Source organism: Anopheles gambiae, chromosome 2 (assembly GCF_943734735.2).
Source record: "Anopheles gambiae chromosome 2, idAnoGambNW_F1_1, whole genome shotgun sequence".
Lineage (NCBI taxonomy): Eukaryota > Metazoa > Arthropoda > Insecta > Diptera > Culicidae > Anopheles > Anopheles gambiae.
This window is the reverse complement of record NC_064601.1, coordinates 21,278,035-21,418,454: the sequence shown is the minus strand read 5'-3', so window position 1 is coordinate 21,418,454 and position 140,420 is coordinate 21,278,035. Positions and strand designations below refer to the sequence as shown.

The 140,420-nt window shown below is 46.7% G+C and overlaps 16 protein-coding genes and 1 pseudogene across 24 annotated transcripts; 12 read left to right on the top strand and 5 right to left on the bottom strand.

Moving 5' to 3' along the window:
• Positions 1-10,315: 10,315 nt before the first annotated feature.
• Positions 10,316-12,052, bottom strand: LOC1273500 (fork head domain-containing protein FD4). The gene has a single exon (XM_312480.5). It carries the CDS (start codon positions 11,739-11,741, stop codon positions 10,527-10,529), a length of 1,215 nt encoding a protein of 404 aa, XP_312480.5. The 5' UTR covers positions 11,742-12,052; the 3' UTR covers positions 10,316-10,526.
• A 37,455-nt stretch (positions 12,053-49,507) lies between these two features.
• On the top strand, positions 49,508-53,803 carry LOC11176072 (fork head domain-containing protein FD4). The gene has a single exon (XM_061641737.1). It carries the CDS (start codon positions 50,236-50,238, stop codon positions 51,544-51,546), a length of 1,311 nt encoding a protein of 436 aa, XP_061497721.1. The 5' UTR covers positions 49,508-50,235; the 3' UTR covers positions 51,547-53,803.
• Positions 53,804-77,841: 24,038 nt separating this feature from the next.
• Positions 77,842-81,849, top strand: LOC1273502 (uncharacterized). The gene is made up of 4 exons (XM_061641755.1): positions 77,842-79,171; positions 80,426-80,613; positions 80,734-80,835; positions 81,282-81,849. The coding sequence occupies exons 1-4, from the start codon at positions 78,706-78,708 to the stop codon at positions 81,372-81,374; spliced, it is 849 nt and encodes a 282-aa protein (XP_061497739.1). The 5' UTR covers positions 77,842-78,705; the 3' UTR covers positions 81,375-81,849.
• Positions 81,850-82,788: 939 nt separating this feature from the next.
• Positions 82,789-86,445, top strand: LOC11175561 (alpha/beta hydrolase domain-containing protein 17B; annotated as a pseudogene).
• Positions 86,446-86,593: 148 nt separating this feature from the next.
• On the top strand, positions 86,594-91,252 carry LOC5667487 (uncharacterized). The gene has a single exon (XM_001688334.3). The coding sequence runs from the start codon at positions 86,698-86,700 to the stop codon at positions 88,801-88,803; it is 2,106 nt and encodes a 701-aa protein (XP_001688386.3). The 5' UTR covers positions 86,594-86,697; the 3' UTR covers positions 88,804-91,252.
• A 4,470-nt stretch (positions 91,253-95,722) lies between these two features.
• Positions 95,723-100,702, top strand: LOC4577133 (endochitinase). 2 transcript variants are annotated; one of them, XM_061641733.1, is made up of 6 exons: positions 95,723-95,833; positions 97,549-97,620; positions 97,727-98,406; positions 98,476-98,673; positions 99,701-99,994; positions 100,065-100,702. In XM_061641733.1, exons 1-6 carry the CDS (start codon positions 95,830-95,832, stop codon positions 100,539-100,541), a joined length of 1,725 nt encoding a protein of 574 aa, XP_061497717.1. In that variant the 5' UTR covers positions 95,723-95,829; the 3' UTR covers positions 100,542-100,702. The 2 variants fall into 2 exon arrangements, with proteins under 2 accessions (XP_061497717.1, XP_001237469.4); XM_001237468.4 differs by lacking the exon at positions 95,723-95,833 and adding an exon at positions 96,760-97,022.
• Positions 100,703-100,732: 30 nt separating this feature from the next.
• Positions 100,733-102,606, top strand: LOC11175507 (endochitinase). The gene is made up of 3 exons (XM_003436086.2): positions 100,733-101,054; positions 101,192-101,798; positions 101,874-102,606. Exons 1-3 carry the CDS (start codon positions 101,039-101,041, stop codon positions 102,487-102,489), a joined length of 1,239 nt encoding a protein of 412 aa, XP_003436134.2. The 5' UTR covers positions 100,733-101,038; the 3' UTR covers positions 102,490-102,606.
• Positions 102,607-104,283: 1,677 nt separating this feature from the next.
• Positions 104,284-106,201, top strand: LOC11175960 (endochitinase). 2 transcript variants are annotated; one of them, XM_003436085.2, is made up of 3 exons: positions 104,284-104,733; positions 104,805-105,417; positions 105,486-106,201. In XM_003436085.2, exons 1-3 carry the CDS (start codon positions 104,721-104,723, stop codon positions 106,099-106,101), a joined length of 1,242 nt encoding a protein of 413 aa, XP_003436133.2. In that variant the 5' UTR covers positions 104,284-104,720; the 3' UTR covers positions 106,102-106,201. The 2 variants fall into 2 exon arrangements, with proteins under 2 accessions (XP_003436133.2, XP_061497722.1); XM_061641738.1 differs by having other exon boundaries at positions 104,527-104,726.
• A 127-nt stretch (positions 106,202-106,328) lies between these two features.
• LOC11175811 (endochitinase) lies at positions 106,329-108,410 on the top strand. Its single transcript, XM_003436084.2, has 3 exons — positions 106,329-106,712; positions 106,858-107,488; positions 107,572-108,410. The coding sequence occupies exons 1-3, from the start codon at positions 106,691-106,693 to the stop codon at positions 108,191-108,193; spliced, it is 1,275 nt and encodes a 424-aa protein (XP_003436132.1). The 5' UTR covers positions 106,329-106,690; the 3' UTR covers positions 108,194-108,410.
• An 867-nt stretch (positions 108,411-109,277) lies between these two features.
• LOC11175545 (endochitinase) lies at positions 109,278-111,359 on the top strand. 3 transcript variants are annotated; one of them, XM_061641735.1, is made up of 3 exons: positions 109,386-109,421; positions 109,503-109,966; positions 110,063-111,359. In XM_061641735.1, exons 2-3 carry the CDS (start codon positions 109,921-109,923, stop codon positions 111,259-111,261), a joined length of 1,245 nt encoding a protein of 414 aa, XP_061497719.1. In that variant the 5' UTR covers positions 109,386-109,421; positions 109,503-109,920; the 3' UTR covers positions 111,262-111,359. The 3 variants fall into 3 exon arrangements, with proteins under 3 accessions (XP_003436131.2, XP_061497719.1, XP_061497718.1); XM_003436083.2 differs by having other exon boundaries at positions 109,278-109,966; XM_061641734.1 differs by having other exon boundaries at positions 109,406-111,359.
• Positions 111,360-112,044: 685 nt separating this feature from the next.
• Positions 112,045-120,624, top strand: LOC1273506 (FK506-binding protein 5). Of its 5 annotated transcripts, none has more exons than XM_003436082.2 (12): positions 112,249-112,356; positions 112,929-113,035; positions 115,202-115,288; positions 115,358-115,956; positions 116,293-116,598; positions 116,682-116,894; positions 117,026-117,454; positions 117,614-117,935; positions 118,035-118,207; positions 118,670-118,861; positions 118,944-119,207; positions 119,290-120,624. In XM_003436082.2, exons 2-12 carry the CDS (start codon positions 112,975-112,977, stop codon positions 119,698-119,700), a joined length of 3,057 nt encoding a protein of 1,018 aa, XP_003436130.2. In that variant the 5' UTR covers positions 112,249-112,356; positions 112,929-112,974; the 3' UTR covers positions 119,701-120,624. The 5 variants fall into 5 exon arrangements, with proteins under 5 accessions (XP_061497713.1, XP_061497714.1, XP_003436130.2 ...); XM_061641727.1 differs by having other exon boundaries at positions 112,261-112,375; XM_061641728.1 differs by having other exon boundaries at positions 112,311-112,386.
• A 295-nt stretch (positions 120,625-120,919) lies between these two features.
• LOC133390931 (protein Abitram) lies at positions 120,920-121,518 on the bottom strand. The gene has a single exon (XM_061641756.1). It carries the CDS (start codon positions 121,516-121,518, stop codon positions 120,940-120,942), a length of 579 nt encoding a protein of 192 aa, XP_061497740.1. The 3' UTR covers positions 120,920-120,939.
• On the bottom strand, positions 120,920-121,957 carry LOC1273507 (COX assembly mitochondrial protein 2 homolog). The gene is made up of 2 exons (XM_312490.5): positions 121,747-121,957; positions 120,920-121,673 (listed from the first exon to the last, which is right to left on the bottom strand). The coding sequence occupies exons 1-2, from the start codon at positions 121,825-121,827 to the stop codon at positions 121,515-121,517; spliced, it is 240 nt and encodes a 79-aa protein (XP_312490.3). The 5' UTR covers positions 121,828-121,957; the 3' UTR covers positions 120,920-121,514.
• Positions 121,958-122,181: 224 nt separating this feature from the next.
• Positions 122,182-123,570, top strand: LOC1273508 (Golgi SNAP receptor complex member 1). Its single transcript, XM_312491.6, has 4 exons — positions 122,182-122,409; positions 122,510-122,784; positions 122,875-123,167; positions 123,252-123,570. The coding sequence occupies exons 1-4, from the start codon at positions 122,391-122,393 to the stop codon at positions 123,352-123,354; spliced, it is 690 nt and encodes a 229-aa protein (XP_312491.4). The 5' UTR covers positions 122,182-122,390; the 3' UTR covers positions 123,355-123,570.
• Positions 123,571-123,615: 45 nt separating this feature from the next.
• Positions 123,616-125,881, bottom strand: LOC1273509 (tetra-peptide repeat homeobox protein 1). The gene is made up of 3 exons (XM_312492.6): positions 125,528-125,881; positions 124,147-124,551; positions 123,616-124,078 (listed from the first exon to the last, which is right to left on the bottom strand). Exons 1-3 carry the CDS (start codon positions 125,537-125,539, stop codon positions 123,788-123,790), a joined length of 708 nt encoding a protein of 235 aa, XP_312492.6. The 5' UTR covers positions 125,540-125,881; the 3' UTR covers positions 123,616-123,787.
• Positions 125,882-130,614: 4,733 nt separating this feature from the next.
• Positions 130,615-132,041, top strand: LOC133391796 (tetra-peptide repeat homeobox protein 1-like). Its single transcript, XM_061648126.1, has 3 exons — positions 130,615-130,708; positions 130,775-131,412; positions 131,505-132,041. Exons 1-3 carry the CDS (start codon positions 130,685-130,687, stop codon positions 131,818-131,820), a joined length of 978 nt encoding a protein of 325 aa, XP_061504110.1. The 5' UTR covers positions 130,615-130,684; the 3' UTR covers positions 131,821-132,041.
• Positions 132,042-134,560: 2,519 nt separating this feature from the next.
• On the bottom strand, positions 134,561-135,240 carry LOC11175681 (larval/pupal cuticle protein H1C). The gene is made up of 2 exons (XM_003436081.2): positions 135,128-135,240; positions 134,561-134,979 (listed from the first exon to the last, which is right to left on the bottom strand). Exons 1-2 carry the CDS (start codon positions 135,137-135,139, stop codon positions 134,668-134,670), a joined length of 324 nt encoding a protein of 107 aa, XP_003436129.2. The 5' UTR covers positions 135,140-135,240; the 3' UTR covers positions 134,561-134,667.
• Positions 135,241-140,420: the final 5,180 nt, after the last annotated feature.

Sequence of the window (140,420 nt, the reverse complement as noted above, 5' to 3'; positions counted from 1 at the left end):
GTGTTGCGTGCTAGCGTGCCGTTTTGACGATTTTGTAAACACGTTTTTTGAGGAAAAAATAATATATGTATTATAGTGTTGCGGTTTGCGCCCTGCGCACATAGCTGGCCAGGTTTGGAGGATGGATGGAAAAGCGCTGCCCTTGTACCTCTCCCCTGTAGTCCTTACCGTTTACCAGGGTCCGGTAAACACAATGTTGTAAAGAATGCTATTTTAAAGGCGGCCTACGTAAAGTGGCATTCCATCGGGGCTAATTCCCGATTCTACAAGCATGCAAAGTCGGTTCAACTTTGCATCACAATTACGAAGATGCGATAGAAATCTTACGAGCTATAATATTAGTTTCGATTCCATTAAAACAAAAAATACAACTTTAATTACTCACATTGCTTCGCTTCGCAAGGTTCGGCTCTCGTTCGGCTAATTAGGGATTAAATACCAGCAGCAACAACACCGGCGTAATCCTGGCAAAGAAACAAAAACAACGACGTCAATATTGATATTCTTTGGGACCCGTTTCAGCTGATCCGAGCGGCACAAATCCGAACGATCGTCACTAATGAAAATGGCACGTAAACCGTCATCCTAAGCCTGTGCCCGTACGTGCGTGCATGCGTGCCCGTGTTGCTGTGCTGTGGGGATGGAAAGGCCGGCCAATGCGCCGCCAATTCGATCGTACACGGTGCCTGCGTTTGGGATAAAGTTAGATCATCTCCCGGGCCGCGTGCGAACCGTTCGAACTAGCCCATAAACAGTGGGATTATGTACAGAATACAACGATGTGGCTGATCATCACCGTGAGCGGACTAACTCTATTAACCTTTTCCGGACAAACCATTTCCACCCGTTCCTTCGGATGATGGTTTTTGGGAGGTCTAAGCGCAAAAAAGAAAAGCGGGGGCGAGCGATAAACGCTCGCAACATTAAAGCAAACAAATTGTCAGCAAAACAAGCACCACAAGGAAGGATTATGGTAGGGGCACCAGGAACACCCTCCCCATGCCCCCGGCACAAATAGAGACCGTGCAGAAATGCAACTCAAACATTGTACTACCGGTTTGGTGAACGGTGCTGTGTTGTTTCGCTTTTCAATTCCCCACCAATATGTACCGCCATCTCAGCACATCGTAAACTCGCCAACACACACACACACACACGTCCTTTCCGCCAGGGTAAATAAAGTTGACTACATTATTGTGCCGTAAATATCGATAATTTAATTAAAATTTTGACACCAAATTGTGGAATAAATTAGTGAAATTATGATCAGGCGGCCCCGTACCGTAGGGGCGCAACGCTTCCAAAGCGCTTCCGTCGCTAGACTGGGGTCCTCTTCGCTATACTGACGAACGAAGAGGCTGTTTATGTTTTCAGTTCCCCCCCCTCTACTGTGTGTCTTGTACGCCCGTGACGAGCGGGATTAAATCCGTCTAAGACGCGATGCTTGCGAAACACGTTTACCACCATCGCTTTCCTACGTCGCGCTGTCTCACCAGAGTTCTACGGCGCTGGACACGGACACCGATGCAGATTCACCGCGCGCATGCTTTGAACTGTGTTGACCTTGTGGGTGCAGAAACCCCCAGGACCCCCCAGCCCAAAAACATCAATCTTGCGCCGTTCGGCTTCTTCGGATCGATCCCATCCCGCGCACTCATCATTCTTTCCCTCGGCTGGGGTGGAAAAAAAGGGAAGCGCTTACAGTAGTGTTTGCCCGAGCATCGCCCGAGCTTTACGAGCCCTCGGGGGCGACAGCAAACGGCCGGGTGCCATAAAGTAGCATTTCCAATCGAACGCTCCGAGCGATGCTTTTTCACCTCACCGGTTGCACGTCGAGGGGGGGGGGACGATGTTTGGTACAGCACCGAGCGCTGTTACGGAACGAAAGCTGCTTTATTGGGTCTAATTTTTAGTGCCTGGTGGTGTTGCTGTTCTGCGAAAAAAACAGGGACGATTCCGTCCCAGGTTTGGAGTGCCTCTGAAAGATTTATTTTTATCTCTCAAACCAACGCCCTCCCCTTTTGACCGCGTCTTCTGGAGCAAAACGGTCGAGGAAAACTATTTGTTCTTGTGTTCCGTCCGGGTTTCGGGTGGGTAAATTGAGTTCTTTCGTTGCGGCACTGACCATGATTGAAAATGGTAATCGCAAGCATTCGGATTCGGATTAGCGCGGATCCGGATCGCAAATCGCGCCCAGCAACGATTCAATCGGCCGGTAAATGGTGGTCCCTTTTTCTACTGTGGATCTTGCGGTGCGCGATCGCGATTCGCAGGCACCACGGGAAAGGACCGAAGTGCAGTCTTTCAAACTCGCCGCCGTTTGTGGGCAAGTGTACCTGGTGGTTGTGCCCTTTGGTCAGTTTGCAGCGGCTGCAAAACCATGGCAAATTCAAGTTACCGACCGACCCAAGAACGGCCCCACCAGAGAGTAGAGTAGTTCTCTCCCCGCCAGAGCCAATTAGATTGCTTTATTAACCTTGCGCGAGGTGCGACCGAACGACACTTAACCCCGGGCGGGTGGAATGGGGTGTCTTACAGCGGCCAAACATGGGCGTGTGTGCGCGAGCGCGCGCGCGCGAGTTGTGTGCGTTTGGGCTACGTGTGCCCCTTTCTATAAATCATCGCATTTGCGCCCCTCTCCGCCCCATGCATAGCATGGTACATGGTAAAGACAGAGACAGAGAGGTGTGACACTGACGTATGGGCAATTGAGCGGGGTAATTAAACGCGCTTAGGCGCGTTATCAAGTGACAACCATTTATCACCTGCCAAGTGACACCTACGGTGCGCGTGTGGAGCGACCAGGGACCTGCTGGCCGGATGGTGCGTAACGCCAGGATGAAGGTTTTGGTTTCAGCCCGACCGCTGCTGGTGAGTAAACGTAACGCGGCAAGTGGATAGGTTTAACTGGATCGGTTGCGCCTTTTTGTCAGTGGTTAGCAACTCATCGTTGGAAAATGGATAGAAAATATGTCGAACAATATGATTTTTTTACAGGCTGTCCACGACACACGCTATTAATGCGAACCGAGAAGAAACGGTGTATATAGAATTTCTCGAATTTCGTGATTTACATTCAAAATATATTTTCATGTTAGTTTGCTTTAGATGTTAGATTTTAACCATTTAATTAAATAATTGATTTGTTTCTGATTGAAAATTACAATTTGTTTTTTTTTCGAATTATTTCACCAGAAGGACATTTGTTTAGCATTTGACAATCGATGACTGAAATCCAGAAAACCGCGTACCTCCGAATCTGTATTTTGGGGACTAACTGTATTTTGTTTTTGGGAATGCATTCACTTGAAAGTAAACTTTAACTTACATTTTCTTTTCGCATAAGACAATTTCACTACTTTTTTTCTTAATGTATTTCAATCATTTAACTGGAGACTTTTTAATATGAACCTACAATTATCATAATCATTATATAACTCATTAGAAACGACTTAACAACTTGTCCGTTATCGGTTAAATCCCCAAATGGACCGTGACCCCATATGTAGAACTGACTATCCTGCTATGGGTGATCAATAAGTCAAGGCCGGCCTAAACCGAAAACGGTCATAGGAAGAAGAAGAAGAATAATTTTAAAAAATAGTTAGTTTCTTACAACTTTATTTTTTCCTTCCTACAATTTGGACAAATGTAATGATAAATCTTTACATGTTCTCGACTTGTATTCACTTAATGTTTTTTTGTTCAATGGTTTAAAATATGAATTCATAGCGTATTTTGCGAATATGATATTTTTTAATAATTTGACATACAGCGAAATCTCTCTGAGATGTAGTTTCTTCAAAATGAATTGTTTTTTTTTGTGTTAAAATTTTGACGGTCCCGTCATATTCCATACATTTAATGTCTCTTAAAGATGAAATTCTCTCTAAGGTGAACATTCTATAAGGTGCATATGCGATTTGGCAGCCGAAATTCTTTAGGATAAATTTTTGAACGACAGTTTACAAAATATTGGTCCAAGGATGTCAGGTTTTTTCGGTGGTTTCTTGGAAACTTCATAGCAACAACTTCATTTGTTTTCCTCAACATGAATATCTCTCTAACTTGACGGTTCCTTAAAGATTCACCTTAAAGAGATTTCACTACATTTCATTCGGGCTTGCTGTAATGTCGGCGAAGGTTAAACTTACTTTTACTAAGTATGAAAAAGCAGCATTGTGTCTGGTAGCCGACCACTGGCCCATTCGCTGCTCTACAACCGGAGCAACCGCGCGCTGTGGTGAAAAGAATGTGTGTCTTTCGCTCGCGTTAGCTAGATTTCTACCCACCGAGAGCATGTCCTACACTCAATGCTTACACGAGATTGATCCCCAAACCCCCACTGCACCACACCTTTCCCCTCACTGAGCACCTGTGCTGTGGAAAGTGCTATTAATTAACATTTTTTATTTGATTTCATCTCGCCTCCCGCTCACGCCGGGCAATCTCTCAGTGCCGTTGCGGCACTGCTCGGTCTCGCGCCGACATAAAGGCGATACCGACGCGACTTATCGAACCGTTCCAATCTCATTTATGAGTGGTCTCGCGTTTGTTCAACGATTTTATTGCGACCACGAGACGGTGTACCCGTTGTTGTGCCTGTGCGTCTGACGCAATGCACGGACGCCCCGGGGGGGAAGGGAATTAGACGCAAAGAGATGACGGGGTGGCAGTGCCTGCCTGCCTGCCTGCCCTTCCAAACGGGTGAGAGACCGATTTGATTTAATGACTTGTTTATTTGCATATTTATTAATCTCATCTATTCGATCTATAAACACACAATCTCGGACCACTTTGGCGTGTAGTATGGCGAAAGCGTCCACCGGGGGTCGGCTGTACGCTGGCGTACCACCGTTGCTCGGTGTGTCGATCAGCCAGATCGGTGGAGATTTCGTCGCTCGATCGATCGTTCTGGCCGCTTTGCTACGGTTTTTTGTCGTTAATTTTCATAAATTTGTCGAATTATATCGATCTGCCGCTGCGTCGGTGCGCGTGTGTGTGCCTGCGCACGAGCGGAATGGCTTTGATGATGGCACTCTGGCACTGCTCGCCTAATTGATTTCTCGTTTCGGGACATCATTTGATCCGCGGGCATTCGATGATTGAAAGCCATATTAACGACCGATAGGAGCTCGCGTGCATCCGTTAAAACGGCGGGAGATCAACAGGCCCGCGGATCCCTTAAATCGATCAGTAGATCGGAATCGCACAAAGGCGGGCAGCGATTTCGGGCGGTCCTGTCACTCAAATCGCATCGGCAAAAGGGTTCCATTTTCACGCTCGACATCGCCCGCTTCGGTTCGCTTCGGAGCAGAAATGGTGGCACTGGGCGTCACAAACGCAACCCGACGACTAAAACAAACTTCTAACGCACCACTTTCGGTCCACTTTCGATCGGCGATCGGGTTGCGCTGATAGCGCGCGCCTCCGAACGACACTCACGCACGACGATCACTTCACCCGCGTTGGGTGCACCCGGTGGACTGGTCCGCCAGCCAATCCGGTGAGCAAAAACGGTGCAGCACAACGAGCCGCGGGAAGATTTATGTCCGATAATGCTAGGGTCGGAATCGGGATAATTAATTCCCCGTTCCCATCTCCCTGTCCACTCTCAGGTGTGCATCTCACACCCGTTTTGCACACTTTCGGTGCGGTGGGGTTGGCGGGGTTGCTATTTAAATAAATCGCATTTAATTTGTTTTCACAATTGCATTAGGTGCCGGGGACAGCCCGAAAGGGTAAGCCGCCGAGGTGTGAGAGCGCTACCACCGGCTTCGGGAAGGGAATATAAATACACCGGGTGGTGGTACTGGGCGCAAATGCTCCACGCGGGCAAAGCTGTGGAGTACCGGATTGTGTGAGTGCAGCTGCCGCCGCACTGTGATGCAGTTAGCAGTCTGCACTGGAGCCGTGGATAGAATGTGCAGCGAATAATAAGACGTTTCAAGCTACAATGCATCGATATCAGGTGGTGAAGGTTGTTCGCTGGCTTCCTTCTGTTTGTAATATGCGCTTTATTTGTGCGCAGCAAATTGAAAGAAGTGTGAAGCTGTTTTTGCCTCGCTACGATAAGAACAGCTCATTTATTAATTGAAGAGAAGCTCCCATCTCTACTGTATGCTAAAGCTGTCACACGGTGTGCGCTTGTTTGATTTTGCACCAACTGCCAACTAATTACTGTCCTGCTCTGCTCTCATTATACTCCCGCGGTTCGGACGGTATCCTTGAAGCGGGCGCGTAGTGTGTGTAGGAAGTAAAAGTAAGCTCTTGTTTGATCGGTCGTCCTCGTCCAATTTCCTTACTGATGCGGTTTCTTTCTCTCTCTCTTTCCATCTGTCTCTCTCGCTCGCTGGCGGGCTCGGAAGGTTCGTCGCGCAAATGCAAATTAAGCGCCAGATCGATACATCATTATCGTGCGCAAAAGGAGAAACAACCCTCGTGCGCGTACGATCAAATTGGTGACTTACAAGCCTACACGCGGGCTTCCAGTTTGAGGTGGAAACAAACACCATCACCACGATCACCACCGCCGCCATTAGTAATCGTACGGTCGGGCCCGGGGTGTAAGGGTAATTGCTCTGTGTAAACATTGAACCTTGCTAACTGGCCGGCAAAGGAGGCAGCAGCAATTAGAAGTACACGCGGCGGCGCAGCTAATGATCACCTTTGCGCGCGGGCATGATCGAATTGTGTGCTGCATTGTGTTTTGGGGATCGGTTCCGTGCGTGGAGTGTGTGTAGGGTTGGAGAAGGCGGGATAAAGGTGATGTTGGTGATGGGATTGTATCAGTGGGGGCGGGTGCGGGGGGCACTCGGGAGGGACAAATTACCTCCAACTGCCTACCTAATAATTGTCGATCGAGTGACAGGTTTTGCGATCGGTTTTCTACGAATGCGTCAGGTGGTAATTTCGAATCGCACAGAGTCGCACAGCGTGCGTTTGCTTTGGATTGATAGTTGTAAGTTGTTTGCTGAATCGTAGCGACTTATTGATTTGTTTTGTAAGACAATTGGAGGGGGATTTTTTTGAAGAGTCAATGAGCAATAATGAAACGCAACATAGTATTGAAACACGATAACAAAAATGTCTAATGATAAGACTAATTTGTTCAATGAACAGGGAAATCTAAAAGATTCATTTGATGAAGATTAAAAAATATGATGATAAAATTTACAATTTACTTCAACAACTACTTACGAGATTTGGTAGGAGAAATGAGGTGGTAGTACATTAAATTAATCAAAAATTTAAAATTTATGTCATTGAACGTAGGTCTTTTAGCGTAAATTTAGAAACATTATTCACCAAAAGTAAGGCAACCTATAATAATTGTCAAATTTATTTTTCTTGTCAGCATTTACTGTTTAACATCTTTAAGAATTAAAAAAAATCATTAAATTGAACTCTGAGATAAATGCACAATTTGATAAATATCAACATACATCTATAGCCCTCAAATGACTGTTTTACAAGTGTTTATTAACTTACACATAATTTATTTCATAATCTGACCCAGACACGGTAAAGTATCAATGACAAACAACAATCGCAAGAATCATGAGCTACTTCTACGTGCTATGTTAACTCCAGTTGTTTACCCCACCACTCACATCACCTTCCTTTATAGACCTAAAACAATTTAATTAAAAGCACCCCCAATATCACCTGCGGTTGCATACGGCAAATATCAGCGAACACGCCGGAAGTGCAAAAATTCACTAAAATAAACAAAAACACAACAACCGACCCCACCTCACCGCCCCCCCCCTCCCAATGTCCCAAACGGTTTTGTTTTAGCTGCCATTTTCCCTGCCACGCGAAACATTGTTTACCTTCCCGCGACAGGCCGAGTTGCATAAAATCAATTCGCAAATCACGCACACGCCCGGCCCGCGAGTCCCTTGCTCCCTCCCTTTTGCACCCCTTTTGTGTAAGAGGGTTCTGCGTAGCTGGAAAGTGTATACTACCTTTCGGTTAAAAACGGGCTTTTCACTACTGCCAAAGGACTCCCCTCGCTCTTAAGGGGTGCCTTAAAATGACGTGGCAAATTCATTTCAATCATACCGGAGTGTTTGAGCTTCCAAAGGGTGCAGAGCTTGAATGGTGCCGCGCTACAGGGTCTGATAGCTTATTTATTTTACTTTTGAATTTAATCATTTAAAAATGCCATCCCCGAAAATTCGCCACTAGAATGATAGTTGAGTGTTTAGTTGCTTAAAAATGCTGAATTCTTTATAGAGCTGTGTTGTTCGAAACTGCTATCACCGTGCAGCAGAAAGTCGCTGTTTAACTCTGCCTTGGTGAACGGTTAGCCTCCAGTAAAATGAGTCCCATTTCGGTCCAATGTGTGCCATTTCATTGATCGAATGTTTAGGTGTGTATGGTACTGCGTGTGCTCTTTTCGCGCGTGAAACACACACACCCGTACCTGTAATCACTCGTTGGTAATGCGTCCTTTTTTGTTCACCTTCGTTGGAGAAACCCTTTGCTGGTCGTGCTCCTGCCATCTTTTACCACGCACACTGATGGCGGTACGGGCGGGTAGTACATGTTGAAGAATGTTTAAAAGTAATACACATTTTACTACCTTTTCTAGCCTGTTCAATCCTTCCACACACTCACACACAACAAACGGACATTGGCTGGGCACCAGAGTAATGGCCATCAACAATAACAACGTAAAAAGCGAAGCCTTTGCCCTGTTTGAGGGCGTCGAAACGGGGTTAGTGTTTATTTTAATAATATTGCACGGCGGGTAAGGATTTCCGTTTCGTCCAACACGGATTGCTGGTGGTGGTGGTGGTACGGTAGCACGGGGCTGTATAACTCGGTCTACATGCCTGTACCTTACCCCTTTCCCTTCGTTTGTTTATCTTTCCCAATCATCATGTGCGCCCGGGGCCAAAAATATTGAATGAAGCGCGTATGGGCAAGCATTCCATTCATAAAATCGTCTCCCATATATCTCGGTGACAATATTTTGGGACTCGGTTGGGAAGCAGACGACAGTGTGTTATTTTTGTCGCAGGCTGTTTTACAGGAGAGCCGTTTTACGACCATCCTAATCGATTGATGGTGTTCGTGGCGGGAAGTTGGGTGTTGGGTGTGCAATCGACGCGGCCGGGTAAAGAGTTGGAGATTGAGCAGCAGGAAAAGGGTAGACAGGTTTAGATTAGGCGGGAATAGTAATAGAACGATTCAAAGGTAATGATAATACTGGTTCGATTTTATGCTTGAGGGGTAAACGATTATACAAACAGGTAAAATTCATTTGAAATCTATTCCTATATAAATGGCTTAATTGACATGTACTGATAGGTGTCTCGATGAAAAGATAAAGCAGCACATATGGAGAAGATAACACAAGAAAAGAAAAGAGAAAAAACGTATGAATAATAGAATGATTAACAGACCTTATTGCATCTGATTAAAATAATATAAAAAGTGAATTAAAGAAATGAATTGAAGTGAATTAAATTTAAATTGATTAAAAATTAACTGCAATAAAGAACTCGGCAAACAAGAGTAATATTGAGAAGAAAAACTGTAATTAGCTAAACACAGTAAACATTTATGATTCACATCAATCATTCGTTGCAAACACCGGTTTTGGTTCATTCTATATATTAAAAATTACCATTTTTTCAAAAAGCTTGTAAATTCAACAAACAAATAGATTTGTTATCAGTTTTAGTGTGTAGCATTTTTCAATTAAACGACATATTGTTCGTAATACAGTTAAAATTGTATATTTTCTATTTAAACCATAACCATTAGTCACTTTAATTGACTTTACTGAATGCTGGATACACTTCTTATGTTAACGAAAACCCAATGAGTATTGAATTTTTACAATTATTTTCTTTTTTGAAGTTCATAAAATTGCTCCGTTGTCTAATCGCACAGAAGGTTCAGGCTAGTGAAAAACACATCAGATCAGGACTAAATAAGCCTACTAATGGAATGATTATATTTGGAATAAAAATCACACAACTCATAGCACCGATATCAAATACCCCAAATCGACAGAAAACTGAAGCAAAACAAAAAAAATCCCCAATCAAGGCAAAAAAATACAACCAAGAAAATAAAACACAACTACCGACGGGTTCCGCCATTTTCAGCTTCTTACCTCAATCAGCGAGGAATAAAATAAACTTTTATTTACGGTACAGTTCTGGTTCTGGAGGCTCTCTCTCTCTCTCTTTTTCTCTCTGACTACCGTGTCTTGCCATCGCATCTCCTTCTCTCATAAAATGCAATTATCGGTCCTTCCCTTCTTGTCTCTAAACTAAGCACTTAACATCAAGAGTCAAAAATAAAAATCTAATAATATATTACGTCGAACACAAAACTAAAAAACATCACAATTCAGTCGAACATACACACTCGAACCCTGCCAGTAAAGGAGCATCTAGATCCGGTCGCAGGACGACCGGTGCGGTGCTGTCTTTGCCCATTTGCCGATTCGTCGAGGATGCTGCTTAAAGCTGGAGTACGCTTCCGCACCAAAGGTCCCGGTTTTAAGCGATCGCTAGCGACGGTGGTCCCAGCTCGTGCGGATGGCGATGATGGGCAGGGTGACCGTTGGTGGTCGCTGCTGCCACCGCTGCAGCCGAGCCCGCCGACAGATGCCCCGGATACAGATGAGCCAGATGATGGTGATGATGATGATGGTGCGGATGATGATGATGGTGGTGGTAGGGAGCGGGGCCGGAGTGCAGGAAGTAGGTGGCGGGCGATTGCATCTTGCCGAGCGGTAACAGTAGCGGATGCAGCGGAACACTTCCGCCGTACGTGGTGCCCAGTGCGGCGGCTGCTGCTGCTGCTGCGGCCACCGCAGCCTGGTGCTGTTGCTGCTGCTGATGATGCTGGACAGCGGCCGCGTACTCGTTGAACGCGGTCAGATTGCTCACGAGCTGCTGCTGACTTAGATGGCGTAGGTGCTCTAGCTGGTGCTGCTGCTGCAGCTGGTACGGTGGCTGGGCCCGGTCCGTGCTTTCTTCCGAGTCCGAGGACGAGCTGCTGTCCGGTTCGATGAGGCTTTCGATCGTGAAGGATCGCTTTGGTTTGGGTGGGACGGTGGTTGTGGTCGTGGCCGTGGCGGTTGGGACCGCTGGCAGGGTCGGTACGGTCACGGGCGATTCCGTACCGGTGTGCGGTGTGCCGGCCAGATCGTCCGGCGGCGATAGGGGCGGTGAGATCGGTGCATAAACCATGCCACCCGGCGAGATGCTGCTGCTGCCGCCGCCGCCGAGCGGTTCCACCAGCGGTGGGTAGTAACCGGCGGCCGGATGCTCGTGATGGTGGTAGGTCGGTGCCCCGGTGCTCTGCGCCATGAAGAAGCGGTTCATGTTGGCGAGCGCGATAAACTCCTCGTTCAGACACTCCTTGTCGGTCTGGTGCAGCTTGAAGCGCTTTCGCCGACGGAGCAGACTGCCGTTCTGGAACATGTCGAACGCTTTCGGGTGCAGCGTCCAGTACGCACCCTTGCCGGGGCGGTCGGGCCGCCGGGGCACCTTGATGAAGCAATCGTTGAAGCTCAGGTTGTGCCGGAGCGAGTTCTGCCAGCGCTGCGTGTTGGTGCGATAGTACGGGAAGCGGTCGGTGATGAACTGGTAGATGTCGTTGAGCGAGAGCATCTTTTCCGGCGACGACCAGATGGCCATGGCGGTCAGCGAGATGTACGAGTACGGTGGCTTCTGGTCGCCGTACGAATCGCGCGACGGCCGAGGCATGTTTGTCGCACCACTTATTGCACTTGTTCGAATTTTTGGCACAGAACGACTGAACGGTACACACTGGTGGCGCAAAGTCCACGGCTCACGTAGGTATGGCAAAACTTCAGTCACTTGCTTTGTTTTTCTTCTTCTAAACACTCACACACGCACACAAATGCACCCAGTTGAGTAGAAGCAGTGTTTCTAATAGTTTAGTTTTGTTGGCGTTGAAAACGACTGTAACACACTCCGAGCGACAAGTGGCGCAGAGTGACGCGACGATCCGTTCAGTTCTGTTTCTCGTTCACAACTGACGAATGGTGTAGCATAAAAACATAACGTAACATAACGAACGTGGACCTCCTCCTGGCAAGGGTATGAATGGAGAGCAGGGTGCGCAGGCAGCCATTCACAGCACGGACATACTCGCTCTCTTCCCCCTTCCTACCACATCTTTTTGTGTATCTTTCCTTCCTTCAACCCTCTTCGTCCATTCATTCGACCATTCACGAGCTGAGTTCGACGAAGCTACGCCTACTTTTGCCCTGGCTGCATGACTGCTTCCCCTACCATTTGTGTACCCTGTGCACTTATGTGTGTAGGGTATGAAAGCGATACATGCACACACACATACAAACACTACAATGGTAAACAGGGTGGAGGGTGCGCGCGCTCGCGCAAATGCAACGCAGTCGAGGGCAAATACACACATTTTATTCCAACAAATATTTGCCTTTTTTGCGCTGCCCTGTAGTGGTAGTAGTGAGGCGTTAGTGTAGCCGAACTAAAGAAAAGCAGCAACGGCAACAACAACAAAAAAGCACAGATAAACTAAAGACAAAGACAAACCGAAGGGGATAAGAAAGAAATAAAAAAACCAGTACAAGCCAGTTGCTTAAGTAAATTACATGATTAATTATGAATTTACGTTTTATCGTGGATAATGATTTGTAGAAAATTTAATGATTCTGCGCTGGGCGAGCGGGCTCCCGTTAGTGCAGCTGTTGGGCCTTCTTTACCAGTTTAGCCGGGCTTCTGCCTTTTTTTCGTAACCATTCGGGGCGTTCGGTTTGGATCGATTAGCTAAAGCTTGAAGCAAAGAACTGGGCGAGATTTTGATGCGTGATATGCATGCTAAAAGGAGCACAAGAGGTAGTTAACTCTGGCCCAGTGCAGTGAGTTCAACACACCACCGCCAAACGATCTTTAACCGATTGCTTAGTGTTGTTTTTTATGATTTTCTCCTTACTTTTTTATGTCTTTACGGGCAAGTATTGAATTTACTAGCCTTCTTTCCCCGTTGGCTCTTCATCACTGCCGCTCGCATACACTCACATCTATTTGAATTACGTGGCAATTACCAGTAAATTTAAAATCAATTAGCCTTCAACGACCTCCATCTCTTTGGGCGCTTGGAGCTGCTGGCGTATGGTAATTTGGTGGAAAAAACTTTACTGAACCGTTAAAGAAACAAGTAGCTACCAAACATAAAAAAAACTCCACCAACCATGCTCCCAAAAGCTCATTTCGGGGGGTATTAGAGTTTCTTTTTTACAAATATTTAAATTGGCGCTTTGAGCCTGCCGACCATTGCCACCAAAAAGAGGCAGAGCTTAGCAAGCTCATTTGTTTTCCATTAGTCGATTGGATACAGAGTGGAGTGGAGGAGCGGCAAAACAAAAAATGGCGAAAATAAAACAAAAAAACAGAGGAAAAAGTGCTCCAAACACTGGCACAACGTGCTCGACTGCTCGACGTGCAATTGAACTGTATTCATTCAGTAAAAAAAGAAACCCCGCTTGTGTGTAGTACCATCAGCATAACAGGTGCTGGTTGGTGCTGATGAAGGTGGTACTGTTCAACAATAATGGTCTTATTGAAGCGAAACAGGGAAGGATGTCTCGTTAATACACGAATGCTGGGATCAATGCATGTTTTTTAAAAAAGACCATTCCTTGTGTATATGATCAAATACCACATGCTAACGATGTGGTCGTAAATATTTATAATATCTATACACCAGTACAGTGGGGGTTTTCCCAACTGCCCACCCATACCCAGGCAATGGTGATCAACGCTTCCACAGAAGGACACATTTATTGCTCCCCGAGAGGGTGTAGGTACGCGACAGTCGCTAGATAAACATGAACGGGATGAAACTAGGTACTACAAGTAGTTTTGGCCCCCATTTCGTCTACCTCCCGTTTGCAAGGTGGCGACATCTGAAGACGGGGACTTTCCCGAGCATACCTCTTAACAAAAAAGTTGGTCGTTTCTTGCACCCGCACGCACACGGGTAGGTGTAGAACCGGATCGCGGGCCATTAATAATAACCTAACCACCCGGGAGAGCACCCCCATTCAACGTTTTATTGGGAATTGTTTTTTTTTTCATTTTGCTTTTAGTGTCCTGTCACAAATCCTTACCGGCGCTTGGTCTGGTTTGGCATCAGCCAATGTTGCGGGGCGGGTCATTAGTGTTGTTTCCAACTTCAGCCATCAGCCCTCTCTTGGCAATTCATTCACAAATTCACAATCGATGATTTGAAAAGTGTGTACGCTTGTGTGTATACCTGGCGATTGTTGGACCTTTGTTGGCGAAAATCGAAAACAAAAAAGGCAGTCCTTTTCTTAACAGCATCTGCCGATGGTGGCCAGGGCACGGCCGTGTCACACCTCCAGAAATGCTTTGTCCGCTGAATGAATGGTCGAACAAGCTCACCTACACACACACACATATAAGGCCACACCTAGAAGGGATGCTTCATAAATTAGGAAATTTACTGTTTCTCCGTTTTTTTTCTGGAACATCGCAAAACCGTCCACTTCCTTGAACACGATCACTTCCAGTAAAGCTTGCGGAAGAAAGGAACGCCACCGTACGAAAACTACAAAAGAAAAAGGAAATGCGTTCCTTCCGCCGTGGTTCGGCCGGGTCGGTTCGGCTTGGATGCATTCGCAGTTTGTTGTGCGGTGGTGGTGCAACGGCCCGCTGCACACACATACAGACCGCCGCGGTCAATAACTAAATCTAGTTCTGGATGCAGGGCCGATGCGATATGGCGTTCTTTTGTGGGGCGTGGAAAGCGAAACACCCGCTGCAGAAGAAAACTGAACGCTAACCATAAAGAAAAGGCAAAACCAAACCGTCACAACAACACCTTTTTTGGTATAATTGTCGGGAAGGTGGTGGTTCTGTTCTGGTTTTCGAAGTTGCCAAACTTGCAAAGCTCCATCTGCTCTGTGAAAGCATATTAGATTCCTGGAAGCGTAGGGCATTGCATTGTAAGATTCAACCTATGGTAATGCATGCCGTCGCCGTGGTGGGTTTGATGAATGCAACCATTGCCCGAGGGCAGTTGCATATGTTTATTAATGTACATTACAGCCTCACGACACATTCCCGCGGGCATGCTGGGTGTGCCCATTGTGTGGGGCAGCTTGAACCTGTGGTTACAGCTATACGCTTTACCCAGCCCAGACGATCACAGCCAACGAATTATTTAAACAATAATTCCTATCCCTCCTCCCTTCGGAGAATGCAAAAATTGCTTCACACATTGACATGTTCTTCCCTTCCCGCTTAAGGGCACTTTAAATTGTGCCTCGGTGTGTTGTTAGGGCGAGTGTCGAGCGTAAACGTAATTTGACAAATATTTTGATTAATTTTCAATTGGTTCCTTTTGTTCGTGTCCCCTCGGTCCCTCGACACCCCGGACACCCCGTGCACAGCGCTCACCGTGTCTGATGTGCACAGAGCGAACGCGCGGAACAACTGCATTCGAATCGATTTAAGCCGTCCACGTCCTGCCGTCCTGCCCTGCACCCAGGCGCACACCTTTTACTACTAATTACACGCCCAAAACATCCGTAGCTAACTGGGGGACGAAATCGGATACTGCCTGCCTGTTGGCAGCTGTTGGCCTGTTCTCCACGGCCAGCCCTCTCCCTAGCATCGATGATATCGGTTCCGGCAATTTCACTCTGCATCCGTCGCGATGCATCGAGCAAAGCAGGAACATCGATGTAGGATCGCAGGATACACTTTGTGGCTCGGCGGAGGCACTCCCGGGTGCAATTGCCAGTGAACGTGATTTGATTTTCAACAGTCGTCAGCATCTAACGAACCAATAAAATTACCCAACCACCTCTCCGCGAGCAGCCGAGAAAGATTGACGAGCTAGCGCGTGAGATTCCCCCCCGGACCGATTCACTCGCAAACGAAGCATGTAAACAGGAATTCCAGCCCACCACGGAGGATCGCTTCCCGTGTACGATCGGTACGGGGCAGCCTGATTCAATTAGCCGGTCGCTGATCGGGTGTGAAAGTTTCGGGATTTTGGACAATTTTCGCGCTTCCCATCGATCGCTAAGGAATCGATCGGTGTGCCCGGTTCTTTCATGACCTAGGAAGCAGACGCCAAGGAACCGGAACGGAGTATATAGAGCGGACCCTTGGGCGGTAAGACGAAGGGGAATGACAACGAACATCTTTTGTTGAGGCTTACGTATAATAAGGGGGAGGAAGGTTAGCAAAGGGGAAAGATAGAAGACTCGCTTTGTCTCAACAGTTTCCTGGGCGAACAGAATTCAAGATGAGCGAAGCTTTGGGGTAAGAGGGGTTTCAAATTTAATAGCATCGTGATTTTTTTAATGGCAGTTTTATGCCTTTTTTGTGTGCGGTTTGCCTCAAACCTTGACTTTTCTCACGGACTCACGGAGAAAACGGGCAAGATTCGTTTCATTCCAAGGCATTTCTATTGATATTTGGAGACCGCCACTTGTTCGCCCCGTTGCGCATTGGTTGGCGGTGGATTGTTTTTCCTCTTCCACAGTGCCGAACCCGATTGAATTCTTATTGTATTTTTTTTTTTCGGTTGTGAAGATGTGCACAAAACCAAGCGAAACAAAGCCAGAGTGTGTGTGGGGCATCGCGTTTGTTTGACCGTCGACGAAAGCAGAAGCGCACACCGACTCCCAACATGGCCGCGGTGCCGCGTGACGACCGAGCTGGAAAAGTCATCATCGCCATGACAGTGTGTGTGTGTGTGTGTCGGTTGATTGAAAGGCCAAGTCAAGAGAGCTAGGAAGTTTAGAATATTGCGTCGGGGAAACGGCAAAAATCGGCAGCCATTGTCGCCGGGCAAAACGAGGCTACTAGGTATTAGTAGCGCTTTTCACTGCATTCGGCTCATGGGGGGAAGGCGGAGAGTTGGCTGAGACGACGATTGACATGGGAAAATTGTGACCGATTCGTCGCGATACGCGTGGTAAGGAATGAACTGAATTGTTTTCTTTTTTTATTATTATTGTTTTCGTGCGCACCAGTTGAAACTGGTGAAACACAGGTGAATATGCGTGCATGGGAAAAATCAATCAAACGCTGCGCTGCTGCTTCACTACGGGATCGTGAGAATGTTGGATCGCGAGGGCAAAGTGGAAAGTGGATCAGTTTTGATTGACCGGCGACACTGATTCGAACGGTGAGGTGGGCTATGGCGAGATGATGATTAATTACATTTAACAAATGAACAAATTTAATCGTTGTTATCTGGACAAATAAAAAGCTAAGCATGGCAAAGGAGATTGGTACTAAACAAAAGCACGATTTGTCCAGCCTAAACTGTTGTTAGTAGCAGGATCGATAATAGCTTAAATAAGATTAGTAAATAGCTTTCATCAAAAGCGGCTGGTTTCGATACATAGCTAAGCTAAATTTGTAAACTTTAACCATACAAAGTCAGACTTATAAACTTAAAACCCAGATACTTCATCGATAAGGTTAACAAACGATTTTAGAGATATTTTTTAGCATTCCTTGACCTCATCTCTATTTTAGCATTTATTTACACTGCAAGTTTGGTAATGTTACTAAAGTTGACAAACTTATTGTCATTTCGGTGCTGTCGTGACCAACGAGGCTAATAAGAAAAGTTTCGACCAATTGTAAAAATACATAATTAGACTTTTAGATACTATACTATAGATACTTACGAATCATGAATTAGATGTGTTTAATGTATTATACCTGGGCGATTATTATCGGTTACAGTGAGCTTCAATTTTAAAACTATTTGCTTGTTTAATTTTAATTTTCATTTTATCAATCCATTAAATTCGCTCACTATTGATTGATCAGGATGTTATGCTTTTTTCGGCGTCAAAACCAAAAATGAACTAAAATAACAAAATATTACAGCAAAGCCATAATGCTTCTCCCCCATAGTTAAACATCACCGTCCGGTACGTCATTACAACCATCCGTTCTGGTGTGATATATTGTAGCTAAGTGAAGAGCAGAAAGCACAACATAAACTTTTTTTTGGCCTGCTTACATCAGCAGATAAGTTACCGTTTAAAAAAAGAACAGCAGATCATAAACGATCCTTTAACTCCATGCTGCAATTTATTCACATTCGCAAACATGTTGCATGAACAAAAAAACAACAACCTCATCTTATCACGGGACGGACGGATCACGGGGGAATCAGAAATTACACCATTAACGTTTCGAGATCATTTTTATCTTCTCATTAACTTCTGCCACCTGTGCCGTATGTGTGCAATCGCTGACGAGGTAAAGCAGCCGTCAAAAGCAGAAAAGAAGAAGAAAAAAAAGGAACGAACATCCTGACACTAGGTCCACGGACCCGAGACCCTTTTGCCACAATTTTGCAACATAAACTCCACTCCCCGGGTTTTTCGGAACGCATCCGGTGCGGAGGAAAAGCCGGACACAGCGAAATAACATATTGCTAGCTGGTGTTGAGCTGGAAAATTTAATAAAGGACCATCCCACACTCGCACGCCTTAGCACGCCCGCTAGCGTTTCGAGCTGTACCGCCGGCCGTTACCGGCAGACAACACTATGCCAAAGATAGAGAGCGATAAAGAGAACAAGAGAGAGAGAAGGGGAGAGAGAGGGAGCGAACACTATCCAGGGGTCCCGGGGCGGTTTATGCGAACCGGTGTCGGTGTCCTTTGAACAAATATATGAAGGTGTTATTCAGGTAATTAATATCATGTTTATAGATGTTTGATGATGATCGTCCACTCGTTTTCGGCCGACTTTCGGGGCGACTCCGTCATCCCTTTGTTGCTTGCTCGCTCGTTTGCTTAGCTTTCATATTTATTCGAGCTTTGTGTTTAAAGCAGCATAAAAAGAGAGCAGCCACGGCCATATACAGCCGGAGCGGGAGGGCATTAAATTGGTGGCATCGATGATCGCTGCGTGAAGGAAGCCGCAAGAAGACCAAAAAAAAAAAATGGGCCCAGCAACGATCCAGCAACATCATCAACGAGTCTGTTGTGTGTGTGTGTGTGTGCGTGCTGTGCTGTGCTGTGCGCCGGCTAAAAGTTGTTAAACGACCTGCCCTTTTCTCATCGAAGGAGGTTGGTTGTTTTGCCGCTCAAAAGGAGTCGCCGAGCCAAAGCGGCCGGTGAATCGGCTCGGTAAATATCTCCTGCGGTGCGGAGAGCGACCACTTTCAATCGTTTATAGTCGTCCTGGATTGCTCTCGGCGTGCGGGGATGTTAAATCTTTTGCCGAGTGGTTAAGCTTTTGTCTCGTTAGTTTTTGATGCATTTTTGTTGTTGCTGTTGTTGTTGTTGGATGTGTGTGTGTGTGTCTTCCATTTAGTTCGTCACTTTCTGGAGGTTCGTCGCTCGCGGCTACCAACCAAAAAGAAGAATCTCTCCAGTAGATGTGGTCTGTGGTCACTCTCGGCCACATGGGAAGAGTGGCACGGAGCAAGGGGATATTGCGCTGGTTGCCCTCCGATACAGTCAATAATCGAGATCATAATAATCATTTGTTATCTTTAAAAGGGCTTTATGCACATGGGCGAGTGCGGCCGGCAATAACGACGAGCATCAATGTGATGACGGGTCCGGCCCGCTGTCGATGATTGAATAGAGGCGAACCACAATTGAACAAAAAAAAAACAAAAAAAAAAGGATACTCTTGAGAACTAGATAGCTATTAATAAGGTTGTAATCTGGCTTTATGAATTGACGGGCTACAGTGTAGAAATAAGAAGGTATTAACGTATCGGTCGCTGCTGTAGGCTGGGCTACATTTGTTTGATTTGGGAACAGTTTTGAAATAGAGACTCTAAATTGTATGCCAAGAGTGCTATACAATCATCAATGTAGAGATAACTGTAGAACAATTTGAAGTAAGGGTAGTAAAGTCTTTAAGCTCAAAGTTCTTTTAAATATACATTGTATGTATGGTCCTGATACTTATTCAAATGTCTTTTCAAAGATTAGATAAAGCCATTAAACCAAAGATGTTTGAAATCAAATGGCCAATGCAGTACGTTGATAGGCGATCAAATTGAGCAAAACGTCCATGACTGCAACATCCTCGGCAAATGACTTCTGCGTTGAAATGACAAGATGACACATTTTTTCATATGTTGATGCGTCGTATCGATATATAAAATATGAGATTACCAAAACTAATTGAATATTTAAAGTCATTTTAAACAACAATAGCCAGCATTATGGTTTGCATTATAAAATCAACTGATGCATACTTTTATAGCCTGTACGTTAAAGGAGCATTTCACGGAATCAATATTTTTTTATACTTTTATTGCCTTTCCTCTCTACTTTATGCAAGTTGAAAGTCAACCGTAAAATCTCTTCTATTGCTGTTGCATCTTATGCTTGGGAATCTTGGCTAGCGTTTGAATCCCAATACTCAATCTCCCTCCCCTCAGCACAACCCAACCGAGCTGGTGCATTGAGATCCGTTCTAGTTGAAAGGATTACGACGCATTGCTAACCCGAGAGCACTCGTAAAACCTCGTAGAGAGCCGTACAGTTTAATAAACTCATTCGACAAGGGTCATTGCCAGGGCTAATACCTCTCTATCTGCATGTCGATCGCGCTGGAAACTGCTTCCAAGCTGGTTGGGGTTCAATCGTATAACCTTCAACAAATCCCTTGCTGCCTGCAACCAAACCGGCGAGAAGTGCATCTCGGGTGCATTGCAGATGCACACCCCAGAAGCGCAAGGTTGACGAAGCCATTAAAAAAAGACTCCAGTCCGCTCGTAAACCACACACGTCGTGCTGGGTGTGCACCGGGAGGAAATGGAATGCATTCGTCGGCAACGGCCCCACGAGCCGGTCAGCGGCAGAAATGAAGCGATCGACATGATTCGCACGTAAATCAGGTTCGCGCGCATTCGCTGTTAGAAGTCACTGGCGCATAAACGGCACAAGCAGTGGGATGCACCGACCGAACGAAGGTGCCATATACCGTGCGCTGCACTGTGCCACTGTCCGAATGAGCTGTGAAAAATGTGTACGGCCACTAACGGCGACCGTTCGGTGGATTGGGTTGAGCTGAAAGAACCTTTCCGCTCATGATTTATTGATACTGATGTTTGTGTGTGGAACTCGGCTACGGTTCATGCCTCTCGGTCAGGTAGTAGTCAACGGCGTTTTCAACAGGTTCGCGTTGCCGTTCTATTTAATGATCAAAAATATTTGTGCTAAATGATTGGCACTTCCGTGAACCGTTAATGCGTCATCGGCGGCAGCACCGGAGGGCGGTTATCGGGGCGTTCGGATCGGTCGGTCCACCGCTATCGGTGCATCCGATCGGAGGTTAACACCGATCGTCACCTTACACGGCTGTGTGCGGCACCCGGGACCAAACCCGAGCGAATTAGGGGGCACCGAGCAGGTGAAGCTAATTTCGCTGCGGGTTTAGGCTCTGCTCTGGATTTGCCGAGTGGCCCATAATTTGACCCCGTGCTGGATCTAGTTTCCTTCTCGTCTCTGCTTGACACCGTTTGACGCCTCATGTTAAGGGGCATGTTTACAGCATCAAGATAATCGGTGGAACCACTGTCGATTAGGGTAAAGAGGAGTCATATTAAAAAAAATAAAACTATACATCTTATCTAATTCTTATAAAAGTCTAAGGACTCTAAATTAAATCTGTTTCAAAAATTAAATTTTAATAAGAAATTCTAACCACGAACTAATAGATAACTTGTATAGAGTTTATCTAATTTTAGCAGTGGCCGTCAAAATGGGCTATCAATTGGTTCGGAACTCATCGATATTAACACATATTGACGAATGGACCAACCGACACAAACAGGCTGCTCGATAGCTAATTTAAGGCAACGGAGCGACACACACACTCACACTCACTAACCATAAAAAAGCTTGAAAAATAACAAGCCGCACCATGCTCGCCCAGCCTGCTAATTGGTGTCAGAGCCTGCCTTCCCTGTGCCCAACCATCGATCAATAAGCCCCGATAACGGCCGTAAGCACCGCAAAGTGATCGGAGGCACGTGGAAAAGGTGTTCTTTTCAGCAGAAAAATAAAACAATCGATTTCATCGGAGAAAATTCTAACACCTTTTAACACATACACACACACGCGCGCAGAGGCACAGCGGCACTCATGGTCAGGCCATAGGGCGGGCAAATTATTGTAATTAGAGCCACGCGGACCGCGTCATCTCATCCTAAAAAAAAGGAAAGGCGCGCCGGTGCCATTCTGACACATTAACACCTGACCCCCTGGCCTGTCAGCTAGCCCTCCCTCGTACCGTTGTTACTGGCCTGTCAGACTGGCCCGAAGGTGTTGGAGGAGACTGGGCCGTTTTCCAAACAGCAAACTGTGATCAACAGTCTCAAATTACTACGAATCACCGATGATTCCGATTAGGTCCATAAAGTCGGATTGCGGATCCACAGACACCAAGCAGGGGCACCGAGGACGGAAAGCCCGAGAGATGATAGACAAATCACCAAGCTCGGTCTGTAGGCTTGTTGTTACTGCATGCAGGTGTTAAACTGCTGTAGCATAGCTTCTCACCTTGATTTCTCGCCTCGTTGCTGCAATCCTCCTGCATGGCGAGTGTCCTGCAAAAGACATACACACCGCATGATCATAATTTCAAAGCATTGCCATTTTCAGCGGCGGCCGCGGCCAAGAGCAAATAAAAGAGCCCAACAGCCCTGTCTGTCTGCACTGCGCTGCAAATGCATGCACTGCGGGTCGGGACAGAGATCATCATCCTCATGTTTTGGGGTGTGAAATTAACAACCGGGTCAGCTTGGTGCTCGTGATGGGCTTAGAAATGGACCCGAAGAAAGAAAAAAAAGAACATGGCCTCAACACACAACCACAACAGGCAGACACGCCAACCTTCACCCGCTCCAAAAAAAAAAGGAGATCATTTTCTTCAACACCTTTCGCTGCGGCACTCCAAACAAAGAGAGGAAGGATAGCGAACTTCTTAGAATTATCTTCCATTATGGGGTTTCGCAGGATCTGCTGGTGCGAGAATACTGATTACCCCCTTTCCCTGTGCGTTGGTCAATTCGTTTGCGATAAGTTTGTGCCACACTTTCTACCCCTCTCTCTCTCTCTCTCCCCCCTCTCTTTATCTATCTGTCATATTCCTGCTCCTTACAGGGGTGTTCCGAGTTATCTTGAAAGGAGAGTTGCATATATTGTCGTTTGAAAAATTATATTCCTTAATACTAATACTAATGCTAAAAGATATGGAAAAATAAGGAAAAATTGGAAAAGAACTGATACTAATCAATTCATAACATGCAACACACTGCGCAGAATGACTCAGCAAACCCTGCCTCGGCTACCCCCGGCAAGCCATGCGCAAAACAGAGCAGGATGCTGACACACCAAATGCTGCTGCACTGTGCACTGTAATAAGATCCTCGTTTGATGGTAAACTTACGATCGACCTGGCAGGGCGGCGTTTGTGTGTTACCCTGGTGCTGGTGTAACATTTGGCCCCGCATGTGCACCGTGCGCAACACCAGACGTGCCAAACAACGCAAAAGCAAAAAGAAGCTCGTGTTGCCGAAGTACGATATATTTGATTTACTTCGCATAATTGGCCGGTTGGGGCCGCAAATGGATGTTTTCCTTTCATCACACGCTCACGCAACGCGAACCGGTGCCGAGAGCTCGGCGGGTCCCGTGCTGCTGTTGATGGCGAAAGGAATGGGCCAGAATGTGCGAAATTAGCCGGTAATAATAGTTTTAATTGAACAGCAGTTTTGGCACCTTTTGGGAATCGGGAAGAGCGCAGAATCCGCTCGCTTCGCTCTATTGTGTTAGCCGGGCCCGAACGGTTACAGCATCTGTTATTATGCAAACGAACCCTTGGCGCAAGCGTTGCTTCCTCCTTTCCTACCTCGCGAATAGTATGCAGTACACAAACATGCACATGGACACTTTGTGCATCTCGCCCTCCTATTCTCCTTGGTCCACCTTCATCCACCACAAACCGTCAGGGCTATTCGATCAGCGCAAATCGATCGACTTTGAAGATGCACAATATTTTATGATCACGTTGAACGAAGAAACACCACCACACACACAGACACACACATGCACACCAATAAGTTAGTGCAATAAAGTTCTCCACTGCCCTCGGCCAACGAACGCGACCACAAAAGCGGTGGGCATGTGGCTGCGGCGGCCTGGCACGTCCTTTAATCATTGATTGCCTCTGCTTTAGCGTTAGCGCGATTGATGTTTTATTGACTAATAAAGTCCCGAGCCGCAAGTCGCGCGCGTTGACGAGGCACCGGGTAAATATGTTCCCGCCGTTCTGGTGGGCTATATCAATAAAAACACGTTAAAGCGGTGTATGCATGTGTCTGCGAAGGTCCGACATTGCGGACAAAGCTAAAACCCCTTTGCTGGAAGCGAGCGGACTTTAAACAAGCCGGTACAAATGCTGGATGTGTTGCTTGTGCTATTAATATTTTTGCGAGCATCAGTTTTTTGTACGCTCGTTGCGCTCGTTTACAGCGGGGGCTTTTGGGGATTGGAAATTGCGCCGGATTGGAATGGAAAGGAAACGGTTCGGACACAGTGGACAGCTTACTGGCCGCTGTTAATGTCGCATGTTTACCTCCTTCGGGCTAAATGGGAGTGCAGCGATCGTCCACAGTTTCAGCAGCGAGGCACGGGATGCATAATGATGTCAACTACCCTTTACGAACGCGCGTTACTTCACGAAGAATGAACCATTTTACACAGTAGCTTTTTAACAGATATTGGATTCGTTTGGATGGCATTTTCACTGCACAATGGAATGTTGATTGGATAAAGGAAAACGTTTGGGAGATTTTTATGTATTTTGTTTTCTCACATAAAAGAGCAAAATATGAATGAATGTAGGACTTCCCGGAATGGCAATCCTTGCCCCTTTCGTCCTTTAATGTCATTTAGTGAACGGTTTTATCTGATTTTAACCCATTTACAATTTTTACTCGCGTCTCAATCCGATTTTGGAAGGAGTGTTTGTGTTGTTTTATTCCCCTTCTTCCAAGATCTTATCCAAAAGCGAAAGACACTTTCACCCTGTGCTGAACCCAATCCTTCAAGAAGTTGGGCAAAGAACGAATTAAAAGCTTAGACACAAACGCACCACACAAAAAGCGAGATCTGCAAAGCTGGCAAACGCTGGCAACGATCTGATAAGCGCTTTAAAGCGTCAAATCACCAACTTTTCGAGGCCCTTTCACCGGCACTAATCCTCGGTCGATGGAAAAGCACATTCCAAGTGGTTTCGGTTGGATTATCGGGAAGGTTCGGGGACGCTCGGACACTCGGGCCGGGTGTAGAACCGCCCGCCGAGAAGAAGGGCGGACAAAACAGCGCAAAACAATCGCTGTAACTTCTGCGAAATGTGCTCAAGCAAGGGAGGCAAACCAGCAAAAAAAAGGTAAACAGGATTACTACATTGTTTGTTTGGATAAAGTAATTGTAGTCAAACCAATAACAAGCAGGCGATCGTACACAATGGACCTGCTAGGGCAGATTACGGGCGGATTATTATGCATGCCGGGGAAAGGGTGTTTGCTGGCAAGAGGCCCTTTTTGGTAGGTTGTGTCTTACCATTGCCACACCACAAAAACCACACACTCACATCCTGCTCAATCTGGCTTATCTAGAGGGTGGCCATCTTGCACGGAAGCAGCTGTGAATGGTTCCTTTCTAAACCTCGGTGTAGAGTGCGGGGCAGCAAAAAGATTAAATAATTCAAAACCTGGTTCCCACTACGAAAACGTTCTATTGCAATGGTTTGGAAGCAAAAGGACCCAGTTCTTTGGGATGCGATGCTTTCTTTATGTTTTAATTATGTTTCAAAGCGATCAAGAAGCTGGTTCGACTTTCAACAGGACACTTTGGTGAGGTGATCTTCATTTTTTGTATCATTTTTAAGCACCTTTCTCGCATTTTGATGGTCACCGCGTGACGATCGTAACTAGGATGTTTCGTGAATTTATCACTTCCCTGATAGGGAACACACACATGGGTGCATAATTTCCTCCACCTTTTTCCCTGCCTCATTTACCGCTTCATTGCCTTCGCCCGCCCGTCACGGAGCATTCGGTTTTTATTAGCCAGCCAGCACCAGTAACAGCAGCGAGCGAGCCGGCGACGAAGGAAACGAAGAAGACGAGCGAGCAGCAGAAGGAAACATCCTTATGGCTTTTTAATTTGTTCCGCAGCCTGTTGATTTGACGCCCTCGTGCACTCATTATCGCAGACACACACTCACACTCAGGCTACAACAGGACATTCTGGGTTCTTTGGTGGAGAAGGAAGAAAATGGGGAGGATTGGATTGTGTAAAATAAAATAATGACCGTTCTGCAGCGTTCCGGCACAGGGGAGAGGGTGCCTGGGTGCACAAGCGTCAAGAGATCCCGAGCCAAGGAGCGCGGCAGAAGTGGTGAACATCTCACACGTATTTCTACACCTCGCACCTCGTATCCAACCACGAGACGACAGATGGTGCTGATGGTGTTGCTCTCGACACCAGTTAAAAAATTGACAGATCGGTCTCGTTTTGGTTTATCCTCTTGATCAAACAACATCCCCCGACGGTCGAGTGTGTGTGTCTATTGCTGTCATGTGTGGAGCGGACGTGCGCAGGGTGAGAAAAACACAAATTACTTTTGAGTCCTTGTCCGAATACCCCTAGCTCAGAAGATGCATCGTTGGTGGTATTTATCAAAGCACTGTTCCCCCAACAAGGACCGATCACACATGTGATCGGATTAGTGTCATTAAAAGTCACAATTATTGTTCTATAATTTGAGCGAACGGATGCGACATATGAAGAAGGACACAAGGGCCCGACGATCGGATTTTCGGATTGCACCAGGTAAACGGGATGGAAAAGAACGAAACCAGCGAAGAATGAAATCAATTCAATACGATCGCAATTCTTTTCCCAAATACCCTCTGCCATCCCTCCAGCATTTCTTTGCTCATACGTGAGTGTGTTTCTGTCTCACCGTTTCCTTCCCTTTTCTTTACTGCATAACTGTGCTGGTAAATCACGACGAGCTTTTCACACGAATTCCCGCGCGATACCTCGTTCGCTTTAATTGACGCCGACAAGCAGGAGGGAGGAAAACAAGCGAAAAATTATCTAGTTTAAAGTAATGTGCACACTTTTTCCCGCCGATCTTTGCCGGCCCGGTCCCGGCTACGGCGCGGTCACAATCGAGCACCGCGGGCCACTCCATGGCAGTGGCCCCGCACCATCGCCATTCGCCATCCAATTTCTATATTTTATCAATATCGAAGCAGTTCGTGTGGAACCAATCGGTAAATACGGGTGATCGAACACGCTTGCTCCCCCCTCCCCAGAAGAGATGCAACGGTGCCCAAAGGTGCTGATCGATTGCGCATCGATCCGCACACGCACAGTGCGCTAGTGTTAAGCTGTGAATCGATAAATCGGTGAAAATTGAAGCCAGTTTTAATTGGGCCCGTCTAATAAAGCTTTAGTGGGGAAAAATCCATAGGTCACCCTTCATAAATGCCTTATTGACTCTTATCAATTTCAGGCCTTATTGAAGTATTATTAATTTCAGAATGTAATACATTTTTAATTTCCTTCTTTCAGTTTCGAATTTTTGCCCACCCAAGCAACCCATGGTGCACCGGCGTAATGATGCGAACGTTGCTCTTGTTAAGCGAAGAACGAAGACTTTCAGTTCGAACTCATCGTCGCCGGCCCGGGCGCAGCCAATCATCACCAATGCGCGCGCGAAAGGTAATTTTGATTTTAATTTTGTTTGAATTCTTCACGGACCAATGGACGCGCTCAGTTTCCTACCGCAATATGTGTTTTTCTGCACATTATAACCCACTTGCGTGAACTCAACAAGGGAGGAGGAGGGCTATCGGCGAATTCGATCAACCTTGTGAGTTTGTGTCTCGTGCGATTGTCAAACTGCGTGCCGCTTGTTGACAAGACGGCGTCCGCGTCCTTGCGCATAGTTCCACGTGCAGCACCGACAAACCAGCAAACGTGTAGACCTTTTCCCACCGATTCAATGAGCCTGTGGGATGGGGAAAAATGTGATTCAGTTGTTTTGTTTTAAATTAACAACAAATTTCCCGCAGTACTTGTATAATCGAGGTACAATGTAGCAGTTGATCCGCGTATGCTTGGTTTATTATGTGGCACACTGTGTAGTTCAAACGCACGATGATGATCAAAACATGCCGGCATCACTGCACCTATCGGAGCGACCTAAACCGATTAATCATACAAATTACGCGCGGTGTTGAGCGACGATCGCAGCCTTTACCAGCGACGCATCAGAAAAACGGACGAAGAAAATGCTGTTTTTACTTGTCCATCTACCATCCCAGCGCGTCCCAGCAAGAACGAGTTTCCCTCCCCCCCCCCCCCCCCCCTTAGATGGCCATCGTGTGCATCGTGTTTGTGATCGAGTTGCGTGAATAATTACCGCAACCTGCACATTGGACAACATCCATCACGTTCCATCACGGCCACCATCCCCGAACCGCTCGTCATTCCCATCCACTGCCGGTTGCCAAAGTAACCATTATTAATACATGCAGAATCGCTTACACTCAGGGTAAATGATGGTAACGTAGAAAAAAAAGGTACACAACGCACATACACACATACGCAGGTCGGGTGTTTGCTTGTTTGTTTAAGCAAGCCATGCGATAATGGTATCACACAGTTGACTGATGGGGCTTGCTCGAGCGTGATGAGGCTTTCGTTCGCTCCCTTTTTCCCAGCGGCCGGCCTTTTCTTTCCCCCCGCATTAGTCAAGTGTTCGGTACTACTTCCTATCGGGCGGCGGAAAAATTGCACTACAACTGGTAACTAAATAAATAATGCATGTACGACATGCATGTATGCATGTCACGCAGCCGGCAGTGAGCGTGCTTTTCCCGTGCACCACGCAGCTTTTTCGCAGCACACACACACTATCGAGTAATGGAAGGAAAATGAATGCAAGCCTTGCCACCCTTGCCTGCGCACCGCACACGCAACGGGGCCAGCTGATGTTGATAGAGCAACCGACCAGCCGAACCCGGCCCGGGTGTGTTCCTGTGCTGTGCCGGACAAAGTGTGCAGTTTGTAGGGTTTTTTTTTGCCGTGCCAGAAACGTTTTGCATAATTACGATTAAGATACTGTGCAAAGCAAATAGATTTACTGCCGCTACAGCTTGTGCTTGTGTATCGGTTTGTTTTAGTAAAAAGTGCGTAATTTATGTTGTGCTAGTAATTATACGGCTTACACACGGCACACGGGAAGGATGGCACGGCGCAGTGGTACATGCCTGACGGGGTGGCAGGCAGGAAACGATGGAAAAGGGGCGAGTGAAATATATTGCTGTTTGCTTTTTAAGCTACAAATAGTACTATGAAGAAGCAGTTTAACTGTTTAATACGACAAATGTAATATTTGTGTGTTAACAATCTACACAAATATAGTTTTGTTTTTTTTTTGCTTCCAAGAAGTAGAGCAGCAAATTTCCACAGACATTGGCTGCTCTTTCACACTTCCACTATGCTTCAGTAAAACCGAACCTTTGACAAACAACTAATAAAAACACGCTCGGAGCCCTATCCAAACAAGCTCCAACAAGCATAACACATTCGGTTGTGTGTAAATCGGACAATATTTATTCTACCAAACAAACTGGTTTCCTGCTGAGCAACGCATTCGGAAACAAAAACAACTTGAACAAACGGTAGCAGCTACCTGAATTTTCCAATCAAGAGCTTCCGCGAAAACAGCCGAGAACATGGGACATTAATGATGCACCGAAACGTCATTGCTTCTGGGAAAACGGGTTACTTGGAATGTCTACACACTGTTTATTTTGAATGTTGGCTGTGGAATGTTTTGCTAAGAATGGAAAAAGGATCAAACTATGAAATACAATACGCACAGGTAAAGGGTATTTCGATCAAGCTTCTCTTATGAGGTTTAATGTTGCATGTTTTAGGGAAATTTGCAGGTAAAAATATATTACATTTAGGTTATTTTTTGTGAAAAAAGTTTCGTGGTATTTGAAATAATAAATTTATATGCAAATGACAAAAAAATTGATGAAAAAACTCTTGTATCTGTTAGAAGCAAAACAAAAGAATGCAACGTTACAAAAAGCGACGAACCCGGCATTCGTTTAAATCTCTCATCACTCACTATTTATATTATTTTTTTTAAAAAGGAACCGTTCCACTTATTCTTTTTTTTCTATGATCAAGTGGGCACACATGTGGGTGGCAGGTCGGCGGCTACGCGGCTCATAAAACACCACATTCTCTCCCCATCAAACGCACGGCAGGGGCATTGATAGTTACAGACGCACACACGCAACCCCGCACACACTCACACCTAATAGACCGTTATTAACAAACAAAACAACATAATGTATTGGAAATAAATTCATATCGAAGGCGCTCGAAGATGTGGCAGACACACACACACACACACGGGACACGAGGGAATAGAGTATGTTAAATTTCGAGTGCTCGAAGGATCGTTACGCTCGTCAGGGGGTTTCGCTTGTTCGAGTCTTCCATTCCAACGCGCTACGATCGTTTGATTGTGGCGTTCCCTTTGTAGTCCGCTCTGTCCTGCCCGTGATCATTATGATGATGCTGATGATGATGAGGCTGATGATAATGGTGTTGAGTGTTGAGAAAAGCAAACTGATGCAAAGCAGAGCGAAGGTGGATGATGTAAAGGTTTGACGTCCCAGCAGGGAAGCACCGTTTGCCGCCAATGGAAGATTAATGTTTAATAGTGTGCACGGACGGGGGACGCGCAATCCCGGGATCGCACCTTTCGGCAACGCCCTGGTATAGAGAGAGGGAGAGCGCGTTTTTCCAATCGCGTCGTCGTTGCAGTGCGGGTTCTTTTCGACTCGTTTTCGATAGAGCATTCTCGCATTTGGAAGCGTTACTCGTCTATTGTACGCTGCTCAAACACGGTCGCAATTAGGCATCACACAAATTGCCAAACAATATCGATGAGATTGTTGGATTTATGAGTAAATTAAAGTAAACGACATTACATTGAAATGCGTTATATTGATAAATATACAGAAAAGTATCATATTGCAGCATTACAAGCTTCTTTGGTTTGTATGCAAATATAGTTCAAGTTGCATTTAATCTCTAGTAGGTTTTATCGTTGATGTTGTTAGGTTGCTGTAGGGCATCAATATAATTATTAATTCAATCAGAAAAATGTGTTATATCTAGGAATTTGAAAGGATCAGAATTAGATCAGAATTATTCAGAATTAATATTGCATTATCCAAATTGAACAGATATTTTGGATTCGGATCAATACAAATAGTTTCCAATAGTGATAATTGGATTATATAAATTGGTAAACAAATAATCAATGAAGGAGCACGTGTGCCGTACAATACCTTAGTAACCATATCTGAATCAGATGTTAACAATTATCTGATTCAGATGTTAGTTAAACTTCAGTTCATACTAGATTTGAGCCAATAACAATCCTAGTGTTATGCTGCACCCATAAACCGACCCAAAAATTCATATAATAAAACAAAAATACTTTGCAAAATTAAGTCTATCGGGCCAGCTAAGACTTTAAACATTAGCTAATGAAATAATCGAAATAATGATGGGTAAAGTTGGCAAAAATTCCGGAACCGACTCCAGAAGGTAGGTTCGCCCAGCATTATTCAGAGTCGTTCGGAATCGTCCGGAGACGTCCGGAATCGTCCGAAGTCGTTCGGAATCGGAATCGTCAGGAGTCGTCCGGAGTCGTGCGGAGTCGTTCGGAGTCGTCTGGAGTCGTTGGTATGTGGAGTCATCCGGAGTCATCCTGATTCGTTTGGAATCGTTCGGAGTAGTCGGAGTCGTTCGGAATCGTGCGGAAATAAAACACAACGAAATGAAATGCCTGATCAAAACCCAATTGCATCGAACAGCTCCTGTTGGCTTTGACCAACTCCATTTTCGGTTGACTCCGACCGACTGTAGAGGACTCCAATTGATGCCGACTCCTAACGACTCCGAACGACTTCGACTCTGCGCAGAACTAATGATTCGATTTTTTCCGAGTCGGATTCGTGGTCGTGGGTGTGCTCCAAAGAGCACATCACTAATCGACACAAAATGATCCTCTAAAAGCACCTGACTATGTCACGTTTGCATCTCCTTTGACGCAACAACTAACTACGGCCTGCTTTACCCACTAATAGGGTTGGCTATCAGTGGCTTGACTGGTAAACCTGTAGCAGGGCAGTCAACACTTCGTATGGGGAGAACAGTCCATTTTAAAGACTATACAAGACCCCTTAACTGTCTACGCTACTCTCTGACGAAGATAATCCCATCTAAATATCGGGATTAACACAATTAAAATATGTAAACCATCCCCTCCTCTGCGCGCCTTAAACAGCAACCGGCAAAGATGATCCACCCAACGACGACTGATCCCAATCCGTGCACCGGTTTTTATTCCATTTGTGCAACCGAGTCACCTCGTTACGATACTTGTAATTATTGAACATCCTTACTTCCACGGGCAAACCGAACGAAACCAAAACTAAAAACCTCAGCTAAGAATTGAACTCGTTAGTTAGCCGGGGCAGTAATTGCGCAAAGTAAGCACCGCACCAGCCTCCAGGTTACCACCCCCGAACACCACACCACGATCTTTCGCCCCAAAACGCCCCAAAACTCATATTTCAAATGCGCACAACGCCCAAAGAGGGATACCACAGGCGCAAGCCGAACGAAGCGAAGAGTGCAGCCCGAGAAGCAGCCCACGGTGTGTGCGACTGGGCGTCGCGCGAAAATTAACATTCCACAAATGGGGGCCTCACCTCGCCGGGTTTTATGGAGCATATTTTACGGAGCGTTTGTTCTGAGAGCTCGCGCTCGTTCTTGTTGTGTGTAAAAGAGAGCACTCGCACAAGCTGTTGAGGTCAATTTTTCGATCAGTTTTGCGGAGATGAGCTTTGTTACGAACGATAGAGGTGCGGAAGGATGGTCCCTTTCGGTCTGGCCCTGTTTCACAGCGGCGGCGGCGGCGGCTGCTGCTGCTGCTGCAGGGGTTTTACGCTTTTCTGGCGCGGCAGTGCGGCACTGCACTTTAAAGATTTTAAACGAATCTCTTCACACTTTTCAATTTAGGATCGGCGCGCTGGGAAAACCAGCGAACTGCGAGCGAAAAAGCACAGCGGGAAAATAAAACAACAGCACGGGGTAGGAGGTTTGTTGTAGCCGACCAAACAACAATCTGCCGGAACGTCTGCAAGCGGAGGTTTTATGTGTGTGTGTGCGCGCGAGCGCGCGAGAAGTTGTTAAGCGTTTCAGCATTTCAAACCGTACCAGACAGCAAGGTACCACCGGCAACTCCAGTGTGTGGCTGTGTCTCCGCGTGTGTGTGTGTGTGTGTCAGTCGATTGGAGAGAAGAAAGACAAAACGAAACAAAACACAAAAAAGGGCATGAAACGACGCTGCAACACCAATTCGTTCGTTTGCTGCTCGCATCGATGATGGGATCCGCGTGTCGAAATGCTACTCCATCAACCCAAGCGAGCCAGGCGCGCAGCCGAGGCGGGCGCGAGTGGCGGCCCCACCAAACAAGCCACCGACGGAAACCGCCACCAGCCAGAAAACAAAGCGAGAAGTCGGCAAAAGAGCAAAAGAGCACACACACACACACCGTTCGGCCGCGGCCACGGTGCCCAAAAGGGACGATGATCGGGACGCGATCGGGCAGGAGATGCAATATAATGATAATAATAAACATATTTCTTACCTCGAAATCATGCCGTGGTGCTGCCGCCGCCGCAGCCAGTCGCTTCACTTTTCGGTGGCCACTTACCGTACACACACACGTACCAAACGGGTGAGGGTTGGGGTGGGATGCTGCGGCCAGGACGGCTCGTTTGCGCGCGAGATCGTGCGGTCGAACCGGGAAAAAAGGTACAGCAAAAAAACACCAACCACTAAAGGGTCGTTTCGAGTGTTCGAGTCCCGCCGTGTTTCGGCCTTCAGGTCCGTTTCTGCACGCACACACTACGCACATTTACGCGGGGAATTGGGTCGACAAAGGGGGGACAGGCAACGCAGTCTAAATTGGCTGCTGGCTGCAAAAAGGAGTGAACCGTCCCATCGCGATCCCGGTAGAGGGAAGACCGGTGACCGGTCAGGGGGAGGCCGGGGCTAACGAGTTTGGTAAAATAAACACCACAACACTTTAACGAAAATTTCGCATTTCCCACTTTGCGCGCAGAGAGACGGGTAGTATCACAGCTTCCCCGTCATCTTCGTCCATTGCTTGCGGGTGCTCCAGCTTCACCCGGCTAAGATCTGGGAGGGCAACGTAAGCGGCTTTAGGAGAGGTGATGGTAAAATCTTCAATCACTTTCCATTGCGTATTGGGAAGAAAATTGGGCTGGAACGAAGGGGATGCTTCTGGCCATTTACTTCCCTTTTTAACGCGCCCGATCGGGATCTTGTACGTACGTACAAACGAGTGTATGTGTGTATGTTAAAAAGCCACCCCATTTGATGGTTGCACACAACATAGCCAACATGCCGCCCGTTTTTTTTTTTTGGTTTTATCTCTTTTGGTCGGCTTTTTGTAGTCGAATTCATTTGGTTTTGTTTTTCTCTCCCCTTATTCAGTTTTATACATGTTTGTATATGCATTTGTTGTGCGAGGTAAAGGAGCAAGAGGGCTGGCTGGTTTTGTTTTAACCTTATTGCGCTGAACTCCATTCACGCAGGCACGCCATTCGGTTGCGTTTCTTTCTTTTTCGGCGTTTGTGGATTAATGTGTAAACGGTGGCAGGGGGGAGGGGGAACAAGCATTTATTCTAAGGTTGAGATGATATTTCTCCGTCTTTAGCTAAATGGTGGACGTTTAAAACAGTACAAAGAGACCGGCACAGTCCGGCCATTCCGCTGGACCGTTGCCGCGAATGCAAATGGCTTCGCAGGAAGATGAAACTCGGGGTGACGGGAGCGTGGTGTGGTGTTTAGTTTGTAAGAGGATTTTAATTGAATGTTATTGGTGGGCAAAACATATAAAACCTGTACCAATTTACAGGGTTACATGGGGATGGTTTCCAACCGATTAGTTGGGGGATTTTTAACACTAAACAGTTAATTACACTATTAGACAGAATAGTCCTGTAGTACATTGGGAAGCTAATTATAAAAAACGTATCGTTTCCTAAATTTGCCACAAATTTCACATCCGAACGGACCCACAGAGAGTGCATCCGTTATCAGTTGTACAGGGCAGACAAATGCAATTCCATTACTTCCCTTCGATACGTTCGCGTCTTCCCAAGCGGCACACATCTTTTAGCATACCATTCGGCACCAACGGTTTCGCTACGCAGCAGGAGAGCAAAAAAAAAATAAATAATAAGGAGTCAGCAGACTCAGCACGGAAAACCGGGCCGGTAAATGGTGCTACAAATCGATTCCACGGACAAACGGACGAACCTCAGACCACAGTCCATTAGGATCCTCTTCTATCAAACCTATGGTCTATAGAAGTGGAAATTAATATTCTATTGCTATTTCTTTTGTTGCCATTCCAGCTTCGGGGATTGATTTATGGAAAGTGCGCGAAAAACACGGAACAACGGAAAGATCACTCACTCCCGGTGCGCTGCAACCCGGGCCCCGGGGAAGAGGGAAACAACACACTTCGAGATGGACAGGAAACAAAGCAGGGAAAGACGCTAAACAAATCTATGATACCGGCATCGGCGGCTTTAATTCCTCTGTGGCGTATCGTTTACGGCACCATCGCTTTCATCTCGCCAGGATCAGGTTCGGATCCTACAATAGATTAATCAAATAACCGATCGGATGAAGCTGAGCTAAGCAGGCGTTGAAGAAATCGGAAAGAAAAGGGAGATCGAGCGTGTGTGTGTGTGTGTGTGTGTGTGGAAGGTGAGAAGAGGACCTGTTCAAAGAACACTCCTTAGCTCCCACACCGCCTCCCGCCAGCACGAGGGAGTGCGATCGTAAAAACATACATACAACACGTTTATGGCCACTTGGAAGACAGCGTTCGGTCGAGATAAGCGGCATCCGTGGCATCCGTGGTCGCTGTGTTGGATTTGGCTTCGGCTTCGGTCCGTAAAAACGGTCACGGGTTATGAGGAATGACCATGTCGTTTTATTATTGGTTTTTGTGCTTCTCCGCCTGCTACCTTCCTCCGCAGTCGCGCCCTTCTCGATTGCCGATCGGACGAAGCAACCACGCTAACACACCGCGAGAGCGCGCATTCTCCTTGTACGTGTGATTCGATTATCATAAACCCACTCTCTTTTATTTTCATATTTTTACATGCATAGCGTTCACCGATCACCTCCGTGCGACCCGTTTGGCCCCGGGTTTGTGATCGTTTGGTTTACTGTGTGCCATCCATGCCGGTTGGCCCCGTTGGTGTGCTCGCAAGTCATTTCACTCACGCCGTTGCCTGACCGCCGTCAGGACGGTTTTGAGACTTAACTCCCTCCCTCCTGCTCGAATCGAAAAGCCTACAGCAAAGCATGTATGCACCGAGGGTGGGTGTTTGTAAGGGACGGGGTGGAGGGAAGGGGAAGTGCCAGCAAGAACAACGCACGAACGGGTCCGGGAACGCGTTCACCCAAAATACATATATTTCATTCGCAATAAAAGGTGTGATGACTTTAAAGTACAAATTTTCACAGCAGGGGGCAGTGCCGGTGCGGTGTCTTTGAAACCGTGTGTGTGTGTGTGTGTGTGCTTTGCTGTGTTTGCCGCTCCTGCTGCTGCGGCATCTACGCTTCTCGCCCAGCAAAAGCGCCTTTGAATCGGGTTTCGGTTGAGCGGTACGTTCTGGGTATATAGGTGGGCAAGCCAATCTGTGCCGAGCTGGCGTTTGACACCCGTCAGCGGCGATTTGGGATTTTTGGATGGTGCAGAACACAGCAAGAAACAAAGCGAGAAACGTGCAGAAAACAAATATGACGAATGGTTGGCGAGGTGTTGGGTTGTCGTCGGTATGGTAACGTGTTAAAAGTGTTTCCTTTTCCTTGCAGGCGCGCCAAATGGTTTCAGTTTCAATCGAACAATTATGTTTCTTTGTTTAGAGTATTTGTTACTGTTTAGATTGTAGGCAACGAATAGTTAAATTAATTTGGGACAAAATAGAGATTATTTAGAAGCAATACACATGAGTAGTAATAATAAAGTTTAAGCTGTTCTCTCAGTTATTTGAGAGATGAACGTTTACAATTTAAAGTAATTGACTTTTTTCGACTGGATGTAGGAAAAAAACTAAGAAGTATCATTTCCTTCCCTGCCTTTCGTCAGTTATCCAGAACTTTCGCCATGACGGACGATGACATGTGTCATTTTACCTTCGATTGTTATTAATTCCTCCTCAGTTTTCGAGACAAAAAGATTGGAGTAAAGCTTTTTCATTAATTTGGTCCAGAAATTGTCCATGGGACGCAGCTAGGGGATATTGGAATGGTTCGATGACTGGTTGAAAATGATCACATTGAATTTTGGCGTCATTGCTTGTCGCTGCGATGCCAGTGGACGCGATTTCGGCATATGGTCTAATATGGTTGTTCGAGTTTCGCAGATACTTTTCCACTGTTTCACCGGTTGCATCGACCTCCCGGCCAAGCGAACGCAACTATGTAGCGACTTTTCCCGTGGTCTTCATTTTCAGAATCATTTGGAGCTTCTGGTCGCTCAGGGTCGTAAGCCACTTGGAACTAAGCTTTCTTGCGATGCTTTGATTGTTGTCTAATAGTACGAAGATGTTGTAGATGCCCGAACAGACTTATAAGACGCAATGAGGCGCCGTTCTTTGATCGTACACGCTACTGAACGAAGTTCCTTCGCGTTTTTGGACACTAAGTTTACAGTTCGACGGATAGAGGTGTCAAATTGTGTGTCCTGGCTGATGGGATACTAGTATTGAAAGTGCAATTTACACATAAACACATGAACAATGGACAATCAGCATGTCAAGCGAACAATAAGACTGATCAATATTAATGCATTAGCAATAAAGCAGTCAAGCGACCATCTAAAAATTCTAATGAAATAAAAACTCTCACTGAATGAAAATATGAGGAAGAAAACAGCATATGAATGAACTGCTTTTTAGATAACCGAAGACACTCAAAGATCACATATCAAATGCGGCAAGAACCGGTGTCTATAGATGGCGGAGAAGGCAGATGAAACGTTCCACACGCAGCAGCAGTAATTTATTATCATATTTACATTGAAACCACAAATCATTTATTAACCAGCAGCGCAAACCCATCACTACCGCCGATCCTTCATAATGCTGCAGCTCCCTGCACACACACGAAAAAGGACCATTTTCGGCCAGCCTTCGCCAAACGTGGCGTTCCCGCCCAGACCGTCGCCCGTCATTCATCGATTGTGGAGCGGCCGATTTCAAAACGTGCGTTGCTTTCAACCCCCAAAACGTGCGTGCGCAACCGCTAATAGATGGGGAGGGTGGGATGGAGGAAGAGTTCGGGGTTCATCATTAGCTCGATCTTTGAGCGATTTTACAAACGGTGCGGTTCGGTCGATTGAAGCATCCTTAATGGTCCTATGTATGTGTGTTTGTCTGAGTGTGTGTTTGGCGGCTTTCAGCGGTCTTCCAGCAGGTATACATAAAACGGGTAAAATATTAATGCAGCTAATTATTTGTGATTTGTACTGGAGGAGTAATCTTTTTCGGCGTACAAGAATAAACCAGTACAGCGGGAGCGGTGGAAGACGATAGAACGGTAAGCACGATTTCTTCAGACACTGCACCGTCGACACAAAAGCCCTTCGTTTTTGTTAAGTGCTAACTCGAGGGAGCGATTTGTTAACTAGAGTCTTGTTTAGTGATATGTTTTCGAAACATCTGCGAGTACATGTTTCACTGCGCCTTTAGCGATGGGATGGGATTGAATGAGCGACTTGAACAGGGAAGGTAAAAAAGCTCAACGTAAATCACATTGTCCGGGGGAGAGGAGCCCATAATGAATGGTGTCTTCTCATCGTATGCATTCCATTCAGTGGTGAAGTTGAACACTTGAACGGGTTATTGTGACGAAACAAGCTCACTTGTTGTAATCATTAGCTAGGAATGTGTTACAACAAAGAGGGAAAACAGGGTAAGGATCTAAATTTATTGTTGATTATCTATTGGATTTCTATTGGCTTTTCATTAGGATTCACATGCAAATTATATCTAATAGTTAATTTATAAGTAGCTCAAAATCTTGCACCAGAGCGCAAACATAAGAGCCTGATATCTTGATAGCCGCGGAGTAAGACGTGGTAAAAAGTCAGAGACATGACACATCAAGTGGGATAATAATTTTAAGATTAACCGGAAAAAATCATTGAAATCAGCATAATTTACTAACAAAACAGAAGCATTTTCGATAATCATGACATAAATAACGTCGAACACAGTGATACTCAATGAAGGATAAACTGATAATCAATAATAAAAAATAAGAAGCAAATAAATAGAGTGGAACATTATATTTAAACAAAAGAAAGGAATGACATAAAACATCTCAAATATAATCATATTAAAAATGATACAATATCAGGAAAATGTGTCCATCGTTCTTGGGACCCAAACGAAAAATTGGAGTTTAAGGCAACAATCAAATCATCAACCATTTCAATTGAACTACATTTCCCCCCAAAACTTTCGAATGTACATTTTTCCAGCAAAAGATAAATACAATCTTGAAAGCAAAAAGCGGGAAGCGGGAGTTACCATGTAGCGTGATACAATGTTCCGCCGCTAACGATAGTTTGCGTGCAACGAGATAGTGCATACTACTGACCATCATATTTCTACCTGTATCGCGATAAAGGGCGCGCGATGATCAACAGTTGCGTCGCACTAATCAGCAGCGTGGCCGAGCATGATTATCGATACCCGCACGTCCAACTAGCAACAGCAACAACACAAAAAAAGAACGTCCCGGCTACTCCTAACAAGACTTTCGCGCAACGAAAGATGCCACTGTAAAAGCAACAAAAAAAAAACATGGTTGGCCTTCTGCTCAATTTAACTCAACGCGCGCTCACGTGTTGGCGATAACGTGCATCAACGAAAACGGCCGGCAAAAAGAAAAACCGCTCCGAAACAAAAGCTAGCTCAGACCGCTGTCCACGGGGAAAAGGGATGCGCGAAAAAGGAGCTCTTTCGCGCGGGATTAATGCGCGTTCGGCGGCTCATAAACGAACCTCGATGAAAGATGATCGATCGCCTGCCTTCAAGGGGTCATTTTTCGGATTACTCGCCGGATTGCTCGCTCATTCGCGAGAGCGCGCGCGCGTTCGCACACAGCTACCCCAGCTACACCCCCCAATCGTTTCCATCCTTTCTTGCTGTGTTTTTGTTTTCAAACGACGCCTTTCCAGTGTGCGCACCCAATCGTGCGCTGGTGTGAAAATCTACCCACACCCGCCCTGACCACCATTCGCCAAAAGGTTCGCTCGTGATTAGCACAGTTTAAAGTGCTCTGTGGCCGTGCTGCTCTGGCCCATCGGTTTGGTGCGGCATTTGCGTTTCTGCTCTTCCCGCCATCCCGCTGTACAATTGCACCCACGATTGAAGATGGGGAGCAGTACCGACGCAGCCGGTGAATTGGGTACCACGCGCTCACTACACTCGATCGATAAGCATCCCTCGATAGCTCACATCGATCGACGGAGGTGTGATGGTTGGTGGTTTGGTTTGCAGCGCTGCAGCGTAATGACAGAGTGCATCGGTGTCGGTTTTGGTCCTCCGCGAGCAGAGCGCTTTCACACCATTTTTCCCAGGATGTGGTCCGAAAACCCCGGCCCCGAACGCCAAAGGACGACCCATCCGTCCGCCCCTGAAACAAGCGTGCGCGCAGCGCAAACGTGTCGGCGGTAAGCGCGTTGATTGCAAACGATCGGCACGATCGGCGGCTTCTTGAAACGGTGGAGTTTTGACGAAGTTGGCGGAGTCCGCCTCCACGGTGGGGCTGAAGGTGGGAAAGTACATAAAGGTAGAGCGCGAGATAAATAGAAGGAGAGCGAGAGAGAGAGACAGTGCGACTGACCACATCTTTTCCTGAGTACGTCGTGCCGGTGGTGGGGTCGCAAGGGGTTGTGCATTTCACTTCAGCACATTGTTACAATTAGACAACAATCATCATAAATTAACGATTAGATTGTGAAGCGGTCGGCAAAAGGGCACAAGAACGCCCTCCCATTTCTTGGTAGTCTCGCGTTTAGCTTTTTGTTTTTTTTTTTGTTCGAAGTATATCTCCTCACGAACGCCAAAGTTCGTAATGTCAATAGGGCTCCCCCCGCTCCTCCAGTGACCATCCAGCGAGGGAAGTCTTTAATGAGGTTGGCTTGGGCACACGGAGGATAGATAGCGGCTTCACTGTTGGCTTCTCTCCACTCGAGGCAGCGATGTCGAGAGAGCAAAGTCTAAATAGTTTATCATTAATTATCTAATGATAGATCGAACGCTTTTCGTTTTTCCGATGATTCGACGCGCTTAGACAGCTTTCGGCAGTTTCGACACATCCCTGTAGCGCGCGGGCTGTACATTGTGTCGAACGGTTTCGTGTTTACGATACCGATAGAAGCAACCATTTGAAACGATACTGCAGCAAAGGGCAAAAGGGAAGGGGTTTAGGGTCGATTCGCCATGCTGCAGTTAGATTGGAATCGGTATCAGGGCTCGGGAGGAAACAAAAAAGTAGCTTGTACTGTATCTGCAACAGTAAAAGCGGAGTAAGGGCAAGGAAAACAAAATGACCAATAATAAATTGCACAGATAAAATGTCTACAGGTCATTACTGCTAGCTTGGTATCGTGATGTGCCTTCAAGTTGAGCTTTGGGTGCGCCATATTGGCATGGATTTTAATGCAGCAAACGTGTTTGTTGAAAAGTTATTGAGAAAATTGAATATTTTATATTAATACAAAATTTGTAAGAATGAAGATGCTCTGCTTTCGCATTTCAAGTTTTTTTTGAAATTTAACTGCACTAATTAATGAACGAATGAATTGTGAATTGTGTCTAGTGTGTTTGGAAGTACCTCACGCTCCTTAATTGTGTTCCGAAGGCACATTAGTACGTCTTATCGATTACTTTTGGTGTTATGTTGTTGAAATTCAGGTTACCTACCGTTGTATTATAGTCTAAAAAAGGCTTTAGGGTCAACGTGACATCCTATAAGCAGATGGAGCGCCATAAAGTAAGTAACCGTTGGGAAAAGAATAATTTCTAAAATATTGTGCAGCTTTTACCATTAAAAAGCCTACAACTTCATATTACCAAACTGTACAATAGAACTGATAAATACTTTGGATAGTTTAAACAGGGATTTAAAATCAATTGTTTCTTAATAGTAACCGGTTTATGCTATAGAGACCTGTTTTTGACTGTCACAAAGTAGGAAAACACTAAATTTACATGTTTTGGAAACGATGTATTCAATATGTCATATTCCTCCCTATTTTTCCAAGCCGTATCTATCGTAGATTAATATGTATATTATATTCACGCTTATCTAATCTCCAAGATGTTAGCGAAGTAAGTCATAGTTATTCTTGAATCGAGAATCTTCAGGAGCTGGAGTAAACTTTGTTTCAATATTTTAGCATTTTTCCGCAGTTATATGTTCTATCTTGAATTAAATTACTGTTGTTATTGCTCAAAAGACACTCCAGTAACTGCTTAAGTCATTTAAAAGAACAAAATTACCTTACCTTACCTCACACCCGAAAAATAAACGCAAAAATCAACTTTCCACATGGCAGCGTTCCCCTAGCCATAAATAAGCGACCGATTTGATACATCCCTACATCCTGCCTAACGGCCCTAATTCATCAGAACCCGGAAAGCACTTGCCACGGCAGTAAGTTTTTGGCGGAAATGCTTCCCTGTCAAAATATTGCATCATTTACGATGAATTATTGCTCCGCACAGTGTATGACGAAATAAATAAAAAAAAGAAAAAGAAAACCAAAAGTCCCTCAAACGCTCACCAAACGCCAACCGACGAACCACAAAACCATACGGCTGCCTATACCTTCCCGTTCCGTCACGCCGTGTCATCTCACGGCCCAACCTAACTAATAATCCTGCTTGTTAAACATCGATAATCAAATTATCCGGAAAGAAGGACAAACTTTTCCACCGCTACCGCTTCTGGCGTACTACTGTGTGCATGCTCACCCCTTGCTTTTTGTGAACCGTGCAAAATTGCGGAGCGCACCGTTTTTGCCCAAAAAGGCCGTCCTGTGGGGTTGTGTAAACGCGTCCCCAGGAAGGTCGGGATGATGGTCGGAGACCACAAGACTACTGCTGCTGCTGCTGCTACTGGCGCCATGATAAATCAGTTTAAATTTTCAATTATGACTCTTAATTTACCACAACAAACCGGGTGACAAAATAAACTACATCTACCCAACTGTGGCGCAACTGTGTGTGTGGCAAGTGATGTGATAGGGAGAGAACATCAGACAAACGCACCAAACAAAGTCCTGCTCGCAAGGACTTGTTCCAACTGTTTTACAATTGGAAATGCAATCGCAGCAATCGTTTACACGGCCCATTTAAGGACTCCACAGGCGCATCCCGCTGATGATTAAAACGGGGAGAAGAAAAGGACGAAACCCATCCAACACTTCCGGCACGGGTAGTATGGGTGAGTGTATTATTTTTTTCCAACGGTTGCTTTGTGTGTATGTCTCCCCACCCAGTACTGCATGAAATGAACAACGTAAAAAAGCGTCATAAAAAAACACTGGCAAAACCTTGGTAACAAACAGCGTAAACGGATGAAGCTCAATTTTTATCACATTTGGTACACACACACACACCAAGTACTAATCCGGAACGGGTAAGTTTGTCGGGGAGATAAATATTTACCCCGTTTCTTTTATACGCCTGTCGAAATCGATGAATGGACTCGTGTGGTCGTTGTTACTCTCGCTCACCCTGAAAATGGTTTTTTGGTAAAAAAAAAACCATCACCAGTTCCATCACCTTGCTCTTGGGCGGCATCATCATTTGACTTTGCCCCTTCGACTATTGGCACAATTTTGGGTGCTATTATTAATTTCCCTTGTTTTTTTTTATCCCTGCTCCACCCTCCCAGCCCGTTGTGTGTGTGTGTGTGTTCCGAACAGTGGCAGGATACCCGGAATGTATCATAAATCATCTTCCACCGTAACCCTTTTCCCTCCAGTGTGTGCCTGTGCGCCATAATAGGCTGTATTTTCCCTTTTACGCATATAGTTGCATCTGCCCCGTTTGAATATATGTATTCGAAAAATGTCTTCCCTTTGGCAGGGCCACCGCCAGTTCCTGAACCGTGTGTGTGTGTCATTTATTACCGCAACACACACCGATTCTACCGTGAAAACGGGGTGAGGTCAGCGGGAAGGCTTTTTCCGGACCGATTTCAGTAAATAATAGATTTGTTGTACATTGTGTTAAACACGACTTTGATATGAGCGCCGGGAAAAGTCTACGAAAAGGAAAAGCCCTCTTCGCCTCGCCTTGCGTAAGGAAAACGCCCCAGAAAGTATACCAAATGCCCTCAAATGATCGATGAACTAGCCCCCGGAGGGGATGTAAGAACGCAAAAGAACAGCGAACAGACACCTTAAAGACAGAAACACACACACACACACCGGTCGACGAGGAACAAAGCGTTGTGTAATCGTGTCATCGAGTTGGGAGCTCCTTTCCGGAACATTAGGGCATTCTTGTGGGCACGAACCGTTTTCCATTTGATTTACCGTCCCGTGCAGCAGCGCACAACACACAAAAGGTCCATTTTTCGGTATGCATATTATTCGCATAAACCGGGCACCATCACATAATGCCCGTGGCCGCTTATCGGGCGTGTTGCGTGTTGCGCTATGGTTATAACGCACACAACATCTGCAGCAGGTCCCAAAACCGATTCGAAAGGGAACCCCTGGAACATGGCATTACACGCTTATGATACCAAACAGATACAAACAAAAAACGGAGAAAGGATTGATGCGTTTGGTGTTGATGAGCAGCCTACACTGCCCGACACGACAAACTGAAAACTACCAACAAAACACTGATAAGAAGATAAAGCGACAGGGCACGCAGGACAGCGTGTTGCTTTATTAAGATGGACAACACCAGGCCGACGACATCATCATGTTTTCAAAGGGGGATAGGATAGTACAGCTTTTGCAATGACGACAACGATGATGATGATGATAGCTTAATAATCCAATTATTAGCTCCAATTCGATGACAATTACACAGGCGATCGTATCGGACAACACACAATACCCAGCAGCTTTCCCATGCAATCTAAATCAATAGAAAACGCTACACGTAGTGGGGGGAGAGTCGGCAAAATGACGGGTCGTTTGGAAAACGGTCCGGCAAATTGCCGATATCCAGCGCGATAGCCAATGTCGAGGGTTAGCAGCAGCAGAAGCAACAACAACAGCACGCTAGTGCCACACGGCTTGCTTTGATAACGAGCGACCATGAGGTAGAAAAATTAAGTGATTATAAATTCATTATTGAACTTTCCTGGCTAGCAGTAGGCGGCCGCAGCGGCAGGGTTGCCGCAACCGGGGCAGGAAGGTTTGCGCGAAGCCTAAAACGCGCTGTTAGCATTGTGTAATGTTCTGTTTGTGTGTGCTGCACTGTTGACGCAAGCACAGGTACAATTTGTTTTCGATATCCATTGCGGCAGCGTGTTTTTTTGTTTTTGTTTTGATGGGATGGTGTGAGTTAATGCTATGGATCGATGTTGTCACTGAAACATGCAATTTGGTGCGGCACACTGGTAAACAGTGGTCAGCAAATGAACTTTGCTGCGTATTTTGAAGAGAGCACTGGGTTTTGTTTAAGCATTTAGGGTGCAAAAAGGACACATAAAAATAATAATTTGTAATATAAAATTCAACTGAGAGTCATTATTTGCTTTCAAAGAATCCAGGTACATATAAATTAATACAAAAAACGTAGTACATCAGCTCGAAAACATCTTATTTTAACCACAAACGTATACTTTTAACGATATATATTATTAAAGCATTATTTTGTCCTAAATTTGACACGTTTGGAGTTCATCAACTCGATGCCGCGATATCCACATTGCAAGAATAGAACACGGTTGATTCTTTGAAAAAGAATTATTGACTTAAGTTGTTACGCTCCCACCACCACACACACACACGGCCCCCAATCAAGTTGACTCTTTGAAGCGATCCACTCAAAATGCTTTTATCGCTACATCCGACAGGTATTTTCCCATCATTTGCAGTGCACAATAAAGAAAGGTTTAATTTAATACACTACACTCTACTACTGCCGACAAAGGACCTGACCGATGTACCGATTACTCAACACCACCCTCTCCCTTTTGCGCATCGTTCAGCGTTCAGTTGGATGTGCTACCTTATCCAAATCAAACATAAATTCCATTCCCACGTGAATCCCTCGATTGGGGGCTGCGACAAAGTAAACCAAAGCCAGCAGCCGCGCCCGAGAAGAGATTTGAACAGGTGATGGCAAGGTGTGCTGGTTACTTTGTGTCACTTTCATTGAACACTCCTTTTCTCGGGGTTCTTGTGAGCATTGTGCAACCCGAAAGAATGAAAGCGTACGCAGGAAAAAAACGAGGGGAGAGGAAGAAATCAAGCACTTCTTTATCGACCTAGCTACTTACCGAGTGTGTGTTGTATCGTAGGGGTGTAGCAGAACGGCAGCAACAGATTGGCAAGATGTTGGGACAATATAAATGTATATAAAAAAAGGCCGGTAACCGCAACCATAATCATGAGCTCATTCATCTTGTTTTTGATTGCGTCTGGTGTGATTGGGTCCCGGTGGCAGTGTTGAAGTTATGCTGGCTGCTGGCCTGCCACTTGCATCATTCCGATTCTTTACCCGCGACGCAACACAGAGCCCGGTCAGTAATCACACACATTTGATGATGAAAAATGTACCATATCAGAATTACAATCTCAAGTTCTTCTTATATCGCTCATCCAGCCGCGGTTATTCACGTGTTCTTAGGTACGGGAAGACTCCGGAGGACACTGCACCAAGGAGCGACCCTTAGCGAGGATGGTTTGAATTAAGAAATTTATAAATGGAAAGAGATGATAGTGACGAGTTTGATCAAGGAAACAGATGCTTGTGTTGTGTGCTGGACAAATGTTGTAACGGGTGCTATATAAATGATTGCAATGTATACACAAGCTTGAACTCTTTGTGAGTAATGCTTCATGTGAAAGATGTGAAAGGACTGTTGAAACATTGTTTCATACATATTTTTGTTTCGTTATCTATGAATTGAAGTTAATCTAATAATGATTAAATGAGCTTTCAATGAAGTTTCAACGGGTCTATCAGTTAAATTCCGATAAGAAATGAAATCACTATTCCAGCTAGGAAACGCATATATCCATTCATTTCACCCCATGATAGCAACTCATATTTCGTCTCGATGCAATCTTCGGCTGATTTATGGCGATGCACACCGCAAGAGAAGCAACATATTTTATTGAATATCTTAAAACCTCAACTCCATGCTCAACAAGCTCGCGAAAATGGAAACAATTTCGTGCTCGTGTGCTTCGTGCCCCGCTGCAATTCAATTGCGGCTCTATCCTAGCGATGCAACCACCAAAGCGCACTGCCGCAAAGGGCGTTGTCGGATCGCAGAAAGAATCCGATTGTCGGAATGTACAAACATTGCACCTAAATCACTGCCGCCACCAACAGCTTCCCATTTCCCAATCAACGCCGCACCAACGAGGGGGAAAAGCGAACAAAAAAAAAAACCCCTATCTATATGCGTTATACGAACCAGAATTACACGCTTCGCCGATTCGGCGGTTTCGTTTTCGTCGGCGAAACGGGAAGAAAATAATTCAATTAAATTTTCTGTCAATTTACCTCGAAACAAACGACCGACAACAGTTCTCGCAAGCCCCCACTACTCCTTCACTCTCTCCCCGTCTGCGGTCTTTCTTCCATAGTCGTTGCGTTCTGCACCGGGACCCCCGGGAAGATCTATCTTCCCGGGCATACTACCACCACCACCACCTTTTCGAGTTGGTTCCACCTTTCCCTTTGTGGATCGATTTCGCGGAAAATGGATGTACGTTTCCTTCGCTCAAATGGGTTGCGCTCGCTCGCTCTCACGTGCTCCCCGTGATTTCGTTTCTCGCTCTTGCGCTTGATAAACTATTTGATTTATTTATCGCACTCCATCGCTAAATAAATGATTATTCTAGCTCCGGTCCGGTTTTGTATGAAAGAACGAAAAAAAAAACAAAAATGAAAACAGCACCGCAAAACAATTTTCCTGTCCCCGCTTGGTTGAGTTTTGCGCAACGCACGGATGGGGTAAGTGAAGAAAGCATCGCAGTGTGCCGCCGGAAAGCTTCGTTCAAAAGTTCACCACCATTTTTCTTTTGCAATTGGCGGCCGTAGCTCCGCCCAGTGTGTGCGGTTTCGTTCGCAATATGGTGTGCGTGTGTGCTTTGTTTTACATTTACGCTGGGCCGGGTGGGGGTTGCGCACGTCCTAACGCAAACCGGGCACAGGCGCCATGCTTATGTACAGTGAGTAACGCAGCTGCGGTTGTTTGGTGTAGGCAAATGAGAATATTTGGGATGGTTTTTTTTACTAAAAATAATTACGTATTACGGTGAAATTAGTTAAATAAAATCAACTTACATTTTACAAAATTTATAAATGTCAAAATGTATGGAAGTTCTAGCGTATCATTGCTTATTTAGATTATTTGTACAATTTTGATCGTTGTATCATCACTTTTCATAAGAGAAGAAAAAGCTAAAATTACGGTTACTAGTAGATTATTTTGAAGACATATTTATTCATACAAGTTATTTTCAATCATCCATATCCTAATTGATTCAATATTTTGCATTTTAATTCTACATAGTTAATTCTTCAATAAATAAAAACCAACTCGTTTTGCTCAGCATATACTGAAGGTAATCAATAAAGTCATTGAAATAATGTCCGTTTCATGTTTCTAGGACCACATTTGTGTACACCACTGTCGATATATTGACAAACACACACACCGGACTGTACAAATGTTTAGCTTGCTCGTCCCGGTTCGAGAAAAATAAAGCTTGCAGCGCTTGGCTCGCATCCGACGGGGAAGGCAAAATGTAAACAGTGTGTTCGGCGCGCTCGCTCGTTCGTAAGCTTGCAGCACACAGCACCGCACCAACAAAACACATTATATACTGCCCGCACACCCTGCCCGCTGTTGTGCTGGATCTTTTCCACCGAGGCGAGTTGGCACAGGAAAGAAAAGCGCTTTCTCTGTTGCTCCTTCGACGGCTACACTCCTCATTCACACTCACACCATCTTGCTCACACAAACACACACACACACACACATCTAATGTTGCCGTGTGTTTTTTTTTGCATCACACGTACCAACATCTCACCCAATCGTTGGCGTGCGGATTGGTATTGGTGTGCTGGCAGTCGTTCCCCGCAGTTACCCCGCAGTGTGTGTTGGTGTGCTGATGTTGCGCACAACTGCATCTCTCTTGCTCTGGGCCGAAGAGGAGGCCGCTTCACTGCCCGCTTAACATATCATTCCGCATTTCAACACCTTCGGTTGTTGATTTGATAAAGCAGACCAAACAGTATCATACAAACAAGCGCCCGCGTTCGCTCGGTTCGCCGGTTGCGTTTTGACGTTCGACTGGAAACTTGCGCGAAAAAACCGGGCTCCGGTATTGTTCTCCCTGGGACGGGGGTTTTTCGTTATCGTCGCCGCAGATCGAGTGGAACGTGCTTGGGCGGTGCATATATGGTGCATAAGTTGCATGTGAATGTGGTGGGTTTAAAAACAAAGATTATTCTGGCGTTGAGCTGATGAGGCTAATGTTCTTGTGACAGTGAAGAATGCACAATACAGTTAGTGAAGACGACAGTTTGCCGCTCGCTAGAATGTACTTGAGAGTGTCACAAAAGAACCAAAAGTGATCGTGAACGTAAAGAGGCTGAAGATATTTGCATAGCAATTGAATGATAAGGCACAGTGAGTGAGTGATTGCGTAGTGTGAACAACAACAAAAAACAAGCAAACAAAATACCGGATTAAAATGCCACGACCATCCCGTGACACGTACGGCGACCAGAAGCCCCCGTACTCGTACATCTCCCTAACCGCAATGGCCATCTGGTCCTCGCCCGACAAAATGCTACCGTTGAGTGATATCTACAAGTTCATTACCGATCGGTTTCCGTACTATCGCAAAAACACCCAGCGCTGGCAGAACTCGCTCCGGCACAACCTGAGCTTCAACGATTGCTTCATCAAGGTGCCACGGCGGCCGGACCGGCCCGGCAAGGGTGCGTACTGGGCCCTCCATCCCCAGGCGTTCGATATGTTCGAAAATGGCAGCCTGCTGCGGCGGCGGAAGCGCTTCAAGCTGCACAAAACCGACAAGGACATCCTGAACGAGGAGCTGGCGGCGCTGGCCAACATTAATCGGATATTTCTCGCCCAAAACTCGGCCGAAGCGTACTGCCCAACGGCGGCGACCACGATGCTGCCCGATCCGGCCATCCTGCACCCTGCCAGCATGCTCCACTCGCCAACGCTCGAGCCGCACTCGCCCCTGCCGGCCGTTGTCGCCGGCCCACTGTCGCCCATTTCCAGCAGCGGCGGCGAGACGACGCTGGTGGCCGGCACCACCCGTACCCCGCTGCGACCGAAACGATCGTTCACGATCGAAAGCCTCATCACGCCGGAAGAGGAGCACTCGGTCGAGCGCTGGAAGGGTGGCGGCCGCAACGAGCGGGAAACGAGCGAATCTCCCAGTGCCAGCCCAGCCCGACCGGCCGCCGTGCGGGACAAGCGTTCGAAACGGGGCGGTGCGGACGACAAGCTTAATCTGCTGGAATCGCCCGACCACCACCGGTTACCCTCGCTGCTGTCGCTCGCCGGCCACCCGGTACATCATCATGCTGCCGCCCTGCACCACCACCACCATCACCATCATCAGCAGCAGCAGCACCTGCATCCGCATACCGGGACGCTACCACCGGCCACCAGTCTGCCGGGCGCGAACATACCGCACTTTCTGCAGTACGCCCACCCAGCCCTGGCCGGGTACGATCTGCCCATCCATCCGCTGCTGATGATGGGCCCGCTCGGTGCAATACCGCCCCACTACTTCCACCACAGCTCGTACCACAGCTTGGCCGCGGCCCACCATCAGCAACAGCAGCAGCAGCAGCATCAGCACCTTCATCATTTGCATCATGGCAGCAGCGGGAGGACGGTGGAGACGGGTTCCGGTGGTCGATCACCATCCGGTTCCATCACCGAACCGGACAGTCCCCGGTCGGGGGGAGCAGCACCGACCGATCTCAGCCGTCCGTTAGGGCCGGCACTGCGAAGTGTTTGAAGTTTGCCGATCGAAACTTGAGAGCGAAATGGAAGGAGTTAGCGAGAAAGAGAGAGAGATAGAGAGAATGAGAGAGACAGAGAGACAGTTGGTTCCTCAATCCCGTTCCTGTTAGTGCTCTAGTGGCGCCACCGAAGGCTGTTTGTTGAGTTTGTATTATTTTATTTTTTATTTCTTGTGTAATTAGAACAATATTTAATGTGCACTCTTTAAGTTTTGTCTCATTTCGAACCGATACGCGCCCGTTAGTGCACGTACCTATTGACGCTAATTGACTGATTGTGTGACACGAGACAAACCCACTCCCGTACAGGAAGAGTGTCCGAATGTAGGGACTGAAAGAAGGACTTTCGCCAAAAAAAACAATGATCATTTGCCCTTCCTTTTTGTATCACAAATAAACACTCTTTCTCTTACTCACACACCCACAAAAACAATCACATCATTACCACGTGGACTTGACCTCGCGGCTTGTATTGAAACCACCCAATCTGTCCCAAACTGGGGTTTAAATGCCAATGTTTCATACAGCTAGAATAATTCCACCTGTTAGTTAGCGGTACCGACATAATCCTGTTCGATGGTGTAGTAAGCGAGGCAGAAGATAAGCATTGTTGGTTGGATGCGTTAAGGTTCGAATTGAAACAGAAAAAAAGGATACAAAGATTTATAGGTGTAAGGTTTAGCGAAATTCAAGCTCTGTGTACGTGATTACTTATTTAAGAACCTGTTTTTACTTGCTAGAACTGAAATAAACAAAAATGTGTATATCAACCGGAAGGTGAAGTTCGTATGCCATTTTATTACAACAAATGTATACCACATTCTATTCAGCTTTAAGTACAAAGTATTTAAAGCTCTAATTTATGCAGGCAGATGGTTTCAAATGATTTTCTGTTTTTTTTTCTTTCAGAACTAATATCCAAAAGGTGAAAAAATACACTGACTAACACGAACAATACCGAATGTAATCACATTAGAAAATTGCAGAAAAACATCGCACAATCATGCGCAAAAAACATCATTTCCAATGCAAATTAACATGAATGGCACTACTAATACACCTTTCTCCTATTACTTTTTTCCATGTATTGAGAACAATTCTAGCATGGAATATTGGTCTCAATAAACGCCACAATGAAAAATCACCCAAAAAAGCACTTCAAACAATTCCATTAGGTTTCATCAAGGGCTTTGTAAGTAATTGGCGTGAGTATTTATCATTTTGTTAAAGCGTTTATTACTTACCTTACATAAAAAACAAGAACAATAGAAATGGAAACTTGTTTTTCATTATTTCTTTTCATATTAGAAATCAACAACTCCAGTCGCTAATAAAAAAAATAATACTTGCACTCATCAAGATCAGAATTATCAACCTAGGTAGTTAAAATGTCAATAAATTCATAGAGAGCTATAGAAAGGCTTTTGATGTACAATAAGAAATCAAAACAGCTGCACGCACACACATACACACAGCTCAATAGTTGACAGGCAATGGAAGCTTAATTAGTGAGCTCAGGCTGTGCATAATGTAGATTTATGAACAATTGTAAGTTGAAACAATCAAACAAATCTTCGAACCAACCTTCTCTTTTATTTCTCACAAATTTTCCCAATCTTTGCTTTAAATAAAATCCATTCATTGAAATCAAATTGAACAGCTTCACTCCTAGTTACGAACAAGGTAAAACAAACGCTTTGTTTTCGAAAAAAAAACACTTCAGGAAGAAGAAACAATCTCCATTCCTTAATGTAAACCTTAACAAGCTCTTGCCGGCAAACCATCGAAACAACAGCCATTCTTCTCACAAATGTTATGTTTCTGCTTTGGTTTCGGTGTGTGTGTGTGTGTGCCGATTTACCTTTGTTGCTCAATTGACAGCCCAAAAAGTGTAGCCCCTTCGTTGTGTGCCATTGTGTTTTGTGTGTGTGTGTGCGGGGTTTGTGCCGAGCAAAAGGGTGATGTTGTTTTCGGAAGTGGTTACGCCCCTCGACGGTACGGGATTAGAGTTTGTATTATTGGAGTTGCAGACCAAAAGAAACAAAAACAACAACAGCACAGCCGTGCTCCGTTCTTAATCGTTTGCGGTATTTCTTGAGTCTTTTCTTGAGTCTTTTATTGAGAAAAAGAACCGCAAAAAGTTTGCTTTCTTTAGGAGGTTTTGTCCCTTACCGGTATTGTGTGTGTGTGTCCTTTCCGGTCAAGTGAGCAACAGAGAAAACAAAATGTCAAACAAGACGTTGATCCCATTTTATGTCATTTGAAGCTGCTATGTTTGTAACACAATTATAATCCTTTTGAAATTGGAACACAAAATTATTGGTTTGAAGTTGATAGCAAATTAGCAGAATAATTAAGTATTCTAAGTACATCCAAACATCTAAACCTTCAAAGCGCTCCCCAAAGGCACGACAAACAGTGCTGATTCGTAGCGCCCTCCTACAGCGATCTCGGCGAACGCCCCCTCCCGTGGTCGGTAATTAGGTGTAGCGATCGATAATTGAGAACAGCTAACACGAGCCACATTTCGAGCGGCTCTTAACGCGTTCCAATAGTTCGAAGCCCTCGGCCCAACGCGCATCAATTTCAATAAGGGAACGCTACGCAAAGGGAAAATCTCGCGTATCATACAACGCCGCAGCACTCGCCCGCAGACCGCAGCCAGCTAATTAAGCACTTCCACGGAAGGAACGGACGAGCTAATAGTATCATCACCATCGTAAACGAAACCAACAACAACAAAAAAAGAGCCAATGCCTGTGATCCATGCCCTGCTTGATCGGATGCTGCGTAAGCGTTGTTGCCCCGATCGAAGGAAGCAGGAAGGGTGCACGTGCGTGTGAAATCCCGGGGGTTACAAGGAATTCAGCCGATCGGTTCGGGATCGATCGGTGGAGTTTGGAGGCTTATGGGCCCGTGATCTTTTACACATCTCGACGCAACGGTAGCCTCCTCATCGGGTGCGAAATAGTGCCCTGTCATTCGATCGAGCGTGAAGCGGTAGACGAGCTGTCTGGCACTGCACTGGGCGCGCACGGCTGCGGCGGTCTGACACACGCAGGCCAGTCGGGTCGGTACGGGAATACATACCCCCATCGGCACCAATCGGGGGAGGCAGCAAGTCGATCAAGATGATGATCGTGAATAGACACAAAACGCGGACCCGGCGAACCGAAAGGATTGACGAACGTAGGTCGACTTTTAGATGACTTTATGCGCTACTTTTCTATCGATCTATCGAGTGTCGGGTGAGAGTTTTCCTCTTCTTTTTTCTCCGCTTCGCTCGGGATCCATTAAGTGATTCGGCTCTATTTTTTGAGCGTAAATCAATTTTGAGGTTATTAGGATTCGTTAAAAGGTTTCGCCTTCCCACTTCCCGGCGCTCTTTAAATGCCGCTGCGGAGCGGTTGGGCGAGAAGGATACGCGAGATGCGCGTCCTGGGGTCCCATTTTCGCCCTCACAGCAAATCACATCACACGGAATTGAATCGGCCCCCAATCGATTGAAGCCCGTCGGATTGCAGATGAGTTGGCGATAGTGTGTTAAAGCCCGCGCAGGCCGAAGGGGGCCGGGGTCATGTTACGCTATGTTAATCAGCGTATGAAAGCGGGCGAGGCGAGGCGAGAGAGAGAGAGAGATGCTGGAACACGCTGCCAGAACCGCGAAATGGCCGGGATTGAAGAGCAGTCAACGTTATAAATCAGAAAATGGTCAGTAAACTAACCGTCCATGATCCAATTTTGCGCTACTTAAAATTCCTCAACCACTTACACAGGCTGCGGGAGCGGATAGGGTGGGTAAGGGGCGATGGTTTCATGCTTTGCGCTCGGTATGCTCGACGAAGCATAGAGAACATGATTAAAGGTGTAAAAGTTTACCGAATCATTTGTCCATTATCGGCGATGCCACACAGACACCAAAAACTTAAGGGGGAATCGTGGGCAGCAGCAGCACGATCGGTGTACAGGGACCCTATCGGAATGCGCTCACGGGCTATGGGAGTTTTGTTTCCGATCGATTCGATTATTATTCAAAGGAATGCTCTCACTCTATCTCGCTGGTCAGTTTACACGGTTGCATGATGTGTGGAAACTGTTGTGTAGTCACTGAGATACCATCGCTCATAGATTTTACGCCATTTAGCCCAATTAATGGGGCAATTGCTTGCTTGTAATGAGTTTGTACTTTAAAGGTTTGATACTTTGATGCAGAAAGCAAAGAATCCTTTCGATACTGAGGCTGTTGTTACGATAGTATTTTTTGATATCATTTCCTTTCTTACATATAATATATTCGAAGGAAGAAATTATATCCTAGAATAATGTGTGCAGTAAAAAATGACCTTATGTTCACGATTTCTTTGCGATGACGGTACCAGATATTGAAAAATTCACCTGAAAATTAACAAAAATACTAACTCAACTATTATTATCAGTTGATTGGCGATTTTTTCGACAACGAAAGTCAAGCAACTGTGGTTAAGGACATGCCTTCAATAAGGATCTTCAAATCCTGATAAACAAATGTCGAGGGATTTTTCATGTTTTTCCAGATCTTGCCACACTAGCATCTCTAATGTCCCTAGCCACCTGGGAAGAGGTTTCGGCCGGGATACAATGAAGAGCTTATCTTGACCAATTTTCATTCTTTGCTGGTTGTGGGTTTTGTGGCAGAAATTGAAGATGTTAATATCCAAGTTTATTATTCATAAAAGCAGTATTAGGTCGATAATCTTAAAACTAAACTGATCAGTAACCATGTAACTACCATGAATATACGCTTAATTAGAAGGCTGAATATATGCCAAAGTCAAAGGGGAATTTGAATTAAGAAACTAGTGACTGTATTGATTAATTGATGACTCTTTTTTGTGTTATATAAATAAAGCTCGTTACAAAACATTTTGCCAATAAACACATGCAGAGCGTAGGACTTCAGCAATCTTAAAATAGAACGTTCAAATTCGATTCAACTTTTTCAATAAAACTAATCTTGATGACATTGCTCACTCACTACTTTGGGAATCGACACGATAAAAGAAGCTTTATTGATAGAAAAAGATGAATATATTAATAATGGGGCCCTTCACGATTCTAGTCAGCTTTTTGTATGGAGTTTGACAGTTGGAGGGTGAAATCATGTAAACACTCCATACAAAACCACACAAAAAAATACACTTTTGTTCAAATAAGCTTTTTGGAGGCTTGACGAATTCAGAAACCACTCTTAAAATCTTCATTCAGAAGCAGAAGCGATAAAAATCAGCGTTCTAAATTCATACCCCTTAAGATAAGCCCTCCTGTATCTTATACCCATTTAGATAGTTACTCAAAAACTGCTATAAAATGCAAACAGCTGACAGGCTGAAATTTCAGCCTACGAACTTACAACGGAAAGGGCCCCAATGTCTTTTTTTTCAAATCTTTTACTTACATTTTTTAAATGATAGTAGCTTTTGGTTAAACAAAAATAAAAAGGTAAGTGATGAGACATCTTTGTTATTAAAACATCGCGATTTCTTGAAAGATTAAATGACATGAGGCACAAAACAACTGTAATCATGCTTTTATCTTCCCTAGGAGCAAGTACGGAAAAGCGTGAAAAACGCAACCCAAACTTCGTACAAAACATCAATGCCTGAACAATTACAGAGCACTCACACACTCACACACCACACAAAGTAGAGCGTGATTATTCCTCCTGATTTAGTTCTTATGCGGATTAATTAAGGGCCACAAATTAGTCATTCGGTGTGAGCGCCGTCGTTGTACTCCCTCGAACCGGAGTAAAATTGGCGGTTCTGTTCATTGTTCATGTTTGACTTCCAATTGCTTCAAAAAGAGTGTTCGATTTGAACGATCGATAAGCAGCGCACCACCGCCTGATCGAGTGAGTGTAGACTTTATGGACGCCAACCTAAAGATGGAATCGCTGCTCCGGAAGCCAAAGCAAAATATTTGCCTTCGTGTGTACATTAACGAGCCCGAAACCGGATCGATTCAACCGCGTCAGCCACAAAACCGCTCCATTCTCCATTGGATGAACGCTGTCGAAAAACAAGGGAAAACCCAAAAATGCTGCAACGCCCAAGCACAGCCGCACGGTCGTCTTGGTGGGCTGGGTGGGGTGAACCGGGCGACGTCGAGAACTGTGTTCCTTCCTCGAGCGCAATAAATAATGAATTATTAATTAGTTCCGTTGTGCTGAGTGCGCGGTGAAAATACCGCCAGCATAATGGGGAGGTGGGGTGGGTGGACGTCCAGGCCCCTCTCGCCACGGAATGTAAAACAGCCATTTGTTCTTGTGGCACAGGCACAGAACACAAACACACACACACACAAACATGAAGCCACGAGACACACACACACACGGTGTGGTCAGCAAAATGAGCGACCCGCGGCACAGTTTTCGGGGCGCTTTCCATGCTTTGCGGGAAAAACCTCCCGCGTACGCTGAAAATCTGCCTTCCTGAGTGCGTTAAGTGTTGCTCTCTCTCTCTCCCCCTCCCTCTGCCTACACTGCCCATGTTTTGTGTTTATTATTCGGTCCATTTTTTATTATTCCTTAAGCAGCACTTCAGCCGGCTCCTTCAGTCGACTGCCTCCTCCTAATCTAATCACAAAGCCCTCCATTTTGGATGTACGCATGAAGCGATGTGTAAAAAAACAACAACTAAGCTAAGCGCCAATTGCCTAAACATGGAAAACATATTAACTGATGCCCTGCCCCGGGGGGTGCGCGAGGGAAATTAATTTGAATTTAGTTTTAATAGACCAGCTGGACTTTCTTCCGCCGGTTGGGGCAGCGGTTTAGGAAAATGAGACGGGGGAAAAAGCAACGTTGTTTTTTTTTTTGTTGTGTTTGGTTAAACACGACTGCTTACGGGGTGAAAGACGGGAGAAGCTACGTTGGTGGCGCTGTGAGCGGAATTGGCCACGAATGCGTACTTTTACTTTGCAATCGTTCTGTTGGTCTGTTGTTCTGTATTTTATTCACTTTCTTCGCGCGGTTTGAGCGATTCTTCGGAGGGGTCCTTTTATGATATCTTTACATAGCAGCGGGCTGCACCAACAAAAAATGTACCGTAACGTAGATGGACATTAAATGTAAATGTGTTTCCCACTTACACAACCAGTGTGTTGTAAATGGGTAATAAATAAAAAAAGTACGTTGCTTTTCTAATGTTCTATAGCTACTCGGGTCACACAAGCATGGTTGTGTGAAAGGTGTTTGCGTTTAATAAATCCATTGGAGTCTCATGCTGCTTTTCTCCTTTTTCAAGTGCCCCTTTCAATTGGTTCAAACTATTTACGAAAAAAAAAAAATTAAACACAATCCACTATTTGTTTACCGTGCCTGGATTGCGTGATTAATACTTCTCCTTGTTAGCGTAAAACCGATTTGCTACCAACACTCAAACGGCACACTCACCGACTAATACCAATCAGAAAAATGGAATCCCAATTATGTTCCCTTCCCAAACTCCTTTTGGCGTAAGCCTTTCCAACAATCATCACCTACTCCTTCGCAGTACGCCTTTCCTTTCAGTAGGAATATGAAAAAAATACCCAAACCCAAAATCCAACTAGAATCAAGAGCCCTCCAAATGTCAAGTAGCCAGACACGCTACCAACGGCTTCCTCCCCTAACACCCGGCGCCGAGATTCCTATTTGTTTTGTCTTATCAAACAGCAAATACAAATAAATGTCATGGCAAGCTTCTGCGTGCAGCGACGCGCCACACAAACGTTGCCGGTACGGTAGCAGTTGCCGCGGCAAAGTTTCATGCGCAATTTAGGGAGAGAGAGCAGAAGAAAACGGATATCGATTGGATAATAGAAAAGCGAAAGATTTGTTTTTTTTTTTTACGGTGCCGCACGGAAAGGAGTTTCGGCTGGATGGATCGCTGTCAGAACACGTCATAAAGCGAGCGCTCTTCCTCGCCAATTTGCCTCGTCCACAAATGCCGTGTTGTTTCCTTCGGTGCGCGAGAAACATTCCAATTAAATATGGCTTCCGCAGTTTGTCCAGTCCCCTTTCGCTGCAGTTTCACAAGAAGCTTCTTTCCAGCCTGGCTATGTTGGCGTAACGTTTCATTTATTTATTTACCAAATAGATTTATACCTCCAAGCCCTTGCGCACCTCCCTTTGAGCGCAACATAGGGGTTGTTGTTCCATGGAATAAAAATGGAACACAGCACAGAACAGGCACACATTTTCACGCAAGCGAGCACGCACCCCCGCCGGCAGTGTTGCATAATCATCCACCATGTGCATTTTGTGCATTTTATGACCCGTTGCCCCTTCTCGCCTCGAAAGGCGAACTGCAGTTTGCACAAGCTTCCGGAATCTCTATCCCATTTCTTCCTGCGCTGCATAATGGTTGAGGTTCTAGAGTTTGATTCTGCACTCACGCTCACACAGATGATGAATGTGCAAGATGACACCAGTCAGAGCCAGAGAGACCACTCGGTCAGAACAAAAAGGGAAAAGATCCCCCGAAAATGAGTGTGTGTGTACTGCGTGCATTTCACCGGCTTCTAAGAAATGTAATGACCGGCTGAAAAGAAGCACCAGCCGAAGGCATTTCCTTTTTCCTCTAAAGAAGGGTGGCTCTCTAGAGCCGCCAGGAGCCAAAATGGCCAAGTGTGCATTTGATGCCATCTGAAGCAGCACAACAACAACGATGCCCATCCCCACCGGAGGTCGATGCAGCTGCATCTGATTCGACCCGTAATTGCATTAAAAACCTACAATTTGTTTGTGGAATCGTTCAATTTGTTTGTCTGCGCTACCGTGTATGTATATCTCATTGTGCCACTTCCCTTCCTGTGGTGTGGTCCTCCGACGCATCAACAAACACCACAGCAGCACCACCCCACCGGAACTAAACTCGCCCTGTGTTTGCTATTACCAGGTACGTACACCAGCAGTGCACCGTACACGAGTGCATCCAATTTGTAAGTACTCGTCGCGCGGAAGTGCACGACCCTTCTGCCGACACCACGGTTGCAGCATACAGGTGTGTGTGTGTCTGTGTGGTTGTGTGGGTGATGTGTACGGAGAAAGATGTGCTTGATGTTTTGCAACACACAGGCTGGAGCAAAGGAAGGAGCTGGAATTATTTACATAAACGTTCAACCGCTTTGCTTCGCTCCAGTGTGCAAACCACCGCATTTTCGCAGGAAAAGAACTTTGCCTAAAATTACCATACACACACACACAGCTACACACAAACATTGCTGACCCCTGGAGGGTGTGTGGCACACGTCAATGGTGTTACGAAACAATGTACAGAAGAGGTCGCCCTCTGCACTCCGAACAGGGTACATTGTTGTGGACCGGCAAAGGACGATGGTCCTTCCGCCCGGCGCAGGAGGCTCGTGATGTAAAGCAAATGTTTAAACTAAAGGATTTCGATCGAATTTGCCAACCGCAACGCTCGCGATGGCCTACTGCTGAGGGTGTAAGTGCACCGGAGCAAGGGGAAAGTCAATCATTCTTCCGGGTTCATCCGGAGTCTCGACGTCTTGTGCGAGTGTGTAAAATAAACACCAACTTTGTGTGTCGGTGGTACACTTTGTTTTCTTCGGAACTCGAGCTCGCGCAGATGCAAATTGTTTTGGGTGAAACAATCGATACACCGGTTGAAGGGATTAGAATGTGCGATCAAACTTTGCAACGGGAGTTCCTGGAACTGTTTGACAGCTCCGTCTACGGAGTTGTAATTATTCGACTTGTTTACGTTAGTAATCATACTTACAGCCATTTAAATGATGCCCGGTACTTCGAACTAGTTTGGAAAATAAATGACCTACGGATGTTTGTGTAACTGCTCACAATTTGCATAACAAATTTCTGATTTCAGCGAATTTACTAAATTTATGTTACATTTTATTTTCGTTAGCAACCTCACATATCATAGCGTTGTGTCATTGGTCAGCAGCACTGCTCAAACGAAAGAGTAAAAAGTTATCTAAACCCGAGGGAACTCAAATATTTGTCTCTATAAATTATGTAAAATCTAAATCTTATCTTAACTTCCTGCGTTGCAGTGCATATTGCTCCAAAAAGATTGATTTATTGTTATGCACCACAAATGAGTGATTTTGTGCAGTCGCAATTCAATAGCTGAACAGTTTGGCTTGCTTTTTAGCTGGTTGTTCAATAGTTGTCCAGCAGTTGTATTAAAATTGTCCTATTTCGTAGCAAACAAACTGAATCATACGTTTAAACTTCTACTTTGATTACTACTAGAGTTTATATATTTTTCCAACAACCTAAATGATCACGCCGACTTGTAAAGAGTGTCTAGACTTTAGACGAGATGGTACATACGAGACTTGAACCTACGACGGGCATGTTGATTTGTCGTGCGAGTTTACCCTAATGAAACCTGTCAAAACGGTTTACTCTTCAATCACATCGGAAAGGTAAGCTGAAGTAAAAGATAAATAAAATAATAAAAAATCATGTTTGTAGAAATACGGCAAACTTGCTCGATCCTCTGCAAACCAAGGATGCAACAGCTGAAAACAATCCATTGCGAAAGACACGTTATTGAAATGGTTTAACGAATGAACCATCACCTCAACAAGTCAATTCTCGTTGAACCCTTCGGTAGCACCTCTAACCCACTCACCACCCACCCAGTTCAACAGCCACCTTCATCTCTCACCAATGATTTCCCAACTCCAATCTGCACCAAAGCTACACCTAACGGCCGACAGCCTCCCTGCTCTCACTCTCCGAAGCAACAGTCTCCCCCACGCATACCACAACAACAAAAAAACATACACAAAAAGCTCCCCCGAAAGCCAAATGACGAAAAATCAAGATTGATCAGCTTTTCTTCGGCAGGCCGCGATCGTATTAACCGAAAGCGCTGAAAACGAGAACGCGCGAGCGAGGGGGTTCGTAACCAGTTCACAATAATTAAGAATAATGATCGATAATTGGGCGTACCGTGGGTACTCGGTACCTGGCGGCCTCCGATCGGTGAAGGTTTTTATGTAGTTTTCCTACACTCCTATGGGCAACACTAATGTCTCCCAACCGTCTGTTCGTCCGGGCGGGAGGCTTTGGTTTATGCTCTCCTTTTCTCGCTTCTCGCCATCCTCCAACGCTAATGCTTGCTCCAAACCCACACATCTTCACAGGACACCCTCTTAAAGCGTACTGCTACGAGAGGATTGGCCCCTGCTTCCATTGTGAGATGTGGATGTGTGAAGGGGATGTACTACACCCTTCCCTCCCTCACCCGGTTCGCTCGACTCAACGATGTTTGCTCAATGGACTATTGGTAAGATAAACAATGGCTTATAACTTGTCATTACACGGAGCCCTGCTGTGGCCGTGTGGCAAACAGAATGGGTAAGGTGCGCGTCGCTTTTGATCTGGCTGGGGAGGGAAAGGTTGTGCGTACACCACTGAGCACATATTATGTGCTTCGATTGCCTTCAAGTGTATCCGCTTCTACCGAACCGAAAGGGAACTACACCTTCCTGAGACTACACAAAAACAGCCTGACATGATGATTTATGATCTGTTAACTCCATTTCTCACTCACAACAACCGATCGGGCGCACTAGAGCTGAGACCGAACATAGTCAAAGCGCGTTGTTAGTTTTATTGGCCATCTCCCGACATTCAACCAGCTCCTTTCCGCCATTCCTTATGGCCTGTGTTGTTAGTGGTGTTTTACATTCTTGATCATTTCCCTGCGTCCAGCTCAACCGCTTTGTTTATGCGTGCAACCAAACAGAGACTTGCGCACGCATTTAATATCCTTCAATAAAAGAGGCTGAATATGTTGCTGTATGTTTAGATATGAACGGCAAAGGCGAATTGGCGTAGGACGTCCCCAAACGCGGCTAGGCTTTATTTCTGTGATGGATGGATGGCATCAAACAAAGAGCAACACCGACATGGCATTTGTTCGGTAGTGCTAGTGCAACTGTTTCGATAGAGAAGGTCCCTGGTTTGACGTTTTGTCCGAAACAGGTGCCTCGAAGCGAACGGCACTCTACCTCGTTCGGGTAGCGTGAAAACGTGCCCAAGGGAAGCCACCGTGGTGACGGTTGATCAATCGTTAGCCTGCCGGCTTCCAATTATAAGATCATTTGTATGAAAGTCCTCAAAAATGTTATTATTAGGTGCGCCCCTAAACGATCCTACCGAGTACCGCTCTGGGACACTCTCTGTGCTTTCCTCTGTGTTGGAAGACCTTTTCCCTCTTGCTGGAAAACCTTAACGTTATCGATGTTTGCATGCCCGGAAGCGCAATCCAACACGTCGCCGTACGCTTAAGAGCATTCAATCAATCAATTAGCTTATCATGATTACGATCGTTGCTGTAAGTTGTGTCCCCTTTCACTCCGTGCCTTCCCTATAATAGAGACCAATAAAACGGGCTCCCATATTAAATGGGAAGTAAGTGCTACCTTCCTGGTTCTAACGTCCCCCCAGATCGGAAGCGGAACAGCAAGATTACGGGGTTTGGGTGCGCCCCAGCTCTGCTTTTGATAAGATACCACCCAACCCAGATGCCAGATTCCGATGCAAATGCAACTGCCGTTTGCGAACGAATGTGCGTGTAAGCTCCTGCATATCATTACGCAGAACATAACACGTGTGCTAGAATTATGTGGCAAAAGAAATTTGGCGCAAAACCTTCCTTAATAACAAGCCCCCAACAAGGCACTTCCCATCGCATCGCTAATGCGCCGTAATGGTACTTATTATATTTAAAAAATATAACTCCATCACGTGTGAGGCCTTCAAATGCTGCTGCTGATGTTGCTGCTGCTGTGAGGCAAATGCTTACGCACTGCATTATGCGCATCACACGTTTATGCGTAGTTATTAAATTGTAATCGGAAAGTAATGCTCCAATGTATTGATGGCCCTGCAATTCGTGTTTTTTTTTGTTTTCAGCAAAGATACCTCCCAACAGCCCACAGGTGTTTTGAGGCCACCATGCTGCAGTCCTCTCGGGTGGGTAACAAGATGATGATGGGTGGGTTTGACGTACACATTAATTGCCCAATTGAGCTAAAAATATGCAATCTGCTCGGTGGGAGCGGAAGAAGAAGGAAGCTTGCGGCTGATGCACACACGCGCGCCTACAGTTTTATTAGAGGAAACGACTCTAATTTCTATGATCGAGGTGAGAGCCCGAGTGATTACTGGCTAATTACACATCCTTGGGTAGCCAAATTTGCATCCCCAATTGGGGAGCGTGGATGGTGTGAGACGACCCCCCAACTATGTTGCAGCGTTGGTAGCAACACAACAGACAGGAACTTCATCAGACTCGCATAACATTTTCACTTAAACTTAATTTAAATAACATTTAACGCAGTTCAGCAACGCGCGGGGCCCGGGGAAAGGTAACATTTTCCTATGACCATTCTTGTAGGACAGGAGCGTAATTAAAATTGATTATGATAATTACAACCCGATGCGTATCTGCGTAACGCTTCAGCGGGCTTAGAATCTATTGAGGCCAATGGAAGTCATTTTGTTAACAGTAGTAGCCTACAAATTATATGGCTTTCGAAGAAGCAAAAAAAAAAAACAGGGTTAACAACTGCACAGTTTTTGTGAAACAAAAAATTGTTTGATTGCATTTAAATTTTAAGAGCAGCTTTTCAAATATATTTGTGATGCCTTGGTCTGTTCCAAACCCATAAAGCAATCAGTATTGATTTCCCTTCACGTTCACGATGGCATTGGTACAAGTCTCAACACCAGCGGAAGGACCCTCAATAAAACTTTACAAAACATACACTAATTAGAAAATAAAATCAATAAAAACCACAAAACAACGCATCAAAAAATTACACTTTTATGAGCGCCCCGCGGATTTACAGCTAACAAATGTCAAACAACAATCACACACTCGCCGCCGCCGATGCACAGCTTACAATCACGAAATGCATAAACCATACACGCTGTGGCTGTGATTTCGGTTAACTCGCGCGTAGTACTTTCAAAGAATTAATTTTCCATTAACCCCTTACAAGGTAACTGGCACAGAAAATAACGATTAAACATCAAAATATTTGAGTAGTCTCAGGCCGGGCTCAACGGCGCTGGCGGAACCGAACCTGTCCAAACAGTGCCCGCTCGCCCTCGCCGCAGTGGGATTTTTGGGGAGGTTTTGGATGCGCCGGCAAAGCTTCATACCAAAAATGTATAACAATGCGGTTGTTATGTATTATTCATACCAAAACTACGAACCTCGTCGGCGATTTCATTTGTGAGATCCGAATGAAATTATCTATAAAAAATGGAAACACAAAAGGTTCATACCGAGTTCACCGTTGTTGGGTGATGGGCGGTTTGGTGATGTTTCCTTCATTGCAGAACGGCAATTGCAGTGGTTAGCGTTTGATGGTTGATTGATTTCTGCAAAATAGAGCAGAATCGATGATAATTTTGTGCATCCAATGTTGCAACACATTAGTCGAAGCGCATGGACTTAATTAACTTGATAGCATTGAGCTTCTGGCAAACGATAGATTAGGTCATTTGATAGACATTCGAACGATTCTGTTAGGATCTTGTTGTCTAGCTTGCCTGGACGAAAACTGTATCCTCATGGAATATCATCTGGCTATGGTATACAGAAGAAAAATCAACCGCCAAATGGCCTCTGAACTCTCTCCAAATCACCTTATATTTTTCTATCGCTTAAATCACCCAAAATTAGTTACATTACTAGTTAAGTAAAATCTAGACATTACTTCACAACGATACAATTTACATTTACGTTGTTATCTTCCACACTGTGTGTGAGGAGAGTAAAGTAGCTTGCCTTTTACTCTAAATCTGATGTTTCCTTTCTCAAATCATTTTCACTTCGGTAAACAGAATTTGATGTCATTGAAACAGCTCTAACTAATATCCAATTATTTATTGTACTTTCTATACTACAATCCAGTACTAAAAACATAGTTGTCTGGAACGATTTTAGAGTAAGTAAACCAGCCTGAAGTATTAATGGTGAATTAAATTGACATCAAGTCAACATTCTGCAAATCAACTATTTAACGGGACCAGAGACACATTGTTAGAATTATTGAATTATAGAATTGAGTATAGAATTGATGAGGTGTTTAACCTGTTAAATCTTGTCAATTCAATACCAGAAAAGGTTCATTTCCCAAAACAGTGTTTCAATTTGACTTCTCGACTTTAGATGAAAATCTACTCATAAATGGACCAATACCTTATGAAGTGAATGGAAAATTTATTTAAAAGTTAGATTAAACAGAAAAAGTAAAAAGCACTCACAAAAATCAAAAAAATTAGTTGTAGTCAATTTCGCACCGAATTCAACATTGCAATTCCTTTTCACCCCCATAGTTCAGCTCAATTTACAAGAATCATCGAAAAATTCTCACCATGCATTCTGTTAGTCATTGCACTCAACATTATCAAAGAAAACCAATTAAATTAAACTAACCCCAAAATCGACCGCCACCGGTGTGCTCACATCATCGTCATTTGCTCGCGACTCAATAGGATGCCAATTGGATCACCTCCGTTTCGTTTTATGGGCTCGTTACCTCTAGCGTTAGCGGGGTCTAGCTCATTGGACTGCTGCTGCCCTGCTCGATGGTGGTCCACCGCATGTTCCCCCTCCCCCCTCCTCTCCCCTTCTCTCTCCTCCGGCTAATTTTGATCACTCTGGCCACCCATGGCGGTATGTAGGTTTCTGCCCGGAGAGTTCCTTTACCTGTCACCGGTGTGCTGCGCCTCTACCGTAGCCCGCAATGGCCTCGGAAGTTGCATCTGTCCTGCAATTGGTCACACAGCGTCAGACACAAATGCAGATCAATGTGTTTGTATGCATTTCCCATTCGTCACCCCTTAATGAACCGTGCCCTGGGCGTACTGGGGGGGGTAAATATTTAACCAACGTGTAAACATCGCCTTACAGGACACACACGGACGAACGGATGGAAAGGATCGTCAAGGAGTTGTGTTGGCTTTTGTGGCATTTAATACTATTGTACTGTAAGTACAGTGGAATGGGCCACAACGTGGCACAAACCCCTGAACCCCATGGCTGGCTGGCGCAATGAGTGCTTGTAAATGCTTTGCGCTACGATGAGAAACGAGGAGCGTAGAAAAATGGTTAAACCTCCGCACGCCGCTCTCAACATCTCGTTCGTTTCCCATTTTGTCAACTCACTGCCCGCCGCACGGTTGCGGTGACTTCCGGTAATGCTTGATAAATTTAAAATCATGTCCCAATTCGATTCGCTTGCTGCTGCTGTTGCTGCGTGTAACTGATGTGTCGTTTGGTTGAATGGGAAATGGTTCATTTGCCGTCTGCTTGCACACGTACGTGGCGCACATTTTCTCATTCTCAACGATGGGCGCCCAGGATGCGTGTAAATGAGTGCAGCAGTCGAGAGTCCGCAGTTTTGTGTTACACGATGTAAAAGAGAGAAAAAAGGGAACAAGAACGACAGAACAAGCAATGAAGCTAAAGAAGAAGAAAAAAACACAACGGTAGCAAAACTGTCATTTTAACTGTGGCACGCCGTACGCAGCGATAAATTGAAACTCTGTTACACGGTTTTTTCGACTTGTCAAAATACGATTCGCCACGACATGGAATTGCACACACACACACACACAGTTGACACAGAAGATTAATGAGCAGCGCCGGCGACGCGCGTAAACAGAGATTGACCCTTATGCTGCTACTGCGGAACGGTTTTGCGGTTTTATTACGCAAAAGCTCACCAGAGGAACTCGCTGGCTCGGGAGGGCGTTCAGGAGCATCGCTTCGCTTGTAATTTCTTTAGCTCATCCTCTCGCCAGTAGCTAGTAATGGCGGCAGCAGCGCTGGTGATCCTACAAAAGTGTCTTAACGCGATGCGCAATGCGTCATGATTGTCCGCGCTCGAAAGGATAAAAAACGCGCTCTCCCCCCCCGTAACGCCCGGAAGGCAAACCTCTTTTACGCAAATCGACAGATGCCTTCCAGCTCAGTGCGCGTATGTGTGTGTATGTATTTTTGGTTTAATGACAACACCACACAAAAAAAAAATACACAGGCCCCATACTTGATGCGTTTGAACCTTGCGGCAATTGGTAAAAATATACAACAACAAATGTCCTTTCCTTCCCCAATCCTTCCACCCTTGCACGCATGCAGATAGACACATAATGATGGCTAATTAGTCTTCTTTACTCTTTCAATTAGTGGATGGCCCTTTTTTCTGCGCTGTTGCGCACTGTTATTTGTCCACATTGCGCGCAGCACTTCTTGGTGCGATTTGAGGCCCTGCTGCTGCTGCTGCTCCTGCTTTGGGCAGTCCAGTGTGGCGATTGTTGCAAGCATCGACGACCCAATCACGCCCCAGACTGACCGTACGTACGTAGCGGCGTTGCTGTAATGCCATTTTAACGGGCTGTAAAATAAACGAAATGACAACAGCGCAGCCCAACACCTTAAATGTCATATCCCCGCGTGACTGCTACGCTTCACTAAAGAATGTCTTCAGCTCTTTCTTCCGGCGGTCGACACGTTTACGTGCCCGGTACATAATAAAATGCAACATTTGTTCGTTTAACTGTACGGTTGAGGACGATTGTCACTGCAATTATTGGGAGCAATTATGAAACCTTATTTTAACCGCAGCTAGCCACCGCTCATCATTTTCGGTGGTATTTTCGTTTAAGCGGGTTAATAGTTTTGGGGTTTGGCTTTTGGGATTACGTGTTCTTTTCGTGTTTTTTGGGGCGTAGTCAAGGTGTTCGTTAAGGAAGCTACCTTTCGACACTGAAGACGTACGTCAGGATGTGTGTGTGTGTGTGTATTTCTTTCATTTCGCTTAAGAAAGGTCAAAGGCCATTTCAGTTAGTGTCCTTACGTGTAGTCATTACTTCTGCTCCTATATCGTGTTCCAGACTAGCTTCTAGTGTAGCAATTTTCAACCGGTGGGGAATCACCCCCAAGGGAAAATTATTGAATTATGAAATAATTTCAATAATGAAAATAAAACATAAATTTGCAGAATTAAAGATCCATATGAAGAAAGGTATCTGACTTTTAATGCTGAACAGCAAAAATAGTCTTTATTTCTGCAGCTTGCCTAGTATATTTTCTCGAAGGCGCTATAAAAGGACACTAATATTTTCAGTTTGTATAGAAACTGAAAAAAACAGCATACTGTATGTATAAAGCATTGAAATTTACACTTAGGAATGGTGCCAAATTTTTATATTATATTTTTTCCTCAATGTTCTATTCACGTTCCACTGCTTGGAACTAATTCCCTTTGCAACGTCCTTACGACTAATCTTTTCCCCACTGTTCCTAGTTACTGTAACAAAACCGCCGTTCAACAATTGTGCTCCGCCAGCCACCCCTGTGCACCATCAAATGCAAAGTAAAAGACTTTCACCCGGACCCAGACGATAAAAGCTCCTGCTGTACACGGTCAGGAAAAAACACGTGCAAACTGAACAAACATTTATTCATGTCGTGGTAGCGTACAATACGATCAAACGACCAAAACCGGACAAACCGAGTGTTAGCAAGGAGGAGGGATGTTTTGCATATACATATCCGCTAGTAAATTTTCCCTCCGCACAGGCCACAAACAGGGAAAATCCTCCCCCCCCCCCCCCCAAAATCAGTACAACACCAGTAACATTCTCGCAGGAAAAGAGCAATAAAATGAGCAACATTTGTGAAAAGTTCTGCTGCTCCTTCGCAGAAAAGGGATGTGCAGCGAAAAGGCACACGGTTTCGGTGGCCGTGTTAAGGTTTAAGGTTTCGCCCACTAAGGTTATGTTCCTGTTGCGTGATGCGGGAATATTTATCATTTAATTTATTAGCCGCCCTACAAGGATTTGGGTACGCGAAGTAAGACAAGGATGAATTTAAAGCATGCGAACAACAGAACTTTGCCGTTTTTTAGGTTTTGTTTCAAACCACACTTTTCTACTTCCAACCACCCAAAAGGCAAACCATCCAAATTACAGTCGATTGTTTCACTGTTTATTTCTCACCCATCGTACTTATGACGAAACGATGATTCGGTGCATTTTAAACATGCCGCTTCTACTACGATGGGAGCGAAACTTATGACGGATGCCAATGGCCAAACCCTGCCGCTAGGCAGCGAATCCCCCAAGTGGGGATGACTCTTTTTCCCAAATAATTCCACCGTCCTACGCAGTCACACACACACACACACACACACACACACACACACACACACACACACACACACAAACGGACGGACAGACAGACTGTGCTGCCGGCTGTATGACACGACAATTACACACGCCATGACCGTGAGAGAAAGATTCTACCCATTTGATATCGAACGCAATAGCCAATGTGATTTGCATCGGTCGAAGACGACGACGCGTAGCAATTGAACGGGCGCGGAAATGATCATTTTCCTTTTTCTCCCTCTCCCCGATCTTACCCACCGATCCGTTGCAGTGCCCCTGCCAGTCCAGCCCTGATCATCCTATACGACGAGCGACAATTGGTGTCCCGCTGGTGTGTTTGGACCCCCTTTCGGCTTAGAAACGGCTTCGGGAATTAGCTCCACAAAACGGGCCCCGGGTTCGTCCCCATCCGCTGTTGGAGAGGTACCGATCTTCCTTTTTTCTGCTTCTTCTTTTTCTTCTTCTTCTTGCTCAAAAACCCTTCCAAACAAGCCACCAGTGATTTGCCACAGCTGTAATTGTACGTAGGAAAACGGAAAATCATCATTCAGCAGAGCAAATACATAGCCCCGTGAAGCAGCCACTCTTTCTCTCCTGCTCTCTCTCCCTCCTGCGTTCTCTCTCTCTCTCGGTACACGGGGGAAGATGGGGATGCTAATAATTTGTAGCTGATTCGATCACCGTTCAACAATGGTCGCAAAGCACCAACGAGGGGAAGCAGAGGTTTGGGATTTCATGGATTTTCGCGCTAATTACGGCCACCTCCCACCGGGACACTGATCAATCGGGCAAGAAATCGTTTTCAAAGTGTTTATCTTGCGTACGGAGCAATCTGCCAGGTGTTGGATGATCAGTTACTCGTGGTAGAATGTTACGGGGTTCGAGCAAACGGCGTGTGAATAATTGTGTGTTAGCTTCGGAGCTAAATATTTGACAGACCGACTGTTGGTCTTAGCTTGATTAAATGTGTGGTTAAAGTTGTTTTTTTTAAACATTGTTGAGGAATAACGGAATGATGATCTTCACATTTAATTCGTAATAGATCAGTGAACGATTATGACACATGGGATGTAGCAATAACGTGTCCTTTCAAGCGCCCCGAATGCCTAATTAAAGACAATTTGAACCACAAAACAGTCATTTTTAATTGCAAAAGCTCAAAACCCTACCTCTGCGCCAACCCGCAGAACCGCAAAATCAGCCCATTTGGGCAACTATTCGATTATCAAAACCCACTTCAACTATTATCCTTCTGCCATCCTTTCCAACCTTCCGTTTGGGAAAAAAGCTCTTCCTCGGCCATGACCTTTCAAGCGCGGATGGCATGCCTACCATCAACTGCCGAGTGGGCTTCGAGGCTTCCCGAGGACCACCGACGTAACGGAACGAATTGCAAAACCCCGGCTCCGGCTTAATCCTTGAAATTAGGAAGGAGCAAAAAGAAACCCCCTCAAAACCTTTTGCAGCCGTTTCACACCTGAAGAGCAGGCGGGCGGTTGTAGGATAGGTTCGTTGCGGTGTAGGGAACACCACGGTGAAGCATAGTATGAAGCGTGTCCTGAAAATACCGCACACACTGTCAGCAGGTCGCTTCTCCGCTTTTCCGTAGTTCGATTGACACCGGGAGGATAGAATTTTCGAGACAGGTTGCAGGTCATCTTGGCCTGAAGGTGCATTCACCGTGATGGGATAATGGGAGCGCACGTGGAGAAAGCTGTTATAAATTTACTCTCCAGCAGGTGCATTTTATACGCAATGTTGCATTTGGGAATGTGTATTTAAATTTAATTACTTGTGAAAGACAGCAATCCGGTCAAAGCCTTTTTTACCTCATCCCCACAGCTTTCAGCGCATTGTTTCATCCCAGCATATCAGTGCGTACATCACCACACCACACGACAGGATGGGCGGTAGAATCAGAGTGTGAAAACCGAAAAAGTGGGAGCCCAAAAAAACCATCCCCAATCATCAACCACCCTATGCAACGCCGAGCCGCTTTTCCCGCTGTCCGATCTCGTTATTGAAACAAACTCCGCCCCGGTGCAATAAATTAACAGCCCTGCAACACTGGAAGACGGCTTAAGCCCGCAAGGATACCGGAGAGTAGTGTGGTGAGCATCGTTAGCGAAACCGAAACGACTGCCATTGCAAAAACCGCACCGACAACCGATACCAACACTTGCGCCGGTTGCGTGCATTCGGTTATGTACGACGCAAGCACCCGCCACCACAGATCATCGGTTCACGGGTGGGTTGAAAATAAATAAAGGTCTCCCGATGCGGGCAAAGGGAAGATGCAGGGCGCAGCAGCATTATCCATTGCACCGCTCACGAGCTCAGGCCGGGATTAACGTACAAAACGGGGCAGAGCGAGCCGAGCGAGCAACCGGTGCGCCGGTAGGGAGATAAATGCAGCGCAAATTAGTAACCGCCCAAGGTGGATTGCAATTGTTCGTGTGCAGCAACGCTTGTTCATCATCGTTGGTTAGCGGACGTGTGATGCTGGGGGATGGTTTTTTGTTTTCTGCGACCTTTGGTTCATTTTGAACATCGGCTGCAAAGCTTTAGCTCGTTTGAAAGCTTAATTTGTTCTAAAAACAAAGCCCGAGCTTCTACTCATTTTTAGTACTGAATTCGGAGCGTGGTCTAAATCCGCCAGCACTTCGTTTCGAGCAGTTTAGGTTAGTTTGAAAGTTTCTAAACAAAATTTTAAATTAACCGTTAAATTCAACCGATTTGGTTCAGAATAAAGGGGAATGCAGAAAGGTAATACTTTGCAAAGAAGAATGTTCCATATCAAACAAAAATTTAAGTTAGGGGCAGATACAAGGTTTCCGCGAGGTTATTGGTTGGTTCCCGTCAATTTTTGGTTGTTTTTTTGCCATATTTTGTTGGTGCGTTCCCACGATTTTTTTTTTTTTTTTTGCCGTTTTCCTGAATTTGTATTGATATCCAATCGGACGATAGCAATAAATAATGGGAACGAACCAAAAATCTATGGGATACGATGAATAAATCGTGAGACGAGCCCAAAAAATCATGGGAACTGACCAATAAATTGTGGGAAACCTTGTAAGTCCAACTGGCAAAAATTAAACAAATTAAATTAAATATAAACAAATAGACAAAAAAATGAAACGGTGAATTTAACTGAATACTTTACTAAAATTAGTTTTTTTTCTACTTCTTCCTCGTTGTCTTCTTCTTCTATGGCGCAACAACGGATGCAGTTTTAGCCTGCCGGTACCTCTAATGGGCTGGTTAATCAGTGACTTATTGATTGCTTATAACAGGATAGTCAAAATCCACGTATAAGACTCACGGTCTATTCGAGTCTTGAACCCATGATGGGCATGTTATAAAGTTGTGCGAGATGACGACTATACTACGGAGCCGGCCAATTCCTCCTACTTGAAGCGATGTAATGAATGATGTTAGATGGCCATTAGTAATATTGGCAATATTGGCTTAGTTCGGAAAATTAAAAGATCAAACAAATATTTGTAATGTTATGTTGGTAATATAAGTAATAGTTTTATAATAGTCTTCCATAAATTGTTAGAAATCTTCCACTAGCTCTCATAAAAAGATTCTATAAATAACAGTAATCTTAGATTAATCTTCGACTTAATTTGATAGTTCCCTCGACAGTATTTCACGCCATGGTGAAAAGTTAGTTTATTACAGTGCATTTATTGCTCCCAACCCTCATGAAATGCTCTACAGATGTACAACAATTAAGCGCTGGTTATCCGTAATCTTATCACAACTACAATCACACTGGCACATCGCTTTTTAATTGATCATACTATTTAAAACTTATCCTTAATACCTAGAGCATTTTTCTTCCGCTTAAGCCAAGCTTAATCCTTTTCTCGATGGCTTTTTTGCAGCATAAAAAAAGGCTTCAACAAAGACGCCAAACAGTTGAGATAGTAGTAAGCATGTGACTTTCTTCGTGTATCTTTACCACATGGAGCACTTTGTAAGTGAGTCCCCTTCTCGCGGTATACAATCCCCAAAGTCAGCAGACCGTTGCACTTTGTCATCGGTAATGACATTAGTAATGGCGCACTTACGTTTTCGCCCCCACTAAATTCCCATTCGCACCCAACCGGTACCAAAGTGGCGTAGGCACGTAATTATGAGCGATATAACATCATCCCACACCCAACGGGGGTGCAAAATCAAACCAAATAAAGCCCAACAAAACACACAATGCGGGCAATATAAAAAAGAGAAGGAAAAAACACGCTGACTATGATAATTATTTAGATCGACATCGACAAATCCTGAACACGGGAAGGGGTGACGTTATCAATCGCACAAGACACGTTCGCAGGCAATCAGACTCTACTTAACAATCGCATTATCTCTGCTGCCCAGGACCCAGGTGCGAATGTGCGGCGATAAAGGTGTGAAAAATAATGTCACCGAGCGAATTGCCGGGGAATTGTTTCGCCGTGCGCTGGGGTAAACCTGTCGTCGGACCCAAAACGCAACCCTTCCGAGGTTCGTCCTCCAAACTAATCAGCGTCCGGCGCCGTGAGTAAGCCACACGCACACACACACACAGACACACGCCCCACCGAGCATCAGTACACTTTTGTTTACGTTCTAGTGGACGGTTTCGTAGTGTGCTGTGGTGTGAATGAAGCTAAGAAGGTTTGGGGTTAAGCATGCGTGTATGCTGCTATGTTGTTGTTTGGTAACCGTGGCACACGTCGCTCCCTCTCTCTCTCTCTCGTCCTCCCCTGAGAAGGCAATGGCGGATAAACAAACCTATAAGCGCAAGGTCAGCGGCTCGTAAACGCCGAAGCATAGGGCCCGCACACAATCGCTGATGCGCGAGACGTTGAATGGTGGTCGCGACGATCGGCACGTCGGCCACTTCGGGCTAGGGACGGCAAGGGTGGATGTGGACAACCCTCCGCCGGGGGTATATGCTCGTACGATCATCCCCCCAACATGATCGTGTGGCGGCGAAATGCGCAAGGGGGCGAGGGTTTTGTTTTGACGTCTGCTCAACATACCGCATCTCCCCGGCACGCCGTTTATCAGCAGTTTCGGGGAGGGCAAGTGCATCAGCTCTCTCGCTGCAGCTAGGGTCAGCATGGCTTTGGGGCATCGTGCCGTGATCGTGTTTCGGTGTGTGATTAAATGCTTGGTGATTAAATAATTTCAAACGACTGCTATGCCTTGCTACTGCCAGCTGCCCTAGCCGGATGAAATTAGCTGAGCACAGTTATAAATAGCGGCACACCGGTACCGATACGAACCATCGGCACATCTGGCATGTCTGGTGTGATCTAGTATGTAACAGTCGCGGGTGTACGTTGATTGTTGAAAACCCCGTAAACAGCGCGTAGTAAGCGCTCAACCCACACACCAAAACGTGGACAAGAGAGAGAGAGAGAGCTCCAGCAGTGTATGTTCCACGAAAAGCGGGTAACGCGCAATTCGGGCTCGTAAACATGCCGGCCAGATGTAAACAAAAACACAAAACCCACGCCCGTGCTTCCGGTTTACCGGTTAGCTCTTCTGATTAAACTATTTACTAATAAAAACCCCTTCCCATCATGAATCCTGATCTCGCAAACTCCCTCATTCTTGCTCCCGTCTCTCGACACCATGTCACACACTGTGTACATTCCAATTAATGCCATTTTATTTTAAAACCTCATTGAAAAAGGCGTCGAGATCCTCCTAGAACAACCTTGCGGGGCCATTCTGCAGGCACCGGCGTGGGGCGGTAAAAGTGAAATAAGAAGCTACCAAACGCTCAAATATGCCTATTAAAACAAGCCAACACTCAGCGCGCGGACGAGCACGAACAGTATCTAACAAAAAAGAAGACGCACAAAAGAAAGCATCTCATATTGCTCTCGCGCGCGAACGTCAGCAAACAATCACGAGACGAACGTTTTCCTGCACCGTTTGATCTGGTGCCTAGGAAAAAGGAAAAGGAAAACAGAGTTCCCCAGCTCGAAGAATGTTGCTGCCGCTGACGTACTTACCGACGACGGGGGCGGGGTAGTGTACACGCATATCGGCGCAAAGAGGCGCAAAGACGAAGGACGCAAGGCGCAATGATTGTGCACACGCGTGAAGATATTAACTGTGTGGACCCGCACACGCACTATTTTTAGTGTCACCTTTTTTTCCCCCGTGCTAAAACCGGTTATTGGGTCGACAAGGTGGGGGTTGTGATTAAACAAGGAAAAGCCACATTATCAGCAGCTTGGGGGGAAGGGGGTTTGAGGCGTGGAAAAGCTGATCGATGTAATGTGTACCACGAGCGGTTGCAATAAATCAGCCACACGGTTTAATATCGTGTCTAGTTGCCTGCCTAAGTCGCATTTTGTTGTGTGTTTTTCGTTGATGTTCCGGAAATGGAACTAGGATACGCCACACTTGTTGACACGCCGAAAAGGGGGTGTGAGATGAAAGTGGCTGTTGATGTTGATACCGTAAAAGGGAAGATGATGCTTTGGTTTTGTCGCCTTCAGAACGTAGTAATGTGATCACCTTGATTAGGCAAATGGCGTTATATGGATGGAAATGGCAGCTAGGTGGATTTCTAAATAAAGCTTCCCAGTGAGTCAGCGCAGCTTAACCCACAAAACAACAAAACAAACCGTAGGAGTTATTTGTTTTTTTTTTCTATAAAACGTTATCTAATCCGATTCCACTGCTAAACAGTGGAACCGGTTTCATCACACTACCGCTGGAAGAAATAAACAATATTGCCACCGCTAGCACTATATTGTGGTAAACAAAATTAACCTCATTCCCGTTGCCGATCTAGCGTGTAGCGTAACGAACCGACAAAACCGTTGCGGGAAATTGCATGCACTGTGATACTACTCCGGACATGCACACACACACACGCACATACTGCATCCATCCGGTATGGTCCAGTGCTGCAGATTGCTGGTTAGAGTGCTGCAAACACACCCACTTTCGTCTGGCATGAGGCGGGGGGAACCGGGCGGAAAGGGCCTACGCTCCGCTGAGAGCGCACTGATAAGCGCGGTACAATATTTACGACGTTACGTTATTACTTCATTGGCAAAACCAAGGGCCGAGTCGTTGCATATGAACAAACAAACCTCCATCTTCCTCCATCTGACGCCACTTCCCTTGAATAGGCGCGCTCATATGCAAGCAAGTGCAGTGTACTCGCAGCTTTTAAAAGCAATTGTGGCTGGTATTAAGAACAAAATCAACACATCGTAGAAAAGAGGGGGGGGGGAATATACAACCCCATACAAACACACTACGCCATCCGATAATAGAATTACATGTTCGAGATGTTTTATTTCAATAACACACCACACAACACACAGCAAGAGCGAAAAAAATGGTAAAGTCCCTGAACAAAACAAAAAAAAATACCCCGATAGGCACACACCCGATGCATACACAGGTTTTCGGGAGTGCGGAATGGCGCCCGCTTGGAATGGGGAGCAGAATGGTGGTCGGTTGCAATGGACGATACACGGGTCCCCCCCGCCCCGGTGTTTGAGCTGTAGCCGGCGCAGCGTTGGTGTTGGTGTACGAGCAACGAGCAGATCGGCGGCGTGAGGGTGAGAAGCACCAGCACACCAGCACAGCAAACAATAAGCGCATGGGGTGACGATGGTGTGCCTTCGCGCTAGTGTGCGAGAGCGCGAGCGCACCGGACTGACCTACTCGATCGTTGCCCGCAACGACGCGCAGATATTGTACAGCGTTCGAGCGAAGTAGACGTGAAACCCCGCAGCGAAGGCAGCTCCGACTAAAGACGTTTTTTTTACTCATTCTTGTGAGAGTGCATTACAGAGGAGAGTGCTGTGACGTAGCAGACCGTTTGAGGCGCGCGCGCGTTTATGTGAAAACCCCCATTTTCCTTGATTGTAGTTTTGCTGGAACCATTGTGACCGCGCCCGTGTTTGTGTGCATGTGCAGCGTGAAACCCGTTGCAAAAGACAGAGCGAAAGTACGAACTAAAAACCGAACTTGCAAAAACAAACAATTGTACATTCGAACTCCCAAAGGCCTGCTTCCGGTGTGCAAGAAAGTGCGGTGCAAGAACTCTACCACAGCAAGCGACACTATGGGGCTGCTGCGACGAAACAGCTTGAACATTGGCCGCTGGTTTCCGGCCGGCAAGCAGGAGTCGGCGGCTGCAGTCGCTGCCGCCGCTACGCCCCCACCACCGGCCGGTGCGACCGTTGGGCCGCGGGCCAGCTTCGGCAGCTCGGTCGCGATACAGAAGCTGCGCGAGAGCAAATGGTTCGATGCCGGCGAGGAGCGCATCTTCTGCGCCGTGATCGAGAACGGCTTCATCGTGGAGGTGCGCCGACCGGCCGACCCCGCCGCCGCCGACAGCTGGTTCGGGGTGGTTTCGATCGAGCTCAAGAAGTGTAAGTTGTACCCCGAAAGGGATGTTGGTTGCTGTGTTCTGGTATCGTTGTTTTTTTTTTGTTTTGTTCCCTTATACTAGTAGTAAAGTCATCCGTCCGTTCTTTGTCAACTCGTGTGGCGCGCGTGTAAGAATATTCTCGTGACCAGTGTGCACTACAAAGCGTGATATTGCACCCCCCACTCTCCCTGGGTGTGGACAAGCAATGGGGGTTACTTTCGGAAAGGGAATGATGCACCCCCTTACCCCTCCCTTTCCCGTCCCGGGTAATGAAGGGAGGGGCTGTGTAATTTAATGCAGGTGATGAGGTGGCAACCGGTTCGCTATTTTTAGCACCACATCGTAATACCCCAAGGGGTGGACCCGCGCGCAGTAGGGATTGTGGAGGGAAGGGCGTATCAAATAGCGTCGCGCCCTGTGATGGCTGTGTGTGTGTAGATTTTGAAGGCCGCTGCACCGGACCCGTTTGGGGCCGAGTTGTTTACATGCTAAGGGATAGTAGTGTGATACCGTCGTGTCGTGTTCTCGTGGAATGGGAGGGAGAGTGAGGAATTTGTTTGTGCTACCTAGCACCTCCTCTCGCCACCCCCCATCGATACACACACATACATCAAAGGCCATTTGCATTGCGTTGTATCTCTCGCCGTGGTGGTCACTGTGCCCGGGCCCTGGGGGTTGATTATTTACGGGTTTACACTCGGTTGCACCGGTTGAAAGTGCATCCATGCAAATGAACCTTGCTCCTCCTTCTCCTTTCGTTTTCCCCCACCTTTCTGTAAGCAAATAGTTTTAACCAGCAACGTAGAAAAGGCAATTGTTTGTGGTCAGCCATCTCAGCCGCCGGCGGGGTGGAAATGATGAGGGGTTGTTTTTTTTTTTGTTGCATCTGTCTGGGACTTTTGTTTCGATCATGGCAACGGTATGCTAATTAACCCTTGTAATACTATCTCCCTCTCTCTCCCTCCCTCTCTGGCTCTGTGTCTGTGTATGTGGGATGAATTCCATTCTCACGAAGGCTAGAACGCGCCTTTGCACTTGATGCTGTCGCTTGGCGCCGGGAGGCACGGCTAATTCTAACGAAACGGGTTATGCAAAACGACGAGAGGGTGGTGGTCGCCCAAGTGACGCCATCAGCTCACTTTCGAGCACAAGCAAACCATTCCTACGCACTTTGATGACTTAATGATGATATGCAAAATGTGTGTGTGTGTGTGCAGGTTTTTTAGTTCTATTTTGTTTGCGACATTATTTACAGCCGAACTGAAACCAACGGCAGAGCACGTCAAAATCTACTCGGTGCGCATGAAGGAGAATGAGAAAAAGCCGATGAAGGTGTACTGCGTGACGCTGGCCAACCTTTGGCAGCAGGGCCACCAGCTGCGGATCAACAATGTGGCCGACCGGACAAAGAAAGCGCACCCGGAGAAAGACATCTTAGCGCAGGTGAGCGTTTTGCCAGGGGCCAGCGGGTTCGTCTCAATGGGAAGCATCAATCACTTTAATATGTCTGTACTAACGTAATGGTGAATCGTTTTCTTATCTCCCGACCCGACTCGACTGCAGATAAAGTACGCCTCGAAGTGCCAGATGCCGTTCCACAACAGCCAACACTTTGCCGAATTCTGTCGGTACGGTGACCGGCCGCAGGATAGCCGGAAGCGACAAGTAAGTGCGTTACTGAAACGGTTCGAGGACGCATTGCAAGGAGCGCACAACAGCTACTTCTGAGTGGCCACACATACGACCGCGATCCTACTACCCCCTGCCTGGAGCCTGGAGCTCACCGAAAGGTTAAAACCCGTCTTCATACCTCTTGTTGCTTACACTTCGTTGGTCCGCTTTGTTGGGGATGTGTTTTACCCTTTTTGCTCTGGGTGATGGTGATGGTGGTGATGGTGGTGGTGGTGGTGGAATAAGCTTATCGTATAGTTCAGTACACGATTGCACACTCGCAGATAACAATTTAAAAACACTTCACCCCTCGCGGAGGCTTAAGCTCTCCGTGACGTTACTTATCACACTACTGCTTCTAACACTTCTAACAGCGTTTAATTGGGCATAGACATGTAATTCCATTTTCGTATGTTTCGCTTTCCACAATTTTTCAACAGATTTCCGACTGCGCCAAATGGGGTGGACTCAATATGGGAGCGACGCTCATTTTCATGGAAATGCAGAAGAAGCAAAAGTCACTATCGCACTAGTAGTGCGCCTGTACTAGAGTAGTGTCCCTGTAGGTAGGCCGTCCAGCCCACCAGCCAACGCGCAATGCTCCTGCAGCATTAGAACTGGTCGTTTAGTTGTTAAAGCATTTCCGCAGCCGCAAACCGGATGAAGGAGAAGAATATTATTGTGATCTTCTGTCACGCTGTACCGTTTAAGGGAACGCTATATCTTAGCGCTTTGTTATGATCTTGCGATGCTGAGTTGCAGCATCGCGCATCGTACATCGTAGGACGTAGTTTATTGTTAGGCCATAAGAGAGACAATCAGCGCATGTTGATTGTTTTGATTGTATCATATTTTTGTATCATTACCAAAGCCAGACAGTAGTAGAAGGATAAGGACAAATTACCTATTTTTTTACTTTTATCGAGTGTAATGTATTTGAAAACAACGAAAATAAAAGCAAATGTGTCACAATAGCGATGTAAAAAAACGGACGTTGCCTTACGTTGACTTTGTAGATTCATTCTGCGCAATTTATATCACATATATTGCTAAACCGAGTTTTCAATTTATCCTATATTTTGAGGAATTCCAATGGCAACGGAGTTTAGACGATTAAGCCGGACGCGACGAGGTGGTCAAATCGATCAACATCATCTCCCGAGTGCCACAAACCCACTAAACGACCGCAAAACGTGGTCTAAACGGCTTTCAACCTAAAAGGAATCTAAAAAGACTTCGTTTAGCATACGATAAACAACTGATGCATTCTATAAATAGCCAAAAAACTTGTGGCGTCATCTGTTGGTGAGATAGCCAGACGGTGGTGCTTCCATCGCTTTGAGAGCTTTCTCCTTCTATCTGCCTACCGTTAAATCCGCTGGAGCATATCCGTGAAGCAAATTAGTAAGCTCAATACGTTTTTTTCTATAGATATTTGATTTTCCAGTTGTTTAAACTTAATTTGTGGCGCTTGGGCTTAGTGTCAAATTAAAAGCCTTTCCTTGCTAAATCGCAGTTACATGCCTATTAGCCGTGTATCAGCCTATTAGTGCCTATTAGTTACAGTGTAGCTAGTATTAGCCGTATATCACTTGAACACTTTAAAAAAACACCCAAAAACCTTTTCTAACAATCATATTTCATTAATACAACTGAAAAAGATTGTAAAATTTAAGCGTTTTTAAAGCGTTTCTAGTGCCATTCAATTTGATTCCGGTACAATATTCACTCTCGTAGGTTGTTTATTTTGAATTTGTTTTTTTTAGCCAAAACTACCCCCGCACGAAATCGTAATAATAGTCATTAAATCGTTCATTAAACGTCTTCATTTCATTACCATCTTTTTAGTCCATTTTTGTGGAACACCAACGCTTCAACGAAAACTAAACATCGAATTGCGATGATTTGTTGTCCAATCGCTTTTGACCACCCCAACGCCCATAGTTTCGCTGTCAAACGCCTGTTGTTGCTTTCCGTCTCGACCCTTCGTGTGGCTGCAGCCTGAGCGTGCAGTGATGATTAATTAGATGTAATGCAACAGAAGGGCGAGCGTGTGTAGTGTGTGCTGTTTGTAGTGAAAAGTAGTGTTAATCGATTCAACGCAACAAACGCAACAGCAAACCGGGCCCCCAAACAACGAGCCAAGCTAAACACACGCACAAAACATTCCCATTGTCGTAACACACACACACACGAATCGACGCGAAAAACTCCCACAGCGCTATAGGCAAGAGTGTGGGTGCGTGCGTGCGTGCGTGCATGTGTGTATGTACAGAGAAGAGCCCGAAAACGGATACAACGCACAACGCGAACAAAGCACACACAGCAGGCTCAAGGATTTGTTGTTTTCCACTTGTAAAGTTGTGCTGTCACGTATGCAACTCCGAGACGGCAGGCAGCAGGGTGGGGGACAGTGGCGGGCTGCATTAGTCATGCAAAGAAAAGTGTCCCGAAATCAATAGATAAGGCTGAATGTGGTTTACGTACCGAGACAAGGCGCGCGCGAGAGAGAGAGAGCAAGCGATTGTGTGTGTTTTTGCTCGCCTTCCGTTCTGCCCCCGTAAGCGTTGTACTATCAGCGTTGCTTCTTCTGTCAACAGAACCTTTTTTTTTGCGCGCGCGTGTGTGTAGATGGGGTTAGGCAAAAAGCCCCTTTCTCCTCCCCCCCGTCAGTGTAGTGTGTAGTGTTTTGATTGCAATCGCACCACGGCCCAGAGCGTAGTGATTTCTTCGTAGTGTTGTCGGGGCTGTTACTTCTCTTCCGTCTTTGCGCTATCTCGTAAGGAGTGTTGCTGCTGCCGAAGAGTGAGCCATTCCAGTCAGCAACAACTAGCAAGCAACCGGTAGAGTTCTACCCTTGTCGATCCGTTTGTGTGTCCTTGTTTTCACCGCCCCCCTCGTCCCCTCGAACGCGGCTGCTTTTTTTTGTCTTCTTCTGTGTGTGATACCGACGCGACACGTAGACAAAGCAGGCTGCGCGCGTACAAACGAAAAGAGAGCAGTGTTTGTGTGTGTGTCTGTGTTGGGCTAAATCGATAGCAACGAAGCAACCAGCAGCAGCAGCAGTAGCAGCAGCATCAGCATCAGTCTCCAGCCGCCGTGTGTGTGTGTGTGGGAAAACAGCGGTGGAAAGCGAACGGCGTGAGAGAAAATCTCGTCCGTCACACCGGCGTGTGTGTGTGTGTGAGAGGTGGGTGGAAGGAGCGAAAGGAAGAACAAAAAAAGCATAATTAGGCGACGGACAGCAGGATCTGTGCGTTGCAAATCTTCGCCGTGTGGATGCAATCAACACCTGCAGCAGCAGCAGCACCAGCAGTAGTAGTAGTGTAGCGGAACACCTCCCCCCCCCACAACCAGCAACCACCCACCCAGCCACAACAATGAATGGGCTAAGGTGAGTAGTGAATGTGTATGTGCTGTGGTACAATCGGCGTGGGAAGCATTGAAAAAAAAAAACGATTTTCCACAGCCAGTAGCAAAAAAAACAGCACAAACGAGAGAAGGGGGAAAATGATATGAATTTTTCTTCCTAACCCCCACTTTTATCGATTATCCACTTCCGAACGTGTTGTGCGTCTTATCTCGTTATGACGAGTGTCCTGTTTTTTTCACCGCCAACTGCACATATCCTTTTTCCGTATGTGCCCTCCCTTTCCAGCAGCGTCCCGCATTAGCGACCCTTCCAGGGGTCCTCGCCGTCGCCGTGTTTGATTGGATGAATCGATTGGCAGGAGAGAAGCGGACCTGACTGATTTCTCCGTCCCCCGTGCGCCAGGCACTCGGCGTATTAATCCCAGTCACGCATATATTGGTTTGATAATAATGTGGTACTGCGGTACGGCCCATAAAGCCGCCCTCCACAGCACCCTCCCCTCCCTTAACGCAATCCCCATAAGCCCCATCGCCCGTGTGGCCCGTTTCACAACAGTGCGCTAATTGCCCGTATCAGTCACAAGACGAACGACGGTCTAATACGCGATCATAAACGTTGCCCGGTGTTAGCGCGATAGTGCGCCATTCCCGGATTGGCTACAGCACCACTACCAGCCGACTGCGAGATCCAGAGCAGCTTTTGCCAACTACGGCCGTCGTCGACAGTAAACAATATGGGATTATTTATGTAAATATTGTGGCAATATGTGCTCTCCTCTCCACTGGTCGCGACCCTCTCCTCTGTGTGATTATTAGTCTGTGGACGATATTGGATACAATTTAACGCAAACCTCCTAATGTCAAAGTTAACGTTTTCCCCTTTTGCCCTCCCCTTTCCTTCCCAGCTTCGGTGAGCTGTGCTGCCTGTTCTGCTGCCCGCCGCTGCCGGGCCGGATCGCGGCCAAGCTTGCCTTTCTGCCGCCGGAACCGACCTACAACCTGACGCCGATCGACGAGTCGAAGGCAAAGTACCTGCTCAGCTTCAACGAGCGGGCCGAGTGGCCGTACTCGGAGCGCGAGAAGGAAAACGTGGAGGGGTTCTTTACGCGCACCGCCCGCGGCAACAAGCTGTCCTGCATCTACGTCAAGTGCACGCCGAGCGCCAAGTACACGCTGCTCTTCTCCCACGGCAATGCGGTCGATCTCGGGCAGATGAGCAGCTTCTACCTGGGGCTGGGGCTGCGCATCAACTGTAACATCTTCAGCTACGACTACTCCGGGTACGGCATGAGCGGCGGCAAGCCGTCGGAGAAGAACCTGTACGCCGACATCGACGCGGCGTGGCACTCGCTGCGCACCCGGTTCGGCGTCAGCCCGGAGAACATCATCCTGTACGGGCAGAGCATCGGCACGGTGCCGACGGTCGATCTGGCCGCGCGCTACGAAGTTGGGGCTGTGATCCTGCACTCTCCCCTGATGTCGGGGATGAGGGTGGCCTTTCCAAACACGAAGCGGACCTGGTTTTTCGACGTGTTTCCAAGGTTGGTTGGCGCATTGCGGCTGGCCGTTGCGGTACGAAATCGAGCGTTTGAAATAATCGCTTTTTTCTCATCTTTTCTCCCCCATCTATCACATGCACATACACACACACACGCACAGTATCGATAAGGTGTCGAAGATATCATCGCCGGTGCTGGTGATACACGGCACGGAGGATGAGGTTATAGACTTTTCCCACGGTTTAAGCATCTACGAAAAGTGCCCAAAAGCCGTCGAACCGTTGTGGGTTGAGGTGAGTGACAAGGCGCTTATCCCCTGTCCTGCAGGTGAAAGCAAAGTTAACCAATCTTTCTGTTTTTTTGTCCACAGGGAGCCGGTCACAATGATGTGGAGCTGTACAACCAGTACCTGGATCGGCTGAAGAAGTTCATCGCGGTCGAGCTGGGCAACTGACAATTAAAGCATGCCTCCTCCGGTCAGCTGTCTTCCTCGTCGGCCGGAGCGGCAGCCCCGAAAAGCCCGTCGCAGCGCCCGGCGAAGGCGGGATCAGGCAAGCGTACCGCGGGCGAGGAAGCGACCCCGGCCGCCACAACCAGCACAACCGCTACTAGCAGTAGCAGCACAAGCGGTGGCGGTGGCGCCGGTGGCTCCACCAGCGGTACGGCAACGACCGGAGGAGTAGGGGGCGGCGGCGGAAGCTCGTCGCGCAGTGGTAGCGAAAAACTGTTATAGCACTCGTTGGCCGGGCCAAGCGGCAGCAACACGTACAGCAGCGGTTGCAGCTGTGGCAAGAGCACTGGTACGCGATCGGAAAAATTGTCGAAAAACGCTTCGCACAACAACACCACCCACTCCCATCATCATCATCAGCATCATGCACAGCACGGTCACCAGCATTCGACGATTAGCAGCAGCATACGGAAGGAGCTGGCTTCCTACGAGAACCCCTACCAGACGCAGGCCGGCGCTGCCGGCGGCGGGGGCATGGTGCGCAAGAAGCCAACCAAACGGAACGCCAGCACGGAAAGTCTCGACCTGTTCGACTCGAGCTGTCCGCCGGAGGAGTGCAGCTGTGGCCTGTACTCGCCCAGCTCGATCAACGGCGGCAAGGGGTGCAGAAAGTGTGCCAGCGCTTGTGATACAACCGGCACGACCAAGTCGGCTCAGCAGCAGCAGAAGAAGCACAACTCTTCCAAGTTCAAGGACGCTTCAACGAGCCCCAAATCGAGCAGCCCGCTGAAGGCGATTGGGCAGCAGCAGCAGGAGTGCCGTAGCCCCAAAATTGAAGCCTCCACCGATACGAAGTTTGATTTTAACTTTTCACCCAAAACGGAAAGCCACTACCGGCGCCTGTCCTCGCTGAGCATTAATTCGTCGGGCGGCCACAAGCACGCGGTCACTGCCAGCCCCATGAAGCAAGCGGCGGCTGGTGGTGGTGGTGGTGGTGCCGCCACTTTGGCCGCCTCCTCCGCCGCAACCAGCCCGAAGCTGAGCCCGCAAAAGTTAACACCGGTGAGAGCGGCGGACCATCAGCGCACGCTGGAAAAGTCAAACTCGCTGGGCGAAAGCAAACCGCCGCGGATGCTGCGCAACACGCGCAGCCTATCGCCCCGGCCGCCCGTACGCCATCAGCATTCGATTATGGTGTCGGACGAAAATGACATCATCTCGGTGAAGCTGTCGCCGAACGAGGAGTACTGCGATGACGAGGGCACGAAGCGGCGCGATTCGGCCAAGAAGGCAGAGCCGAAGGGCGAGCAACGGGTGGCCGCTGAAAGCAAGGGTGATTCGCCGACACCGAAATCGAACACAGCAGCAGCAGTCAACGGTGGTGGTGGTGGTGGTGAGAAGGCAAAAAAGTTGAGCGATTGCTTGAAGAGCGCGAACAACAACCGCAGCACTAGCTGCCTGGTGTACGTGCCGTCGGATCCGTGGACGCGCATGTCGGCCAGCAATTCGCCGCTGCCGTCGCTGCCGAAGCAGCAAAAATCCAAGACGCTTGATAACAGCGCCAAAGCGTACGGCAAACCGTGCCTCGAGTACATGAAACACTCCGACCCCTGGGTTTGGCGCTCGAACGTGAACCTTCCCGAGCGGGGATCGGCAAAGGGAGCCGGAGGGGGCGCGAAGAAGCGGAATGCGGCGGCGTTGCCCCATCAAACGAAATCGCTCACCAGCACGGTGAGCCGCGATGACTCAGACGTTGCTGTGGGCGGCAAGCATCAAGCGAAGCTGTGCCAGCAGCAATCGCTCGGTCGGTTCGAGAAAACGCTCACCATACCGGGCGTGGACGGGAGCTTCGATGCGCGCAAGAAAATCACCCGACCGAAGCTGCAGCGCTCCAAGTCGCCATCGTTTTATGAGGACTTTTTTCAGCCGCCACCGGCTGGGGCGGGCGAAACGGACACGAACAAATCGCCGCAAACCGGGTCGCTAGCGCTGGCCAAAAACAAGTCCGTCTCGTCGCTCAAGATAGAGAAGAACGCTTCCAACTCGAACCTGAACGGGCACGGTAGCAGCGGCAGCGGTGGGCTTATCAGCAATGCCATCAACCACAGCAGCAGCAACACGAGCAACAGCGGTAGCTTCAGCAGCTACAACGGCAACGGTTCACCGACCGGCCGGAAGCAACCGTCACCGAAGCTTAGCATACCGCCGGCGACACAGCATCTAGCATCGCCGGCCAAGCAGCCGCTGCAGCAGCAGCAGCAGCAGGAGCCGACGAAAGCGTCGCTCAACCTGCTCAACCCGAACATGCTGCAGCCGCGGCACAGCTTCTCCACCACGCCCTCGCAAAAGGATGACGAGCTGCAGCTGAACATCCGGCGGCTGAGCGAGCAGATGAACAAGTACAGCCATTCGGCCGCCTTTCCCACGCCGCCGGCCTTCCTGAACGACACGATCCTGCAGCAGCAGGTGGGCGCGAGCAAGAAGGTCGGTGGCAGCGGCGGCAGCCTAACGGCCGGCCCGACCACCACCGCCGCCAGCACCACGACCGGCGGCAGTGTCGGTGGGCTGAACGAAGCCTCCCAGCGCAAGACGGCTTCCCACTCGAAGATAAACGAGCCAATTCTGGAAACACGCTGCTAGATTGAACTGCGGACTTCGATCGAACGGCAGCTTCGCGACGCGAGGTCTTGTCGATGGTGTGATGATGGTGATGATGGGGTCAGGAGGGAAGTTGCATTTGTTTGTAGCTAGCAAAAATTAATTGAAAACCAACTGCCGGATTTACACTGGAATTTGGCACACCACCATACCACCACCACCACCACCAATGGCGCCGTGCGGTAATGGTCGCACATTACATTGATTAGCCGAAGGAAACTGGAAAAGGAATTGTAACGAATTGACGCGCGCGCGCGTTGTATTACGAAGAGTTTTTGGAGGCAAATTGGGTGATTGTGTGTGGGTGCGTGTGTATGAGTGTGGGTGTGTGTCTTTGTGTGTTTACTTTTATGCACCGCCACGCCGAATGCAAACCGTTTTTTCGAACCTTTGAATGTTGATGATAAGCACAAGCGAAGAAGGGGGCACACAACATCACACAGTCTGATTATTAAGAACAAAGCGCAGTAGTAAACGTTAAACACAATCATTATATCATTCATCTGTGGGGTTTGGGGGGTGGAGACAGACGTAGGCGGCAGCCAGCGCGATCAATAATACTACTTTACGGACGACGACAAAAAAACTAACACAAGGGAATATCATAAGTAAGAGTTTTAGATGCTAAGTGCAAGATGCTGAGCAGCAGGACGAGGCGACCGTGCGCGCGATCAACCAAACCGAGAGAGACAGAGAGAGAGTGAGAGATGGGGAAGGGAATAGCAAAATTTAACAACGATCACATAGACACGATCGTCTCACTAGGCTAAAACTTGTTAAACCTACTTACCGCGAATTGGGATCGATAAATAGCAAACAACACGGATTGACTTTATCAGTTAAGTAAAAGCGATGGGGTGGCACACGTTCGCGCCTGACACGCGGAAACATGCGGCACGCGGTTAGAGCGAATGTGGTGACTGCTTTGTGCGCAACTAGTGTGCCAACAACAAATGCGAGCGTGCAAAATGTGACTTGCGTGAGTTACGGCGTTACGGAGTTATCATTTCTGGAATGGTTCAGGAGGGTGGCTCACACCCTATATATAAAAAAAGACGCGCTCGGAAGTGCAATAGTGAGGAAATGCATTCGTTGCGAGAGGGATTTAAAAACAAACGTATAGCATATATATATACATATATTCTAAAGTGTAAAGAGTTGGAGCAAGTGAAGCCAGGCGGCGGCAAGGCAACAAGGAACAGAAAGCATTGAGGACATTGAAGAACTCACCGCCCTCCTCCCCCTCTTCCCTTTCCCGTGTGAAGCAGAGACACACAGTATTACACACTATCTGATAGAATACTGCGCTTTCGCGTTCCGCAGACGTTAATATTTTGAGCATTATGCTTAACATAATGCGTGACAGCACTTTGATCACGATTTTACTTTAGCGTTTTGCGCAGTGCTTGCGTTCGGCAGTTGCGTGTTTGCGATGAGTTCGGTTTCCCACATTCAGTGTAGATCTGTTCTGCTGCTTTGGTAACGCAGGGGGAGCGCGCGAGGAGGTAGATCTTTAGTTTTACTTGCATATTCGCGACTTATTATGCACCTAAACCTTAAAAGGCAAAGCGTTTAAACAGTTTAAGTTGACAAAAAGACAACGTTCTGGAAAATTGGCCCCTTCACACTTCGCTAAGAACGCGTTTACTTAGCGTGTGTGTGTGTGTGCTTACTAGTTATGGCAAATTTGTGTTGATCTTTGGCACGTGGCGATAGGACACACACACACACAGGAGCGAGAGAGGACACAGGTCGTGTGCAAGCAAGTGCACAGAGCTTTGGGCCAGAGCTAGGGAGCGGTGCATGTTTTTAACAATAAAATGACACTCCCACTGCCAACACATACCACAAAACCACAAACAGCAGAACATCACATCATCATCACGTTCCGTTACGAATATCAGGATAAACTCTAGTTCTCGTGTCATGCATACAGCACGCATCTAATTTTCCCTCTCTCTCTCTCTCTCTTTCTCTATTTATCTAAAAAGCACTTTTACCGGCTTGGAAACGTATGGTAATTGTACATATAAGACTACTTACATCCCACAGTGTGTGCCCGTACGGTACACCTTCTCTCTATCCAGCCTCCTCTACCTGGTGGTCGGTCTGCTGTATCAGCGGATGAGTCCTTTCGATTCCTTATGCGCACACACGGTGGTTCCGGTGGAAGGGAGGGAAGACGGATTGGGTTTTTTTTCTTTTGCTGCAATGACACATTGAACATTGATTAACAGAATTAGCGTAATTGAGAGAGGGAAAGAGAGGAGAAAAAGGATTTATCGTTTGGGACCCTACTCCATTACGCTTCTGAGGAACCCTTTTCCCTCCCCGTATCATTGTACCAAATCTTTCAACCTCGTAACGGGAAGCGGTGCCCCATGAGACGTACTCTATTTCATGATTAACCAATAAAAATCTCGACACGAAAGATACACGGTGAAGAGTGGTACCCTAATGACACAAATCCGAAAATGGTCACCTTTTTTATAGGTGCCAACGCTTCGCCAGGATTCCTCCACAAAAAACTAATGAACACCTACAGTTTCTTTGTTAACCGACCACGGCTCTGTAATTCATTTTTATTTCATTCGAATTTCATTTTCGGAGGTAGATCTTAATTCATGCAAAGAATTATTTTCATGTAAGTCATCAAAGTTCCGCAGAATAATACAGCGTCCGCTTGCCGACGCCGTTGCGTCTCGCATTTTATTGCTTCTTCTTCTCATCCTGTAAAAGAATTGTATTGATTAGTCACTGAAAAGGAATATAGCTTGGATTTTGGTTCCTGTTTACCTTTTATTCTGTAATACAGCACTTAGTGTGATTTTCATGATATTTTACAAGCCGAAGCCGGTAGCGTTTGCTAACAACGCGTGCTTTTCCCGGCAGTGATTGTAGCTTGTGTGGGAATCAGTTGGAATTTGTTTGTATTGGAAATTGCTGCTGTCAAAATTTATACGTTTATACTGCATCGTTCCATTCGTTCATTACTTCAACACTTTGTAAAAGTAAGGCGGCGCTCTGGGACCAATCGAAGGAGACAAACAAACACGACTCTGTTCGATAGGTGCTCTGTCAGCTGTTCGATGTCTTACAGGGTTTCGAATCATAAAGCGAAAGGCCATGGGAGTGACAAAATGCTGACAAATTTTTCAAAATGTGAGCTTTTGTCACTTTTTTGAGCTTTTGTCAAAATTTTGTAACCTGGAGCAGCCAGGAAAAAAAGTTGACAAAAGTTGACAAAACTTGACGTTCGTGAAAAAGCGTAAACAAACAGCTATTTGGCGCAGTTGTGACCCATTGTTATGATAATAATGCTAAAATGCATGATTCTAATTGATGTATGTACCTATTTAGTACTTCTTAAACAAAATATCGATGATATTCAGATGTTGGAGCTTTTTTCGCTCTTGTGTATGTTTTTGGTGCGGCCACGAGAAAAGCTCTTTTTTGCAGTTGACAAGCAATTTTGACAAAGTTGAAAAAATTTTCAACATTTTTTCAGCTCCGTGGCTACGCACTAATATAAGGGAATAGTTCAACCACTTAGTGAAATGTTACAAATCGGTAGGGGAATGTTGCAAGCAAGCTGTGGAAGTTTGCAATCATATGGGAGAGTGTTGCAATCGATTAGGGGAATGTTGGAAGCGTACTGTGGAGCTGTCATCAGACTGTGGGTGCCGGTGTTGTTGTATGAAATGATGATCAATGTCCATTAATTGCTACAAATAAGTCCGACGAGTGTTGTTGGACAAAGCATCATTCATACAAATCGCTTTCTCCACACCTTCCAATATAAATATCCATCATTGTGTAAAATTAAAGCCTCCTCAACTCGAAACGTTTTTTGAAAGATAAATTGTACCAGCCTGTAGCTTCCATCCGCCGCCGCTAGGTAGCGTACGCGTTCAAAAAAAAATTACACTAGCAAGTACGGACAATGTCCCTCGGCCTTTACACTGTTTTCAGCCACAGTTTTCAATGTGAACATCATTATTCAAAACTTAAATGATGGTTTTCAACAACTGTCATTATTTGTGGCAACGGGCTGTTAAAAAATCCTCTTGCGATTGTAGAAAGGCATTCTACAAAAATGCTACTTGGGTTTTGAGATAAACAGGAGTTACGCGTAACGCTACCGTAACGTAGACGGCTAATCCTTACTTCTATCGGCTATCCTTAATCGAAGAATTGCATTTTTTAAATTAACTAAAACATTATTTATTATCTCTATGAGCGTTACGCGTAACGCTATCGTAACGTAGACGGCTAATCAATACTTCTATCGGCTATCCTTAATCGAAGAATTGCATTTTTTAAATTAACTAAAACATTATCTATTATCTTTATGAAGTTTTGCAGGCATTCTAAAATGAAATTTTGAACATCTAGAGACGATGTTGAATCGAAACACGGATTGTTCGCGTTACAGCGGCGTTACACATAACGCCAGTGGCTAACAACCCAAGCACAGCATTTTGGCTGCACGGTTGCCATAGTCGTCTGAGCCGATAAATGCTATTGTGCATGGCTTAGGCCCGTGGCAACGCTCATCGGATGCGATTTTATCGGACGAGATTTATATGGGATTTGACAGATAACGTCGGACGTGCGATTTCGACGTCCGACGTTATCTGTCAAATCCCATATAAAAATATGACAGACCGTCCGATAAAATCGCATGCGAAAAAGCGTTGCCACCGCCCTCACTCCTAAAATGCATTCTGGCTATTGAAACATGCCGCTCGAAAGTATAACATCAACATAACCAGCGAAGGTAGGTAACTCGTTGCAAAAATGTTTAACGGCAATGGTAACGTGGCAATGCCAAAATGTTTTGGCGTTACGCCAGCATATTCGAAAATTTTAAATAAGGGGTTGTGTCCGTAACGTAATTTAACGAATAATCATAAATTGAAACCAGTTAGTCCAAATAAAGACAAGTTCCAGTTGGATACTTCTTATCAAGGTCTGTATAGGAACGAGGTCTAATATTATCCAAAATCTTTTTGACCATTTGAATGCCATTGAAAATTCATCAAACCCTCAAACAATTATTAGTACAAGAGGCATAAATACACTTCCTGTAAAATTCATGAACCAAATAACAACCTTCTTGCGATGACCAGACCGATTCATCACTATAATCACATTCAAAATTTCAATCGAAAAGGGCTTTCAGATGTCAAACCGTCTATAACGAGCTTTTGTCTACTTGTAAAATTGTTGTACTCTTTATGATACTAATAACGAAACAATTTAATTTTCATCCCATCCATATTACCTAGGGACAATTTACCACAATACAGTGGTTATTCTGTGGTCAGGGTTCATTTTAATGTCTGAATTCGGACTCTGTATTTTCAGACTAGTCCAATCGACTTCGCAGAAGTCCAAACAAACTGTAATTGCGGAGTCGGATCAGGATTTGATTCGGAAGCAGATTCAGTTTTTCAGAGCCAAAAAGGATCCACAACTTCATTCCGGATCACACATCATTAACATGTAACATTACAAAGTATCATTGCAGTTGCGGGCAAACTGAAATGTGTATGGAGGAGAATACGATGTGGTCTTCTAAGAATACTAAAGGTACTGAAATGGCAGGACAAAGCATTAATCACCCAGCTAACAATGGATAACAAATGTATGGTTGTTGAGTACAGTAGGGAATAATTGAAACAGGGATCATTTCCTGATTATTGAATAAGTTACCCATTTTTAACGAGTTACTTTGCTCCGGGTATTTTAGAGAAAAATGGGTCCTAATCCCAGTATGTCCGTAACTGTTCGTTGATCTCATACTCGTGATTGTTTTAAGAGGATTTGTAAGGTTTGTGTATTAAGCGATTTGAAAACCAGCTTGTTGAAATTATACAGTGATACTAGATCGGATAAGGGTGGATACAGTGCTCAAGAAAGATGTTCATATTTCATAATCAATAAAGCGTATAGTAACGGTAGCAAACTGATCAATATTTTCAATAAAGAGTTGCAGTCATAAATACAAACCCCGTTTGCTAATAGCCAGAGAAAGGAACGGATCTCAGAATAAAGAATAATCTGTTTTATATTTTTAATCCATCAAGCAACAAGTTGATGAAGTTGATATAGCAAGGCAAAGCGATCGTTTACCATAACACACACCAGAATGATCGAGTCGCATCGAGTCCTTTTGTGTAGTGTGCAGTTGCAGTTTTTGAAATTAATCTCTTTCATGCATTCTGCCCACATTTCAACATGAAGCAAGTGAATACCTGCCCTCACATTCCATCATCCAATCCGCAGCCGTTGTTTTTATTCTTCCGATTGTACATCATTCTTCCGCTAAATTCATTCCCGCGCGCGATCGACCAGTACGATGTACGAACTAAAAATGTCAAACACGCAAAGCAACTCGCAACCATACACACAGAATCTCACCCAGAACTAATCCGAGCAGGTTTGCAAAAGGTCCCGAAAATCGATCGGCCTGTAGCGAGACCGGGAGCCCGCCCGATCCATCCCGTGAGGAAGGTCGCCCAACCAGCCAAAGGACCGGTTGTGTGGTTTTCGTCGATCCAACAGCCTTTCCAGCTGAGGCCACCGATTCGCTTGTCCAGCTTCTGTCCCACCCAGTTCGCCCTCCACCACAGAGTTGTGTTAATATTAGTTCTGTACAGAGACGATCTTCCAGATCCAGACGACGGTTCGATCACCAGTAAGTAAACGTTTGAAAGACGCAAGGAGGAGGACACCAGAGCGAGCGAGAAAAGGATGGAAAATAATAACAACAAAAAAAGTGGAAAATAAACCAACCCAGATTTCGCGCAGATTCTCGGCACTGGACCCAGAACGGCAGAAGAGACACACTACCACACTCCACTCTGCCTCTGTGGCGCTGGAATGGCATCAGAGGCAGGCCGCCGTCCGACCAGATCGGTGCCCAGGTGCCGAAGAGGTATAAATACGGCGGCCAGTTTGCGCTGGACAGCTTATTAGTGAATTTTGCGTCGCCCAAGTTGGATGGGTAAGTAGAGTGGTTGGTTCGCGCTGGCCGTGTTGCCTCGGGTGTGCCTCGGTTCCCCCAGCAGTACGCGATCAAAACGCCGCAACGAGCCAGCAAGTTGACTTGCTCCCATCGGCCAAGATCAAGTTCAATGGCAGCAATCGTGTGCGACACTGTGTGTGACTGTGTGCAGTGTGTATGTGTGTTTACAGCGGATTAACGGTATTTGATCGGTATCTCGGTGGCCGGGGCGGTAAAGATGCCGGCCAGTATGATGTGTCCTCTCTCTTGCTGCTTTTGCGCATGGAATATGCGTATGATCAGTATCATTTGCATAAAACAAACATAAACAACATACCGAGTTGAAGAGGGGAACCAAAAAACAAAACAAAAATGAAGACGCTTCGAGAATAGTGTTTCTGTTGCGGGTGGCGATTTGAATTATTCGGCACCGTTGCCGGATCGATACTGCCTGCCAAAGAGAAGAATCGAGAGGAGAGAATAAACACAACGGAAGAATAAACACACCGAGCGGCTTGTGGCTCTTGTGGTGCTTGGTGATTAATGACCGATCATTAAGTACTTATGCAACGTTTATCGTCCACACTGTGTGTGAGAGTGATGTTTCCGAACGGACCACGGGAAAGGAAGACGACACTGATCGCATGTCGGGTGGGGGAAGGCATTTATGTCATTAAGTGGTCATTTTCCGACACTTGAGATGGGAATGGCGTGTGTAAACTGGCACTTGCTGCTGGCTAATGTGAATACGACAGTTCTGTGCTTATTAAGTGATAAACGGGCGGCCGTGTTAAACTAGTAGTAACATTAGGAGTTGGGAAAAATATGTTCAAGATGCAGAAAGATGTACTTAGGAACTGTAATGTTTGAAGTTATTAGTAGCAATTATTTTATAATCGATAATCGATTATTATTCTCTAGTTGTTGTTTCCTTTTATTCCTTGGATATACACAATAACTGTAATTGGTCAAAGTCGGCCTATTACATTCCTTCATAAAAGATTAGAGCTGTATTGTGCGCGCTATTGTGGTCCAGCCGGGGATCAAACCACACCCGGGCGTTGTAGGAACCAGCGCATGTACTATTAAACCATCAGGCGAATTGCCCTACAAGGTGTTAAAAGAGAACAATATTCAAAGCAACAGCAGTTCCACATTTGCTATTCTTTTCTACTAATGCAGTTGGCAGGTCAGTTTCTCGCTTTTTTGTTGTTGTTATGTTATGTTTGTTAAGTGGAATTTTGGCCAAGGATTTGAATATTTTATCCAATGGAAGGAGGAATGTTTTATCCAATAACAAACTAATCAAAACCAAATTAGGGAATTGAGATTGAATTGATAGAATCTCAACACAAAATTGGCGAATCGACAAAGGTTAGACAATAATGCAAAACTTGGTCGGCCATATTTCTGTGTATTGATCAGAACTGTTTATCGGCTAATTTATGGATTTATGAGATCTTAATCTCCAAGAAAGTGTGAAAATTTTACATTAATTTTTGAATACATGCTGATTAAATATCCTCCTTATTGAATGTTAGTTTTATACTTATTAACAATACTCTGCGCACACGAAACCGTCCACCGATCGCTCTATGACTGTTTGTGCATGCATACCGTATTTAGGAAGCGTTGCATTGTTTCCCAACCCTTAACTGAAAGTAATAAGTAACCATCATCCCATCCCTTCCCTTCTCATTGCTTATGCTGCTCAGGTGCAATGTTAGGCCAGTCACGGACAGTGGTTCTTTGTTTGCTGGCGGTTCTTCCGCTTTTAGCAGCACAAGGTAAGTAAACTACTACTACGGTTGCGGTGGCCCGTGTTGTTCCCCAGTCTAATCAGCCGATCCGATAGTAACAATACAAAAACCCCGTTACTTCATTCCACCCCAGGACAGAAAGCACGTATCGTTTGCTACTTCAGCAATTGGGCAATCTATCGGCCCGATGTCGGCCGGTACACGATCGATGACATCCCGGCGGAGATGTGCACTCACATCATCTACTCGTTCATCGGGGTGGACGACAGCAACTACCAGGTGCTGGTGATCGATCCCGAGGTCGACCTGGAGCAGAGCGGGTTCCGCAACTTTACCGAGTTGCGGCAACGCTACCCACACGCCAAGTACCAGATAGCGGTCGGCGGCTGGGCAGAGGGTGGCAAAAAGTACTCCCAGATGGTGGCGGTCAAGGAACGGCGCCAATCGTTCATCTCCAGCGTCGTCCAGTTCATGAAGGTGTACGGGTTCGATGGGTTCGATCTGGACTGGGAGTACCCGGGGGCGGCCGATCGGGGCGGCAGCTTCGGCGATAAGGATAAGTTTTTCTACTTCGTCGAGGAGCTGCGCCGGGCGTTCGATCGGGAGGGCCGCGGATGGGAAATTACGATGGCGGTCCCGGTGGCCAACTTCCGCCTGCAGGAGGGCTACCACGTGCCGGAGCTGTGCGAAAATCTGGATGCCATCCACTGCATGACGTACGATCTGCGGGGCAATTGGGCCGGGTTTGCCGATGTGCACAGTCCGCTGTACAAGCGGCCGCACGATCAGTGGGCCTACGAGAAGCTGAATGTGGTAAGTAGGTACACTTGTTGGATGAAATGCAAGAGAATAACGAATTTGGTTGGGTTGGGCTCTCCCTAGAACGATGGTGTCCAGCTGTGGGTGAATTATGGCTGCCCGCCCAACAAGTTGGTCATTGGAGTGCCATTCTATGGACGGACTTTCACGCTCAGTGCCAGTACGACCAACCCGAAGCTTGGGTCGTACATCAACAAGGAGGCAGGCGGTGGCGATCCGGGACCGTACACGAATGCAACCGGTTTTTTGGCGTACTATGAGGTAAGTGCTTTCGGAACATCTAGATGATAAGTAATTCTTTCCAGATAATATATCTACATTAACTTGAACTGATCTTTTGCACTGACATATCGAACTGATATTTCTAACTGAATACCCTCTAGTGATGGAAAACTAATACATAGAGACTTGATCAAATCATCATCTCCATACAATTTGGATATAATTTCGATAGGTTCTTTACTTGAGTTTGGTCAATATCAGATAGACAAACGGATAAACTATCAAACCAGCATGACCAAAGCCTAGTTCTCGGTTCAATAAATCACTCCTCTGGCGATTACTCCGACCCTCGCTATTGTTAGAGTGTATCAGCATATGACGGAACTATACTAGTGTTGGCGGTATCGCTCGACTTTCTGTTCTCCAGAGTTGCGCCTATGACTTTGCGTCCGTGGCCATCATTTGACATTTAGATCCTTAGCAACAGGATGGCTTATTTTACATGCTATCTTGGCTTATTCGGGTCGGTCTGGTGGTACAGTCATCAACTCGTACGACTTAATAACATAGATGCCCGTCATGAGTTCAAGCTCCAAATAGACCGTGGCGCCCCAGACGTAGGACTGCCTATCCTGCTATGGTAACAGTAAGTCACTGAAAACCAAGCCCACTTCACCAGTGGGTGGTACAGGCAGGCCTTGACCGACAACGGTTGTTGTGCCAAGAAGAAGAAGAGATTCTAGGCTCGTTCATTTCCCCTACGCTCCTGTCCACTGTTAGCCATTCAAAATCGTCGTAGCTGGTAATAGTGTAACGATCCTTCGCTCAACTGCTCTCAAACAATTTAATATCACATCTAAACATTTAGACATTAATTGTGTTCTCTTGCCGATCACATCTCCAAACTTTCTATTTATTCCTTCAAAACCTAGTACTAGTTCTGTTGAGTTGCGTTCTAGATTAACAATACTAAGGTCACTTAAACTTCTTTTTGAGTAGTTTTCACTCAAACAACCTTCAATGCATAAACATTGAAATAAAAAAAAACATAACGATTGTCTTCCAGATCTGCACCGAGGTGCAGGACGAGGAAAAGGGCTGGACGAAGAAATGGGACGAGGTGGGCCTCTGCCCGTACACCTACAAGGGCACCCAGTTCGTCGGTTACGAGGACGAACGGTCGCTCCAGCACAAGATGGACTGGATCAAGCAGAAGGGGTACGCCGGCGCCATGACCTGGGCGATCGATATGGACGATTTCCACGGTCTTTGCGGGCCGGAAAATGCGCTGATGAAGGTGCTGTACGATGGTATGAAGGATTACGTCGTGCCCGAACCGACCGTAACAACCACACCAAGGGTAAGTGTGAGGAAGAGGGAGCCTAAAACAAGCCCTTTTTAAAATGGAATGTTTCACTTGTTCCCTCCAGCCGGAATGGAATCGACCACCATCCACAATGTCCTCGGATGGGGAGCAAACAACGACACGTCCTGCCACTACCACCACTACCTACAAACCAAGACCGACGACAACGGTTGCACCAACGACAAGAACCACTACTGCCCGGCGAACCACGACGACCCGCAAGCCCACCACAATTCTGCCCCCGGACACCGATTCGGAGGAGGACCGGGAGGAGCCCGCCATGCCGCCAGCCGCACCCGAGCGCGAGGACGAGTCGGAGATCGATTGTTCCGGCTACAAGGACTTTGTGCCGTCGGTCGACTGTACCAAGTACTATCGCTGCGTCCACGGCCAGCCGGTCGAGTTTGTGTGCAAACCGGGCACCGTCTTCCACACCGCGCTGAACGTTTGCGACTGGCCGGAAAATGCGGACCGACCGGAATGTCGCACCAAAGCGAAACTGCTCGAAAGCCCGACCGCGTACGATTATGCGTCGCTGTAATCGCAATCCGCCGTGTTATACGCTATCAACAACCTATTTTAGGTTGCCGTGGTTTTATGTAATAATTTGCACAATAAACAATCTCTCTGTCTCTCCCTTGGATACGATCGATCGATCGCGATCAAGGCACGCTGTGGGAGAGGAAATCTCTTTGTAAACAATATTGTCCTTGTATTTCTTGAACTCACACACTCAGACACTGCCAGCATGCAGAATGTCGTGTGACGCTCTCGCTGGCCGGTACGATGGAGAGTGTACGGTTTTTTCCGGAAACCAGTTTCTTTCCAGTGTATGCACTCCGGACGGGGCAGTGCGGGTGAGGTGTGTGTGTGTGTCGATGCGCGACAATCCCACTGCCCTCGGCCGGTATAGTTAAAACGTCACTGTTATTAGTCTAGTTGCCCCGCGGACACGGTACGACACCTTCACTAGCACCGGGCGTGATTCAGTCGTCGCGCAGTGCTTCAGGTGATCACACACTCGCTCTCTCACACACAATGGCAGCTGGCCGAGGTGCGTAACATAGGGAAGGAGCAGAACCAGTTTTTTTGTTTTGTTTTTGTTGTTATCTCTCTGTAAAGATTTACTAACCCACGTTAGTGTGTGCGGTGCGTATCGTGCATTTGTTTGGCTCCGTTTTCTCGCTCCAGAAAGAAGCGTCCTTTGGACGATCACCGTCGGTTTGCTGCTGCTCCAGCGGCAGTGCCACAGCCGGCTGATCTGCCACTACACGACCTGGTCGCAGGGCCGGGCCAACCCGTACTCGTACCGGATCGAGGACGTCCCGGGCGATCTGTGCACGCACGTGGTGTACAACTTTGTCGGTGTGGACAGCGAGGAGTACGAGCTGGCGATGCTGCAGCGCGAGATCGATATCGTGCAGAATGGGTTCGGGCGGTTCATCGATCTGAAGCAGCGCTTCCCCGACCTGAAGATGTACGTGGCGGTCGGGGGCTGGGATCATGGCGGGGCACCGTTCAGCCGGATGGCGGCGTTTCGCAATCGGCGCAAGAAGTTCATCGAAAGTGTGGTCAAGTTTATGGGGCGGTATGAGTTTGATGGCATCGAGCTGGTGTGGCTGTACCCGGGCAGTGTGGAGCGGGGCGGCACCAACAACGATAAGGACAACTTTGTCTATCTGGTGGAGGAGCTGAAGACGGCGTTTCTGAGGGCGCGACAGCCGTGGGAGGTGGCGATCCAGGTGCCGGCCGACCATACCCGGTTTGAAGTGGGCTACGATCAGAGTTTGCTGTGCGAGTGAGTCGCCCGTATGAGGAGTGCCCTTTCCCGTTTGGCGTGTGCTAATGTTTGCTTTCTTCTCTTCCAACCCAGGAGTGCTGACTTTGTGCACATTGCCGGGTACGATCTGCGCGGCTCGTGGACCGGCTTTGCCGATGTGCACAGCCCGATGACGGATCGGCCGCACGATCAGGGCATCTACAAGGGGCTGAACGTGCGGGCGGGCGTTGAGTCGTGGCTCGCGAGCGGATGTGCCCCGGAACGGGTCGTGCTGGGTGTACCGTTCCTCGGGCGTACGTACACGCTGCGCAACAGTCAGCAGAACGGTCTCGGTGCGGTGACGACCGGCCCTGGTCCGAAGGGTCAGCATACGTATAGTGCGGGCTATCTGGGGTACTTCGAGATCTGCCAGAAGCTGAAGGCTGAACGTAACTGGCGCATGGTTTGGGACGCGATCGGGCAGTGTCCGTACGCGTACCGGGGCAACCAGTGGATCGGGTACGAGAACGAGGAGTCGCTGAAGGAGAAGGTCGAGTTGGTGAAGAGCAAAGAGCTGGCCGGCGTCTATGCGTTCTCGCTCGATCTGGACGACTATCGGGGCAAGTGCGGTGGCGAACCGTACCCGCTTATGCGGACGCTGGCGGGTTTGCTGAAGAAAGAGCACCAAAGCGTAATCGGGTTCGCGTTCGAGCGGGGTGATGATAAGTGAAGCGGGAGAGAGAGAGCGAAAGATTACATTTAAGTTAGTAACGTTAACGAAAAGCAACAAGTAGGTGTTCCTAACAGCTGCACGGTATTTAAATAAATGCTTATTTATCTCTTTTAAGCTGTCTTCCTCCATCTCATTCCAGTGTGTTATCACTTTGTTTATAGATAGAGTAAAGAAGTTTTTAGATTTTAAAGATTGCTAAGGTGCATGATTCAAACAACGAGGGGTTTTTCACATCAAACATCGTGTTGATAAAGGCATCGGGGCCAGCAGTGTGTTAGTGGCATCGTTCCTAGTGCACTACCGGTTACAGCCAAACAAACTCCAAAACAATAACATTCACCAGCGTCGTGGCGTGGGGATTCCCGTCTGTCGCTTAGGGTTTCGTTCCCTTTAGTCGTCTGTATGCATCATCGCGTTTCGGTGTGAAGGAACGCGGGAAACACACGAACCTGTGCCCGCGATCATAAAACCACGGTTGTGCGCCAACGAATACAAACAAAGCAAACACAAACACACGCGATGGTGCCGCCGGTGATGTGAGATGCATAATTAAATACAGTGATGGCGATTTGCAAGAATTTTCTTGTAACATTAGGAGTGCCAATAAGTTCGTAGTTTTTTTTTCCGCGCCCAATTTCGCACCATTCGGATAAATCCCATGGCTTTTGATGGATGGGAAATGACTTACAGTCTTTCCACGAGTTACGCGACACTCGAGTTACGTGAATTCGAGTTACGCAAATTCGAGTTATGCGAATTTATATTTAATTTATATTTAAAGCAGTTTAGATGACAAATTAGTACAATTTTGTCTATCAATTGTCAAATGAAAAATAAATTGCAGTTTTTTTAAGTTTTAAATCATTAAAATAACAGAAACGTCCGATTTTTCTACACCAATTGCATCAAATAGGTAATAAATTACATAAATGAACTAAATTTAATCAAAAATCATTATTAATCAAGTATATTTTGGTTGTAAAACGTGATATTCGACTTAGGCAAAAAGCCGAGTTACGCGAATGTCTCCGGGACGCATTATTCGCGTAACTCGGGGAAAAACTGTACTTAGTTATAGTGGTTTGATTTATTTTTTAGGTGATAAAAGTTCACTTATATGAATAATATTTAATATGATTCTATTAATATGAATAATAATAATTCAGAAAGATAAGTAATAGCTCATAACAAATAGTTTTTTTTATTGTTATTATAATTTTAATGGTGGGAAATAAATAAAAAAAATCTATTGCTATCCCATTTCACTAACAGGGTTTCCCACGATTTATTGGTCGGTTCCCATAAATGTTTGGGCTCGTCTCACGATTTATTTGTCGTATCCCATAAATTTTTGGTTCGTTCCCTTTAATTTATTGGTATCGTCCGATTGGATATCAATACAATTGAACAAAAAAAATCTGGGAACCGACCAATAATTCGTGAGAATACACCAACAAAATATGGGAAGCAACCTAGAAATTATGGGAACCGACTAATACATTGTGGGAAACCCTGTATATATTGTAGTATATTTTTTGAATTTGCGAATAAAGATTAGTTTCCGTCAGAAAATTTCACACTTTTTCTATTTCATTAAAATTGTTCTACAAAACAGTATCAATCGCTGTAATCTATTGAATCCAGTGTCTTCTGGAAGTGTTTGTGCAGGAATCGCCTGTAGTTGTTCGTTCTCAAATTTTTGGTAGCGCCCTGCATCTACGTATCTAGATTAAACCACTAAACCACTGTTGAGCCAGTCAAACCACCTCCAACAAACTACTTAAGCTAAAGCACAGCTATCATATACTTCTACTAAAATAGGATGAATAGCGATACACATGTGCTCCATACTGTCTATAATCAAATAGAATTCACAGCAAAAACTTTTTTTTCCAAAACTTGGCAGTTTTTGGACAGCATATACAAACACTGCCGCATTCACTGTAACGAAGCGACTAATAATAGAACAACAAAGCACTAAAGATAACGCTTCAACATATTTCAACTGCAAGCTGGCAACATCAAACGCTCCAAACGCTTCGAACTTATTGGTACTCCTAATAGTATTGGTTGTTTCCCTTTTGCTTTGAGCGCGATCAAACGCATTTGGAATTGTTGATTGTACGACACGGATCGGATCAGAAACCGTTCAATCATCGTCAGTCTCTGTCGATCGTTCAGATCGCTACTCCGTTAGTTCTGTTTGTTTACACCTAATTTCAACAAAGATGATGGTACAAAGTAAAGTGTTTTACATTTTCCACATAATTTGATTGTTTACCTAACACTTTTATTGTTCTAAATTTCCACAGAAATTGCCCTTATGACGGCTCTCCTGCTGGCTGCTAGCTACGAATGCCACGCCAAGCCCCAACGACTGATCTGCTACTACACGAACTGGTCCCATGCCCGGCCGAACGAGCACCGGTACGAGCTAGAGGACATTCCGGGCGACCTCTGCACTCACGTGGCGTACGCGTTCGTTGGCGTCGACGAAGCTACCTCACGCATCAGCTCCCTCAAGCCCGAGTACGATGAGGACGCCGGGCAGAACGGGTTCGAGCGGTTTCGTGACCTGAAGGAACGGTTTCCGCATCTTCGGCTGATCGTTTCCGTGGGCGGCTGGACACACGGTGGCAGTGCGTTTAGCAGGATGGCCTCATCACGTGCTGCCCGGTTGGAGTTTGTAACCAGTGCGGTCACCTTCCTGGACCGGTACCGGCTCGATGGGCTGGAAATTGTTTGGCTATGGCCGGGAGCGCCCGAGCGTGATGGCAAGCGGGAGGATAAGGATAACTTTTACTACCTCGTGGGTGACTTGCGGGACGCCTTCCGGCGGGCTGGTAAGGGTTGGGAGGTGTCCGTGCAGGTACCGGTTGATAGGGCCCGCATTGCCGTTGGCTATCAGCAAGAGTGGCTCTGTCAGTAAGTACCGGGGTGATGTCTTAACAGTCCAACCGTTGTTTTAAGTTCATTTTCATTGTTTTTTGCAGAGCTGCTGACTACATACACCTTGCCGGGTATGATTTGCGTGGTCCCTGGACGGGATATGCCGATGTTCATAGCGTACTGCGACGAAGATCGCACGACGTGCACTACTTTGCCACCTTCAACATAGAGGATGGCATCACCTCCTGGCTGGGTAAGGGCTGTAGAGCGGATCAGCTCGTACTCGGTCTTCCATTGTACGGCCGCAGCTATGTGCTGAAGAATGCAACCCTCGCCACGGGCCCGGGAGCGCCGGCGATCGGACCCGGTGAGCAAGGACCGATCACGAACGATCCGGGACTGTTGGGTTACTTTGAGCTGTGTGAAATGCTGAAGGATCGCAACTGGACGCATGGATGGGATGAGGCGGCACAGGCACCGTACGCGTATCGCGCCAACCAGTGGATTGGCTACGAGAGTGCGGAATCTCTGACAGCGAAAGCACAGTGGGTCGTTGGGAAGGGATTGGGTGGCATATACGCATACACGCTGGATTTGGACGACTACCGGGGGCACTGTGGCGACACGCATGGTCTGCTGCGTAGTTTGCATCGGGAATTGCGAAATGGTAGTGACGTTGAAGTAGATTTCGCTATATTCCGAGAAGGAGGAGTTGTCTAGTTGCTTGAAAATGTCGTTGTCTGTTGACTGTTGTCGATTGATGAGTAGATAGGATGCAATATTCTAGCAATATTTGGCAATAAATTCAAATAGCACGAAACACAACTGTTATAAACAAGTACAGACCAACCGAAAAAAAACGAACCTGTCTGGAGGCATCCAAATTAAAACTCCCCAGAGTTTTTTTTCCTTTTTTTTTTTGAAATTCCCAATGTTTCTCCCTGAGCAACCAAAAAAAAAAGACCTCCTCACTCATGCACGTTGATAACCTTTTGGAATGATTTTCAGTTTCGTACCAACACACAGAACAAAAACACATCTCGTCGTTCTTCCAAACTGGTATCAGAGGTTGTTGTTCCGTTATGAATACACTTCGCGGCGCTTCTCCGCGACATATCTCCGCACGTCATCCGCCGTCCCGCGGGGGGGGGGGGGGGCCGTAGGGAGACTCCATCCAGCATCTAACAACGCAACCATCACCATTTCAAACTAACTATTAAGCGCCCAGTATCGCTCGGAACGTCTGCGGGTGTAAATGTGACTTTGGCCGTCGCCAAGAACGATTTCTTCGGTTCTTTCCGCTTGGACGATGGCGAAGGCGCTAAAAAAATGTAAGTATCTCCCCCAGCACCAAACGGGAAGGAAGCGAAACCTGTTTGGTTCGGGTTTTTGGATCGCACTCTTGTTGTTTTTTTAATTCCTCGTTCCGGTTGCTGCTGCTTCTTCTTTCTTTTCTACTAAACGTGACTTTCACAGATACGAGACCACTCTCGGTGGAGATGGTGGGCCTGGTGCATCTGCTCCTGCTGCTCACGGCCCTTTGCGCCGGCGAAGAAAGTCGGCTGGTTTGCTACTTTACCAACTGGTCGCCGGACCGGGCCGGCGAGTACGCGTTCAATGTCAACGACATACCGGTCGAGCTGTGCACCCACCTCACCTACACCTTTGCCGGGGTGGACGAGGACACGTTCGAGCTGCGGCCGACCGACGGGAAGTTCGACATACTGCAGCAGGGCTACGAGAAGTTCGCCAACCTCAAGAAGACAAACCCCGAGCTGAAGCTTTCGCTGGCCGTGGGGGGTTGGGCGCATGGGGCCGAACCGTTCCAGAAGATGGCGGCCACACTAAACGGGCGGGAGGTGTTTATCAACAGTGTGATTGAGTTCCTCCACCGGTACAACTTTGATGGGATCGAAATTGTGTGGCTTTGGCCGGGCAGTTCGGACCGGGGCGGCCAGCCGAGTGATAAGGACAACTTCTATCTGCTGATAGCGGAGCTGAAGAGCGCGTTCCGGGAGGCCGGACAGGATGGTTGGGAAGTGGTGGTGCAGGTGCCACTCGAGCGGTACCGGATTGAGCAGGGCTACCACCAAAGTCAGCTGTGCAGGTAAGCGTGTGTGACTCCGAGTGGGGTGCGACCTTCAAAAAACCCGAAGCCAAAACGCTGCCTCTTCTTCGGTTTCTTCACAGAGTGGCGGACTATGTGTACGTAACCGGATACGATCTTCGCGGCTCGTGGAACGGGTACACCGACGTGCACAGCCCCATGAACAATCGCCCATTCGATACGGGCGCGCAGAGAGATTTGAACGTCAAGGGTGGCGTGCAGCACTGGATCAAAGGTGGCTGTCCGGCGCGCAAAATCGTCCTCGGTGTGCCACTGTTCGGGCGCACGTACACACTAGCAAACAGCGAGGAGCATGGACTGGCGGCACCAACCACCGGACCAGGGCTGCCGGGACCACAAACGAAGGATGCCGGCTACCGCGGGTACTTTGAAATTTGCACCGAAATGCAGCAGTCCGGCTGGGAGATCGATTGGGACGTGCGGGGCCAATGCCCGTACGCTTACCGGGGCGATCAGTGGATCGGGTTCGAGAATACGATCTCGATCGTGGAGAAGGCCAACTACGCCAAATATCAGGGACTGGCGGGCGTATACGCCTTTTCGCTCGATCTGGACGACTACCGGGGCAAGTGTGGCAAACGGTATCCGCTGCTAACGGCGCTGCGCAATGCCTACAAACCGAAGATGCTATGCGGGACGGGTGACGATTTTGCGGCCTTCCGTGAACCCTGTGATCTTGTTTAGTGTGGGACAGTGATAGTTTGGGAGCATGGGATGAAACTGTACCACTCGCAACAGTGTGCTTTGGAGTTCGGCGATCAAATCGGTGAAAGTGAGACAGGTTTGAAGTGCATAAAATAGAGGCCGTGTGTCTGGAATTTGAACCGTGAGTGATATTCATCCTTGGTGCTCAGTAAAGTGCTCTAACATTGCCAGCAAAGTTTGTTACAAAACCACACAACATGCCTTTATCAATTTTAAATCTATTTATCCGAAACAATGTTACAGTTAAATTGACATTTCGTGCGTTATTTTAAAGTTCCCAAATGGTATGAGTGAGTGGCTTATTCAGTGATGTCAAACGTGCTAATCAAAGCGATAAAAGGTGCAAATATAGGAAATGTTAATGTGGAATTGCAGTGTTTGTGGTTTGTTAATTTAAAGGATTCTGGTGGAATTTTGACATGGGATTATTTTCTAATGCCTTGTTCTTCGAATTACTGGAAGTTACCGAAATATTCTTGAATTTTTCACACAATTTTTCTACTGTTTTCCATTTTGTTCCAAGAACCATTGCTCCAAGAATGTTAAGACATTTTCCAATAATGGTTGGACACATTCAAAAACTTCAGAAACAGTCATCATCAGTCAAACAGTCAGTAAAAGGATGTACATTAAAATATAACTATTAATTGACTTTCCCAAACGATAACGATAACTAACAATCATATTAAACGTTTGGAAATGCTTTTCACAGCTATATATTACGATAATATCACGCAAATAGTATGAAAACGAAATTAATTTTAATGGAACTTAGCTGTAGTTTGCAACATCTCTAAACGTAGTTCAAGAAAACAGAGCCGGAAGTAAGCTATGACCAAGATCAGAAACCTACACCTATTGTTAGCGCTGGTCGGCTTTGGATGTTCAATCCGTCCAAGTTTCAGTAATTGTAAATAAGCTAAAAGCTGATCACAAAGCATCTAGTGACAAGCACTTAAGTGTAAAAGTACTTTCCACTATTCTTGCATGACGAGTGACTTTAACCGAGGAGAATATTATGATGTTTGACATCACTGATTGTTCATCAAATCAGAATAGTGAATAATAAGAAGATTAGATTTGAACAGCGATTAGTTATTGCATTAGGAGCACAACCACATATGCAAAAAAATAAACCCGTAACAGTGTTACCTTCTTTTGCTATCAGTATATGCTTTGATGTCTAGCGTCTTCATAGGTACTAGAGGTACGTTATATCTCAGTATATGTACGATCGAAATCCATCAGTAAACTGTTACTGACCTAACGTCCTGTGAATTACCTTTAGCACTTTTAATGAATTCCACCAGCCATACAGCAAGATACGAACGATCGTTACTATCATCTTTCTGTTGTTGTTTGTGTTGGTTGTGCTTCCGTTCCCAACGCTCCCCCACTGCCACAATCGGGTCTGTGGGTTTTATTGCCCAGAATTTCCCCTGCTGTTTACCAAACGAACAGGTTTTTTTTCTACACACCCGGACATTCGTGCGAGGGGTAAGTGAGTTGTTGTGCGATGCGCGCGCTGCATTCTGTATTAAGACGCGAGCGCGACAACACGCATCTCGGAACACTGGTTGTCGGTGGTAGCAACCTTGTTTCTGTGCTGGAATTGAAGCTTTTGCTAAGTGAAAATCATGTTCGCTGCTTAGTTGTGGTTTGAAACATAGAGAAAAGGTGCTAAGCAAATAGAACATCCCATCGTAATGAAGTTCGTTGTCTGTGTTCTGCTCATGAGCAGCCTTGCGCTGGGTAAGAAGGTTATTTCCATTTCCTCTTTTGCACATTGCCCTTCACAATATCATGACTCCTTCTCTTTTGCGCATTCCTTTCGGTGGGGCACTGCAGCTGCTGAAACCCGTTTCGTCTGCCACTATACGACCTGGTCCCGCGACCGGCCGGACGAAGGTTCCTTCCAGATCAACGACATCCCGGGCAACCTTTGCTCGCACGTCGTCTACAACTTCCTCGGCGTGAACGAAACCTCCTACCAGCTGGAGCTGCTGCAGCCCGACTATGACCTCGGCGAGCGGGCGATCGAACGGTTCGCCGCGCTGAAAGATCAGTTCCCCCACCTGAAGCTGCTGATCGCGGTCGGTGGCTGGGCGCACGGTGGTGCGCGCTTCAGCGAGATGGCCAAGTTTCGCACCCGGCGCAATCAGTTCATCGGCAGCGTGATCAAGTTCCTGCACCAGTACCGGCTCGACGGCATCGAGCTGGTGTGGCTCTATCCGGGCAACTTCGATCGGGGCGGCGCTGTGGAGGACAAGGACACCTTCCTCTATCTCGTGTCCGAGCTGGCCAAGGTGGTGCGGGACGAGAAGAAACCGTACGAGGTGGTGATACAGGTGCCGGTCGACATCTCGCGCATGGCGGTCGGGTACCACCAGGAGGAGCTGTGCGCGGCGGCCGACTTCGTGCACATGGTCGGGTACGATCTGCGCGGCTGGTGGAACAACTTTGCCGACGTGCACAGCCCGCTGGCGCCCCGCCCGAACGATCTCGTGATGGACAGCTTCGAGCACGTGAACGTGGGGGACGGCGTGCAGGACTGGCTCGAGAAGGGCTGCCCGCCCGAAAAGGTGACGCTCGGGGTGGCCCTGTTCGGCCGCACCTACCTGCTGGACGATCCGCTCGACAACACGATCGGTGCGGTGACGATCGGGGCCGGCGATCCGGGCCCGTACAGCAACGAGCCGGGCTATCTCGGCTACTGCGAGTTCTGCCACAATCTGACCAGCGACGAGTGGACGAAGAAGTGGGACGATGTGGGCCTGTGCCCGTACGCGTACACCGAGACGACCTGGATCGGGTACGAGAACGAGCGGTCGCTGCAGGAAAAGATCAACTACGTGAAGCAGAAGCGGCTGGGCGGGCTGTACGCGTTCTCGCTCGATCTGGACGACTATAGGGGGGCCTGCGGGGAACCGTTCCCGCTGACCCGCTTCCTATCGCGCTATCACGACGAAACGAAGATCAAAGATTGGCACATTTTCGTCTCGACCACGGAGCGGAAGGAGATCAATACGACGGAAGCCGAATCGTAACGATCGTGGGCAACATCACTAAGCATAACACACGCATTGTGTAATGTATTTTATAATACAAAAATAAAGGCAAACTGCAACTCGATTTACATAATGGCCACCGTCGGTGTCTGTTGTCGCTATGATTTGTAACAACAACAACAAACCGGTTAGAATTATTCTGGGCTGCCGCCAAACAGCGGCGCAAATTAATTAACAACCCACTGAAGCGTGCGGGTAATCCCGCTCGCGCTGGTGTGTGTGCATGTGCCTGTGTGGTTGTGTGGAAATTCCACCATCTTTCAACGGTGGGCTAACAAGTTAAGCGGTTTCATGCACACTGCGACGTTTCTGTGGCAGGTGATCTTCCCTCCCTGGCATGCCTTCAACAAACTTCCGCGGGCCGTGGGTCAGATGTCAGCGGCATGATAATGGAGCGCCGGTAGCGATCGGTGCTGGAGCTCTGAGCATAAAACACTCCACAAAGTAGATTAATCTTACAATAAACATTAATCTTTTCCCGCCACAAAAGAAAGAACACTCTCACACAGCTTCAGCACGTGTTACTTCATTTGTTCTGTTTTACACCCTCCCCCTACTAGACACCCCTAGATCGTGATCGTGGTGAGACGAAATTGTCAGACGAAATAACCAACTACATCTTCGCCGGATGGTGGCGTCCGTTTTCGTTGCCCGTATTTCGCGCGCTAGTTGTGCTATTTTTTGTGTCTATATCTCTAAAATTAACCATGGAGGTGGCAGTACAACAGCCGAGCTCTCGCACTTTTGCGCACACTTTAACTCTCTTTTTCGTCTGCTGGTGCTCCTCTATTTGCTCTTCTCCGACACGTTCCGTGCGGCGTGTGTGAGTGTGTGGGTGCTTGTGTGTACGTCAGTGCGCCACCCGCCCAAGTCCTGGTCCCTGGTACGCCCGGATCGTCCGTAGCATCTCCTCGTCCTATCCCCTCCCCACCCCTCTATCCACGATGGATTTGCAGCCAGAGAACGGTTTTGGGTGAGAAGCGAGATTTGGGAAATTCGGCAACCACCTACCGACCGACCGACGGGGGTTTTGGCCAGTGAGTGAATCTTCGAGCATCGTCCGGGACGCACGTTGTACGTGATCTACTTTGCGGTAATTTTTGAGTGGGTTTTTTTTTGGCAGCCATGAAACATTTATACATATTTTGGTGCTAGTGATCCTGTCTGGGCAACTGTGAACAGTGGAAAAGTGTGCAAATTTTCATTAGAAAATATTTAACAAATAGAGGAAGAAAATGATAATTTAGAGAAATTTGTAATTGAGTATTCAAAATGCAGCAAAAATACCAACAAAGTGTGTTGTTTTTGTGTTGTTGTGCAATGTGATAGAAATTGAAAATATAAGCTGAAAATCAAATAGCAACTCTTTAGTTGCTTAAAGCTATATAGTGATGATCGTTAATAGTTATAGATACGTAGTGGAAAATCATGTGAAGATCACTTGTGAACCAAAGAGCAATGAGAACAGATCAATTAAGAGCAAGATAGAAGCATACATTTGTAACCAAAATTAGTCACCAACCAAAAAAATATATATCTACTAATGGAAGCAAATGATGTTTGCTGTGTGTTTTGTGATTTTGTGCAGCAATAGTATGTTATAAATTGTGTTTTCTCCATCTTGTTTCGTCACAATTACTTTCCAGTCATATGTAAGTGGAATAAGGCTGAACCACAACGAAGTGAGCAACCATGCGACGACTTTCAGTGTGGGTCCTGTTGGGCCTAGCGCTGTTTACCCTAAGCACAGCGGGTAAGTAGCAGTAGCAGAAGTAGCAATAGTAGTACGTCTAGACAAAACTATTGCAAGAACAACCACAAAAAAACGGACCACAGATCAGCTGGCAAAGAATGCGAGTCAAGTGCACCGCAGCAGCAGCAGCAGCAACGGTCGTCGACAACCGTGGTCGGCGCGTAGAATGTAGTGAAAATTGCACGTTATATAATTTTATTATGCAACTCCTGCCACCCTGCGATCGCCGATGTCTCGGTGGGCCTGGTGAATGTGCGCGATCCTGGTGTATCGCGAAACGGTCGCACCAGTTTGTGTTTGAAAAGCCGAATAACCGTCGGTCTATGGTTGATGATGATGACGACGATCCGGACCGGGCGGTCTTGGACGGTGTGTCGGGTCGCCCAAGGCAAGAGGTTAGGGATTTATTTTTAACCTATTCCGAACTCCTTCCTATGGGTTTGCGGGCGAGCTTCTAGACATGGATATATATACCGTACGCTACGGATAGAGCACACACAGAGTGTGGTGTGGGTTTTGCGTGCCTTTCGGCTTGCCAAAATAATAATGATAATAATAATAATACTAATGACGGATTTGATTTTTAATTGCACAAGAGAAGACAAAAAATCTTTTTCTGATCTTCATTCTGATACGACCCCGGCGCCCAAGATTAAAATCCTCCTTCCCCATTTTGATGGGATTCTTCCCGATTCAAGCGCCAACGAAAACTTTGACAAGCTCAACACTGACCGAATGTGACATGAGTGAACCATAATTTGACAATCTACACGACCAGTGGACGCGGCGCTGTATGTGCACGTCCGGAGCTTCTTTTTTTTCAAACAATAGCTAATGTTGCTAAATCGGTAATAAATTCACTGTCGGCCTTGATGGGACCCCAGCATGGTGGGACGACGCATGGGAAGAGAGACTTCAATTATCGGCTTACTCACTAGAATATGTCGGGACCGTGTTCCCTTCAACACCCTGCAACTGCCGCCGCTTTGGAGGCGACGAGCTGCTTGAAAGGATATTTTTAGGAGCCTGTTGTCATTAGTCCAACCGGACGGTCTGCTGGCCGCGCGTTGTAAAGTTGGCCTTCTCGTACGCCTCTCACTCTCAATTGTAGGATCGGTTTTTTGGTACAGAGTTCTTTTTTTTTTTTGTTCTTTGTTCATATCAATATCGGTCGGGGTGATGGTTGTGGATGGTTGGCAGAGTCATCAATAGCGAAATGAAGACTAAATTTAAATAAATTACCTCATACTTCAAAGGAATTTCGAACCTCTGCTCTGCATTGCGCGGCGTTCGATAAACGGGGTGCGTTCCACACACGGTGGGTCGTTCTTTATAACAAAACCGCGCGGCCAGGCGCAACACACCAAAGATCCTTCTTTAATTGCCATTTTCTATAATTAAACGCCAAGACGCGTGAGAAATTGGGATGCTCAGCGATCTCCGTTTGATAATAACTAGCATGGCACAGGTTACGTACGGTGGAATGCCATGCACACATACACGCACATAGACATACCGAGCGTCTTCTTGAGCCAGAATGTTCAGCAGACAACACATGTTGACGCGGATTGATAGCAAATGAAGCAAAATGAAGATATGTGAATGGAAAATCTTCACTTTTCATTTTAAAACGCTGGTACGGGTTTCCATTGCATGAGCAGAACTGCATCTGGCACTACCGATTCGATCCTGGTTGCTGTTCACTGTGCTGGCGTCACCAACTGTCACTGTGTGCATGATCTTGACACACATTTTCATGGTCCAGCCTGTCCCATTGACGACACCGTTCGCGCAGGACCAGTGTGTTCCGTCAGGGTCACTATTTTTAAATAGAGATTAATATAGCTTCGATGGAAATAGGACGCACCATCGCTGTGCGCGCGCGTGTGTGATCGATCTGAGACGACATCTGTTGTGTAGGCAAGGTTAGCTCAGCAGCGATAACGACACCGCACAACCCCATATCACTCGAGATCATGTGATCGAGGTCTTGCATTGCACAAGAGATACGATTAACGAGCATTTTCATACTCAAAGGTTATTGAGATGTTATTTTTGAGCATAGATCTGATCTTGAGATCTGTATAGAACTAGATTTAAATTCAGAAAGAAATACCCACAACGGTTTCTAATATTTTGCTTAACCTTCCCACTCCCCCTTCGCAGGATTACAGGTGCAAGCGGAAACGCCCACCGAGTACGAATGCAGACCTTACATTGAGAAAGCAATTCAAGATCTCAAGTCCGAATCAGGTAGCAATGGCAAGGATAGGGCCAAAGCAAATGCCCAAACGATCTAACGCCAACAACCATTCATTCTAGCGGAAGCTGCCGATGAAGAAAATGCCAGTATAGAGCATACGATCGATGTGACAAGCCAAGAGGAGGAGGACAACACCGCAGCGGAGGAAGTGAGCACCGAGGAAACGGACACGGCTGCGGACGATGCTACGGAAGAGATAACTCCCTCGGAGGAGGTCCAGGAGCAGCTGTTCGCCGACACAACGGAGGATGAGGCCACGGACAATGTAGAAGCCTCGGAAGAGACCGATCAGGAGCAGGCCGAGGCTGCCGATTCCGAGGAGGGCGAAGAGGAGCAGGCCGAGGATCAGGAAGAGAACGTCACGGAGGAAGCGGTTCAATCGGAAGAGACGGAACCGACCGTCTCGGAAGAAGCGGAACAGTCCGAGGAGGTGCCGGCAGAAACCGAGGAGTTGACCTCCGAGGAATCGGCCAACCAGGTGCTGGAGGACGCCACTGAAGAAGAGGAAGACGAAGAAGCTGCTGCTGAGGATGATGGCGAGCAGGACGAGGAGGAAGATGTAGCCACGGAGGAAGTGACTGAATCGGCGGAGGAAGAAGCTACCGACAGTCAGGAAGCGGCAGCAGATGCTGCTGAAGATCAGGAAGAGAAGGAAGAGGTAAATTTGTTGTGCCCTGTAAACCTATCTGTTTCCCTTTTTATTACCTATCTGTTTATTACAAGATGCGTTTATCCGATCATGTCCCATGTCCATGTCCGATTCGCCGAATGCTTACTGTATTTCCACTACCGAAATTTCCACCTGAACCTTTACCTCTACCATTCTCGCTTGTTGTACCGTTTTATTGCTGATCATCACCTGATCATCACCGTACCTCCGAATGCTCCCTGTGTCGGCTTTTGTCCAACCATCTTAATCATCTGGCTTTGTATTCGAAACACACATTACGTATGCAACACATTTATGGTGCTTTCAAACTTAATATGATACTAGGACGAGGAAGACGAAACGTCAGAAGATGTAGCCGATCAGACCAAATCGGAAGAAAGCGTTGTTGATGACGATGGGGAAGAAGAAAAGGAAGAAAATGACGATGATGATGAGGAAGAAACTCAAGCACAGTCCAGTAGTGAAGATGAGGAAGATGACGATCTAGACGAGGAAAATGCCGCTAAAGGATCGTACGACGATCGTGAGCAGGAAGATGTTGAAGATGCTTCTGCCGAAGCAAACGAAGCATCGGAGGAGGTAGTTGCTAGTAGTGAGGACACTACCGAACAGACTGACAATGACGAATTGGTAAGAAAGATCGGTCGAGCTTTGCGATAGCTCTTTAGGTGTGTGTTGTTCTTCCCCGCTGCTAACTGCTGCACTTTCGTCAGGAAGGAACAAACTCGGAGGAACAGGAAACCACTACAGAGGGTAGCGATGAAGCGTCGTTGACTGACGAGGCCGAGGCCGTTAGTGGCGAGGAAACTGAGTCAGAGGATGAGCCAGCCAGTCAGGAAAAGGCCGATGAAGATGCTGCAGATGATGAGAATTTGAGTGAAGAAACGGATAATGAAACGGTGGATGAAACGGCAACAAGCGAGGAGGTATGGTGCTTTGGTCCTCGGTGTGGAGATATTCACAAAAGTCCCAAAAGTTGTTGACGATTCGATAATTGGTGTTGGCAAATGCGCGCAAAGGGAGTGTGGGGGCGATTAATCACGTTAATACTTTCCAGGAAAATGCTGAAGCCGAACCAGCGTCTGACGAGCAGTTGGCAGTGGACAGCCAGGAAGAGCAGGAGGATGCCGCTCAGGATGAACCCTCCACCGAGGAGCCGGCCGAAGAGAGTAGCGAAGATGCTACCGCCGCTGCCGAGGAAGGTTCCCAGGAGCAGCAGGAAGCTGACAGTGCTGAGGAAGCAACCGATTCCCAGCAAGTGGCTGAGGATAGCAGTGCTGAGGAAAGTGTCACCGAATCTACCGAACAGGAGGCCGGAGTGCCAGCTGAAGGTGAAAGCGAGGAGGAGACCGTTGTGAAGCAGGATTCCGAGGAGTCGTTGCCGGCGGACGGAGAGGCTAGTGTTGAGCAGTCGGCTGAAGAAAGCGAAACCGCCTCGCAGGAGGAGGAGAAGGAGGAGTCGTTCCCCGAGGAAGATCTGCTATTGGTAATGAAAATATTGCTTTATCTATTTCACAAGCACGAGCTGTTCAACGAAGGCGCGTAGCGGTGCCCAGGCCAGCTAGGCGCATTGTTGGTGTGACATTATTTTCGCTTGTTTTATACCCCATTCCTCTATCTGTCTGTCCTGTCGTGTCCCATACAGGAGTACGAAATTCCAACGAACCTTAGAGATACTACGCACGTCTACGAACTGCTGAACATCAACGATGATGCGTCGTCGCGCGAGAAAGCTCTGCAGGAAACGGCCGACGTGATCTTGCGCGATCTGAAGCGCATCTACGACAACTCGATCAAACCGCTCGAAACGCTGTACAAGTATCGCGATCTCAGCAATCGTCACTTTGGCGATCCGGAGATCTTCTCGAAACCGCTCGTACTGTTCATGGGCCCGTGGAGCGGCGGCAAGTCGACCATCCTCAACTATCTGACCCACAACGAGTACACGCCGAACTCGGTGCGCACAGGTAATGTACGAGACAATGGTGCCCCCCGGATGACATAATTAGAGGTGCATAGTTCGTAAAATGAGTCTTATGTCTTCTGCCCGCTTGTCGCCCCGCTAGGTGCTGAACCGTCGCCCGCATACTTTAACATTTTAATGCACGGTGACGAGCCGGAGGTTTTGGACGGTACCCAGCTGGCCGCCGATTGGACTTTCTCGGGATTGCAAAAGTTTGGACAGGGTCTGCTTGACCGGCTGCGTGGCCAGAAGCTGCCCAACAAGCTGCTCGAAAGGGTAAGTTAGTAAGCGGCGCACCGCATCACAGTGTGCCAGTTTGTGCTACTATTTTGCGACCGGGAACCCACTCACTCACCCACTGCGGGCGGGGAGGACACTGTGTCGAGACCGACCTTTGAAGTGTTTGTTAACGCAACCATGGCAGCAGCAGCAGCAGCAGCTGTTGCGGTGTCGATCTAGGGGTTGACATTTCGTGCACATCACACGCACTCTTGGGAGCGCGCGCGAATTGCGACAAAACCACGGGTCCGAAATAGATTCACCGTCGTTTGGGTTCTATTTTTATCGTACGCTTCTGCGACGAGGTAGCGTACTTCAAACTTTCACTGCCAACTGCTATGCCCAAAGGCGTCCGACGGGGTGATCGTTACCGGCGTCCCCGCTCCTTCCCGCGAGCTCTTGACCCAAAACAAGGGGTAAAGCGCACTACTGAACGAGTGGTGTTCTCGTTCGTTGCAGGTGAACATTGTCGAAATTCCAGGCATTCTGGAGGTCCGCAAGCAGGTGTCCAAGTACTTCCCGTTCAACGATGCCTGCCAGTGGTTTATCGATCGTGCCGACATCATCTTCCTGGTGTACGACCCGTCCAAGCTGGACGTTGGACCAGAAACCGAAGCCATCCTGGACCAGCTCAAGGGACGAGAATATCAGGTAGGTCAAAGGTTTGCCGTACCATGTGTGTGTGTGTGTGTGCGTGTGAAGACCTCACTAAATGGTATCTTCTTCGCCACAGACACGAATCCTGCTGAACAAGGCTGATCAAGTGAAACCTGAGGAGCTGCTGCGCGTCCAGAGTGCCTTGATTTGGAACATTTCGCCACTGATGTCGTCGGCGCAACCACCGGTCATGTACACGGTGTCGCTCTGGTCCAACCCCTACGAGGTGGGTGCACCCGTCCGGCTGCTGCAGGCACAGGAGCGATCTTTGCTGCTCGACCTGGGCCAGGCCATCGATCGACGCATTGAAAACAAAATTGCCAGTGCACGTCGCTTTGCGGTAAGTAACGAACAGCTTCATCGCAAGGGTGCATAGGATGAAATACTGAAAACCGCCTCCCCCCGCGATGTCCTTCCGGCAGGTTCGTGTGCGCAACCACGCCAAGATGGTGGACTGCTACCTCACCACGTACTACAACCACAAGACGCTGTTCGGCAACAAGAAGCAGACTGCCGAGAAAATCATTGCCAGCCCGCAGGACTACCACATCTACGAGGGTCTGTCCACGCTGACCAACATCTCCCGGTACGATCTGCCCGATCCAGAAGTGTACCGCGACTTCTTCCACCTGAACCCGCTGTACGAGTTCAAGAAGCTGTCCGAAACGTGCACCTACTTCCGCGGCTGCCCGATCAACAAGCTGGACGTGGCAATCGCGTACGATCTGCCCGAGCTGGTCGGCAAGTACAAGAAGATGGCGGAGGCCGCCCTTGCCAAGCTGGACGTGCTCACGCCAACGTCCGATTTCGGCAAGGGGAAATCGAACAGTTGAGCGAGCGCGCCCTAAACCGATCGTTCACAACTCTGCATTCAATGCGTAATGTTAAAGTAGCTTAGTACGGTATTTTTTTTGTTATTATTATTAACGGTTGTTTTCGTTACGTTCGCCTACACGAGAATCATCGTCCTCTTCTTCTACTATGTTTAGCTGCTATCGTCGTAGAGGTTTGCGAGGTATCGCTGGCATATCCCAGCTCGGCAATACCGGAGCAGCATACAAATCTGTGCTTTTTTGTTATTATTTGTCTCTACTTTCATTCTCTCTAATTCTATAGATTGCGAAGATGGGGAGGGGGTTTATTTGGTTGTATCGGAACGAACCTTACCTAAACCGCCGCAACATAATTTATTGCAAACAAATTGCATCCTGCTATTAGCTCGTGCTATACGATGGGACGGGGTTAGTTATGGAACAACGACTGTAGTTGTCAACGTTACAAATGGAAAAGGAAAGGGAAAGGTTTACCGTTTTGTTAAATAAAGAGTACTGGCTTGTTTGAAAACTGTCAGACAAGAAACAAACACAAACCAAAAATGCGCACACCACACCAAGAATAACGCACTTCGCAATGGGGAACTACAAACTCCCATTTCGATAGAGCCGGAACCCAGAAAACCCGGAACCCGGGTGTGTGCTACGAAAACAGAAACAAAAACGAACGTTTGCCTATGTGATAAATGATGGCTCAGAGCATAAGAAGACATTGCAGTGTATAGCTTTCGTGCAAGGTAATAAAAAGATCAAACAAGAGTTGCGTTTGGCGCAATTTGTGACTCCAGAGACCAGACTGATTGAACCGGGTAAACGGAAATGTGCTACAAATCGGCAAAACAAACACGCGGGGCATAACGATCGCCCACGATTCGAAACCCAACCGAGAGAAAGTTTAATAAAAATTGTAAAAGTTAATCAAAAGATTCAAATGGTGATCATGTTGTTGCTTTGGCGAGTTAAGTCAGAAAAGCGTTACAAATGAGATTTGCAAAGAATTTTGATTAAGAGAGACCCATAATAAGCTGGGAAAATCTGGTCCCTTAGGTTCTCTCTTAAACAAAATTATTTGTAAATTAAAGTTATGTTTGAAAATGTGAGGATGAGCGTTAGTTGATGCAAAGATGCAAAAGCAATCGACTAAAAAGATAAAATCTACAATTACAAGCTCTACTTCGCTAATTTTCGGCTAACATCATACTTTTTTTTTAATCCAACATTTACTCTTAACAACAAGCTTTATTTCTTTTCGCACATCTCGCGGTACGCTTCCTCGCTCAACAACTTTTCCTTCAGCACGTCACAATGCTCGATCTTGGGCATCACTATGGCTACGTAGCCTTCCCCGCTGGTGCGCATCAGATCCGGCCGGCTGACGATACGCTCATTTACCTCCACCAGCTTCCCCTGCACGCACGATCTTACCTTATACACGCTGCCGTCCACGCAGGTCACCAGGGCGAGCGTTGAATCGGCCTGCAAGATCATTCCACCGCTTTTCTTCCGTCCCGACACCTTGTTCTCGCTGCGGTCGAACTTGCCCACCTCGAAGCTAATGCTCCGAATTCCCTTCTCAAATGCGACATGCTCCTTTGCTAATCCCACCAGACAGATGCGGTTGGAGTGGAACAGTATCTGCTGCGGTTCGTCTGTCTTGTTCGGCGGTACGGAATACAGCTTCGTGTAGAAGCGCTCTACTATCGATGGTTGATTTTCGATGAAATCGTTTAAAATTGACGGGACTTTTACGCCGCAGATTTCCTGCGTTTCCGCCTCGTACCAGTAATCTTCTAAGGTTGGTGCCGCCATCGTTATCATCCCTGATGTTCTCGCATGAGCTGCTGGACACGCTTCTGCTTTTCGAGTGCTTTTTCGCGATTTAGTTTCTGTCTGGTTTTGCGTTCATTCCGCAAGCACACTATCATTTGTCGGTCGAGATCATTGCAGATGCCGAGAAACTTGGCGAACTTATTCTGCGGAAAGAAGCAACATATTTTGTGGTTATCGTGGCTTGTGGACCCGGCCTGGAGCCATCCGAAGGCTTACCTCAGAGTGGCACTTTTTTAGCTCCTCGATGATGAGATTGCATTCAGTTGAATGTAAATGCGGGGATAGATCGGTATGCATTCCTTTCTTGTTAAGAAAAGAGACGAGTTAAATGCAAACACGAAGAGTTTTACGCCGATTTTGGCACCGAAAAATTACACAACATTGGGCAGAACAGCATTTTTCACTGATTTGTTGTGACAGAACAGCCGGCTGCGTTCAGGGCCAGTGAGGAGAAGGTCGTACCAGGCAGCCATATTGGAATATTCAATGACAGTTTTGAACTGCGCTTTTTCCGCGGTTAAATTTACAGATAGAAACGTATTTTCTACCACTTGCAAATAATTTATAATTAAAAGTATTTCATTTCGTGGATTTTTATACATTTCTGTTAAAAATAGCGTGCAAATTTGTCAACTGAATTTCATTCAATTCAAACGTGTACCAACCTTTTCGCTGACGTTTCGACAATTCCTCTTTGCGTGTGTCATCCGGTGTGTTTACGTGCCGAAGTTAATGAATAAATAAGACCTCACAAAATTCCAGTGCTTCGCTTCGGGACGAAACAATAGTCGATAGATGTTATTTAATGTTTGATTGTGTGTTGAAACCGTTCACTGCAAGCAACATACGACGGCAGCAAGATGGGAACGGAATGGGACAGTAAGTGGCAGGTGGCAGCAGCCGTACGGTCACGAAGTACACGAATGGTAAACAACGCTTTCACGCACTGATATCGGAACCGCTTTCTATTTTGCTGCAGCACTACGGAAGCAGGCTCGCCATTTGGAGAACGACATCGACATGAAGCTGATCGCTTTTAATAAAGTCGGCGTGGGGGCGGCCAGCTCCTCGGTTGCGCCGACGGGCAACACGGACACGTCCCCGCTGCTGGGGGACCATGTCTTCGAGTCGTTGTCCCTGGAGATAGAGCAAATGCTGGACAAGCTGTCCAACATCAACGAAAAGATGTCCGAGATACCGAACAGCGGGGCAGCGGTAATGCATGTGCTGCAGAGACATCGCGAAATACTGCACGTAAGAGCGCGTTGTCCGATCGGATTTGATTTTTTTAAAACTCACCCCATCTTTGACTGACCTAATGATACACGTATTTACTTGCTTTAGGGGTATCGGCAAGAGTATTTGAAAATACAGGCCAACCACACAACACGAATGGAGCGCGAGGAGCTGTTACGGGGGTCCGGCCTGGGGACGTCCTCCCCGTCCACGTCCGGGCTGAGCCGCAGGGACATGTACCTCAAGGAGAACACCCATCTGCACAGCTCCAGCTCGCTGGTGAACGATCAGATCAGCATTGCCATGGAAACGAAAGAGCACCTAACATCACAGCGGCAGCATTTGAAACGATTCCAGACGCGCATGCACGACATTTCGAACCGCTTTCCCCTCATATCCAGGTAGGTGGCAAGAAAATTCTGTCCCTCTGCCCTGTTCGTTCCACTTGTGGCCAATCTATTGATGCACTCTGATCTCTTTTGCAGCTTAATCCAACGAATTAATATCAGGAAACGGCGTGAATCGCTCATTCTCGGTGGCGTGATAGCGGTATGCACAATCTTACTGCTGGTGTACGCGTTCCACTGACTTCCCAACTAACGCTGACGCTACTAAACTAAAGATATCGCTGCTAGCGCATTTTTTAAATCATTCTTTAACCTTTTTTTTTTGTTCGAAAACGAATAATAGTGCAGTCAAGAGAAGGAAAACAAAAGTTTGTTCTTACCCCGGCAGGTGTCTGTTGATCGATTTGTGTAACGATTTGTAAAAATGGCAAATAAATAATGTGATATTCTTAAATAATTCGCGCTATACGTAAGTAAATTTTCAAAAAATCATACTTCAATGTTTAAAATTTAAAGCGTAGATAAATAATTTATTCGTATCAATTATCCTACCTAGTACCTACTGCACGCATATCGTGCCGCGATCGTTTCAGGACAATCTTAATAGATTTATATTTGGTTGAGTAGTTAAAAGTAATCGTCTACCTTAGCTTAATGCAAACAGTTCTACGCATTTACCACAGCTTCGCGGTAGCCCATGGGTCCGGGGCAACGGCAGCAACGACGGGCTTTTCCACGACGTACGGCGTATGGACGGGCACGGGCACCGGCTTCGGAATGGCAACCGGGACCGGCGCCGGGACAGGGTAGCCCACGTGCTTAATTACCGGCACAGGAACGGGATGTGGCACGGCCACCGGGTACGGACGATCGACTGGCACCGGGTAGGGTTTTTCCACCGGTACAGCATACGGTCTCGGGATGGCCACTGGGTACGGACGATCGATCGGCACTGGCACGTGAACCTGGATCGGCCAGCGAAAAGGGAGGGTCAGATAAGATTGACTAACATGTCACATACACACACACATACCTTCACTGGCACTGGATACGGCTTCTCGACCGGCACAGCGTACGGGGCCGGTATGGGGATGCCGACCTTCTTCGTTACGACGGTGTGCGTGTGCGCATGGGATCCAAGGTACGGACCGGCAAGGGCAGGCACAGCAGCAGGGGCAGCCAGTGCTACGGCCGGTGCAAATGGATCCGCGGCAGGCAGCAGATGCTGATGGACGTGATGGGCAAAGGCGTGACCGTACACGGGGGCGGCCGGCGCATAGCCACCGAAACCAAAGATGCCTCGCTTTTCCTTCTTGGTGCCCAGCTGCTGGAACTGTTCGTCCGTCGGTGTTAGCTGCTTCGTGTTTGAACTTTCCACCGCCCTGGAGCCTTTTTCCGTTCCCGCGTACACCAACGCTAATGGAAGGACGAACAGTACCTGTATGGGGGTAGGGAGGAAGAAGAAAATGAATTTCGGTGAAACAAGTGTACTATTTCAGTGTAAGCAATTTTTATCCCTTACGACATTGGAAACAATGTTCTTTTCAAGGAATAATTATGATTTTTTCAAAAGAGAATTTTCAATGGAGACTGTAATATATTTCTTTTGCACCAAACGCACCGAACCGAAGGATAATAAATCGTCTTCAGCCATCCGTAACACGGATCGCTCGGCTCATGAACGGTGGAAGAGAGAGAGAGAAAAAAAGTCGTTGCATGATTATTCATAACCATCGAAAGTAGCAAGCTAATTTACATCGTGTGGGTCATAATTCTTCGCGCCAAATGAACGCTTTTTTGGTGGAAAATCACTTTCTTTTGCGTTCACTTTCATTAGGGCCTGCTGACAACGATAAAACGAATTTTTAGAAGCCAGCCAGGTCGCCTGGTTGTTGATGATTGATTTATGTTGTTTTTAAACGCGGAAAAATGGCTTCTTTTTGTTTTACTTTTACCTTGAACATTACTATAAAATTGAAACAATTTCGAAACATGTCTTCTTGCATCTTATGATTAACGATCATTCCAAAAGTCATTTACAAGAAACTGGAGGGGATTTTTAAAGCACCCCTTGTAGTCCTTTTGTTGAGTAGTGGTGAGTGGAACTACTAGAAGGATCACTCTCCTGAACAGAGTAGAAGTTATTATTTAAGAGGACTTCTCCCCCCATCTAACCAAGAGTGTGCGCGAAACTACTCTCGATGAGGATCGAACCAGGACCGAGCTTTACACAAACCGACGCACCAACCACTAGACCACCGGATAGTCTCATGCTTATAGCGGTACACATTCGAACACACTCAAACTAGAACCAGCATGATGTGCTCGTTCAAATGCTTCTCCATTGCTGTTTCACATAACTGCTCTTGAAAGGATACCCAACCAACACCGACTGTAGCTCGTTTGTCACGTACCAAAAGCTTCATTTTCGCTCCTATCACGCTGTGCAGTCGTTCTCACTCGCAACCGAATTTCAACCACTTTTCCACCGTTATCACGCAAAACTAGTCTTGCTCTTCACCGTTTCGCACTAATTGAAGTAATTCGTTCGATCCCACAGGGAGGGCACAGTTTACGCTTGTTCGTTCTTCGGAAGGAGTTTCCCCTACGTTTCCTGCTTTATCACAGTAGAGTCACTCTATACCGCGGGAACACTTAATAACTTGGAAGTCCTCGGCGAATGAGACACGGCTCACAGGCTTTCCCTCGCGGCAGCACACCTTTTAATCGAAACGTTCAATCGCACATTGATCGCTACCCATCCGATTGTCCGAAATCTTATAGTGAGCCACCCACGCTGCCCCACCCCCAACAGGAAGGGATGACCTACGATGTAATGTGGCCAAACTAATTGTGCCTGGCAATTGGAATGTGTTTGTAATGTGTGGCGGGGAGAGCTTTTCATTGAAGGGAGGGAGTGCGCATAACAATGTTAGGCACCGGAATGCGATCTATTATGGTGCGGGAGAGGTTGAGGTTGGCCTGGGCTTGGTGCAGGTGTCAACCGGACTTGTTCGAACTTGCGAAAACTGTCAACCGATTCGCAAGGGGGAAAATGGGGTTCTCCTCCGTTACGGTTTGGCAATCCCAACTGGCAGCCGAACCGGATGGATGGATGGACATCGGTTGCATCAAAACGGTCGTTAGCTTGCCCCGGAAGGTTTCCCTTCCCCTTTCGCCGGTAGAGGGCGGGTGTGGAGCAACCGCGATAATTGGGCACAATTAATCGAACACATTCCTGCCTTTGTGGAGCATCGCTTAAACATCGCTGTGAGATGCACTTGACCCGTTTTTGCTGTGGTAAATGTTTGCACTTTGCAACTCGACCCGTGGCAATATGAGATTGCATGTTATTCAATGTCAGGCAGGTGGATTGGCTTTACGCAACCACCGCTTTGCTTAACAAATTGAATAAAAACAGATAAATCAACTAATAAAGCAACTTGATCTTATCAATGTAAAAAATAAAGTCAAAACGAACAACAGAGTGCAACATTGCGTTTGAGAGGTTCAATAAAGAAAGGTTCAACATTGGATAGAAGAAAAAAAAAAGACAAAATCGACATTGTTCCCGGCAATGTGCGAATGCACCGATAGCATCCTTTCATTTAATATTCACGCTGTCGGAACATCCCTCCCGACGCTACCGATCGACACCATTAAATCAGGCCACGTGGAAACGCAACCATTTGCAACTGACATTCGTGCCGAGCTTCCCGCGGGACTGTTGTTTCTGCTGCTGCTTCCAGCTACCTCCTCATTACCCACCCAAAGTATGTGAGCTTTTCTTTATCTCACGTGCAATATGCAACAGTGCACGTCACACAAACGTAAAGTACGGCCTTGAAAGAGGGTTCTTTTTGTGTTGTACCGCTTTTTTACAGCATTGTAATATTTCCCCCCTTAAAACCGCTCCATCGACACATACTTTATTGATCAAAGGACTACACCATGCACCAGACCTCGAGACCTCGCATCGTTGCGCGTGGCTTTTCATACTTCAACTATTTGTCACGCCACATTGTATAGTGGGCCGGGTTTTACCTTACCGGGCAATTAAATTAACAGTATTCTCTCACGAGGGTGTGGGAGGTTTTTTTGTTTTGTTTCGGTTAATTATATTTATACGCATTGTCACGCGCGGCACGCAATGTGGCCAAAATTGTCGATAAACGGGGCGGGAGTGTGAAAAGCAATTGAAAATTAATCATTATTCTATCGATCTCATCCCCTTGGGGAGCTGGTGGTGAATATGGTATAGCATTAATTATTGCTTGATTAAAACGTGCACCATGCCTGACTGTTGAATGCAAAATTATTAAATAATAAATTTAATCATATTAATCTGTACATTAATTGAGAACGAAAGAAAGAAGCATTTTACATCAATTAATTTGTTGAAATTCCATTCAAATGCCATTCCGTGTGATGCAATCCAGAAAAAAAAGAAGTGCAAAAATGCGTGTCACATTTAAAACAGAATTTGCTGCCCTGCCTGTCACGGCGGCAATGGAGCCATTAAAACATTCTTTATCCCTAACCACACCATAATTATTACGTCGCTCAAAGACAAACGAACATTAAAAAAACTTACATCAAACAAAACATCAAACACAGTTCAAATCGAAACAGGAAGTGTTTGTCGTGAATGTACTTGTGGCCATCATGCTGCCGATGTTGTAATCGCCGGCATTGCGCCGGCAATGCGCGTTACCCGATCGAATTTTTGTGTGTGCGTGCGTGTGTGCGATTATGATGGCGCAGTATGGCGAAGGTACCAGCAGCAGCACCAGGTGCGATATCTTGGGCTAGGCGAGCGGAATGCACAAAACCCTGCAAAGGTGATCCCACTTCAATATGGTTCCCACTTTCACTAGGGACGCGGCGACACTGGTTCCCCGTAAATGGGGGAACACACAGACAGACACAGGGGACGTTGGGACGTGCCGCGACCGATTGAACGTCATCGAAAACGATTTAATTTGTTAGTGATTAATTGCGAAACAATTATGCGACGTGACGGTACGGGGCAGGTTGGACGAATCCATATGTTTGTGTATGTGTGTTTTTTTGGGAAGAGAAACTTTCGTTACAAAATATTAATAAAAAAATATGAAAATTTTGAATTAGCTTGGAGCTAATTTGTACAATATTGTAAGCCCTTTTTGTCAGTAAATATTTTAAACGAACTGGTTCTGCTTCTTAAGCAGCGTAACAAGCGAAGTCAGCCACGGACTGCCATAAGGCACTAATGAGCTTGGCGGTGCTCGCTCCATACCGAGGCTTGAGTCCATGGAGGGAATTCTGTTGATTGAAAAAACTCATTGATTGGGAGAAGAAACTGGAAAGTGGATCGAAAACTATTCAAATATGGTATAGTCTCATCAGCCAGATTTGTTAATTGAACAAAAAAAAAGAAGCAAAACTGCAGTTATACAATACCGTAATGAGGCTTTTAATTCTGAGTCCAGTTAAAATCTAAATCGAAATGTAAATTGGATATTTACACCAAAAATCAATTTGTGACATTGTTTTAACTCAAATCAAGTAGTAATAAGGTCACTGCAGGTAAATTAGTAAGTAAACACCATTAAATAAGTAAAATTAACAGTTTCAAATCTCCGTTTTGTATCACTATTTGTATTGATATCCACGCTCAATTAATCGCACAATTGATGGGGCGATACTGTCATTTACCCCCCTCCACTGTTGTATCTGTGGCTGAAACAAGTTCTTCTAAAATGTTAGGGACTTATTCTACTGATAACACTTTTGAACACACTTTATATCTCCTGACCATTCTTCATATTCCTTCATTTGGAAGCTATACCGAAGCTAGCTACCGTTTCAGCACGAGACACAGAGGAGCGCAAATCAGGGTGGCCTGTTTGAATTGGTTTAAATGAAGAATCGTAGCCATTACCCAACTGAAGATACTTCTGGTCAATTATGCTCTAATTATCGATCAGAGAAGAACAAGAGCGCACTTGGCAATAGTACGACACGAGCGGCGTTCAGATTACACCTTTTTTTTCGTATGAAAGTCATTCAAGACTGCGTTATTTCGATGAAACTTATTCGATGTTGTATTATTTTACAAGAAAATGATGCTTAAAACACAAAATGACACTTTATATTGCGAAAATATCAACGAGAAACCCCGATTTGTTCAATTGTAAACTACGCACTACGAGCAAAACGACAGTAGTAAACAAAGCATTTATGGTATACTGCGATGTTTGGTGCATCAAAGGTTAGTTGTACCAAAAATGGACATACAAAAAAAGGCCAATTTTCTATGTGATTTTGGAAAATTTTGATAAGAAGTCGTAAAATAACTAATATTTTGCACCAAAATGATGATTTTAAGATAAAATTAAGGTTAGATGTTTGAAAATCGCTAATATCCTACAGAAATGTTGAAATGTTCATATTTGAAATGAAAAATCCTTCCTTTCGTGGTTTTAGAATGCAAATAGACTGTTTAAGAGCGAAAATAGCGTTTGTTATAGCCATAATTGGTGCTATAGCCACAATTGGTACGCTTACCCTAATATACATTTTAACAATTGAAACAACTAATCCAAAGATACGAATCGTTCGCAATAAGTTCCCTAGAACATTCTGGACTCTTCCCACAACTATGGTCTAGCTTGGGATCGTGCCGTAGTACCGTGTAAGGCTTATTTGGCTAAAAGCCACATAGATTACTGTTTTTCGATGTAGGATGATGTTAAGGGAAAAGTAAAGGCTTCGTTTTCTAATTTCCCCCTGAAAAGCCATTCAACCCACTCCAGAAAAAAAACACTAGCCAATCCACTGCATTGTGCAGCACACAGGCAACCCCATCGATAACTCGGGCACTAAGTCAACAGGTTTGTGCGGTGCTGCTGCATACTTTGTCACTGGCGATAAAATTTCCGCAACGGCAGCTTCATTCACAAGCCAAACTACCAGAGCAGAGCGACCATCTGGAACGAGAGGGGCAACAACAACAAAAAATGGCGTTTGCGAACCGTACGCGCATCGATCGCTAACGCTCATTCATCCCAATACGGGAGCTGGAAGCTGGTTGGAGAGGGGCAATGGCGATATGACACAACCCTAGTCCCCTGGTTGGCCACAAACTAGTCAAACCTGGCCAAACCCTTAATAGGGCAGGTCCACGATGCATCTGCGGATATGTGGCGGGTATGTGGAGCCCGGTTTTTGTTTTTGCTATCATGCCACGATGTCCACCAGCACGGCGGACGGATGGATGGGTTTCGGGCAACGCCGATAAGCCCAGCGAAAAGGGCTGTGCAGTGCGCCGCGGTGAACCATATGGTGAAAGATTCGCCTAATTGGAGCGGTTATGACACGGCCGCGCTCCCGTTTAGTGACAGGAGCCGTAGTCGCGCGCAGCTTCCGCGTTGCGGCCGGCTTGCCCAGGCTTTGGCGTTTGTTGCGGTTTGATATAAAAATACTTAGCCGGTACAGTTTCGTCAGTAGATCAGTGGCACAGTTCGAGGAGTTTAGTACTTGTGTTGTAGTAACCGTGCGCGGAAACCGGGCCAGACCAGCCAGACGAGATGAAGTTTGCCAGTGTGAAGAAGGTTCGTGCATTGAGAAAGGACGTTCTTGGGTCGCAGTTTAATCGTTCATCGTTCGCTCGTTTGCAGGTGTGCTGTGTTCTGTTCGTTCTGGCGATTGTCAGGGTGCACGGTGCTGCCCAGCGGGAAGGTACCGAGCATCAGAAGCGTGCGATCGGGCACGGGTATGGATTGGGGCTGGGGCTGGAAGCTCTGGCTGCACCGGCCGCCCTAACAGCACCGGCTGCCATCGGCGCGCCGCTCGGTGCGTCCATTGGTCCTATTCTAGGACCATCGATTGCGGGCCCGATCGGACCGACGCTTGCCGGACCGATCGGAATTCCGGCGGGATCGATCGGACTACCGGCCGGGCCAATTGGACTTCCGGCGGGACCGATCGGACTGCCTGCAGGGCCGTTCATTGGGGGAGCGTTTGCACCGGCAGCTCTTCCAGCACTTCCCGCTCCCGGGCCAGTGTTTGCACCCGCTCCACCGACCGTAGCCGTTGCACCGACGGTAACACGCAACATACTGACCACGGTGCAGCAGCCCGTCCCCGTACCCTACCCGCAGCCCGTGCCGGTCGATCGTCCCGTACCGTACCCGGTGCACGTGTCCGTTCCAGTCGATCGTCCCGTCCCGGTTCCGCACCCGGTAGCCGTCCCTGTTCACGTACCCCGACCCTACCCGGTTCCAGTTCCGCAGCCGTATCCGGTCACCGTCACCAAGTAAGTGTCCAAACACTCTCACCCACGTGACTTGTAAAACCGCGTCCACACAACACTTACTTCATTCTAAACGCTTTTTTTTTCTTCTTCAGAACCGTACCTGTACCGGTGCCCGCTCCGTACCCGGTGCATCATGCCGTCCCGGTACCACAGCCCGTCCCGGTTCCGCAGCCCATCCCCGTACCGCAACCCGTCGCTGTGCCGCATCCGGTCGCCGTGCCGCATCCGGTGGTTGTACCGGCGCCCGTCCCCACGCTGCCCATTGCTCCGCTGCCCTCGTACGGGTACGGTGGGTTCCTGCCGCCCTACTACGGCAAGGTGTACGGCGGTGGCATCACGCTGCAGAAGGTGTACACCGGCCACCATCACGGGCTCGGGCTGCTCGGGCTGAAGAAGTATCTCGGCTAGATGGAAGGGGAGTTTTGGACGGGGAGGATTATTGTAGTCATTCCAGGTGTCATACCGCGCCGAGAACGTTCGCCGTGGGTTTAGACTGTCCGTAACGAGTATGCGTTATTGAGCTTAAAGTAGGACACGGCGAAAGGAGGAACGCATTCCGCGGGAGGAAAGAATTTCGTTTTTTACCTGTGTAATTTTACCAAATAAAAGTTGTTTGCAAGGTGTGTCGGTCGTACCGACACATTAGTACTTTAACTATGTGTGTGTAAGATGTGTTAGAGCTTGGTTGGCCACATTCCGAACGATACATTAGGAATTTCTGGAGCATCCTTTCCAGATAACAACGTTGTGACATGTTCCCGTTAAGCACATCCGTTTCATCTACGGCAATACATCATTATTGTTATTAATTTCGGGTCTCCTGTCTCTAGTATTCGTGGCAGTGTTGAAAATTAATTGAAACAATTAACAATTCAAAACGTTTGGTTCAGAGACTCATGCATGAACAAGACTAACTTTTTACAATTAATATCAAGTGACAAATTATACCCTACAGTCAGTGACGGAAAAGCAGCTTTAAACCATCACAATTGTAATGGCTTGACACTTTCCAGACAGAACATAAGGTATGCTAGTTGTACTACTTATTCAACTCGCAAGAGTCATACTGCTTATTCAACTTATTATTATGCTCAGTTGGGCCGGTCTGGTGGTACAGTCGTCAACTCGTGCGACTTAACAACATGTCCGTCATGGGTTCAAGTCCCGAATAAACCATACCCCCATACGGTAGGACTGACTATCCTGCTATGTGTAATCAGTCGTAGGACTGACTATTCTCCTATGTGTAATCAGTAGTAAGTCACTGAAAGCCAAACTCACTTCACTAGTGGGTACAGGCAGGCCTTGACCGACAACGGTTGTTGTGCCAATGAAGAAGAAGAAGAATTATGCTCAGTAAAATGTATATACCTATCACTATGCTTACTTACTTCACTATGAGTATCAGCAATTTTTAGGAAAAACCGACAAACAAAAACGTTCAAATTAATAACATGAAGAACCAGGACATTGTTGTCAATTATAGAGGTTTGTCGGCAAATCAAAAAGATTATAAGGTGTTTGTGTACTTGGGCGTAAGGCAAGTTGTATTTCTGCATCCTGAAGAAACATTTCACCTTAGTAACAGACAATGGAGATTGCTTGAATGCTCCATTACTCTCATAACAGTGGCGGATTTAACCCCCCCCCCCCCCCCCCCCCCCGCTCGACACCAACCGTGGGGCCTCCACTGCTTTTAACGCTTAGGGCCCCACCCTAGATCCGCCACTGTCTCATAAGCCTCTGAACCTTTACAACCACGAGCAGTTGTGCAGCACATGACGTTCGTCTGGCTTCTGTGAACTGGTCATGTTAGAACCATGGATCTAGACGGTCCAACTCGTAAAGGTCTCTTAGAACAGAAGGGGCGTGGCAGACATGGTTTTGAGGTGGCAAGACCGGACCGAACCGGAGAAGATGTCCGTCTTAAAGACCGGAATTAAGGTTTGTACAGATGAAGGCACGTGACCGTGAGCGGTTTCCGACCCTCCTGCAGCAGTTAGTATGAACACCACAGTAAACATCACATTGCATACTTTCAGGCGCTTTCAGGAGACTCACTGTGCGGTGTCGCAAGTGACATATTTAGCCGGCAAAGTCTTTAAAAAAATAAAAATAAAAAATTAGCCGGGGTGTGGGGCAAGATCAAAGGTTTACAGTTATTTGAACAATTTTCTCAATCTGCAAAGAGCAAACTCAAGTGTTAACTAACATAGTATTCAAACACAACAAACATTGGAAAGCGAACGCTCGCGCTTTAATTCGTACACACCATGCTAATGCAGAAAAGGAAATAAAACAAGTTTGAACACCAAGATCAAAGGCAGTTGTGGTAGCGAAGGAACAAAAGTAGTTATACCAACTCCTATTGAATATGTGATTAGCATTGAAAGTAGCGAATGTAGCTGATAAGCAGCTTAAACGTCCAACACAATTTAGCCACTTTACATGCAGAGGCTTTTGTGCGATGCTAACATCTACGCAACGGCAAACAGCAGGTTAAGTAATCTAGTTTTACTCGCTTTGTTACTGGCTCCTGTACTGCCAAAGCGGCCATATAGATCGAGAGGATTAGTTAACCGACTGCAAAAATGTGTCCCCGATGCTCTCATACTGTCACAGGATATATTGTGCCGTCGTGAGATTCGGTTTAAAGCCAGCAAATTATCTTGCAGGGTGAATGGAATTGCCCTTTTGCCATCTTGCCAAGCAGTATATTGGAAATGTTAAATTATGATTCATTTCATGTTGTGTCCTTGTCTGTACCTATACGGCTGCGAATGTTTCCAGCAATTTCCAGTTCCAATTTCCTTACCCTAAAAAAGGGGAAGTCAAAAGGTCAAAAGGATAAGGAATTAATAATAGAAAGTGATTAAATTGTAGCACGTGTTGTTTTTTGGCTACGGCTGGTGTAAGCTCTATGTATTGCAAAATACATAGAGCTCAACCGCGAACGAAACGGTGCAAATAATATACTAGAAATTGTAATAATTTAGCCCCTTAATTGTTTCTTTCGGCTGGGAGCAAATGTCGACCTAAATAGTATGCATTACATGATGAAAACTGATGAATTGTTATCAGTTGAGATGAAGAGCTATGAAGGTGATAATTCTCATTCTTTCCTCCTACTAAAACAAAATTGAATTGTTGTTTTGTTGTTGTTATTTTTTGTTTATTTTCAGCTAAACGCAACACACACGCATAATGCTAGAGTTGGACGCTAAGAGGCAAACGGTGGGTCCGGCGATTGCTCGCTTAACGACGGTGCAGGGTGGAGTAGACGGCGCTGTGGTACAGCGGCGCATGGTAGGCGGCGAGCGGCGCATGGTGCAGAACCGGCGCGTGGGCAACGTACGTCTTGGCGATCGGGGCGTGGTACGCAACCGGGGCAGCCACCAGCGGGGCCGAGTGAGCGATCACCGGTGCGGGGGCAACGTACGAGTGCGACACCACGGCCGGGGCGTGATGGTATCCCAGACCGAAGTGAATGCCACGCTTCGCCTTCATCGACTCCATCGGCTGATCATCGGCGTAGACCGAAGCGACGAGCACGAGCACAGCGATAGCCTAGAACGAACGAAAAGTCACACCCAACAGTCACTAAACTGATTCAAACCACTTCCCAGTCACCGGCGTATGCCCACAGATCCCACAGGAATCCTAGCGCTGAAGTATCCTGAAGTACTGCCACACTTCGATTACGTGAAACACTCACCAAGAATTTCATTTTGCTGGTTGGGGTTGTTTTTGCAGGTTGATTGCACGACGAGGGCCTAACGAGTGCAGTGGTTGAGCTGTGCGAGATTTATGATACAGTCTGGGGCTGCCGTGCGTGCCTTTTATACTTCGCACGCACGCACCAGCTCTAGGACCCCCACAGACACACACGCACACGCACAGTTACCCCCAAAACAGTTGCCCGCCGAGTCGGAAGGTTGCGCCCCCTTTCAGATCAGGCCAGTGACCGGACCGGATCGCATGATCGAAAGGGACAGGTCACGGTGGGAAGGAAGGTGGGCAGGTCGAGCGCGATTACTCTGCTCAGTTTGTCAACCGACCTGGCGGTCTGTCTGTGTCTGTGCCCCACAGCTCCGCCACCCTACCAACAACTGTAGCAACAAGTTCGATCCGAAGTGTGGTGCAGCAAATCGGTGGCTCCAAAACGCAATCTTGCAACGCTTACGCGAAAGGGAACACCGTTTAGAAGTGTAACGGATGCCGACGGATGCGATTGTATGGGAGAAGGGTGAATGCAATCCCGACAATTGTGTACCTTCTGCCCCACCTGCCCATAATTAGGCTTCCCTTAGCTTCCCGCGATAGATTACGGATTTGGGGTTTGTTAAAATGTATCCTTCATCGTTTGGTCGCTTTCGCCCATCGGGCCAGCACCAAAAGTTCGCTCGCTCGCTGAGAAGATGGTAATGAGTTGAAAGTTTCAGTGTGTGATAGAATTAAGTTCTTATCAACCCTGCCACTTGCTCCAATGGTTTCTACCTCAGTCCCGGACCTTGCGAGGACATTCGGGGCAGATGTTGGCGGTGTGTTTAAGCCGAGGTTTAAGCTGCAACAATCAGGCACCGTATGATGGGGTAGAGTTGAGCCGCTTATCGTTTACGCTGCCGGCAGGTTGAAATGGAGCAGGATGAAGCTGTTAATGGCAAAAGTTGTCATCGCTGCACAAGGCTCAACGGGGATGATGGTTCGATTGTTGGGAGCATCATTTTATCGATTCGTTCACTAAAATGTGATGCAAAGTTGACGCCTTGACGCAGTTCGATCCTAGGTGGGGCTATGTTTAACATATTCAGGCGTGTTTTAAGAATGAAAAGTGTTATTATTTGATTTGTACCAGAAATTGATAAATACTTCATTCTGTTCTACAAAAAAGGAGTAGATTTTCGTCATACTAACACCGCAAAGCTAATGTAATAAATTTCTTCAATAAACAAATACATTATTTTTTGTTATATTCGTATTGCTTCGTTTTCAGTTGTTTTAATTACATTTTTTTAATGTTTGATCGAAATAGTGAATGAAGAAGACAATCGGATATTTTTGCATTCCCAGCATTTTTCAATCCAAGTGCGATTGTTTTTACAAATTTTAGAGCATTTTGGAGCACAAACAAAATCAGAATTAATCAAAGGTTTACATTTTACTTTTAGATTTTTGTTTAACACTTTTCAAAATTTGCTTGAGATTCATGTCTTCTTCTTCTTCTTCTATTTGGCGTAACGACCTACGCGGACATGTCGGCCTTCACAGGCTTTCAAGACTTAATTCATTACCACACAGCCGGATAGTCAATCCTTGCTAGGGAGGACGGTCCATTCTAGGCTTGAACCCATGACGGACATGTTATTGAGTCGTTCGAGTTGACGACTGTACAATTGGACCGCCCATTGGCACATCTTACTGAATTTAAAAGAGCGTATCCAATTATTTCACAATATTAAATTATACATTTAAATGTACCAATGAATTGTGTCTAAGAGTTTTGATATTAAAATTCTCAATTAATTGCACAATGTAAGCAATGATTTTTTGAGATGTGTAATTTTCTGTCCAATGGAAATTAAAATTATGAAAAATGCTTTTTACATTACTACAAATACTACTATTCCAATGACACCATATCTTTAAAAGTCATTAAATTAATTGTTACGATCAATCGGATCACTTTTTCAACCCATTGTACTGAGAAAAAAAAGACCTTAAAACATGAATTCTATGTACAAGTTACATCCAGCACGGCTTGCAATCTCTGATAAGAGGACGTACAGCCAGTTCGTGCATCACTATGCGTGCGAGCCTCCAAAACAGATCGAGCGCCAAGAATGTTTGTCCTGTCCTTTGAAGACGGATACGTTTGTTTTGCTTTTGACTCCGCCTTTCCATCCATCGCATGCGATGCCGTGTTTGGTGAGGGCATGTTTTTTTTTGCTCACCCCGTCACACCGACAAAGCTGCCAACTGTCCGGCTTAGATGCACCGTTTACGGTAGTTTTAGTAGCCGCACGTGAGCTGCATTGCTGACATGATCGTGCGAAAATTTCATTCCAAGTGCACACACACAGGCACACAAACCTCTGATGAGATGATACGGCATTTATGGGAGTCGTAGTTCGCATAATGCGCAGAAACCCCCCCCCCCCCCCTACAACATGGAAGTCGGTCACTTGTTACAAAAGCTTTCCTTCAATTTGGGTATGATGTCGCTCGGTCTGATCCGCAAGCAGTGGACTGAATTGTTTAACGGACGAGCTACAAAAATAACCTTCCCGCAGTAGCAGCAGCCCCGGCACTACCGGCAGGATAGCAAGCTAGCTGGCTGACATTGACCTTAAACCAGCTCCGTGTTGTTTTGTGTACGGGGTGCAGACACCGCCATCAATCAGTCCAGCCCGGGCCGAAAGCGATTCCGACGAGAAACACGTTTTCTGGCACAACAAACGGGAGACGCAAGCCTCCCTTTTTCGTGTGTGCCCCAGAGCCACACAATACCACACAGACGCGCGCAGAGTCCCTGGAGTGACATTTACATGCTCTACAAAGCGCACCACAAACGCTACCGATCAGCCTTTGGGGACCCACAAGACCGAGATGCGCGATGCGTCTGCAGGGCACCGGCCGCAACCTTCCCATTGCGCTACGGTTCACTGTAAAAGGGTGTTTACTTCGTCTTGTTGTTTTGTTCTTCCTCCTCTTGCTCACTTAGCTCGTTGATTGACATTCGATAAGTGATCGAAGTGATCGATTCGGACGATATGTGCTCGCTCACTAATCACCCCAGCGATCAGCGGGCCGCGATTGGCTGTTGGCCGGCGCAGCAAACCAATCGTTTCGCAATGGCCGCGAACGCATTTGTAGCGACGCGCGTTACACCCCAAAAAAGGACAAAACGCAACTGATAATAACCGCATGGAGCGAGGGGTGGTGGTTTGAGGGCGACGAGGGAAAAGCTTAAATCAAAATCGTCATGAGTCACCGCCAACAATCTATTGTTGACTATCAAATGTAAATAAAGTTCCCCCCCTCTGCGCCCAGTTCCTTTCGGCAGACTCGCACCAGACCCATTCTCCCAGCCAGTACCGGTTACGAGAGCGGGGGCTTGTATCACCCTCCTCACAACCTTCCCACAACTGGGTGTGGGCGGAAGGTGTGTGTGTGTAAAGGGTATCAGTATGATTGAAAACACGCTGCCTGCACTCGCGCACTCTAACTGTATTTGGAGTACGCGGTGCGCACCAAACAGGTTCTCGGTGAGCAGGGTATGATACGCGCGTGTCAGTGGCACGCACATAAGTGCTGCCAAGCCCCGAGACATCTAGGCCCAGCATCGGGCGGGTTGGGGCAGGGCAAGTGTGTGTGTATTTTGCTCGCTTGCGCAATGGCAGTACGCGGTACGGCAGACAGCATTTCAGACGCACCACCACGTGCGTCACGTGTTTTGTCTGGGAAAATCCACTTGGAACAGGCACGCCGGGTCGGGCGCGAAACCAATGCAACCCTCGGACGCTGTCTAGAATGTGCCAGAATGTTGGTGGGTCGGTTTTCGGCCAGCACAGCAGGGCCATCTGAATGGCACAGGTGCGCAGCGGGACGAACCGTTAATGAAGTGCTAGAACAATTATAAAACGATTTGTCAAGTGTAATTCAATCAGCCCAGTATGGAGCATCGGTGCGCGCTGGACCAAACTTGAAGGATGTGGCCATATCATCCGAGGGCGCCCCATGTGAATCGCAAAAAAAAAACAAAAATCGGTTGGTGAAGAGGGGTAGGAACAGCGGCTGAGACCTTTCGTAAGGACACACCGGTTGGGAAATGGTGCGGCGAGGTTATGCACTTCGATCGTTGCCAATCGGCCAATTGCAGCAAACATGATCTCGAAGGGAGAAACGCCGAGGTACCTCGGGCAAGTGTTGGCGACCTTTCAACGACATTTTCGTCGCTGCAGCTTGTGAGAATGACGAGGCTGTTCGAGTGGCTGTGTGTGTGTGTGTGCGTGCACACGTGTACGCGGTACGATAGAAAGCACTGCATCGAGAACCGCCCATGGTGGGTCGATCGACACCCGCTCCCCTGCAATTGCCCTACGGGGGAGCCCTGACACGTGTTGAAACGCGTGCGTGAGCTACTTTTGCTTGCTGTTAAATTACCGAAACAATTAACCACCATTCAGCTTCGGGACCGCAGAAGGTTTAAGCCTGCGGGAAGGATGTGTTGTCATCGGTGCACCAGGGGCGCATGAATGGTTGTAATTCTGTTTCGTTTTATTTTGGGTCAATAAAACTATATCTTTTTCATATTATTCAATTGTTCTTCCAGAGCAGAAACTCGGTTTTGTTTGCAGGACTCCTGTAACAGTGTGGTAAACAACTGCCCTGGTGCTTTTCATCTGCTTGGTTTCGCAGATAAACGCCCAAAAGTATGCAATTGCGTTTGTGTAAGAGTGCAAGTTAGCTCCGTCATGTTATGTTTGCACTATTTTAAGATTTTACTTCATGTTTTTGATCCATTCTGAATGTTTTGCATTTCTTGACAACTTTTTTCTTGACTTCTTGATTTCTTGACTTTTTGCTATAATATGAAAGACTAAAGGTTTACTTGCAATGTGACAAACGATGCAAGTTGAAACGAGGCAAAGAGCTAAAATCCAATGAAAAAATGTATTTCCAGTTTTCAGCTCCTAAGAGCCTGCTGACTTAACTGATACCGAGTAGCTAGTTAAATAAATAGACGATTACAACGAGAAGTGAGAATTGTTATTTTCTACTTTTTGTATTTTTAACATGCAAGATAGTACTCTCCGAAGTTATGCGAAATGAATCCCAACATGAAATTCTTGAACCAAACAAAGTGCATAATTTGCAAAAAAAAAAACGAATCAACTTCAACCATCAGCTAGGCAACATAGCCTTCGAATGTACCGATATGTTTCGCGATTCTAGGAGTTTGTTCGATTCTCGACTTAGTTTCACTCCGCATCTTGAAAACATTGTGA

Bases quoted from the DNA above. Each gene is read 5' to 3' on its own strand.
- LOC1273502 (XM_061641755.1), top strand. From the start codon at position 78,706: ATGTGCAGCGTGAAACCCGTTGCAAAAGACAGAGCGAAAGTACGAACT. The intron at 79,172-80,425 runs GTAAGTTGTACC...CATTATTTACAG, and splicing joins TTCGATCGAGCTCAAGAAGT to CCGAACTGAAACCAACGGCA. The intron at 80,836-81,281 runs GTAAGTGCGTTA...ATTTTTCAACAG, and splicing joins AGGATAGCCGGAAGCGACAA to ATTTCCGACTGCGCCAAATG.
- LOC11176072 (XM_061641737.1), top strand. From the start codon at position 50,236: ATGCCACGACCATCCCGTGACACGTACGGCGACCAGAAGCCCCCGTAC.
- LOC11175811 (XM_003436084.2), top strand. From the start codon at position 106,691: ATGGCGAAGGCGCTAAAAAAAT. The intron at 106,713-106,857 runs GTAAGTATCTCC...TGACTTTCACAG, and splicing joins GGCGAAGGCGCTAAAAAAAT to ATACGAGACCACTCTCGGTG. The intron at 107,489-107,571 runs GTAAGCGTGTGT...GTTTCTTCACAG, and splicing joins CACCAAAGTCAGCTGTGCAG to AGTGGCGGACTATGTGTACG.
- LOC11175545 (XM_061641734.1), top strand. From the start codon at position 109,921: ATGAAGTTCGTTGTCTGTGTTCTGCTCATGAGCAGCCTTGCGCTGGGT.
- LOC11175507 (XM_003436086.2), top strand. The intron at 101,799-101,873 runs GTGAGTCGCCCG...CTTCCAACCCAG, and splicing joins GATCAGAGTTTGCTGTGCGA to GAGTGCTGACTTTGTGCACA.
- LOC133390931 (XM_061641756.1), bottom strand. From the start codon at position 121,518: ATGATAACGATGGCGGCACCAACCTTAGAAGATTACTGGTACGAGGCG.
- LOC4577133 (XM_001237468.4), top strand. The intron at 98,407-98,475 runs GTAAGTAGGTAC...GGCTCTCCCTAG, and splicing joins CCTACGAGAAGCTGAATGTG to AACGATGGTGTCCAGCTGTG. The intron at 98,674-99,700 runs GTAAGTGCTTTC...ATTGTCTTCCAG, and splicing joins GTTTTTTGGCGTACTATGAG to ATCTGCACCGAGGTGCAGGA.
- LOC1273509 (XM_312492.6), bottom strand. The intron at 124,079-124,146 runs GTATGTGTGTGT...TGGCCGATCCAG, and splicing joins CGTATCCAGTGCCAGTGAAG to GTTCACGTGCCAGTGCCGAT.
- LOC11175960 (XM_003436085.2), top strand. The intron at 105,418-105,485 runs GTAAGTACCGGG...TGTTTTTTGCAG, and splicing joins CAGCAAGAGTGGCTCTGTCA to AGCTGCTGACTACATACACC.
- LOC1273500 (XM_312480.5), bottom strand. From the start codon at position 11,741: ATGCCTCGGCCGTCGCGCGATTCGTACGGCGACCAGAAGCCACCGTAC.
- LOC1273508 (XM_312491.6), top strand. The intron at 122,785-122,874 runs GTAAGAGCGCGT...TACTTGCTTTAG, and splicing joins GACATCGCGAAATACTGCAC to GGGTATCGGCAAGAGTATTT. The intron at 123,168-123,251 runs GTAGGTGGCAAG...TCTCTTTTGCAG, and splicing joins CGCTTTCCCCTCATATCCAG to CTTAATCCAACGAATTAATA.
- LOC1273506 (XM_003436082.2), top strand. From the start codon at position 112,975: ATGCGACGACTTTCAGTGTGGGTCCTGTTGGGCCTAGCGCTGTTTACC. The intron at 117,936-118,034 runs GTAATGTACGAG...TCGCCCCGCTAG, and splicing joins GCCGAACTCGGTGCGCACAG to GTGCTGAACCGTCGCCCGCA. The intron at 118,862-118,943 runs GTAGGTCAAAGG...TCTTCGCCACAG, and splicing joins TCAAGGGACGAGAATATCAG to ACACGAATCCTGCTGAACAA.
- LOC1273507 (XM_312490.5), bottom strand. From the start codon at position 121,827: ATGCATACCGATCTATCCCCGCATTTACATTCAACTGAATGCAATCTC. The intron at 121,674-121,746 runs GTAAGCCTTCGG...TTCTTTCCGCAG, and splicing joins TAAAAAAGTGCCACTCTGAG to AATAAGTTCGCCAAGTTTCT.
- LOC133391796 (XM_061648126.1), top strand. From the start codon at position 130,685: ATGAAGTTTGCCAGTGTGAAGAAG. The intron at 130,709-130,774 runs GTTCGTGCATTG...GCTCGTTTGCAG, and splicing joins AGTTTGCCAGTGTGAAGAAG to GTGTGCTGTGTTCTGTTCGT. The intron at 131,413-131,504 runs GTAAGTGTCCAA...TTTCTTCTTCAG, and splicing joins TATCCGGTCACCGTCACCAA to AACCGTACCTGTACCGGTGC.
- LOC5667487 (XM_001688334.3), top strand. From the start codon at position 86,698: ATGGTGCGCAAGAAGCCAACCAAACGGAACGCCAGCACGGAAAGTCTC.